The sequence below is a fragment of the Hyalella azteca genome, unplaced genomic scaffold (assembly GCF_000764305.2).
Source record: "Hyalella azteca isolate HAZT.00-mixed unplaced genomic scaffold, Hazt_2.0.2 contig6441, whole genome shotgun sequence".
Lineage (NCBI taxonomy): Eukaryota > Metazoa > Arthropoda > Malacostraca > Amphipoda > Hyalellidae > Hyalella > Hyalella azteca.
Window position 1 is genome coordinate 42,093 of NW_025936604.1, and position 144,179 is coordinate 186,271.

Here is a 144,179-nt window from a genome sequence, read left to right on the forward strand (position 1 = left end):
AGCAGCGACTTTTTTAATTTAACAATTATTTTTGAATTAACTGAATTTGACGAGTAAAATTTTCATGCCCAGATTAACTTATTAAATACAAACTTTCAAGCATAAAGCCAAACCCAACTTCGTCCACGTGAAAAATTAACGATTGAAGGTCACAAGCTCCATACAAGTTAATGAACATAATTATCGATGTTATTATTCGTGCACATGTCATTCAAGTGCATTAGCAAGCAGCCAATCGATGTCGGTGCCGCTGTATTGCAGGGCACGATATTTCCTTAATAAATTAGCATGAACGCTTACAACGCTGACGAGCCTGTATAAAGAACGGTGTCAATGGCGGCGAGAAAACTTGTCTTGCTGATGAGAGTCTCATCGACTCGCTCGTCTTCTGATACAAACGATGGAGCTGCGAGTCTTGTACATGAACTTCTATTGAGTTGCTTCAAAAATTTGGAAAAAATTTTTTGTGAGTATCAATTAAGTAACTACTACTAATCAAACAGAGCAAATACTAATGCATAGTATCCGATTATCTTGTCGCATTAATGAGTTCAGTGCCCAATTATTATTACTCGCAAGGTAAGGGCAACATTATAGGAAATCATAATGAAAATCAATGACTCGAGAATAAATAAAAAATCAACCAAGAAAAAAGTTTCCCCGTTCCACAATACATTAATTAACTAATTACTGACCAAAATAAAAACCAGTATTTAATTGTTAAAGATTGACAGTTACTCTCCTGATGAGTTTTATATCAGCCTATTATCATTTTATTTCCGCAGATTTTCACATTCTTTATTTATTTATTACTTTATTCTTTCACACACAGAAGCAACACAGCACGACTCAATAGAAAGAGAAAAACATTCTAATTGGTAATAAAAGCTTCCAGGTGAAAAGCCCATACTAGCTATAAAAAAGCTTCGCAGGCGTAATAGGTGACAAGTATGAAAGTAAAGGCAGATCATAAGTAAATTGTCACAAGAAAAAAAACTATATGATATCCAAAGTTAAATTAATATTGAGCAAGAATATGGCTCTTTAAAATGGATTTAGAAGAGTTTATTCTGGAATCATCAGGCAGTTCATTAAAATGTTTTACACAATTACAAACAGTACCATTTTTCTCTATTTCTAAACGGACCGGTGGAAGGTTGAGACGAACGCCTCTGGCATCATGGAAATGATGAGGAACAAGAGAAGCAAAAAAAATTTTCAAAAAGACGCTGATCATGAAAAAGTGCCCTATTCATAAACTGTATAAGCTTAAATTTGTACATGTCGTCGAATTTCAGGATTTTTGACTGTCTATATAATTCATTAGTACGAATCAATGGTGCATAGTTAACATATCGAACCCTAAGGATTGACCGCAGTGTCCTGTTCATCAACGTGATAACCGGCTTTTTTGTACAGAGAGGCACTCCCTATTCATGCCCTAAAACTGGACTTGGTCCAGCAGACTTCCATCGGTTTCTATGGCTTGGAGCTTTGGGTGCAGAAGAAAGTTCGGAAACGTGATTTTAAAATGATTTATGATTTAAGAAACCCGCTGCCACAGCAAAACGCGGAAACAAAGAGCTCGTCCGTGAAGGTAAAATTATTATTATATAATGCGTTATCTCTCTGCGACCATTAATCGGAGCTGTAATTAAATGCTATCTTGAGCTTGCAAATTAGAATTCCCACCGCTCATTTTTTATAGAATGACCAAAAGCAATAGACTGACAAACTATTGCTTGAGATAGACGAACAGATTGATTGAGTACGCTTTGTCTGGGGCAAAAGCTTTGATTGGAAGGCAGAGATTCCTGATTAAATTGCAGCCTCATTATGACTCCAATTTATCTAATATATTCAAAAAGATACTACGCACGAACGATCAACAATGATTAAGCAGTCTCCTCTATATTACGCGTTGGAACTTCACTCATTTTTGGGTACATTTGCGAGGAGTGAGAAATATCAGCGCTGAGGCTGAAAATTTTATGGCGTTCGTAAAATCGCCCAACATTATTGAGCAGAAACTGATAGAGCTGATCTTTTTCATAATTATTTCAATAATGCGAACTCATGAGCATGAAAAGTCGATGGCTGTTTTATTGTACAACGAGTGCATATGTAGTCCTTCGATCGAATTATCTGAATCTTTATCAGTTGATAATACTTGCACTTGTGGTAAATAAATTATTCTGCGCACTTAAAATTATTCTGCGCTTGCTTGCATATTTACTACGCCTTCATTTACTGTATACGCTTATACTCCATATTTGCATAATGCATGCCCATTTACTGCAACTTTGTCTACTGCAGCACCACCTTGCAGCACCACCTTGCAGCACCCACCTTGCAGCACCCACCTTGCAGCACCACCTTGCAGCACCACCTTGCAGCAAACCTTGCACCACCTTGCAGCACCACCTTGCAGCACCACCTTGCAGCACCCACCTTGCAGCACGGCGGTGTGGGTGGGCGGGTGTCCGGACCAGCGGACGAGGGCGGCGGTGGCGAGGCAGAGGAGCGCCGTCAGCGCCCCCCACAGCAGGTGCTCCTGGCCCCCCATCTGCCCCCGCCCCCCAGCAATAACTCAGTCATATAATTACTGTGAAAATTTCTCTAAAACTGTCTGAAGTCACTATCTTCATTAGCGTGATTTTTTTAAGACACGTTTCTATAATTTTGCGTGATAAACATGATATATATTCTAAAACTGCTTGAAGTCACTATCTTCATTAGCGTGATTTTTTAAAACACGTTTCTACAATTTTGCGTGGTAAACATGGTATTAAAAACGGCAATTTATAAAAAATGGTATTGCGGGCTCATCAAACACAATTTAAATAAATGAAGTAATTTTCAGCGACAAATTTCTTGAGTGTCATGGACAAAAGAAAAAGGATGTCATCTTTAGAGTTGAATCATAAGAATTACTAACTTGGACCATCCTAAACCTAGTCGGTCAGCATAGGTATAAACCACTGTACATACACTCGTTGCGACTAGAACGTTGATGTTAATAATTTAAAATGAAATAATCATGGCAATTATTCATTATTTGTTAAATTATTCAGTCTTAAAAGGGTTAATACCAACCGACATGAGGAGCCCCACGACCGTGAGCGCGATGGTCGCCATCGACCCGACGAAGATGGTCGTGGTCACGGCCTGGACGAGTCGTGCCGTGACTGGGGGGGATTGGGGGTCGGGTTCTAGGTTCTCAACCACCCCCAAAAAGGAGGGGTCTTGTCTTAGAACTGCATTTATGTTCTTGGGGTTCTTTGGGGGGCATTGGAGGGAGGTGGGGCGGGAGGGGGCCTCATCAACTCTGATGAAGGGAGGGGAGGGGGCGACGTAAACGGGTGAGATCCCTTCGTATTGGGGGTCTGATTTCAGCATCGCACACTCATTTCTTTACAAACCCTATAAACTAAACAAAAGAATAAGTACTGTTGTGAAGAAATCCAGCTTTTTCTGAATATTTCAAAGTAATGTCTACTTCAGGTATTATAGCGTGAGGTTTGAATGCAATCCTAATGCAGGTTTTCAATGACTGTTCATCTGGTAATAATGTCTACATTCAAGTTGAGGCCAAGGTTGTATGCGAAGCACAAAACCTGCGTATAATATTTGATATCTTCTCAAGTAAATATCTGTTAAAGGGGTGATGTTATGATTATTATACACCAGACAATTCAACAGGGAACGCAAGGAAAAGAAACACAAATATGCGATCAGTTTGCCTCACCAAACGAAACTTTAAACTGAGTCGCTTTGCTATTGACGTAATTGCCGTGTACACATAGGCACCGTGGCACCGTGGCAGCAAGTTTACTTTCGGGGGCACGAATGGTTCGTCACGCAAACTTGCGTGACATTCGAGCAGAATGTGACCCTGAGAATAGCTCTAAAGTTATTAACACTAAAGGAGTCAAATCCAATTTATAAAATGAATCATTCAAAACGCTGTGAGTCTTTTGATCCACTAACATGACATGGTAACATAAATACAGACTTTCATGTGTACTTTACTTTAAAATCCTCGTTCGATTTTCAATATCTTGTACAAATATACATATGATCAATGACTAATATGATTAATCAATGTATCCGAGAATCTTAATTCAGCCCCGCCGGCTGCTCCTGTAGAATTACAATTGCGTGGTCCATGTCACGAACAGACTCCTACTGGCCTGCGTGCGCCTATAGAAACTGTTATTTTCTATCATCATGTGCAGGGCGGTAGGCCTTGTCCTGAATTAGTCTAATAGCAAACCGGTTTTAGCTTCCCTCGCACCGGCGTTTTACCAACGCCATACTGACAATAAATAGCAGCCCTCAATTTTGCCTAGCTCCTCCTTTACAGCCCAACGCAGGACAAGCTCTCTGAAAATAATAGTTCAGTACTCTATTAACATAACTCAAAAGTTAAAATGTCTTATCCGTAATCTAAACCTTAGCAAACCCTAGCTGAGACCTCAAAGGAAAGGCTCTGAAAGAATACATCTTCGAGTGTAACGACCAACTCTTAACCCAAATACCAGCACTCTGAACCATTGAAGACCTGCGCACATTGTCTAGCATTAAAGAACTCATTATTGAGTCCCAGTCTTAGCGTGGAATTTTGCACCCAGTAAATTATGTCTGACATTCAGGCCAGCGCTTGCGCTCCACTTGAGCCAGACAATATAAAACGGGACAGTTCAGCCTGCGCTGACCGCGGTCAACAATACGTGTCACAGTGAACCGCTGCCCTGGATACGCAATAGGAGAACGGCGCCATGACAGCCCCCGGCCGTGACAGTATTGACTCTGAAATGTATCTGTTTCTTTATAAGAGATATTTCATGTTGAATGGATGCGGGATGGCATTTATAAATGTATAAGTACGCAGACACATCGCACGATAATACTCATCCTTGACGGCAACAGCAAAGTTTTTCGATTTTTTTACACATAATTTGACTCTATGGGCCTCGGGTAACATTTTTCTTTATTCCTATGAAAGATTTAGCCTTTTTTTAGGTTTATTATTATTTCCTAATATTTTCGAAAGCCTTTCATCGGAGTTTTCATTAGATCCATCAAATTTTAATAAGGCCACAAATAAACAAAATTCAAATCGGATATAAATATACTTGATCTGTTAGCCTCGCAACGACGGATGAAAATGTTAGTATACATAAAGCATAAGCAACAACGCTTCCGACGCGCCGCGCATCGACCAACGGCAGGCATGCCGGTCAGTGCGGAAGTGGAACTGCCTGCTGACCTGGCATGACCTATGGATTGTTACTTGTACTGTTCGTAGGTCATCATAACCTGGCTGATAGTGACCTGTGGATTGTTACTTGAACTGTTCGTAGGTCATCATAACCTGGCTCATAGTGACCTATGGATTGTTACTTGTACTGTTCGTAGGTCATCATAACCTGGCTCATAGTGACCTGTGGATTGTTACTTGAACTGTTCATAGGTCATCATAACCTGGCTCAGAGTGACCTGTGGATTTTTACTTGTAATATGAAGAATATGAAGTGTAATATGAAGAATAGAAGTGTCGGCATTGAAGAAGATAGGCTCATGGCCTGTTGCCGATTCATGAATTTTTCGTGACTTGATCATTACTTGGCTCGTAGTTGCATGTGTCATGTAACACCAGGTTTGTACTTGCGATGTAAAGAAATAACATCACAATTGCGTGATTTTCATTCTTAATAAGACTAAGCAAGAATTGACCAAAGCAAAGGAAGTAGTATTACAATAACTTGAATACGTGACATTGGGATACATTGTAGAGCAGAACTGCGCTTTTATAAACTGATCGAGGAAATTTTGAAGTACGAATGTTCAGGGTCAGACGCAGGAGGGCTGATCAGCATAGTTGGTATTGCCTCTATGCAGGTACATGAATGAATGCAATGAAGAAGTGACAGTAATGCAATGATAACGTAACGCATTGCGGGTATTGATCTTTGAGGTAAGGATTTGCGAGCGCGTGTGACAGCGCTGGTCACAGTCACGCAGCCGACATAATAACCTTGCTGAACTTTCCTAATGTGAGTAATAAGCTAAGAGCTTCATGCATGACGTTTGGTGATTCCTTCATATGTTCCTTCAAGATTACATTTTATGCAGCATGCTGCAAAATTTGCGTCTATGTCTTACGATGAAATGAATTTTAAGTGGATAAAAGTTTAACTTTGGGGATGAACTGGAAAAATGAGAATAGATGGCAGAAAATAGAGACATTTTCATAATAAAGGCTCACAATTCATACAAATTATGCGAATTAACCAACAATGCTATGCATATATAAAAGTGTCTCGCTGTAACAATTTATGGCGAACAACCAATATATTCCCAGAAAACATCGGTTGTACGAGGATTGATAATAACATTTTGCTTAACCCTATCTGCTTCAAGTGAACATCACGCGGACCTGAGTTACGATGTTAAATGACGCAGAATGGAGCAACTGGTGGAGAATGTATCGTAGACTAACTGTCCCTGACCGCAGTTGGACAAAATTTATTACAAAAACAAAAGTCAATACAAAGAATATGGAGAAGCAGTCGTACAGCTTTATGTCTCAAGTCAACATCGAAGTTAGTTTGCCAGAGGTTGTGAATGCATTTAAAACTGTTTCAACAAGGACAATTTTAGATATCTTTGAAACCCTGCATTTGTCGCTATTAACCGTAATAAGGCATCGCATTAGGGATTTTTTTCAAATAATCAATCATTTTTCCACTGATGTAAACATTACATAGAGATGTATTCTCATCTATTCAATATTCAGGTCGATCGGTCAAAAAAGTTTTCTCAGCAGCATTTAGCTGACAATTTTTCAGCCTGTAATTGTTACTGCATGAGAGTGGGACTGACAATCAAGGCATCACGCGGTGACAATCAGGGGTGAGCGCAATGTCAATCAGTGCATTGCAGTAGCAATCACACAGCAGGGCATGAGCGGCAGGCAAGAGACCTCACTAGAAAAATTTAACAGCAAAGTTTATAATGAAAAATATATGAACAAAATTTCATTCATTCGGCAGGGTACGGGAATTGTCTCGTGTAATGGACAAATTAATTCCCATTGTTTATTTAATTTTTTTCTCCTGTTTAGCTATAACTATTTATTAAGTTTTGATTAATTATTTTTATCTTCCAAAATCTCACGAACGACAAATTATTCAATTAATTACCCTCAAGAGTAAATCATTGTGTGAAATAAGTAATAATAATCACTGGTAAAGTTAGTAATAATTATATTACCCAGGGGGCCCAATTACGCAACAAAATTCCCGTAAACAGATCCCTAGGCTAGGTCCATGTCATGTAGACTAAGAATAAATGTCAATTTTGAAACGTCACTCATTTTAAATTGCAAAGAAAACAATATTGAATTCATAGTTATTTTCTGAATTAATCATTATAAATAGATTTGGTTGAATCTTGATAGTTAACATTAATCAAATCATTGTAAAACCTCTTGTCATTTGATGGATTACAGAGAAATTGTTAGGGTAAAATTTGATAAAGATTAGAATTTATTTTCTCATAATTTCAATGCTTGGTGTAACTCAGCCGTAGTGGCTCCATTTAAGACAAACAAAGGATATATTTTCTCTATAATGGCTTTCAGGTGCCGAAATATCAAATCGTTTTAGGGCGTAAAACTATGACGTTTTATTTTAGTACATAAGCATTATAACTTCATGCGCAAACATTATATCTTCATACACAAACATTATATCTTAATACACAAACATTATATCATAATTCACAAACATTATATCTTCATACACAAACATTATATCTTTATACGCAAACATTATATCTTCACACGTAAACAATGTATCTTCATACTCAAACATATCTTCATACTCAAACATATATCTTCATACGCAAACATATATCTTCATCACAAACATTATATCTTCACACGTAAACAATGTATCTTCATACTCAAACATATCTTCATACGCAAACATATATCTTCATACACAAACATTATATCTTCATACCCAAATATTATATCTTGATATCTTATATCTTAATACGCAAAATCAAAGCCCTAACACGTCATTCATGACACATTTAGCAAGATAATTAATTGCCGAAATCTCGTTTGTTGCTTCATGTCTCCCGCGTGGCCACATTTGGCTCCAACCGGTCCCACGAAATTCGTAGGCTCGCTCGCTTCCTCGCTTCTCTTCCATCCTTGCGAAGCTGTTGTTTTTCCACCATACATATGGTACTATTCATTCAAGTACCACATAATTCTTGCCTTACTTTTTGGTTATGAGCTCAGTTGCATATCAAAATACGTTTTTTATTAATCAAAATACGTCTCTTGCTGATTGCAAATAAACAAGATTCTCGAGCGCATTCAAGCTCATTGTCATTTACTCATGTTTCTTCACAAAGTTATAACTTATAAAAAGTTTTCCCAAACTCTACGTGGACAAACTATTTTCACCGTAGTGCTCCTGAATTTTTAAGGCAATAGTACTGATCATTTTTCAGTGTCATGGTTGACAGCGAGAGCGAACGCTCTACCACGCCCGACGTCCGAACGCTCACTGACTTCCGTCTGTTGAGCCATCAGTAGCTCGTGCCTGCCGACCAAATGAAATAATAATGATGTTCTGAATAACTCCCTACGTACGATAACGATAATGAGCAATATTTCGATTATAACTCTATTTAGAGGAACTCGTCGAGGATTTTCAGGGAGTCAAACGAAGTCCTTTTATTTGCCTAATAAATTCACGTATGATTTTAATTATTTCTTGTAAATATTTCCTAAAGTAAAGTATTAGTTCGATATATTGATATATTTTGCAACAGTTTCAAATGAATTATATAACATACTAATTGTACGCTTTAGGTTTTTCCATGTCATCAGTTGTGTCGGGCCTAGTCTGGTGCCTGTGCAACTTATCCACTATCAAAAATATTAGTAGCACTAGTATTAGTAATAGCAGCTGTATAGGCGTTGATTATGTATAGACTTAGTCCAACCTGTCACCGATTTTAGGCATCGCACAATTTTTACAGCTGGCAGGGGCTTCGGTCCCGCAACACACTGCTAGAATTTTGCTCTTTCTAAGCACATGGTCATCTCGCCGATTTTGACCAGAACGTTTACTGCTAGCTGTGACGAAGCCAGCAACTCACTGCTCAGATCTTGGAACCCTAAACTTTAATCACTCGGCGACCATGCCGGGTACATTTTAGCATTAATGCCAGAGCTTCAACTGTATTGATTATACCTTTCAAACTTTTGTCTGCTTGTTCACGTACTTTTGTCTGAAGCGTGAACGTTCTAGTTATTAGTCTTGAGGAAATCATGGGTGAACTTGCAGCATAAAAATTTGATTATGAGACGCCAATGCATTGAAAGCCAAAAGACCCAATTGCACTTGATTTTACTGGAACCTCAGATTTAATTTTTCTGGCAAGAAAATATATATATTTTTTGCAAACGGGTTATTTTTCCTTTTTTTAAACACAAGTCAAATCCTAGACTTTTTTTTCCTTATTGTTGGCACAAAATGAATTGGCCGAGTTATTATTCTTCATCGCAGTTAGCGATGGATGTCGCTTACGCCACTTCGCGGTACATTGCACATGAATTATTCTAGTGAACCCTTGTTATAGCGGTTTCAGCGTTTATTAGGCCGTAGGCCTGTCGCCGATTCTTAACATCGCAGAACATTCACAGCATTTTGCGGTCTCGAACTCGCAACTCACTGCTACAATTCTGCATTGCTTAACCGCCCGGCCTCCTCGCCGATTCTGACCAGAAACTGGCGCACAGAGCTGGGATCGAACCCGCACCTCTCTGCGCTAATCTTGGTACTCTGAACTTTAACCACTGGGCCACCCTGCCCATAAGAAACATCAGTTGGAAAAATGATCAATTTATGAGTATTAATAATTTCTTGAAGTTGTGGTGTCACTTTTTTGACGAAGAAGTTTTGAAAAAACTACATAAAGTGTGAGTTACAATATACATGTCTCGATTATAAACTAAACCTGAACAGAACTCAGGCATTCCATAATAGTTTGCAAAACATTCTCCGCTCGCGGACTTTATTCCAAACGTTGGAGGGGCTAAGCAGGCCTACCAGAACATGCTAAAGCTTTTAGACTGAACGTCGGTTCATCTTTCCACATGATTCAATTGTCAAGGAATATTTTCGCTTGTTCATATATCTGACCTTCTGTACGCTGCCATTCGCAAATAACTAATGTCTCTGATTTTGGTGTCAGTTCTTATGTATTTAGTACCATCATACTATTTTACATACGCATGGATAAGTTACGTGAAGCAACAACGAATAAAACGCTTTTTTCCGATTTTTAAAATGTTGTTGGAGACTGCAAATTACTTCCGCCAAATACGCATGTCCATCATCATATCTTCGCACAACTTTGGAGACAAGTGCTAAAATTCTATTATATGATGATTCTAATGAGATCTAAAAAAGCTAAGCAGGCCTACCAGAACATGCTAAAGCTTTTAGACTGATCGGACCGTAAGGTCCATCTTTCCACATGATTTAATTATCAAGGAATATTTTCGCTTCTTCATATATCTGACCTTCGCCACGCTGCCATTTGCAAATAACTGATGTCTCTGATTTTGCTATCAGTTCTTATGTATTTAGTAACATCATACTATTTTGCATACGCATGGATAAGTTACGTGAGGCAACAACGAATAAAATGCTTGATTTTTCCGATTTTAAAAATGTTGTTGGACACTGCAAATTGCTTCCGCCAAATACGCATGTTCATCATATCTTCGCATAACTTGAGACGAGTGCTAAATTCTATTATATGATGATTCTGATGAGATCTAAAAAAACTCTTCATATTTATTATTAATAGGGATATAATACAATGGGCAAGTAAAACATATGGGAATTTCGTAGCATATTCGGACTTTTTGCAACAGTTTTTTTATAGATCTTCAAGATGAGTCAAAGAAAGGACGAGTTCATGAGTCGCGTCAACCGACCTCCTGATGATCACTGAGCAACCGAGCCACATGCAGGGCCAGCCGTCGAAGCGAAGGGCGGCTACAAGTGAAATATTCAAGAAATTTAGCAATTTCTTTGCTTCTTATTGGTGATTAACATTAATCGGTCTGCATATTCTCAGAAACTGGAGACATGTCAGTGTGATTAGGCCAGGTTTTATTCTCTATGTCAGGATCCTCATGTAATAATTTTTCGATTTTTTAGTCCTGAGCGAGTGGACTGGTGAATTATTGCTCTTCGTTCGCAGGAAAATGAGCACTTTTTTCATTCTCCGAGAAATTTAAATTACGAAGGTCATTTCCTGCTAGAACGTGATCCGTCGCATCTGAACTTGGACAACTCAAGTATTTTCTGCAAAGTTCATTGTCGTTTTCAAGCGCTTCCGGCGAGGAGTATTCATACTGAGAATCTTACTGTAAATTCCAAGAATCATGTGAGTTTCCAAGCACTGCAGTGAAATTAGTTTCCGGTTCATAAAATAAGTTCCTGATATCACTACCACTTGAACTCGACTCTTGGCTCTCCTCGCTAATGTCGCCATCGGAGTCCCTTGAGTAAAACTTCTGTTCATCAGCATCAAGAGGTGCGGCTAAACAAAACGCTTCATCTAAATCGCATTTACCAGATAGAGCTCGGCGTACGGAGCCCACTCCTAAGTCATGGAGTTCGACCGTAGATAAATGAAGGTAATGCCGTAGTTGTTCATCAGGAAAACTTTCATTATTTATCTCCCACTGTTCGTAACCAAGAAGTTCTCTTCGATATTCGGCAGATGCAGCTAAAATTGCGTCCACACTTAATTTTTCCTAACCGGTACCAATGTCTTCACGGAAATTGATATTCACCGGGACATTTATTTACTGAAGTTCGTCAATTGCAAAAATATTTTTTGACTTAGTAGTCTCTTGAAGAAGCGTTTTCTCAGCTGCTAGAATAATACTTATGGCAGATCCTCGATAAAATTCACAAGCAACGAACAATAACTCAGCAATTTATTCGGCAGCGTTGCACTCAGAAACAAACGCCGCTGCCGCCTCCCTCAACACTCGTGCCGACCGTAAAGTGAACGCAGCTTTCAAAAGGTGAATTTCCATCTGCACCTCCATTGCTGTCTCGCCTGACGATCCGTTGAAATCAATTAAACATTTTTGGTCTCGCGATAAATATACAAGGTGACGAACCAGTGGTTCATGAGCAAAGCAGGTTCCGATTGAAGAGAATAATTAACTTCTTAAGTTAATCGATTGTTGGAAATTGTTGTCTATGAGAAACTGGAATAAATATGTCACTAATTCTTTGATTGAATCAAGGCAACCATTATTTTAACACTAATTCTGCCACAGCATCAGATCGAGTAAAATTTCTGAAGAAAAGAGGACATTGTTCGAGTAATCCTGCGATGAAAAATTGCATTTATTCGTTGAATTGTTCTGCCTGGCTTGTAAAGATATGCTTATGAACTTAGAAATCAATTAAGAAAGTTGTTACGGGCTCGCAGTTCGAGGGACAGTGGCACAAACTTTCAGTATCGGACGAGCAATTTCGAGAACATGAAGCGATGATTCTTCTCTGACATTAATTGCATTGAAAAATGTGACAAAGGAATCAAAATAATCCTTTTTAAATTTTTCTTGACTGGCTGCTAGAGACGTGGATATTATGCACGAGAAGCGACGAACAAAGCTTCGAGCTAAGTCATGGTTTTCTTCTTCATTTACTCGATTCATAATTGGGACAATCATCAAGGATACAATATCATAAGCTGCCATTATTGTTTCGTGAGTGCAGTAGATTGGTACTAAGTAGTAGATGATATTTACGACAAGATTTCTGTACACTTCAACATCATACGCCAAGGCTTTCTGAGCAAGTTACGACAGGAACACCGCTTGTCCGACCTGAAGCAGCAACATCTGTAGGCTCCGAATCTCGACTTCGCTGAAATTTTTCCAGCACAATATCAACGCTTAAAGTAGATTTTCCAAGGCTGTGAGGTGCTTTTCGTTGGGAAGTGACGATGAGCTCAGGAGCATGACGAGCTACACGGCTTTGTCTACAACAATCTTCAGGTTTTCAGCGCTCGGTTCTGCTATACTCCTGATAATTCCAATCGTTTTCGTTATGATATCAATATCGTCCATCCTCGCATCCTAGTGATTCTTGGGCTAGTGAATAGAAACCACAGTTAGCTCAAACGATTTTCAATGTACTAATACGAAAACTGAAACAAATTCGCCAGAATTCTTGGTGGTTTCTTGCAAGGACAGAAAAAATGCCGGCAACTGCGTGTTCGACGGTGATGAAAACTCCATGAATTTCAGGGTGAATAGAGTTTAGGAACATTGCATGACCAACCGCCCTATATGCTTTATCAAAAGTGGACAGAGTATTATAAGAGTTGTAACTAAGATACAACGGCTATTGTTTTCCTGTTGTAATTTATCGCCTTCATTTGAATAATGCAGACAAGGCGCTGTTTGCAATAGATTAAGAATGATATTCGATATTACTTGTAATCTAAATCCAGTTTATAATGTCTAAAACAAATTAATATGGAAGGAGAAATCAGTGAGTAATATTTGTTCGATTTTTTAGTCCTGAGCGAGTGATTTCTTAGTTAATTTAATGAGACTTGAGGTCGATTAACTGAATTTTGTTGCAATGAGATTTCTTTTAGTAAATTAAAACTAACTTTTGAAGTCCAAATATCAACTTCCATTCTACAGTTTATTCAAAATCAGCATTCTGCTGAATATGATTCAATGGTGTTCATGATTCAGTGAATTCTTGCGCAAACGATTAAGTTGACACAGACCAGCAGCCAGGTAGTGGGAATGATTTGAACTGGCAATTATGCAATACAATTCATGTGTCAATATTTGAACCAATATTAATAACAAATCAATCGTTAACATGAAACTTTTTAAATCAAATCTAAGACATATTCCATATACGAGTGAACCTTTCGACCGGTAATTTCACCAGCGATATAAGTGTTTCATTACGTTGTATTGCAGTTTGGCAATGATCGATATTCGATTGCATCCACATGAAAATCCGAATATGAAAAAATTGCATTCGAGGTCAATAAAAGTTATAAGCCGGAGAAATTTGTAATTTGAATTCATAAATTTAGGTTTCTGCATTTTCAATTGTGTTGTAATTTGAAATACTTTAGTACTAAATTTGATGGATATCCACCGTTATATCCACCGTTGTTTTCAAGTTGATTGTTTAAAATTTATTCCACTGAATTTCCACAACCATATCTTACCGGAAATGAATGATAATGAAGCGTCATCATATCATTCCATAAGGTGTTTCATTATCTGTACATTTGTGACGTATATTTTGTCGCGCCCAACGATACATAAATTCCAGAGATCAGCTTCAGCAGGAAGCAATTGGCGGACCGTCCACGATATTTCATTCCTAAGGCGTACTTTCAATGTCAGATTATTGATTACTGTTTAGTTATGATTGTTATTTATTGGATCATTATTATCACTTGCTTTAGCACCGCGGCCAAACGAACAAAAGAACTCGAAGCTCAGGTTTAGTGCAGGAAATTCACCCAAAATATTTTGTGTCCCGTGAGATCCACATGCAGCGTCGGTATGCTTCGTACGTAGGCATTTCTTTGTTGAATCTTCATCTCGTCGCGATAGTTTTTGTTAGGGAGCCCGTAGTCCTATGTTTGGCCTGTAACACGCATTAATTGATTTTTAACAGCATTAATTGGTTGACTTCTGCAATAATGAAAAGCTTCAGTAGCTCCTTGCAAAAGAGGCGTAGGTAATCTTCGCAAATGTAATCATCAGTCACATATTCCGAACTTACTCTTGGTTATGAATATTTTCATGTGCAGTTAATGCTAAAATTTAAACTCTGCCTCTAAGATTCATCGCAACTAAACTGAAATATAAAAGCATAGGCGTCGGCGTTGGCTTGGCCTCTAGTGGCAGCTATACGTTAGCTCACACGTCAGTTTTGAATAGAGCTCATCAAAAGACAAGTCCCAGATCTCCAAGAGACAAGTCAACAGCATTGTAAGATTCGGTGACAAGCCAACACGGCCTATTATTCAACACCGATAATGTTATGTTATGTAATGTCATGATCTCACCGCGCGGTTGTGGGCACCCACGTAGTGGAGTGGTCCAGGGAGGGAGGCCTCGTGGCACGGGGGGCGGATCTGGCCACGATGATTCGCTCACTTATCAATATGCCGCAACTTACAAGGATCCCCACGCCCAGCACCAGGAACAGCACGAACGTCTAACACAAGACGAAATAGTTGTTTAATATAATAATAATAATCAAACATTGATTAAAGGAAAATCAGATCGGATTTTCCGTAATCCGAAAAAACATTAAAAAGCATTATCAAAATTTTCATTTTAATGCGGAATAGAATATAAAATATTTTTACTTGACCCGGAATAGTTCATTCTAACACAGATAAAATGTTAGTAAATAGAATAGATATTCAACTTAGTGTCGGCTGTATAGTATTCATCTAATCGTACGCCTCGCTACACATAACGACAATCGTGACTGCGTCATCAGTGTCAACAGAAGAGCTTGAATAAGATTTGGACTTATAAAAAGTACGAAATTGTAACTTCTTACCACAGGTAGAGATAACATATCACATTAGAGTTATAGAATATTGCAGTTACACAAATCATATTTGGAATCACATTTCATATATGGAACAATACATCCCATTCAAAATCACTTAATTATCACTTATGGAATCACACAGCACATTTTTAAATCTCACATCACATTAGGAATCACACATCACATTTGTTATGACACATCACCTTTGAAATCACACATCACATTAGGAATCACACATCACATTTGTTATGAATTTGTTATGCCACATCACATTTGTTATGCCACATCACGTTTGTTATGCCACATCACATTTGTAATGCCACATCACATTTGTTATGACACATCACATTTGTTATCCCACATCACATTTGTTATGACACATCACATTTGTTATGCCACATCACATTTGTTATGCCACATCACATTTGTTATGCCACATCACATTTGTTATGCCACATCACATTTGTAATCACACATCACATTTGCGATGCCACATCACATTTGTAATCCCACGTCACATTTGTAATCCCACATCACCTCAGTGAGGCCAGGGGACGGGTAGATGTCAGACGGGGGCTGCACCAGCTCACGATTCCATTTGTTCAGCAGCCGCCCCATCTGGCCGCTCTCACGCATCCTGCTCAGACTGGGTCACCTTCTAATAAGTTAGTGTGAACGAATATGCAGATAATATGTGTTTATATTAATATAGGTTAATATTTAAAACATGCACTGGTGAGGGATGGATTAATATTTGATATGAGTATCCGATGTGAAGTGTGGACTCTGATGAGAAGTGGCAGGTTTTATCAGGTGAAAAATGGTGCGTGGTTAGTTGAGACTTAAAAGTTAACTAATTTCAGAGTGTTCTCAAATGGTATTTATGGGAAAGCTTTGAATAAACCTACACGTGGTTGAAGAGTTCCAGGTAAGGCGAGTTCTTGGGCACAGAAAAGGCAGCCGGGGAATTGAAAAAATACTTGCCAGTGTGGATGATTTTGAACGCGTCTTCTTTTGGCATCATGTGCATCGCTACAGCCATTGTTTCTTCAGCCACTAAGAGGGCGTGTTTACCTGCAGCGCAAACGACATAATTTAATACGGTTCTCAGTATTAAACAGCCAATATAAACGGTTTCATTACAAAAGAGTGGATGAGTGGATTAAAATCATCATTTTCCCTTATATTATAATTACTGCCGGCATCGCACTTCTGGAAAGAGCCTTCTGATTCGAAGGAGCCTAGCTAAGCCATGGCAGTTCTTGCAAATAAATATCCATTAATGACGAAGGGAGTATTTAATGTTATCATAAATAAGAAACGGCCATCATAAAAATGTTCAAGTGCGATAATTGGCCGAATCATATCGGTTAGTAAACAAATTTACAAAAGCAGATAAAGATTAACCCGCATGTAGCTAGTCCGACAAGTGAGCTCGTCCTTTCATTAATGTCTGGATTTAGGATTGACCACAAGATATAAAATAAAGGCATTATTGAAATGAATTCTTAACAGAAGCGGCAGCTAACGACCAAGGCAAACCTTCGCTAGGCTTCGCTTAGATCACGTTAGCTTTGACTATTTGCGTCACTAGGCTCTGAAAACTATAAATTGATTGAACTCCTAGTTTTAATCGCGACACATAATAAACTTCCGCTAAGGATTTTTGAATACCTGAATTTATTACGATCAAATTATTTTTTGAGTTGAGAACATACCCTGCAACACGAGAGCGACAGCAGCGTCCATTGCAACGGGCCTATTTTTGGCTGGGTCACTCATGACGTGCTTATCCCAGACTTTCTTCAAGGTAGATCCTTCTGGGGCGAGCTGCGACGATTAAAAATATTTATAATAGTCTTTAATTCTAAGTTCATGGATTTTTGTCACTGATGACTCAAAAGGGAGATTCCGGGAACTTATTTTGAAATTGCCTCTTGAAGTTTATGTGAAATTATGCCACCTTGCAATCGAAAATGAAAATAAACTAGAATACAAGTGTTAGAAAACGTAAAAAAAATTTGTGCTAAACACATGACAAACAATACTTTTATTCGTTAAGAAATTTCAGAACACAACTTCATCATCGGTCTCATGGTTATTCTAAATGGCACCCAATGTCGACAGACCGAAACCCAAGTGGCACCCAATATCGACAGACCGCCAGGTAATCGCTGAGCGCGCGGTTCTGCACAATCACGAGGTTCCAGTCTGGCCTGAGCAGGAGAGACTCAAAGTCAGTGAAGGGGAGCGTTGGCCTCACAGTTGTGAGCAGGGCGATCAGCACCGCTGAGTAGCTCGTGAACAACAGAACTGATGTCCAGTACACGAAAAACCAGAGCAGACGTTCCGAAGACGTCTCCGGGTTCAGTGTGCCAGCTGTGGGTGACGAAGTGCCAAATTATATATGTAAAAAATTGCCAAGATGGTAAAGGTCGTTCAATGGTCTTAGGATGCTATGCTGCATGTTTGGTATGTTTAATACGTTTTAAGTTCTGTTGTTTTGGTGAAAAATATTGATTAAGAAGCTGTGATGTATTCTACATTAAAATTTCCTATGATATTCACTTAGAAAATATTTCCCTCACACTGCTGGACGAGGCTGGCGAAAGCGTCGAAAAACACGTCAGAGGAAGAGACGACCTCATTCGTGAGGTGAGCTCTGGCGGCAACGACGTGCAACAGGCGGGCGCTGAGAGCTGTGAAATGAACAATATTCACTTTTATGTGTGTACGGCTGTGCGGTGTTTACGCCAGTGTGCTGTGTACACTTATTCACAATTCCTGTGTGTGCACGACGTATGACTAAGGAATTTCGCAAACATTAGCAAAATGTTTGCTTGAAGCCAGATTTTCCAAAATTATATTGACGTAATGACGTCAATTCACAACGAGACTAAAATTCTTGACACAACGGACGAAAAGCAAAAAATTGTTTTGATTTGAGTCAGTAGCCGATAACTATAAATAGCCATCTGCTGAAGAAATATACGTGAACGAAGATTATAGTTCTGATTTACCGACGACGAATATAAAGCCCAGAACGCAGGTCCAGAGGATGGCGTTGAACGGCTCGGCGTACAAGTTCCAACTCGCCTCGACGTCAGGCTGGCGCAGGTAGATCCGGTTTCTATTCATGTCAACACTTTAACAACTCTTATATGAGCGTAAGAACAGACGTTAAATCGAATAAATCCCTTATAATAACAAGCATTCATTGTCTTTCGACATCATTGATTATCTTTGGATTCAACTTCTTATTTAAAATGTATATTCGAATATTCTTCCTTTCAGCATCGTATTTGGAATAAATCAAAAACAATGACATCACATGACACTAATTCTAGAAATGCATATGAAAACTCGGTCGCATCATTTGAATCAAGCAGAAAAATCACACTGAAGACATAATAAATAACGGTATTACAAATAAATAAAGGAGAAGTAATTAATACGTAAGTAAGCCTAGCAAGCAATTTCATCCACGTTTAAATGAAAACAGATATTAAAGGAGCCGATGGCAGTCTCATGACGTAATCTTCTAACAATAAATCCAACTCACTGCGCTACTTTGGTGGGTATGGTGTAGTGACTCACTGGTCGATGGCCGATTGCCTTAAGCCTTTAAGGTATTGTTGCTACGGCATAAAATGCTACTCACGCCGGAACTTTGGTGGGTATGGTGTAGTCGATGGCAAGTGGCCTAAAAGTGGTGTTGCTGGGGCGCAAAATGAAATGCTACCCACTGCTGAACTTTGGTGGGTATGGTGTAGTTATTGGCAAGTTGCCTGAAAGTGGTGTTACTAAGGCGTAAAATGCTACTCACTGCAGAACTTTCGTGGGTATGGTGTAGTCGATGGCCCGTTGCCTGAAGGTTGTGATGCGCAGGGGAGCGATGCCCACGTGGGCTCTGGAGGCCTGCAGCTCCCCCACCATGCCGTTCCAGGTGACCTGGTCAGGCTGGAGCACCCCGAAGAGGGTTTTGCGCACCTTATACCTGCGCATAAGTGTCAATAGGTACATCAATACGAGCAGCACGGAAGAGTACGCTCAAACCTAATCAATATGCGGTAATTCTGGTTGTTTGGTTAAGGAAAATGTAAAACTAGTTCGTAATTCTTGTATCCTATACCTATACGTATGGCTTGGTAATCCATTTCTGACAACCGTGATCAAAACACGAGTGTCTTCGAGCCATTTTGGAACAAGGCTCCTTGACCTTTCGGATATGCAACTATAAACGTAATGTATGAGAGCTTCATAATTCCTGAAAATACATACACGCAACCTCATCAAAAAGGATGCAGACTGGCTACGAATACAAGTATTGTCATACGCAACTACCATGACTGTGATTTCATGATATAATCTAGAAAACTGAAAAAAAATCATGAGGATAGAGTGGGAACCAGTCTAGCAGTGTTATAATATTTACTAATATGAGCGTTGAAAATCAAGCCATGCTTAGGATGGCGCTGAGTCGAGTCGTCGCAGAAGTTTAACAACTACCTCCGTGTTTCGAAACTAAAACTCGCATCTCAAATATTGATAACCTTAACCACTCGGCAAGCCCGTGTCGGCCACTCCGATGAATAAATCGCTCTGTACAAAGGTGGCCATTTGCACTCTAGCAATGTATAAAATAATTCGAACAGAATAAAGAAGCCTTCAAGTTTCAAACATAGGAACAGTTCGACAGATTCCACGTACGTGAAGTTGAGGCGCTGTTGCATTACGTGCCAGAGGTCCACGGAGTAGCCACGCAAGAAGTTCTGCGTGGTCACATTGTGGTTGATCTCGGTGTCACCCGGCAACTGGCTCAGACAAATACGTTCATGTAGGTATTTCACTCACGCACATACAACGTAATTTCATGTGATCATTTGTTTGGTACAAACAATGCATCTAATTCCGTCTTCTGTGACCACACTGCAGACCATGACTTACTTCAACGTGGTATATTTGACAATAAATATGTGATCTTAATAATACTGTTGCCTGGAGGATTTTCTCGTGTCCAGTAATTGCTTATTGTTAAGGAGCTTTCAGTCGGAAATTCTTGCGGTCTCTGTCAATTTTTTCTCTCGATACAGTTCTGAATTAACCGAATTAGCCATCTCGATCACTACCGCAAAGCTGTCTAATCGTTTCTTATGCATTAATTATTTTCGTGATTTATGATGTGAGTTTTCCAGTGACCTCATCGCCAGTGGTGACGAGGAAGAAGAAGCCACCCAGGTCGCGTCGTCTGTCGTATTTGTAGCCCACGTCGTAGAATCGCATGCCGGTCTGTGGTCGCCATTCTGCCACGTCAAGCTTACGGAATGAGAAGCCGTCGCCAGGAGTCCAGGCCTCGAACAACTGGAACTTCCCTCCGGCCTGAGGCTGGCAGAACACCACCTGTAGAAAATTCGTAAGTCTATATTCTTCCTCGTGGCCATGTTCTTACTATTCATCTTAAACAATTCTGCTCCGTCATCAAGTTATTGTCTTAATTTCATTTTTTTTAAGTTCTCCTCGAAAACCAAGCCTAGTAGATGACCATTTGTCAACTCCTGATTAAATCCTGTATCAGGAGTTGATTCAAATGTTCACTACGTATTGGTACGCATGTGTACCGTTAGATACTTTGTTTATGTAGAAAAATTGTAGATGCTGGTATACATGTGGTCCATCACCGTTTTTTGTCTTGCATCTTTACATTCGCGGTGAGCATTTTATCTGAGTGTCATTCTTCAAGAATTATATCACTGAAACGTGGGCTCAGTATTCTGAAAGGAAATATCTGCGCGTCGTGTAAAATAATCTACAGTATTCATCGTATGGAACCTACATTCCATACGAAGGAATCAGATACACACAACTTAGGGGAACATTTTTCTGGAAAACAATCCAAGAGTCTTTTCCTATGAGAATCGCGCCGTGCATGAAAAAGCACCATCTTTTTGGAACCACAACGAGCGTAAACCAGCCTTTTGTAATCGAAGTATCGGTAAAACTAAATTGCTTATCGTATTGACGTAACGCTCAGATGTTGCCGTGCTGTCTTCAAAAATTCCTGGTCCGAGAATACTAAATTTATGAACTCTAAAACACAAAATCCTAAATGAACGCACTGTCACACCAAGAGATTCAAACGATCAAACGATGTTCATGCTTTGGACATTCATGTGAACAAGTTTCTAATAGCTAACAGTGGGCTAAAAGCAGCAAATGAACACTGAACTATCAACCGGAATATGTTCTTAGTAGCAATTTAAATTCGTCTATATATTTATGTCACACCCCGTGTGGATATATAAACAGTTTAAACATTTTTATCTAACTCTGTGTGAATTTATAAATAAACAAAATAATTGTCCATTTCAAATGAATATTGTTCCTAGTCTAAATATTTATACTTCACCATGATCAAATTTACAAATGGTGTTAATAACTTCAAGAGGTAAAGGCTTCTACGTTATGCTTATACTTCAAATATAGGCAAGCATGATTGCTAGTCTGTAAGAGGGTTGCCATCTTACCTCATTGTTGACGTAGAGACGGAGGCCGCCTAGCCACGCCATGGGGTCGAGATCTTCAGGCAGCAGTATGAGCCACTGGTAGTGCTCCGAGAACATCCACTCTGAACCTGCCTGCGCAGTGGAAAGTGAAACAAATATCTTCAGTGAATACTGATTACTGAATCATGAACAGATTATCTATAATAAACGTGTTTTTTTAATACACGGTGCTACGTTGATTGGCCAGAGTGAGAAAAACAAAAAGAAAATTATTAATGAGAAATACTCTCTATTTTCAAAGGATTGTGCATTAAAAAACTACAAACCCGACTCTATAAAAAAAATTAAGTTCTTCCATGAAAAAATTATTACACCGTGAAACCGCCAGCTATTAGACAGGCATTTGACTACATGTCCGACTATGGAATGCATGGAAGCGTAACGATAGAGCATTTCATCACCTTTTGAACAATATTTTTTATACTCTAAGAAGCAGACTAAGACTAAGATATGCAGACTAAGAATAAAAGAGGCTTTACCTTCAGCAAGAAGTTGTATATCGACCCGTTCCTGGTATTCCAGAAGACCAGGAATTGCTGCTGGTCCTTGACTGGTTTCCAGCTGTGTGCCGCATCGCTGCAAAGTTATCAATTGTTCTCATGAATACTTCTGACAAAGATTGGTTGATTCAAGTTATAAAGCAGTCATAAATTAAGTTATAAAGCAGTCATAAATTAAGTTATAAAGCTGTCATAAATTAAATTATAAAGCTGTCATAAACGGACCTCAGCTGCACCACACCCACGTGCCCGAAGCCTGCGATGCCGCGCAGCAGTCGCAGCACAAGCCTCTCTTGGACGTCATCTGGAGGCAGATATTTTGTGTTAAACTATCAAACTTAATAATTTGCCGAAATACAAAAGCTTTTTGGTTATTGTATATGGATGCACGAGTGATTTTTTTTACGTACGTAATCAACCCCTTCGGCTCTGATCATTGGAGTTGCGGGATGACCATGTTACTGCATTGTGCACGGTGATGGAGGAGGTCCTCTCGTATATTGTGTAAGGACCAGAATTTAATTAAGTGCTTCAATGGTGCTTAAGGTGAACTGTTTGTGCTAGATTATGTACTCTGATTGAACGAATAGTCGCTTAAAAAACGGAAAGGCCTAATATAAGAAATAGTTATTGTTATAACCCATTAAAGCTTGTAAACGTTGCAATTTCAAGTTTAAAAATAGGAGGCAGGAGTAAACGAATGATCACACTCGTTTAGACATTTTGATTTGATTGAATTTATCTAAATAACAAATGCATTAAAAAAATTCACATTTTATGACAGATAACTAGGTACATTTTATCTTAGATAAATATAAATATAAATAAATATGACAATACTATTGTCGGTTATAAAAGCTGTAGTCACACCTGTGTCATTATATATAATAATCGTCAGCATTACCAATAATTAAACTTCTCTCGGCAGTTAGACAAGAGAACTCGCCATCATCTTTTGGCTCGCCTGGATTACTTAAATTACTTCGGCTTGCCTGATTCTGTGATAACGATATTAGGCATCGCCACCGTTCCTGCTTTCACTAAATTATTGACCTATATTGGTCAACGTTTTGACATGAATGACATAAGCAGTCTCTATCTGCCGTGTGTGTTGCTCTGGGAGCTGAGAGCTGCAGAGATATAAATCTGAATTTATGATTTCTTGTCCACTTCCGTACTTCCGGGAATTTTTAACACGTACCATATAGAAAAAACTGACTTCTTAAATCAGTTATCTAGGGTACCTTGCTTTTTTTCACTTTGAAGCGTGAAATTGCAGTCGTAAAATTTGGCATTTAAAAATCTTCTCGGTCGGTTTCGAAATATGAGGAAAATTTGATTGCAAGTTTCTAAATCGTATGAGTCAACTTCATGCTTAGTTTTTATCAAGTTTCCTGTTTTTAGCGCATTTTCTCATTTATGGAAAATGGCGAGCTATTGTGCTCGCCATGTCCGTCCGTCCGTCTGTCTATCTGTCCGTCCTTGATTTCACGTTTTCGTCGACGAGAAAATGCGCTCTGTGTCGCTCACAGCAGTGAGTCCTGAGTTATATTTTTGTATAATACCTTGTATTGCCTCACTGTCGACGATGATGTTCAGAGATCGGAAATTTTTGTAACGAATGTACTGCATCAGCAGCGGTAAATGCTGCGGTTGTGGTGCTGTTGAGTGCAGCAGCAGCAGCAGCACTGACAGCAGCACGGCAGCTCTAGAGCGCAGCATAGCGCCCTGCTTCATGACAAGATATTATTTCATATTATTTCATATCCAGTGAATATATATCTGTAGACAAAGATGGCGTATGATAATATAATTAGTGTACAACAAACCTCTACGAGCTCGGCAAAGAATTCAGTTATGTCTATGTGACAAATTGCAAATTATTTACTCAGATGAGGTCAAATTTGTTAGTCAAAGTGCTTATACAGTAGAGTATTTATTGAACACTTTCACTATTTCTTTGTGATCGATATCAACGACAAGTGTGAGTCTGTGTTTACTTTTAACAATTTTAAACATTGCCAATCATATCTAATGTAAGTTATTCAGTTCACTGATTTATTCCTCCTTCCCAGAATTTCCAGGAACTTCAAGAAAAATTGAATTTATTCGATTCGCTGTCGTTGCTGGCGAGTTTGTTACAGAATTTGACACATGAACGCAGCATTTATCAACAATCATGAGATTTGAAATCATGCCAACGGAGGACAGCTCCATGCTCTTAGCCTGGAGCAGTGACTACAATGAAGACGCAAGTGATATTAATCAAGAAACATCCATGGTCTTCTCTCCACGCAAGATTTTGTTTAAATACCAGTGTGTTGAGCTAACTTTTATTATAAAAGCTAGGGGAGAAGATAAAAATTCAGAACTTGACTAATGTCAGAAATTTATTTAGAGAAGTTTCTAACGCAGCAGAAAAACTTGCAGAAGAATCACAAATTACATTGATATTTTACGCTCGCTCTCGTATGCACTGAACGACCTTCTCCTATTAAAGAGCTCATTCATTTATTGACATGAATCCAAGATATTAGAATTGAAGTTTCTCGCGCCCTTCATCCTGTGCAATAAAAAATAGACTTTGCAAGTTACTGAAGAGTGTGACATTTTCCACGAGTAAAATAACTTTTAAGTTTTCGCTCCGAATTCATGTTATGAAAGTCTTGAATTCAAACATTGGAATTAGCAACTGTAAATAATTTCTTTCAACTTCTAAAATTACAAACACTTACATTTTCCTCTCTTTAGAAAAGAATTTCATGTCATTCTTTGCGAGTGATTTTTTCATGACGTGCTCACGATTGCTAAGAAACAAGCTGGAATTGTGACCTTATTTCTTTTATGCTTAAGGTACAAAGTAATCAGCCAAGACGCTAAAGTTGCCGTCAAATAACCAGTAATCGTTAATATCTGGCGCATGCATCCATACCTTTATTATCGTTGATGTCTGAAGCCAGAATGCTCTCTGATATAATAATTCATATCTGCCACTAGCATGCACGCTGATATTTTCGTTGATGCTTGAAGCCAGGCGTCAAGCGACGGCAATGCATCAGGCATTATACTAGTATGCACCGGTATAAACGTTGATATCTGACATAGTATAAACCCCATCGCCAATTACAGCTTAAGTGCAATAAAAAGCTTTGTTAAATTTAAAGTAGTTCGACTTCCATTTCACCATTTTAGCTGAAAATGGCATTCTCATGAAGAATGGTTACAACTATTCTATTACTACGCAGAGCACTAAAACAGTAGAGTTAATCAAGTCACGACTAAACTGCGTTAATGTAATTTTGTGTGGTTACCTACCGCACAAACACTACACTACCGTTACCTGGGTTAGTCCCATTGAAAATGGTCCAAAATTAGACTTTAAATTTTCGGAAGTGGTCGTTGTCCAACAGGAATACGATTTCCCTTAGGAATAATGAGAAAAAGTATTTAAAAAACGAGTTCTTATGCACGGCACGAGAGGCATAGTCGTTGATAATTAAATAATCATTTAGACATGACGATGTCCAGCGTCTAGTAGTAGCCAAACTTGAACGTTATTGAGTTCTTATCATTATGAAGCAAACAAAAAATTTTGGACAGTGATTTCCAATGCGCAATGGGAATTGAAGTCATTTCTGCCAGCACTGCACTCACGATTTTTGGTTGTGAATTGACGAAATAAGGCGTGTGTAAGTTGCTGAAATTACCCGTTATACCGTTTTAATGGAAAACGCTGCGGTAAAAGTGTGAAATAATGCTCTTCGCGGAACATTAAACACCAATTGTGGTATATTTAGCATCATAACTATTGGCTGCAAGTTGGCAAAAGATTCAACTACCGAAACCTAACCGTTTCGTTTGGTGCTGTTGTTGCGGCTGGATGAGGCAAGCGGTGTCCTACACCAGCGATCACGTTCTTGTCGTAGTGGTGGAGACCACGGTCCCGATTTTGAAAATAGTCTATCATCTGCGTCGAGGTTCAGGTGAATGCGTTTTTGCAGGTAAACATATACGGTGTAGGAGTTGGGATGGATCGACGCTGTAGGCTGTTCGACTTACGTTTATTGGTTTTCATTAAGCGACCCATTAATTAACGTCAAGCGATTCTTTCTTTCACAGCAAATTTCACTCCGTAGGCAAAGTCTTAGTATTGTCCCAGTAACTGGAACGTCAACGAAATCGCTTTACCAACAATCACATAATCTCATTTCTCAAATTTTAATCCATATCATCGCTGCATTATTGCCATTTTTAGCGCATTTTCGCATTTATGGAAAAAAGGCGCTATTGCGCTCGTCATGTCCGTCCGTCTGTCAGTCTGCCTGTCTGTGACTTCACGTTNTCTCTTATACACATCTAGATGTGTATAAGAGACAGCTGTGTCACTCACTGCAGTAAGTACTGAGTTATATTTTTTTGAATGTTTCTTACATCATAAGATTCAAATATGTGCGATCCCTAAAATTCGAAGCAGCTGCTATTAAATTAAGTTGATCGCATATGAATCTACTTGTCGCAAAAACAATATAAATTACTTTTAAATCATAATAAACCTATCATGCTGCAAGCATATCATTTTTAAAACAAGCATTATGATAAAAATATATTATATCAGAGTATATCAAAAGGAACTCTTTGACGATCAAGCTGCATCTTCCGCTTTAAACACTATTTGCAGGAACCCTCGAACCTCGACGGACGACGAGGAGTCGAGGACCAGCTGGAAGTGCTTCTGTCATTCGATTGCCCGTTGCCATGGGCCCATGGCCCGTAAAGCGTAACCATTGAAACCAGCTTGTCAATTAAAATAAAATACTACAGAGATTGGATATATTGATGATGGAAAGTATCCTAGCTCAAGTTTCATCGATCCTTAATCCGGGGAAGAATTTCAAAGTGAAGGTTAGTCTGTTGGATTAATAAAATCACAATTGATTGATAGGTCGTAGGCCTAGCCTATCACGTATCATGCTGCTCATGCATGTCATCATATGTGCACAAAAAAATTTCTCCTCTGATCTCAATTCTCAATGAAAATTATTCAGCTGAAAAGAGAAAAAATACTATATAGATATAGGCCTAAGTGTAATAGTACAAATAAATGAACAAGCTAAGAATTTTTCCTTTGTTAAATTACGTCTGCAAAATGGACTAATTTTTGGAACTTTCTATTGGAAAAGACTGTCATTTCTACTTTTCTAGGTTTCCTATTAACCCTGTGTTCATTAATGCATTAGTCCCATCATTTTTAGAGCCACAAGATTCCTAGGCTACTAGAATATACCTACCCTACTGCTACCGGTAGATGAACATCTCCTTTAAAAAAAATAGCATGATTGATTTGCAAGAATCAAGAATGGAGATTCCAATTCCAAAGTTATAAAAAATATGTCTTTTAGTACTGTACTAGAAGTAAGATTTCAGTATTGAGTAATGAGTAGGAAATTTGTAGTTTAGCCTGGTATTGATGGTAATTGGTAATTAGTGAATACTGAAGAGGCTGCTGTCTGTAATAATATCAACAATATGATCCTTAATTAAGTAGATAAGACATTATGTAATGTATTATTTATTTATACAATTATACAATTAAAATCTTGAAGCTCAAAGTCAAAGTCATGATTAGAAATTTCAAACTTATTAATGAAGTTTGTGGCTCCAAAGTCATATTTAGGATAAACTTGAAGAAAAGCATCATGCTCATTGCTCACTTGTGCAGTTCGAGTATAAGTTGCTCTGTTGCTGTCAATGCTGATAACCTTGCCATTGCACAAAAGTCACTGGCTTTCATTAGAAAGTCTATTTTTTTAAAACAACTGCATTTCTCTAGATTGATCATAACAGCTTTGTAGTCATCATGTAGTTATCAAACCCTGCAAATTACAGTTCTGACTAGCATTATATGGTTTATAGTAACATGTGGCAAAGTAAGCGCAATATCTGCTGACCAGCAACTTACATGGCATTGACTGTAGATGGAAAATAATTCATCTTGTGGAAATCTCCTGACTCTAAAAATGATTGAAAGGAAATCTCCTATTGACCATATTTCTGCTCACAATTCACAAATAGTTTATTGCAAGATGATTTAAAATTCTGGACCTGCTGTTTGTTTGTAGTACTACAACACTCACAAATTTGTCATCCCCTCAAGAAAATATTATCATCGATGTACTTATTGTTAGTCATGTCTGTATAAAACGATTATGTATGTACCTTAAACTATAACAAAAATTATATATTATCATGTCCAAAATTGCCTTGCTTCTAAGGTGAATAAAAATATTTTGGTTTCTATTCCTTGTATAAATTAGATATTTGAAATATAAAAATGAACTTGTTACTTAATCTGTGTTTACAGGGCTGCAAAACCAATTAATGGATGACATCAGCCATAAAATCCCGTTTAAATACGTAGAAAATACATTTTCTTGATTAGACATAGAATAGTCAATAGTTGCAAATTGTTGCCTCAAAGATGCCAGGGTTCATTTGAGGCATATGACTGACCTGAAATGTTGGGAGGATTTCTCTATTAGTTTTAGGTAAATGTAAATTGGTACTTAGTACTTACTTCATTTCCATGGTGTATGTTAGCAAGGGACCAGTGACATTTATTATAGACATGGGCAGTTTTGGTGCATTCATAAGTGGTGTGTGCACCAGTCTTGAGTTGTGGTCAGAATATGATCCAGATTTGAACATCAAAAAGGTCTTGTAAAAAATTGCAGTGGATTCGAATGATCACATTGTTAGTTTCCTTTAATTGGTGGTAAAATGTGCCTAAATGATAAATCTATTTACCACTCTTAATATTAATTTTCCCCGCTTGGAAGCTATTTCCTGGTTTATTTTTCAAAATCAAATCTCATTTAATTATGGGTGAACAATGTTCTCCAAAGTGTATCTCATTTTATTTTGTCAGCTACCCGCTTGGAAGCTATTTCCTGGTTTATTTTTCAATATCAAATCTCATTTAATTATGAGTGAACAGTGTTCTCCAAAGTGCATCTCATTTTATTTTGTCAGCTATCTCTAATTGGGTAATATTCATGAAAAATCTCAGTAGTTTTGTTGGTTTTCATTGAGCTGCAGTCAACCTGTTAAATTTCTTGTAGCAGACCATGTTGATGTGATAATTGCATTAGTTTCTGGTTGAGTTTTGAGTGTCATTTTTCCCACACAGAACCCTGCACAAGGCAATGATGGTAGCTTGGTGATGGCCTGTCTTCAAGTTATTCCTGCTGATTGTTCAAGGCTCAAAGGATTGGACTTGTTGCAGCAGAGCTTGGTTCATCATTGGCTTACATACTTACAGCTACACCTTGCCCACTGCACTTCTCTGCAGGTACAAAAATTGTAAACCTCTAGGCTCATAGTTCATTCAGTGCAAACTCGGAGGTATATATATATAGTTGCCCATGGACCCATGAGGACCTCCTTTGATGCAGGCTAATTAACCTACCTTTCTCAAAGTGTTACAGAACTAATGATAAAATTACAATGTTTGTGGCATTACCCAAACATGTAGAATTTCTTGGAAGATCCCTAACTTCTTCAACATATGTACAAATTATAAGGTCACAGTTTGACTTTTATATTATTCAACCTACTGTCAATTACACACGAGTCACTAAAATCTGATAAAGTGGACTGAATATTGAAGAATCAATAAGCCAACAATCAACTGAAAAATAAGGTCACAGTTTGTCTTTTATAATAATTTTATTATAAATTGAGAAAGGAAAAGCTTCTTATTTGAATGTTGCAGGTGCCCTCTGCTTGAGTCCAGCTTTTGAACATGAGGAAACGCAGCTAAAAATTAATTTTCAAGTTATTTATAACATGCGTCAGTCCTGAAAAGATCCGGTCAAATGACACGATTTTAGATCTTCTGTGAGCAAGTCACGAAAAGTAAAAGAATCGGCGACAGGTCACATCAGGCCTACTCTTCAGCGCCGACATCACTATGTTATGTTATGAGTCTAATTCGGAAATGTTGGCATTTCTTTATTATTCAACCTACTGTCAATTACACACGAGTCACTAAAATCTGATAAAGTGGACTGAATATTGAAGAATCAATAAGCCAACAATCAACTGAAACTACGCGCAGGGCTGCACAATTTTTCAATTATTATTCAAAATAAGCTAGACTAATTATCTCTATTCGTGAGTTACCAGCGTTTTAGTGATGGATTCACTTGTCGCATGTGAATGGCGTGACTATCGAAAATAACTCATTTCAGGAAATTTTGTATTTCGTGGTATTGTAAATATTTGCGGATCTCATCGGTGAATTCAGTTGTGTAGGTAAGATACGCACCCTTTAGCCGTTTTCCCCGCTCTCGGGCTGTTGGCTTACCTGTCATGAATGTGGCGTCGCGCAAGAGTTTATCCCTCAACATTAAATAAAATCTCTCAGTAAATAATGAATTATCCATCGCATCGTTTATTTTATATTTTTGAATGCGCTTTTGTGGCTGAGATTGTTTCTCTGTTTTATTTTAAAGTGATTCCAAACTCAGCTTCTTGTGTATACTAATTGGCGGCGTATACTCCGATCAACGTAAGTGTTAATCTATTATTTTTTCGCATATCAACTGTTATACATTCATCATTTGATGTTCGGGTATTGCCAAAAACGTCGTAACTTTAGTAATTAGGTTCGTACGGAATTCTCCAGAAAGGTTAAGCTTTTCTATTTGACTAATAGAGCATGGCAACTTGAGTCAGGCTTTGTCGTCAGTCCATTTCTTCTGTTAATAAGCAAGTCTTGGAACTAATAAGACTGATGATTTACTTTGCAGGAATTTCTGGGAAAACTACAATATGTTAACAAAGAGCTGTCAAATCGCGATTATCTCTGCGGCTTCTCGCTCACCGTGGCGGACTTGCTTTTCTTCTTATTACTGCAACCTTTCGTGACGACATGGACGTATCATCAAAAGGTATGAATAACTACGTACATCATGCAAACTTGTATTTTTGACGCCCCAATCCGAACAGTGAACTATAAATGTCAATTAAGAAAATATTGAGCGTGAGTATAGGAGACAGGCTGCAACCATGCTGGAATTTTCGTTTCATTTTAGTTGCAATTCATATGGACGTGTCCAATGTGATATGATTTTTCTGGAGTGCGACATAAATTATGAGTGTCAGCAGAGCAGTACCAATAATAAAGGTGGTTGCGCGAAAGCACCGATTTTTCTTACAAACAAAATTTAACTTAGATTGAAGTGTTAAGGTATTCTTGTTGAATTTCCTTTACCGTATCTAGGAACGTCTGTGCAACATCAGTCGATGGTATAACTGCGTCCAGAGTTGCGGCTACTTCGACAATGCCAAGAAACAACCGATCAAGTTCTCCAGAAGTTTACTGTATCTTGATGACACAATAAACATTGTATAAAGGAATGATTATACTTTCCATTTCACTTTTCCACGCTTGCCTTTCCTTTTCATGATCATGCCCTACCCGTTCGGTGGAATTTCAGGTGAAGCTGTATCGAGTTTCACCCAGTTGCTCAGTGTTATTCGACCACTTTAATGGAAAAAGCTCCCATTTCCAATATGTAGTAGCTCACGTATTCAACTCTGGAACACCGAATATTATTGGTGTGAGGAATGTGGAATAAATTGTTGAAAAAAAATATTCAACAATGTAATATTGCTAGCAATTAATATATTGCTGCAGAGCCGCACAAACATTCTATTTGGGGCACGTGCGATGAGCCAGAGGAATATTGACAAATTTGTTCACATTAGCTGAGCTATTTCGTTTTGGCAGTGAACTATATTACAACAAAAAAGAGAACTAGTGTTCCGGAAATATTATTCCGTAGGCAGCGTCCGATCACCTTGCTGAATAGAACGAATTGAGAAACGAGTTTCGGGTTTGACTACCGACGAAAAGACTTACCGTGTCGCCACGAAACGTGCCATTCAGTGGAGGCTATTACAGCAGCGAAGTCTCAATGCTGATTTCAGATGAACCTCACACCCTGGTAACTGATTTTTCCCTTCCATTCGACTCTAGTGGGATCAATCAGTCATTTGTGCACTTCTAAATATGCGTTTGAAGTAAGGCCACACCAGTTATCAATGCATACGATCATCGAAACCTACCTGCTCACATAAGGTCCAGCTAAATCGCAATCTAGTTTACACAATGTTTGTAAAATAGTTCAACTTCGTCATTTAAATTTCCAGACAGCGTAATTCGCGTTCATCATCATTGCTTTGTAAAAAAAAAAGCATGTCACGTTATTTAGTTATGTTCATTCCGTTTGCCATGGCAATACCTCTCGATCATAATGCACTTTTTAAATTTTCTGAACAATCTCGGTTGAACGAGATGGCATGCAATAATTTCAAAGTTTAATGTACAAATCCTTATGAACAGTAGTGCTCAAGAATGTCAAGCTGTTCCATGTAAGGGATGGTTCGATGGACAATTCAATAACGTGATAGGATAAATGAATTCAAATTTCTCTGGGCCAGTTTATGAAGATTAGATCTTCAGGGTCTTGCCAGCCGCCTTGTTCTTCTCGATTCTGGCAAGCCATTGCTTCTTGGCGGTCGTGACCTTCTTCTGGCGCTGCTTGCGGCTCAGCCTCTTGGGATTGAAGCGCTTGGGCTTCGCGTACTGTATCAAATGGAAACAGAGTTCAGAACAACCGAAATAAATAGCAATCACATATCAGTCAATCTAGCAGGAATTTTCAGGAGCATAATCACAACATCGAACTGAAAATAAATCGTGTTCTTAAGATAAATCAGATTTGAATCCCATATTTTACAGGTTACCATGTTTGTCTTGTGCAGAAAAAAATGTGCTTCCTCACTGACAACAACCCTCAAAAAACAATCACAAACAGTTCATTTTAATAAATGTAGGAGCCATGGACGAGAAAATTATTTCAACTTATCGAGTTTTGCAGAAAATTATTTCAACCTATCGAGCTCAAAATATCGTAAATCAACACTCACCGTCTTCTTTTCCTTCTTAACCCTGACAGGATCTTCTCTGATTTTCTGGTGAGCCTTCTTGTAAATTTCCTCCATCTGAAAAATCAATATTAATAAACATATGAAATTCTAAAAACAAAATTTCAAGCGATTTATTCTTAACCACATAGGAGTTAATGCCATCAGAACTACGTTTCAAGGCAAACGAGTTAGATTTGTACACCCTAAACACGATTGAATCTATTTCAATGATAAAACATTTTAGGTAAAACAAGTTTTTTGTCGCGACCGAATTAGTGAAGCAAGCAAAGCAAATGACGATCACACTCACATCATCAGCTGTGATGCCGAGTTTGGTGTAGCGGGAGAACTGGCGCTTGTAAGCGTCCTCATCCTCATCCATGAGCCGGCGCATGTAGTTGGCCACGTGGGTGCCCATGATGTGATCACGCAACACACTCGCGTTGAACTCCTTCGTCTCGGCGTCGAATCCCGGGAAACGCTTCTCGCTGTTCACATGCAGTAACTCATGAGTTTAGTCAACAAAACCTTAGCTCTTACAGCATACAATTTTCAAAAATTTTGCGAGGCGGTAGGTTAGAAAGCTGCAATGAAAATGAAAAAGATAGAACCTAGAATAATGAAAATTCAACCGTGGTATTTGAAACACTAGCAATGCATAAAACCACAAAGAAAAGTTTTTGAAAAAAATCCGTAGACATTTTAGTCAATGGCAACTGAATATCGCGTCCCTTGCATCTATTTTTTTCGACCATTACTTTTCTCAGGGCCATAAAATACTTATTTAGGACCATGATACTTCAAGTAGAACGGCACTGACCTGTGGGGAACATCAATGCCTCCATCAACAGCGCCCTTCATGACAGCGAAGACCTTAGCGCCGGTGGTGGTGCGGGCCAAACCCACGTCGAGATGAGCTCTGAAGGCACCAGGGCCTTTCTCGATATCCTCCACGCAGTACATCTCACCATCAACCTCCGTCTGCCCGGGGTACTTATCCGCCAAGTGGAATTTTGTCAGGATCTGCAAGAGACATTCAGCGTGAGAGTGCTCTCAACGACGATTAAAACCTTCATTCTTCTGAACAAGTAAAAAAAAAGTGATGTGAATTCTAATCAACATCTCAATACACAGCAAAATTTTACATTTACCAGCATTGGATCGTGACTTAGATGCTGGCCTAAAAATAATTCAAGCCGCTACACTGAGCAAAGCACTAATTTAACAAACAAAACCAGAAGCAAAGCAAAAGATAAGCACAGATCAAATGCTGTTCCTCAGGATGGTGGCCGAACAGCCCTAGCATATCGGTACTATGACTACTGAGGATTTACTATAGGCCAGACTGGGGTGCTCCACGCCCCAAACAACAACAAAACGTTGCTGCTAGAGGTTCAACACTGAGTAGGAAGCACAATACAGAGCTGGCCAGCAAATAACTTACTGAAATATACACGAAGGAATTGATTACAACAATGAAGCTGCAAGTCTAATTACATCCAATGACAAAATTTATTTCTTTCCAAATAAAGTTAAAATTTTTTTGAATCTTCCAATTGCATGGATTGATTGTTAAGAAAATTTGTCCGATGAATTATGAACTTAATTAAGTGAACAAACCAGAAAGGGTAAGAAGGATCATCATTCAATAATGGCAGGAAAAATGAATAGAACAGCACAAGCAGCGCTCGATATTTTGTATACCGGTACAGTCATGAGCAAGTTCTTAATTAAATGGAGTCGAATATAGAGCATAGTTTGACGGTAAATCAATCAATTTAAGCAATAATTAACTCAGAACATTAAAAGTTTGTGTAAGTTTTCAGATGGTTGAGAATCCTAAAGATCTAAGTCAGTAGATATTTTCAACACAGACTGGGCAAAAACAAATGTAGAAAAATCAACATCATACACAACACGCTGCAAATATACATTTCATACGGCCCACAGTGCTAGAGAAGGAAGAACTCACCCGCCTGGCGAGGAGAAGTCCAGTGCAGTAGCAAGCCGCATAGTTGGTGAGGCCGACCTTGACTCCATACTTGGGCAGCTCATGACTGTAGGCAGACATGATCACGATGTCGCCCTCAATGCGGGCATAAGCAATCTGGGCAGTCACATCGCGGTTGCTGATACGAGCGATGATCCTGAAAAGCAAACACGAGAACTTGCAAAGCAAATTCAATTCTACAAAACTAACTTTCAGCATCAATAAGTATTGTATATCAGGCACTAGTGGAATAATTTGTGTCAACCAGAGACAAAAAGTGAACTTATAAGCCACTGAAGCTCCAGCTGAAGTTTCTCTGGGTCAATTATGGAGCCTGAGATACAAAAAATGTATCACAGGTAATGAGATTGATCCGAAATTCCAACAGCCAAACAATAGTTGAAAAATTTTATTTACTAATACAAGTTGTATTCAATAATGAAAATTATTTTCATTCAATATTTTGTAGGATTAGCAACTGTATTGATAAACTTGTACTTCAGGAAAATTTAATTATTCTTGACTCCTTGCCCATAGCACAATGGCCACTGACACGAAACAGGAATATCTTCGATAGTAAATAGCTTTACCCTAGATAGTTGACCAAAATTCATAGCATGTTCATAGTAACCCCTTGATTTTTTGCACTCCACCTACCACGGCCTAACTTCATTGTAGATTTTCAAGAAATTTCAACAAGAATCACTCTCGGACTTACACTTGTTTGCAGGTTTTTGAAGAAGTCAATCAGAAGATTTTATCAGCCACAGAACTTAAGCAGTAGAGTGTGGGAAGGATTTACAAACACTTAAAACAATAGCAATATAATTACTTATAATAATCTCAATCAATATCTCGTCACAGATTTCACCTATCAAAGTCAATGTCTGGAACATAATACCCACAAAGGGTATGGGATTATTGAACAGCAAGAAGTACAACAGCAATTTTACCTGTATTTTGGGGCATTATATTTGTTCTTGGGTTGGATGACCAGCCTCTTGCGAGCATGGTAGTCAGTCTTGCCCTCTCTACGCCTGCGGAATTTAACCTGAAACCGCTTGAAGTACGCCTTGCTCTTCACAACCTTCACAAAACCCTGCAGGCAAATTTTTGCATTTAATTACAAACAAGTCATATGCATAAAAACAAAAAGTATAATTTAAAAATAGCAATAATATCTACTTGTGAAAAAATTGGCAGTACCTGGCAAAAATTGTAATGGAGGTACATTCTCTATTACTATAACATTATATTCACGACTTTTTAGATACCCCATATTGAAACTCATGAATACCAAATTCTATAACCTGTTAAAGTTCTGCAAGAGCTCAGTGCAGTGTTCGACATGACAGCTGCAGTTTTTGACACAACAGGCTGCAGTTTTTGACACGACAGGCTGCAGTTCAGTGGTACATCTTGCAATTAAACATCATGGCAATGTTACATCACTTACCTGTGCAACTATTCATTTCAAAATGCACTCCACTATTCATTAAAACCGAAATTATGTATTTTAGTCTCATCATACATATTACAGCTAATTGTGTATCATTCCAAGTAACTTATATTTTCCATACCCAAAAATATAGGTGTTACCATTGTGTTCATGTCATACAGCAATGGAAGTAATGAAACAACCAGGTTTGGAAACAAAGAAATGTTAATGATAACAAGGTCATCTTTTTTGAGACATTTCTTTATTCAATCAATTCATTTTGATTTTTTGGTTGCTCAGCAGCCCTTTGTGATTTGCCACTAAGTGTCAGGAAAATTTTCAAGTTTTTTCATCAAACTAACGAAAAATACAAATAATATGAAAATTTAAGAGTGAACTCTTCTAATTTCAGGGTACTTCAAAGAGCAAATTTCATGGGTTTGCATCTGTGCTTTGCACCACATCACTAGCTCTAAATTAATCAACAGATTAAAACATATATACCATGTGAAGTGTTCCTCTGCCAATTAAGATGGTTTCAACTGCTACAGGAATGCATTTTCATCAGTTATTTGAGCCAAATTTCTGTAGTGCTTCAACTCTAAATATGTAATCATGAATTTCTTTAAATGGAAATACAAGATAGCCATGATTGAAAATTTTGAACAGAAATCTCATGGCTCCAAAGTGACACATTCTGATGAACTTTAATATCTCAATTGTGCGCTCTTTTTATCAGTCAATTCATATAGCAAAAATCTTACAGCATTGCAAATCACAAGAATGTTCTACTTGCAGCTTCAAAAATCAAAAGTAGAAATATTTCATGCCTGGTAGCCAGGAGCCTACAGTGAAATTAGAGTAAAGGCTATTCATACACATATTCAGACTTGATTCAGAATAGTAAATAGTCAGTTCAAAAATATCTGCCTAATTTGAGAGAAAATATTTTTTTGGTTTTTGAACCAATGCCATCATACAGGGTAATGAGGGATGCTTTTTCTATTTTTCATTGATCCATGAAACATTTCTTCCAGGGTTGGCGATTTTTTTTGATTTTTTAAAAAAATCAAAAAAATAAAAAATCAATGATTTATTTGATTTTTTCATGATTTTTTTGATTTATTTGATTTTTTTGATTTTTTCAACTTTTTTGTCTATTTGAAGTGTTATTTTTTTATGTTGCAGTTAGCCTACTAACAAATAAATCTACCAGACTCTACCCTCTATACACACCGACTAGTAGTGACTGTAGCTGATAGCACAGTGCACAGCACTATCAATAGTTCTACTAGTTTTATGTCCTTTAAATCTACCAGACTCTACACTCTATACACACCGACTATTAGTGACTGAGTGACTGACTGCACTGTTCCCATTTAATTCAGACCAATAAACCAATACTAAACATAAACTGAACGATAACCAAACAAACCTCATACGACTTGAAACGAGACTTAAGTTATAAGAAAATCTAATACTGTTTGAAATGAACATGTGCACAATTCAAATCTTTTATATCCATTCACTGCATTAAATTATTATTATATATAGTTTTATTATTGTAATTGTTCTGTTTCTAGTTTTAAATTCACATATTTAAAGATTGAAATTAAATATTTTAATTAGAATACTCGTAGGTATTAGGGTGGAAAATCTTTTTAATTGCCTAAAAGGTCAATACAATCTCAACCTCCCAATATACAGGGTGGAGGAGAACCGATTGAGCAGTTTTGAGGTTAAATAAAAGAGTAATGGAGGTACATAAAGAAGAAAGTTTATTTTCCTAGAGGTTAGCATAACATACCATTTAGAATACTAATGTTTTGAAAACAATATCTGAAAGATGGGGGCTGTTAGCTGCAACACACTGTTGGAGTTGTTCTTGGAGGAGGGAGTAACCGTGATAGTGAATTCCAATCGCTGTGCTGCAATGTTGCAAAATTTCTTGCAGTCCATGATGGAAAACATTGTTGAAAATGAAGCATTGGGAGACGTGTGGTTCCAGCAGGATGGGACTACAGCTCACACAGCCCGAATGTCACTCAATCTTTTGAAACGCATGTTTCGCGGATGTCTGGTTTCTCATAGGGGTGATTTGCAGTGGCCTGCAAGGTCACCTGATTTGAGCATTTGCAATTTCTTTCTTTGGGGACATCTAAAAGAAAGGGTGTTCAGAAGTCACCCTCACACCCTACCACAGCTAAGGGAATGGATTATTGCAGCAGAGGTTATGGCCATACCTCGCCATATGTGTGAACGCGCTGTAGAAAACTCCCGAGAACGACTCCAACAGTGTGATGCAGCTAACAAACCCCAATTTCCTGATATTGTTTTCAAAACATAAGTATTTTAAATTGTATGTTATGCTAATGTTGAGGAAAATAAACTTTTTTCTTTATGTACCTCCATTACTCTTTTATTTTGCCTCAAAACTGTTCAATCAATTCTGCCCCACCCTGTATAAGCTAGCTAACACATTTAAATTGTATATTGTAATCAATATATAACAAATAGTCAAATAGTTAAAGACTACTTATAGCCTTATAAGAATTAGCTAAGCTGCTAGCTACGTACAATGTACTGCACACTTGATGGCTCTGTACCAAAAACATTCAATTTATTTGAACCTAATACACACTAAAGGCAACAAGTTTATATACCAATTTGTCATTCATAGTACATTTATGCTAAACCATGAATAACAATACCTCAATATAAATTAAAGACTGCCACTCAATATATTTGAATATATGAAAAAATCAAATAAATCAAAAAAATCGAAAAAATAAAAAAAATCATGATTTTTTTATAAAAAAATCAAGTGATTTAATCACATGATTTAATCATTTTGATTTAATCATTGCCAACCCTGATTTCTTCTTACTGTAAACATTTCACTCCTTACTTCTTACCATGAAACATTTCCTAAAGTTTGAGCTCATTTTAAAGCTCTTTTGTTAGGGCTATCATTTGGCATCTCTGAAAAAATTCCACATGCTATTCGTAAGATGCCAGGTGCAAAAAAAAGTGTCCCAAATTACCCCCTGAGACCTGGGTAATTCAGGACACTTGAAATAAAACTTATCAACCTCCTTAAACATTTGATGCATTCAGAGTGTACTCATCCATTACTAACAGTACTCCAAAGTCCTCCCCTTCTTTTGTAGATGTATAATAATGATGTTTTCTGTGATTTGACCCTGTTTTCCTATTATTGATGATATTACCATCTCCATTTTTCATCAAAAAACTTTTTTCCATTCTATACCTAAAGCCCTCTCCACACGCTCAAACTTATCATGTCAGTCTTGCATGTCATGCCAGGTTTGACGACAAGACGGAGCGTGCAGACGCTCAAAGTTTGAAGTGTTGCATGATGAGTGGGCGGAGTTTGAGATTTGACAAACTTGGAAAAGATGGACGGGCAAGTCCTTCAGGAACATGCAAGACTGACGGATAAGTTTGAGAATGTGGATGGGCAACCGACTAATTGGCCAAACTTTTACTCTATCTCAGTCTATATTGATGTTGAGAGCTGTGAATTGTTCCTTGCTAGCTCTAGTTCTCCATATCAAGATATCCAACACTGGTTTCACAATTTCTTTTGGCACGTTTATTGAATTATATCATAGTTACCCTTGTTTTGTGCTAAATTCAATCAAAAAGCTACAGTGACAAGAACAAGAGAACACTGGCCTATGCAGCCAGTGCATAGGCCAATATGTAATATAGAAAATAAAATCTTTATTGAAAAGGTAACAAAATGAAGTTGTCAATGCAGCCTGGTGCTAGTAGGGATGCTGTCTAACAACCCTCATTGCGGTATTTTTTTACCGCCATTTTCGGGACCACCATATACATTTGCAATATTTTAACCTTATTTTGGTGGCACAAACTGAGATCACTGCAGCAAGCAGCACTAGCTCCTCCATTGCTAAGAGCGCTAAAGACTGAAGGAAAGTTTGAATAGTGTGAATGCTTGTCAGTCTTCCGTCTTGTTAGTCAAACTTTGGCATGATATGCAAGACTGACAATAAGTTCGAGTGTGTGGACAGGGCTCAACACTTCAAAACCTCCCCCCCCCCAAAAAAAAAAACTTCCATGCCATTGATAACTACCTTGTCCACGGCAAGCTTCATATTAACAGCCATATAGCATTGCCTCTGCAAGCTGAAAGGACTAGGCTTGTAATTTGACTCCATTTTAATTGGGTCAAGTGAATTAGGTCACTAAAACAAAAACAAAAAGATTGTAAAAAAACATACCTGAGATACAAAGGAATATTCTAGTAACAAAACAAGCATCACATTTTTTGTAGAAATATATATCATATTTTAGGTTAATTACTTTTCATTCTATGCTTCCTTGAACAATTCTATCTATGACATTCTATGCACAATTTTTTGAGATGACTAATGATGCATTAATTCTTTGTTGAGTGAAATTTTTTGCTGGGACAGGTCATTTGAAAAGTCTTTATTATTAACTGATTTTCTTCATTGGCTGGCGCCTTTGCTAACTGAGGTTCTACTGTAAATGCATTTTCAGGCGTGTAACATGCTACCTTGTGTTGCAGAAATGGCCACCATTTTGTTTTGGATTGCATTCCAAAAACATGTCATTTCACAACATTTTCAACTTAGGCAATCCTTACTATTTCAATGATCTCACCAAAATATCCAGCACAACAAAACAACAAGCCAACCTAAAATGTGTTCTTACAAATCCTGTAGTTGCAGTCATGTCAAAACGGTCTGACTGCATTCTCACATGATCAGTTGCCACTCAATACAAGTGAAGACAAATGTTAGTGTTGACTGTTTTTAGAGTAAGATTAGAGATTAGGGGTGACACATGCACGGGACTTATTACAAAATTTGTGGCTGCTAGCTTGTGAATGGCTTTTAATGGCTGAGATATGGAATTCACAGCTCGAAAAATGGAATCACAGCTGGCAAATCCATAAAACCATGGCTAAAAAAATTCACTCACGGCTCACCAAGTAGATATATTCTATGCCTGCTTTCTGCTACACAGTAGGATAAATGTTGATATTTACACCACTACTTTTAGTTTTGCAATTATTTCAATTAGTTTTGTAGCTAGGCCTATAACAGTTTTACACCACAACAGAGGTCTATCCCAATAACCCCACACTCAGTATGATGTACATTTTCATGAAATTTTCCTGCGCATTATGACTTTTTTTAAGCCATTGCTGCGCACAGTCGGCACAACTTCTGGCCATCCCTGCTCACGCGCAGCGTGCTGATACATTTTGTCACGGGACACAAGACAGAAAACTTAGAATACTCTATAAGCATTCCATCAATAATCTAAGATTTTCCTTGATATGGAAATTTTGTGAAAGTAAAAATCTAGAAATTTATTTTAGAAGAAATTTTCTATACATCTCTTATGTTTACCATCCATCGTTTACCATCGTTTTACATTCTGTAGACCAACCGGACGTGAGGCCATATTCCGTCCGGATGCGAGGCGATATTCCGTCCAGACGTGAGGCAAGTGGTAAAGAACCAAGTCCTCAGAAATTGGGCATATGCAGTAAACAAATATTAGTGATAAATGACAGATTTTGCTTCTTCCATATATACTAATAGTGCACTGATAGGGTTATTTAAGGTTCTACAGTTAATGAAAGAAGTCAGAAATAATTTCATCATTCTAATTATTGGAAAATAGTTTTGAGTGCGAAAACTTTTGTAAATAAAATATGCCTAGACATAACTGCCATCAGAAATTCCCAACAAAATGGTATGGCAACATCGTCTTTATAGACTTTCATGCAATGCTGATACATTGTGATTGTCATGTGTCATGTGATTGTCATGTGTCATGTGATGTGTCTCATGATTCTTGAAGCTATTCGAGTATTCATATTTACAAATGTTTGTTGTTCATCAATATAATTAACCTTCAAAGTTGCAAAAATGATAACTGATAATTAAAAAAATTCCAGTACCTGTATTTTTGCATTCAATGGGTTTGCACTGCACAAACCCATTCCACCAGCTGGGAGGATGTTGGGAACATAATGTATTCCCAACATTGACATACGGGTTTGTACTATTGGCCAAAATCAGTCCTTCATTTGAAGGCACCAATCTCAAGCCATGTGGATTGTCACCTTCTACTATTTAGTTTTGTAATTCATTTCCAACCGAATTGTGAACTATGAATAATGAATACATATTCGTAACTGAGCTGACTCTTAGAACCTGAGTTAACACGTTAGAAATCCAGTCAACTTTTTCTTGATGCAGATATTTGTTCGCGTGTCTGTGTGATAGCGTTGCCACGCATTCATCTTTAAACAACTTTATGAGCACGGCACATGGCGCATTTTTTTATTGGCATATTATGGCGCAGATTGATAAAATGACAATAACATCTATATCTTCCTGACCATGGCAATAACCCGATTTACCCCACCTGTCCCTTATTACCCCATATGATGGTAGGGTAAATGCACCATATTCCAACATCGTGGGTAATTCCGACACTTCTCAACTTTTTTGTTATATTAAGCTTTGTCTTAGTTCCACGCATGTGTAGATGGTTGAAATAGTGATGCCATACTATTGCGCGCAATATTTCTGCAAAACACTAGGTCTGGCAGGAAAATGTTAAGATCCTCAAAGCCAAAGTCCACGTCACCCAGTGAGAACATCGAAATGCGTGTCAAAGTTGATAGTTGACCTTGCTCTACCAAATAGTGATAAACTGTTTGTGTATAAAGAATATTATGGTTTGAAACTTTTAAATAAGTTGTGAATATGTTAGAAATCCTAAAGTATACTTGTATTTGCTGATTTTAAGTGGTAAATAAATTAATAGACGATTAACTTAAGAGACTGTTTTAGACACATAAAAACTAATTCCAATGCAGAACAGAATTAGACACACACAGCTTGTTATGAGCTGTGTCGTATTCCGATACAGCTCAAACAGGACGTTGAAATGCCAACACAGGGCGTCAGAATTACGAATTACAGTTTTGAAGCGCTGTCTCAATTAGTCTCACGATACGTTGAATTTAGTCACACACAGCATCACAATGCAGCGATTTTGTAGATTTGAATTGTAAAGGCTTTTAAATAAAAATGGCAACAGTTTGTGACGTTTCATCATTGCTGGCGCATAGTGTGGTATTTTGAGTGACGTAAAGCAATCAGAACTCGAGTTGCGCATACGGTGATCTTTTTATAGCCATTCATTTCTTGCTAAGTCTTCAAAGTGTCGGAATATGGTGTGTTTATCCTATGCACAGCACTCCGCAGCAGCACAATGCATGCACCTGTGTCATGTATTACTCCTCCTCAATTAGCCTACACACAGCATGAGCCCTTTAAATGCCAATATGAATATGGAATATCAGCTATTATCATGTGGAATTTTTCAAAAATGTAAGAAAAAGTTCATTCAACAAGTAAATTTAGGTAATTTTATTGAAAATTGTAAGCAAAAATTAGTCATTCCTCACTTTTTACTGAAAAAAAAATCAAGTAAAGCCACAAAAACCTGTGACATTGACTGGATGACTGCATTCATTGGCATTCTTGCCTCATCCACAGGTGGCTAACTGTGGCTTCTGGGGCCTTCCGCTAAATTTTCCAGTTTACGTAGCTAGGTCATAGCCTATGTAGGCTAGCCTACTAGCCTAATATGGCTTATAATGACTAGTAGGATTCGTTGATTCTGGGTCAAATATTGTCCTCTTTCAAAGTCCCAATGAATAAGACCCTTTACATTTTATAATAAGTAGGTATGTGCACAAAGTACGCTCAAACGTAAACAATGGCAAAATGGCGGACAGCCACTTTAGGCATCGGCGCGCGTAAGGTATTTAATTTTGAAAGTCCCGCCAAAATGTTAGCTTAATTTGATTGACTTTTGTTTGGAAACGAACTGAAAAAACTTGAACTATGACGACATCATTTTTTTCTGAGAAATGTCTATCAAGTACCTGCTTAGCTGGGATGTGCAAGAGGTAACATTTGGGCGAGAAATGAACATGGATATCATACTTTGAAATTAATGAAATATAATTTGAAATCAAGATTATAGTTTTTAGAGCATGCTCTCGAAATTTCAGAGCTTTGCAGCCATTCGGACAGTTTTTCTACCATGTCCTGTTGCGCTGTTTACGTTCAGTTCAGTCATGAGCCAGTGAGGTAACTATCGACTATCGACTGGCATGCGGTTGTTCAACGACCAGATGACCTTGAGATAAATTTTACAACGACTCTCGTGCCACACTATGAGACCTGGGCCAAGACCATGAAACTGAAATTTATTCAATCCAATTCTGCCTTCAAGTTAAGTTATAGCATTCCTATCTAGCAGTTGCACCCATTTCCCCCACCCACCTGCAGTCTAAGTCTCAACCAAAGTGTTTTATTCTAGTTAGAATAGATAGTCTACAACATGAGCTTTCCAATGGTACTAAAAACTTTGAAATTGGCTCATAGCATTAGGTACCTATATCAGAATCAGACAAGCACAAGCTGAATATCTTACTTACATTCAGTTTCAGTAGGTAACTAGGTATAGTGTTACTGTGTTAACACTGTTATGGTAAATGTATTCGTCACATATTTTATCAGTGGACCCACTGAACTTGTGCTGACACCAAAGGTTGTTTGAGAAAAGTTCCGAATTTGAAACTTATATGGACTAAATAATAATAAAAATGCATTTTGAAGTTCAGATAAAAAACAAATTGCTTTGGGACACTCAACGCACGAAAAAAAATCTGCACAAGAGTTTAAAAAAATAACATTCTAGAGTGTGGAGCCATGTGCGATATAGGTAGGTCCAGTGGCGTGATACAGCAAAATTATGGCACTACAGTGGCCTTTAACAAGTTCAAACTAAANTGTCGCGTGGAGAAGTTGCAGCGCAGTTTTTTTAGCTTATAGCCGTGGCCCCTGATGTTGGTTCTTGTTTCAAATTCTAGTAACCCTTCAGGGACTTTGTATAGAGTATAGACCATGAGTATACATACTTGTATACTTCAATGAGGTGTATACGTTATGCTTCTTTGATTAGTGAGTTAAAGACGGGAGATCCTAAACCAAAGAAAGAGATTGCAAATCAACTCATTTCGTAGGAAATATCGTAATAGTATATTATAAAAAAAATCGGCCATACGCTTGACTGGTGATGGTAGTGAGGTTGCATACAAACCGTCATGTCGTTACGTCGGTGTACTGTCAATTATGTTTTTAATTTCGACATCTCTGAATACGGAGTAATTTAAATTCATATCATGGCATAATTCAACTTGCAATCGACGTACNGACAGGCTATGGGCTATGTCTTATTCAGACAAGCACAAGCTGAATATCATCTTACTTACATTCAGTTTCAGTAGGTAACTAGGTATGGTGTTAACACTGTTATGGTGCTTAATGTATTCGTCACATGATATTTTATCAGTGGACCCACTGAACTTGTGCTGACACCAAAGGTTGTTTGAGAAAAGTTCCGAATTTGAAACTTATATGGACTAAATAATAATAAAAATGCATTTTGAAGTTCAGATAAAAAACAAATTGCTTTGGGACACTCAACGCACGAAAAAAAATCTGCACAAGAGTTTAGAAAAATAACAGTCTAGAGTGTGGACTGTGGAGCCATGTGCGATATAGGTCCAGTGGCGTGATACAGCAAAATTATGGCACTACAGTGGCCTTTAACAAGTTCAAACTAAATGCAATGATTGCCTTGTAATTAATCATTTTGATTCAATTAAAAAAATTCTTACCATGATTGCAGATTGAAAATGATTGTAGTCAATAAATTAGTGGAGCCTAACCGGCACCACCTAACCACTCGCAAAGGAAGCAGAAAGACTGAGATTGTTAGGTGGTTCTCGCTTAAATTTTGCAAGCTTCATGAAACATATTTTACTCCTATCGAAACGAATATAATTTAATAAAATTATAATTTGATATCAGTGACATGAATATTGGTAGTGCAAAAGAGAAAATTTAATTTTAATACAGGCACGAATACTTATTCCAGCGCGAAATGAGTTTTATATGCATTTTGAGTATATGATTTCTAGTTGCTCTCTAGACTGCTAGTTTAAGCTTCTTCATTGTATTTAGAAAGGACCCATAAGTTTATATTCGAATTCAAACATTTGGGAATCAATTTATTCAGGTATCTGAATAAATTTATGTTCATTGATAAGCCACTTCATTGAAGTTGATGTTCATTGAAAAGCCACTCCACCTGCACTGCTGGGTAGGTTAATTTATTTTCCGTATTGCATGGTTATGGTGCATGTCTTGCAAAAGGAACTCTGGAATATTTCGTGATTGGTATTCAAACGACAAGTTGTACCTTAAAGCTACAATAAGCCTTCAAAGGCATCATTGAAGACGCGCCTCAGTCGAAGATATTCCTTTCTCGAGCCTGGTAATGCAGGAACAGCCGCCACTGACTTGATCAGAATACGTATATTTGTTGGCGTCTAGAGTCGTAAACAGCACTGCGAATACTGAGAAAATAAATATATTATATTTGAAGAGTAGTCTACATGGACTAACTCATCGTCAGTGGTTCATTATTGCTATAAGTTTACCCAAAATGAGTGAAGGTGTGTAGGCAAAATTTACTGCCCAATATGCGATTTTGTTTCGTAAAAAAACCTGGAAAACACCAATGGAATTAAACTTTGAGTAAATGCAAGATCGACGGCAAGCTTAATCGGGTAATGAAAGCCGAACAATTTCTCGAACGTGTTCCTTTATGTCGTCGTTGTTTTTAATTGAGAGCTCTATCATTGTTCACGATTCGCTTTACTTCGGTGTGACAAAATGAGACTGCCCGTCGTGGGGCACTGCCACTGCTCTCATGATTTCTTCTATTAATTCATGCCGTTCTACCCCAATAATCCTAGCTTTTTCAATGGTAGCGATAAATAAGGATTGCGTTATAACATAACATAACATAGTGATGTCGGCGCTGAAGTGTAGGCCTGATGTGGCCTGTCGCCGATTCTTTTCCTTTTCGTGCCTTGTTCATAGATCTAAACTCGTGTCATTTGACCGGATCTTTTCATGACTGGCGATAGTTTGAAGTAGCTAGTACTAGACTTCCACCGGGTTCGATAAGGAGCGAGGCATTTCAAATCTGAACATATATTTTTCCATAGCTTTATCTAGTCTGTTCTTGAACGCGTTCATACTTGGAGCGCAAAAAAAATCGGCCATACGCTTGACTGGTGATGGTAGTGAGGTTGCATACAAACCGTCATGTCGTTACGTCGGTGTACTGTCAATTATGTTTTTAATTTCGACATCTCTGAATACGGAGTAATTTAAATTCATATCATGGCATAATTCAACTTGCAATCGACGTACCAAAAAAGTTCATATCAAACATTATGATTCATTTTACTCCAAAAAAATAATTTTCGAAAGCCTGTTCGAATTTTGCCTGTTGTTGCGTTTGATACTCTGAAAATTTTACTCGAGGCCCCTTCTTCAATTTAATACCGCATGCAGGCATGGTTGAGCAACGGACTGAAATAAGGTTTAAATGGCTGGGACGCCCGTCAGTCTACAGTCCTGTCTGTCAAACTTGGTATGATCAAATTGATAATGTGCGACTGATGACATGTGAAGGATTTGATTTCCTACAACGTTCGATTTCACTTGCATAGAGGTTCTCCGATACAAGACGTTCATAGTGCAGGAAAGCATTAGAGTGCACCAACCTTATAAGCAGTTAGGATCAAGAAGAACAGCGTTGCGCAAGTGATACTTTAAAGGTGCAGTCCGAAATACTGACTTGTATCAAAATCACATATTTTGCGGCTTAGAGAAAACCCATTTAAAATATTATTCAATCTTCCTAAGCGCCTTGTGTACTAAGCCACATATATAATATTACATTTAAGCTAATCATCCAACTCGGCAGCGAGCTCACAAAATGTAACATTCTTTCATACATTAAATTTAGAGTAAAATATTTTCAAGTTTCTTCTCACAGGGAAATTAAATAGAGCAGAACATGTCGACTGCTTGTCTGTGTCTCGTGGTAATGGTGGGTGTGACGATGTCTCAGTCTGCTGCTTCGCCAGCGGCCCACGGCAGCATGGGCGACTTGCGGGGTGAGACGTCGTTATCATGAGTCGAGTTCAATTTAATAATTAGGTTATATAAATTTATTTATAAGTTTATACCAGCTCGTCTACCTTCTTTTTGAATGACATATCGGCTTTCTTTTCATCCATCAAAATTATAATTTATAACTTTCTAAACATCGAAATATTATCTAAATAAAACAAATGCAATAAACTTCTTATAGCCTGAAATATAGCGCAATTACTAGATTTTATTAAAAAATTTATAAAAGACTTAAAAATGATTATGTTGTTTGAAAATTTATTCAGCGCACACGTGCAGATCTAGAGACTCACACTAATAGGTCGGTCGCTCATCTCTTGTGGTTTGCGTGTCCCATTTACGCAAGTTTCTTTGCTCAGTTTGTAGGCGAAATATTAAGACGTGCATAAAGACAACAAACACTAGGCATTGCTTCAGTTCAACAAAAGTCAAATTATATACTGTTTGTAAATTAATGATGCGGATATTATTAGAATAATTGTTGACTAACGTTTTCGCATTTTTGTATGGCAATATTTTAGCTATAGTTAATTATATTTTTTTCAATACTCGATGCTAAAACAAATTTACCTGTCCAAAAGGCTCTGACTACGACGTGAGTTCCACTCTCAAGCGAGAATATCGAGATATTCTTCGACATAATCAGCACAAAGTTCACGGCCTGCCGCAACAAATATTAAATACGGTCCCGCAACTAAATATTTCCCCTGCACCCGAAAATAAGGACCAAACATTTCGCTTTTGGGTCTCTAAGAAGACGTCAACTCCAGACCAGCGCATGGGCAGTCAAGGTTCTACTTTATCCAAGTTTCCGTACTTGTACAATTCACAAATCAATACTGACATCAACCAGAATTATGGACGTAATGACATGCATCCAGTATATTCCAATCAATCGAATCGATTTGTTGCAGCAAATGTCTTCAAACTCACGGGCCTAAACCACTTAGGGAATTTAACCAACGCACGTATCCTTAAAAGAAACCGAATTAAATATCCAAAAACTAATAGCAATCATATCGCGGATATGAATCCCTTCAACGAGAGTGAGGAGGTGTTAGATGTTGGTGACAAACCTCGCTGGCGGCTGCGACGCCCTCAACAAGGCTTCTCACACCAGAGGAACAATAGAGTGTCTCCCAACGCAGGTGATTTATGATTCGTGTACTTAGCGCAATTATCTTGGAATGGCTCTGTTATGTTATACATAAAAATTAATTTTTTACCTCCCACTGGCATGAGTCGTTTTTTTTTTTGTGGTCGCAAGCGCTCAATACGCGAATGAACAGGCAAAGTTTTTCTCCCTATTTCGGTTCGCTCACAAAGTGGGAGAGTGGAAGAGAGTCGTTATACTTACTATAATCCATCATGCACTTGTCAGCTGTTGGTTATTTCCTGATTAATTTGATGCGTGTGTGCAGAAATCAGTCAATGCAAACCTCACGAGAAATGCTCATAGAGCTTTTCTGGACGTGTGGTTCTGTATCGAAATTTCGAGTGCATGCATTGCATGCGTGGATGTTCTCGCAGTACACTTCTTTTCTATGTTGACTTGTGGGACCTGTGACGTAGACATGTAACTTATATTAAGCAATGCGGGTGATTACATTTTATACAACACTTCTCTTTAACTTCACTTCTTGTTTGTCTGTCTGTTTGTTTGTCTGTCTGTCTGTCTGCTACAAATCTTACAATCAAAATTTAACACACTTCTACCTATATCCTATCGATCTGAAATTTTGTACACTTACGTAAAGTTGAAGACAATGCATGAATCAAATGACAAATCAAATGATTTAAAAAAATGTCAATGTTAAAAAATTTGAAAAAATTATTTTGTCAGCTACAAATCTTATAACTGATATTTGACACATTTTTACCTGTCCAATTGATCTGAAATTTTGTACATTTGTGTGAAGTCGGAGGCAATGAATGAATCAATTGACGGGATGAATAATTAAAAAAAAATTTATAAGTATATTAAAAAGCTGAAAAAAAATCTTTTATTTAATATTCAAAAATAAAATGAGAAATTCATTGTACATCTGTAACATTGGAGACACTACAGTCTTTAGAAGTGTTGTCTTTAAAAAGTGATTTTTAAACGTATATTATTACTGTTTGGTTTCTCTTTCAATCATAAGCAGATGATGAGATTCTACATCGAACTGTCGTTTATTTACTGAAAATTTTGGTCCTTTTAAATAATATTCAGGGGCAAAAAATAAATTCACCTAATATCCATGTTCAAACAATCTCGTAGTTAGAGTTATTGGGTATTAACAACTTCATGCGTCAGTTCTTAATCTGACTGACGCGTAATTAAGGAAGCAATTTTTTTTCAATCAAGGGTTCTCTTGAGTGTTGGCGGGGTGCAGTATTTTTATATCACAAAACTTATTAAAAAAAAAATTAAGAAAGATGACAGAAATCCTTATAGCCAGAAAATCTCTCGAACTGAATATTGCTTCGTTGAATCTACTTAAATTTAACTTTGCATCAACGTCATTTGCTTTGTGGGCCGGTTTATTGTCATGTGAGGAAACAATACATCTTTGTACTTCAGGAAACTCAAAATATTGTCTAGTTACAACATCTGATTATTTTCTAAAAGCGCATTATTTCTTGCTGGATTGCGTAATGAATGCAATAATTAGGCCTAACGACCACAAGATGATTCCCATTGCATTCAAACAATCGTTGATACTCATAAAAGTCAAATGAATAATTTATTATTTTATTATTTTTTATTATGTATATTTGTGACGTGCGCTTCTACCCATCACAGATCTTTCCATCGAAAAGAGGACCGAAGATATTTTTTCTGCTAAGGTGAGAAGCTTGAACTCTAAGACATTTTTAGCAAGTTGGCTATCGAACGACACCAGCGATTTTGTACCTCTATCTACTTTCGTGTTAGTTATTCCAAATTCATTAATAAGTTATTCCAAATTCATTCAACTTAGCATATATTTGAATCCTAATGTTACACGGTACTATCCAAATAATAAACAGCCAACATAGTAAACTCGTTAGTAATCATCAGCTTGATTCATTCCTACCAGGATGCAGGAGCCAGCCTTTACTATCCCGACTACGGAGTGCTCATCGACCCTGCCAGCAATACTACTTACTACCTCGGCTACCTGCCTGACTACTCAGCCTACGAGGACTACTACGTCGAGGTTGGTGATGCGTGGTATGCTCTTGCTCAGTCCTAAAGCGAAATACTGCGCTTCGAAATTGAATGATCTTATCAGATGAAATGCCTCTACGAGTTGCGTTTTAAGAACGTTAGCTAACGCTTTAAATACGCCTATACCATTCAAAATAAGGGCACCATGGCATTTAACACGAGAGGAATAATAATATTTGATATGATTTTATAATTTCAAAACAAACAAGCACTTAAACGTCATAACTGTAATCTCATTAAATGCATATACTTCCAGACTTCTCTGTCGAACGATGCTTTCTACCCTGGATCAGCTCCCACACAGAATCAGTCACAGAGCATCGCGAATACGGTCAGATAATCAACGGCACAGCAGCACATTAATTTACATGATATTCTAATAATTAACCGAAAAAATCATGTACGAGGAATTAGTTATAATAAAAAGTGCTCTCAAGTACTTAGTTGTTAATAACAATGAAGTAAGATTAAGATTTCAATAAAAATAATAAAAAATGTAAAAATTTTAAGATTATAAAATTGAATCAACTTATTTTCAGGGAAATATTCCAGCGTGGGCATGTTATTCATATCCCCCAACAGATCAGTACCTACCAGAATTTAATAATCCACTTCGGTAACGGGACTAACATCTCATCCCTCGTGGTTTCCACGAATGAACTTCCGATCCCTCTCGATCCTCTTTCTGAAACTATTGAAGGTCTACCCACGTCCTCCGCTTGGCCATTCAGCACGTCACAAAGCCTCATCTCGCACCCAACATCATCTTCAGTCATCAACCCAGCCGTGACACCAGCCCCGGAGCCAGATATTACTACTGAACCTGCGCTGTACCCAACGCCCTATACTAACGGTACGCGGTTAACAATATAGATGATTACCTCATGCGATGACAACAACTTTCTTAGCGCCAGACTGCGTTCAACCTGACGCGTCTTCAGTTGATGCATTAACCCCATGCTAGCCTTCCATCGTTTTTTGGTTTATTGAAGATTATATAAAAAAATGATAATATTTTAAGCTGCATTGTGTTCACGTCACCATACATACAACTACCAGCCCCGACTGACCGTCAAAATTCAACCCAGAAAGACCGTCAAGTTTATCAACCGAGCTTCCGATTGGGAAGCTCAGAATAGCACTAAGATTTTTACAACTTCTTTGAATTTTTCTATGGATTATGCAAACAACTATAAAAATTGAAAAAATCAATGCACACTTTGGCAATACCCAATAAACTAAAACAGTTCGAATTTACAGAAGCAATAGCAGCGACTTGCGCGGGAGTTACATCCTCAGCTGCTGAAGTGGAAACGTCTGCATCGTTGAGGTGGTTAGACGGGCAGGTGCAATAACACCCAAATGCAAGACCAAGTCATAGATATTAACAAATCTTACTTGCATGCTCGTGCTGATAGAACTGAATGAGAACATCTTGCGCTAGTGTTAAGCTAAATATTAGTCCATACACATATTGTTGTTAAACATTTTGAATAACTTTCAATTTGTTTACGCTCGTGGGCGTTTAAACAAAATGATCCCACACAAAATACTATCATACACAACCCAAATCATGTCGAAAGTGAATATTTTTCGCTACAACTTTATTTATGTATCACAAATACACTTAAGTTTCATCTTTTATCGCCCAGTTGCTATTTTTAGTTCTGTTTCAGTGGTGGAGGCTCCACCGATCAAGTCACTCCGACTGGTGAGTGCAGAGTCGGGGAGTTTCTCCTCCAGCAAAATGCGTTGAAAATTCACTCGCATTTCCTGGTCAATGCTTATACAATAATATTCAGGGAAATTGAGAGGTATGTGTAAAATTATTTAATTCTAGAGTCAATGGTATAACAGAAATGGTATGTTGATGGTATAACGTTTGTCCTAAACAGCCGTTCACTGCATGTGAGTAATAATTTCAGGCCAAAAGCCTCAAGCATCACTAAAAATTTCTTGCAAAGAAACGAATTATATCGTTCCATTTGATCCTTTTAGAAAATAAAAATCTGCTCATCTTCACCCATGTCGATTCGACAATCGCCATAAGCGACACGGCCTATAATGTCCTAATTACCAAGTACACTGCGCTTATTGTGCGCTATGCCCTCCTTGACTCTTAAGTACACGCCGTTAAGTCCCTCTTTGAATCTGGGTGTACGGCCTAATGATGCGTGACATTCTGCTCTCTTATTGGATAAATTTCATTCAATAGATTATGGCTCGTAATTTACGATCCGTGGGATGTAAAGATCCGTGTTAAGAATATTTCTTCCTCTTTCCAGTGTACACATGCCACGAGTTCGGGCGTGAGCTCACCGTCAACTTCGTGAACCCTTCGCATCCGCAGCTGGACACAGGCACTGGGGTCTGCCTTTTTAGACTCGCCCTGCAGGATCATGTTTGCCAGGTGAGATTAATGATTAATGTCCTGTGTTATAGGTCAGGTTAATGCTAAATGTTCTGTGTTATATATAGGTCAGGTTACTGCACAATGTTCCGTGTTATATATAGCTCAGGTTAATGATTAATGTTCTGTGCTATGGGTCAGGTTAATGCTAAAAGTTCTGTGTTATATATAGGCCAAGTTAAATAGTTGTTAGAGAGAGTTGTTAATCGAACTTCATTAATAAGAATGTGATCGTTTTGTATTTATTAGCGTTCCGGGTCTTCCAGTATTGAATCTTTACAAGGAAGACAAAAGTTATGCAGTAATGGAATTTTAATGGTACCGGAGATAAAGTATCTTCATTCACGTGACATTCTGCTCTCTTATTGGACGAATATTATTCAGTGTGGAAAATGGTGTGGCTCGCATACAGGATTAATAAGCTTGTTATCATAAGATGGTTGAATCATAAATAAAGTACCGTAATGGCAAAATGGAGCATGATTGGGAAGGTTCACTGTGCATAATCCAAGAGTGCGACCTTTGTACTAAAACATCTGCCATTTCAGAGCATCAATAATGTGCAGGTCCGCGTGGACATCATCGAGACTCGCCTCACACCTCCTGTAGAAGGCGAGTGTCGGGGACAGAAGCTCAGCGTGCAAGGACCTGTTTACCCCATGGGCGTGCGCAGCATATGCGGAACTAACTCCAACAACCACTGTAACCTAACTTGGCCTAAACTAACCTAATTCAGCCTATACTTAGCCTAACCTAACCGCGAAAGAACCCGCTCACTCCATACAAGCGTGTGCAGCTTATGCAGAACCAACTACGTACAACCACTGAAACATTGACTCAACTTTTAGCTACTCAATTTGGATTTTACAAATTCTTCGCATTTTGAATGAAAAATGTTACGCTTTTTTTGAATAAGTTGCCTGTTCCACCGAATGTTACATTTTTTTAATTATGACATTGAATAGCAAAGATTATTTGTGAACAATCCATGCACTTCAGTGAAAATTCTACCCTAGAATATTTAAATTTGTCCGAATCTTCAACAAAGCTACCCATCACACAAAGTTTGTCGTACTCTTCAATGTGTGTACATTTACTAAGCCCTTCCTCGGGTCGATTAATCATGAAAAACAAATCAAAATTCATTCTTTATGAGAGAAAGAAACACAGGATTCATCGCATCTTTCTGTAGAGCTACGACCATTACCTCAATATCATGTAACTTTCGGGTTTTTTAAACTCGTCCGAGTATAGGACAGACCAGATATTGTTCATTTGTTGTATCTGACATCCCCACAGTTTACGTGGAGGTGATACCAGGCACATCATCACCTCTCCTTGAGGTGGTGGTGACTTCTGCATCCCCTGGGGAGGCGTACAAGTGGGGTCTCTGGCTCACACAGGTCACGTGCGATGGCTCTTCACAAATACAAGGTGGGCATTAACACAAACACAAGGTGTGCAGTAACACAAATAATACAAGGTGAGCATTAACACAAACACAAGGTGTGCAGTAACACAAATAATACAAGGTGAGCATTAACACAAATACAAGGTGGCATTAACACAAACACAAGGTGGGCAGTAACACAAATAATACAAGGTGAACATTAACACAAATACAAGGTGGGCAGTAACACAAATAATACAAGGTGAGCATTAACACAAATACAAGGTGGGCATTAATACAAATACAAGGTGGCATTAACTAACACAAATACAAGGTGGGCAATAACACAAATACAAGGTGGGCATTAACACAAATACAAGGTGGGCATTAACACAAATACAAGGTGGCATTAACACAAATACAAGGTGGGCATTAACACAAATACAAGGTGGCATTAACCTGAAGTCAGGCAAGCGCGAAGACACAATTTCGGATCACTTCGTCTATCGACCTAAAGCAGTTGTGTTAATTAAATGTATCCCTCCATTCTTTTGTCTCTAGAATAAAAAATGTCGGATTGATATAATTTACGTTTTGCTTGCATGCATTGATAAATTTTGATCTCATTATTTATGGGATCGTAAATTTTATTTATGGTGATGACGCCATTCATGCCTGTAACTTCGCTATTACTTCGTGATTAATCATAGACACAAAATGCAATTCTAAAAAGAAGATTAAAGTCATAAAACAAGAACTTGTTTAAAATCCAGTCGTATTTCAAAATTCGACGGTGTAAAAAACATTTGATACAAAATTTCAGACACTTTGTTTTTAACAGCGCCAATGATTAAAACTGAAAAAATAATTATGTTTTGATGGAATAAATGATATTTTGATAGCAAATGTGAAGAAAGCTTTGTCTGCAGCGCCCCCAGGCTGCCTACAGTACCACGTAGGCGGCACTGGTAAGCTGCAGAGCTTCAGCGTCGAGGACGGGCAGTACTACAACGACCAATAAAGCTACATTCTGCTCGAGAAATACGGCTAGATGAACAGGTCAGACATCCCTTAAAGTTACTTTCTGCTCGAGAAATACGGCTCAAATAAGCAGGTCAGACATCCCTTAAAGTTACTTTCTGCTCGAGAAATACGGCTCAAATGAACAGGTCAGACATTCCTTGAAGTTACTTTCTGCTCGAGAAATACGGCTCAAATGAGCAGGTCAGACATCCCTTAAAGTTACTTTTTGCTCGAGAAGTACGGCTCAAATAAGCAGGTCAGACATCCCTTAAAGTTACTTTCTGCTCGAGAAGTACGGCTCAAAAGAGCAGGTCAGACATCCCTTAATGTCTTATGTCTCCCGAAGCTTCGAACTGAAGAGCAATTTGCTTATTAGCGATTTTTATTGTGTTAGAAGTTATATGAGGATTAAAATCTATTTATATGGTTCATTGAAATATTTTTATGTCTAATACGATCAATTTTAAACTTAAAGATAGTGAGGCAAGAAACACCGTCTATTTTTTCAAATCTCCTCCTGTTACAATTTTTTCTTTCGATGTTGAAGAATAATTATTATTTGCCGAACAATTGCTCAAGATAGTAATAATAAAATTAGTATTCAATACACAAGACATCCACCGGCAGGTGCCATACAGCGCGTCAGGGGTCACGTCTCTCTACTGCGTGCGCGACTTCCTACTGATCCCGCGCGGTGGCGCTACTGCCGCCACTACGGCCACTGCGGCCACTGCGGCCACTACGGCCACTGCGGCCACTGCCACACACGACCGCTACTGCGGCGGTGTCTTGGCGCCTACGCATGGAGCAGTCGTTCCAAGGGCAGTTGTTAGTGAGTGCACTGCGAGCTTTAAAGTCCTTCGTAGTTAAAATTAGTCATATTTAGCCCCTCAATAGTTAGTTATGGTCAGTTAGACATATAGCACCTCAAGAACCATATTTTATATGATTCTTATAGTTAGTCTCAGTTAGTCATATAGCCCCTTAAGAACCATATTTTAAGTTAGTCACAAATAAGTTGCTATAAGACTGAAGTATTTTCCGAAAAACTTGAACATAGTGTGAAAACCAAAGCGACGGTATTTTTGATGCCTGTGAACAGCACTTAAGTGGAACGCAGTAAAGGGTTAATGGTAAATCACGTCAAACTTGTGTATATACGGATTTGACTATCCATGCGCCTAATTGATATCTTAGAAAGCATGCATTCAAATTCATCGCCAATAAATAAATCTTAATAAATAAATCATTATTTAGAGTGCTGTAGAATAAAACATTTATGAATATTTATTATGCGGAGAGGTAGTGAAATGATTGATCAATCACCGGAGATTATGTATATGCATGGTTCGTCACTTCGCTAATACGTAATTTAAGATTTTAAGTATAACACCTATCGTGCAAAATGCTTCAAATAGTACCTAGTATGAGCGTTATTATTTTAAATAATTTTAGGTGTGAATAGTTGCGGCGCAAATCAAATTATTGACGCTTAAAATCGAGTGAAAATCTTTACATTTGCAGCGATAATTTCTATTGCCAGGCGCAGTGACATCCAGCGTTATCATCGTGGAGCTGCACACTGGCACTCCGGATAAATTCGTAGCTGCCGCCCATGGCCCTGGGTTCCGTATTAACTACGAGCAGCAGCCGTGTATGACCGTCCGAGCGCCCGTCAATACGGCCGTTAGAAAAACGGATGTCCGAGAACGGGTAACGCTGCCTCCGCCCATGTATATGAGACAGGCTCGTCGGGGGAAATGATGGTGAAACCCTGTCGTGGGGCCACATTGGACAAGTTTTCAGAGGCTCCCACAAATCCGAAACGAAAAGAAATGATGGTATCAATGTGATCGTATTCAAGTCCACCCAGCGGGGACATACCCAAAAGAAGAAGAAGATTATGTGATCGTAACGAAGATGACTCAGTTAGAATTCATTCTTGCAGTATTTTTGTTTTACGAAGAAGCTGTACTCATGCCGAACAATTAGATTCTGACGTATTTGAACGTACTCAGCGAGTTTTTATTTATGCCTCAGCGTTTAATGATAATGTATTTGCCGGATTCCACTTAGATAATAAGGAGCTCAGTAAAACATTTAACGAAAATCTCAGAAATTATTGTCACACAGCACATTGTATTTTTCCTCAAAATAATTAACTTGCAAGAACCAGAAAATTTCTAGTGCTTTGGTGTGGCCTTCAATTTTAGTACATAAATTAATTTTCCACTTGATAGCCTTCGATGTGAATGAGCAAGGTCTATGACTGCTGTTTTTTTGCATGTTTCTTTTTCAATGAATATGCGTTGTGTTGTTGGAATTGGCTCGTCACAAAAGACGGAAGCCATTAAGGGCGCGCTGGTGCGTAGAGTTTCGTTGCGTCAAGTATTTCGAGGGAAGGCCAAGGGAAGCCCCGCCAGACTCGTCCTCGGCTCGACACAAAAGACGTGCGACTTGGAGGCAGACGACCCCAAACTGAAATATCTGCCTGTTAACAAAAATATACATTGAATAGTTTATATTGTTTGGCATATTTTGAGGGTAGTGGAAAATTTGACTCTTTGCTCCAGTTTAATAAATCGCACGAAAATAAGAAATAGCATTGCATTTCAAGTGCAGTCTGAGTTCGGACAATATTTGCGATATCATTATTCAAATAGTTTCGATTGCCTGTCTGCACATTCTACAAATCTTTGTAGTAATGACATAAAGTTTGAGAAAATTTGGTTCAGAATGTTTTATTACATGATTTTCATTTTCAGTTAAGAAATAATTATTTAAGTAAGGTATTCAAATCACCCACGTGCGTAATTTCACAAATCAAAATGTTACGTGTCTACGAAACATAAGTTTATTAGTGACCCTAACTTAGGTTTAGAACCCCAGTACATCGAACTTTACTAAAAGAAGAAACGAAACATGTTCACTAAAAGGAAGAAGAAAAATCATCTGACATTGCACGTGAGAAAGTCTTGTAGGTAAATAGCCTGATTGTTAATTAGGTCAAAATGGGTGTACATTTGAGAAACGAATGCGTGGAAAACGTGCATGTTTAACGTGACAATTAACAACGAAAATAGCAAAATAAATTTTGACAACGCTTGCCTGAGCGTAATGTCAATAACTTGCTGTATCGTTCATTATGTCAAAATCAGTTTTGAACTGACAAAGTTATGCGTAGAAAATCTGTTAGAAATAAGTATCTACCGTATCTAAGTATCCGATTAAAGTATGGAAAAAATCTGACAGCGCCTCATGGATAAATAGCTTAGTTTTTAATTTGGTCAAGATTGGTTTTGATTTTACAAAGTTATGTGTGTAAAACATGCTACGAGAAAACGTCCCAAAAATTCTGAGAGATGGTGAGCAACATGCTAGATATAAAAAATTTTTGCCTATAACATCTTGAGGAACGAGAAAAGTTGAAACATATTATCGTTCAAGAAGTTATGATATCATGTTTCATCATAAATTTTTACCCACTCCGCGATAAATTTTGGTCTCTCATAAGCCAAGTGATCTCCAGCTGTGAATGATCCCAAAGCAAGGCAGCTCCGTCATTTCTGGACGCCCTCTGCTGAGATTTTTAGGACTTAAATCTACTCCTAGACTTATCAATACCTTTTCGTTTGGCATTGGGACGAAGTGGTAGGGTGATAAAATGACTGTAACTCTTTTTCTGTCCATTAAAGGTCTTTATACAAGGCTGACAGAAGAAGCATTACCAGCAGCTTTGCGCCCCCTGGTGGTAGCTCCCGTGACGGCTGATGGTCTTACGCTGTTCAGCAAATGGAGTTGTTGACCTTTTACGTCATATCGTTTGGCTCGTGTGTGCCTCACTGATCACTCTTCGTGGCCGGAAAATATGTATTAGCTCCCGTTGATGTGTAGGTATTGTCAGACGTTAAGATATAGGTTGACGCCTAATTAATTTCAAGAAATGGTAATGAACAATGAAATCATATGTCAGATAAATTTAAATAATCTAAAATATGATGGCGTATTACGAGGTGTGAACTCTGAAAGGAATTGACCACGACTTCGTTATGTAGGTATTCAGGTAATGTTCTAGCATCATAGTTTGAATGAGAAATATGCTAGGGATATCAATATAGACTTGATTAATAATGACTCGGCCTAATGCACCACAATGTGGATGGATGCGTTTTCGCAGCCCGCATGTCATGCTTAAATTTTACTGTCGTTCGGGAGATGTTAATTTGTGACTTCGCTGGGCCATCACAGGTTATTCTTCCTATTTTTTCGAGTTTTCTACAAAAATATTCGGAATTGCGATGATTTATTACTTAGCCGGGGCTTTATGAGAAATTGTAATGAATGCATATGTAGTCGCTAAGTTTATATAGGACTATTGTGTGCATTCGTGAGATCCGTAAGCATGACGTTCACATTACAGTTGCGAGGCTTCATTAATTTCTGTTGTGCATATTAGATACCTAGTCTATTGCTTAGGTTTTATTGCTCTATGGGTGCAAATTATTAGTATATTGCAATGCGCCCACAAGGTTAGAAATTAGAAGGGAAGCGTAATCACTAAGCCCACGCTCAAGGTTGCAACATAAGCTCATGAAATTCAAAACGAACTATCGATCGCTCTCAGATACTAGAACATTCGTTCCCTTAAATGAAATCTCCTACCGTATTGAAGGTGTGCAAGTTTCTTTGTTTCATAGTAACTAAAAGGGAAATGTTGCCGACGTTGGGTTGTGAAGACATGATGGACATTATATTAGCATTACACCATGAATGCCTTAAATCAAAATTTAATGTAATCGACGTCTTTGTTACTGAAATATAAAGGGTTTAACGGAATGTCGTCGAGCAGTACCTTGCAATCTATCTCGCTAGCAGTTTTCAGAACCACTAAATTGCTTACACTTCGTAAATGTGTTCCCTTTACAGAAAAAAAACTGAAGAAATATGGATGAATCAGAAATTGAAGTCTCAGAAGTTGAAGAGAGGACAGAGTCTGAAAGTGGAGAAACCGAAGAAGAAAAAAGTCCTGAACTACCAATGCTAGTGAAAAAGCAACGTGCAAGCAGAGTTAATAATGCCCATTTAAAGATCGTTTTTGGAGTAATAAAAGAACTTGATGAACGCAGTGATCCTGTTGTTTTTGCTGTCCTGAAAAAGCTCTCAATGCCGCTTCTTAAGATGACTGGTGATGACCTGACAGAATACCTACGTAGGATTCTAGATTTACTTGTTAAACGAGGTTCTGTTAAAGTTGATGGTGAAAGTTTCGAAGAAGCCACCTTCACAGTGGTCAATCGGCAGAGGAGGAACAATGTTGTCTGCAGCAGGGCTCCGGTCAAAGCCAAAGCTAAACCGACTCTAGGCGCAGCTTCTAATAGGACAAGGAAGATGAACTTCCCAGAAAGCAATTCTTCATCAGAAGATTCTTCTAATGATGTTGAAACGGAATCCCCGCAAGCAGTGGACCTGAATGAAGATGCCGAAAGTACGTCTAGTGACAATTCTCATTCGCAGACACAGCTGACGGCAAGGCAAAGAAAAACTGGTGTCTCCAACAAACGAAATGCAGAAACACCTTCATCTTTCAATACTCAAAGCACCAAATCCATAAAGGCGAACACTAAAAGAAGTGCAAATAAAAAGCCTGCGAAATTTGCGTTTAAGGTAAAACCTTTTTTAGGTGTGACTGCATTCAAGGGCGCAAAATCTTCTGGTAAAGCTGTCAAAGTACCAATCCAGTCAGAAAATGAATTGCCTTCGTCAGTTGAGTCACCCGACAGTTTAACCAAGTCGCTAAGCAGACTAGCTATATTGCCAGACAGACCAGCCAAATTGACTGGCAGAGCAGCACGATCGGCCCGCATACCGAGTAAGTCACCCATTAGACCAGCTAAGTTGCCCGGCAGACCCGCCAAGTCGGCCGGCAGACCCGCCAAGTTGCCCGGCAGACCCGCCAAGTCGCCCGGCAGACCCGCCAAGTCGCCCGGCAGACCCGCCAAGTCGCCCGGCAGACCCGCCAAGTCGCCCGGCAGACCCGCCAGAGCAGCAAAATTACGCAAAATTACTGTCCCAATTGAAGCCTTGCCGCTTTTGCCTTCTGTAGAGAATAAACTGCCCAAAAACGTCAAAGTAACAGCAAAGAAAAAGACGACTGAAGTGATGCCAGCTGATGTTGAAACAGTAACCTCGTTAAAAATAAAGGCAGGTCAAAAAGGTGCCCCCAAGACAAGAGGTCGGAAGCCTAAAACTACTGCTTAATCTTCTTCACTATTTCACCATCTGAAAGAAAGGAGACGAAAATTTTAGCCAGGAATACCAGGACGAAAATGTTGACCAAAGCAGCGACAAAGAAAAAAGTTCTGATGGGAGGTGCAGTTAGACCGCCGTTTCAAATTACACATTACGAGAGTTTGGCAGATAGTCTTTAGATCTGATATGTTTATTACAGCAGAATGGAACTAGGTTTATCTTCGCACCATTTACCGCATGTTTTAGCTGCATGCGTTAAATTTGTCGATTAGGTTGTCCATTTTACTCCATAGTGATACCATTTAACATTTTATAATACCAAAGGGAACTGAATAATACGGAACTGAAGTAACGCTAAGACGAATCGTCGATTTGTTGAGACTGAGGCAGATAACCATTTCCCAGTAATTTTTATTTTAAGATCGGAATATCCCAATTGCTTCGGCTAAAATAACACGTTCATCAGATGTCGGCCTCGAAGAACCGAATAAAATGGCAAAGCACCGCGGTTTCATGGCGTGATCTTGAAAATGTTTCAAACGCTCCACTCTCAAAATAATTTTTTTTTTGCATTTCATCCAGTGTATCTTATATGGTTGTGCTTCACTTTTTAGAATAAAATTTTTGAAATGAAGTTGCAATTGAGGAGTCCTTGATTTTCCTCGCAGGGTTGAATGTCCGGTCACACTATAGCTTACACTGGTAAATCGCATTGTAAATCGTGCAACTCGCCATTGTAAGGGAAGCGGCATTTGTTGGTCATTTCTTCGTCAATAGCTCAGCCCTAGGACCATCTATTCAAAAATAAATTATAGGTAAAGCTGCATCTGAAGGAATAACATTTCAAAGCATGTACCCTAGACGTCTCGAGTGGTGACTAAAATATTTTACGGCAGCCTCCTTTCGTTCACATGCATGGTGACAGGAATTCGCATTTTCACATAAGCACACGTGGGTAATTTTGAAACTGATACGCGTACCGATAATACTGAGTATGCTTGAAAAAGGAAATAGTTTCCATACAATGGCGGTCTCGAGAGCTAGGGTCAGGCGGGTGGCGTATGGAGGTGCTACTTGATTGAGGTGCTGAAGCATTTGGGATATTTTGGGATTGGGATATTTTCCCAACTTGGAGGTGCTGAAGCATTTGGGATATGACAAATATATGATTGAAAATATTTAATGACTGAGAAGGTGTTAAAGTGCCACCTGGAAGGCCCTCGCGTACCACAAATAGTACGAGAGGTTTGAGAGCCACTGCCGAGTGGTACGTCAGCACTTGCGATTCACGGACGAATGTCAGTTGTCTCCAGCTAGTAAGCGGGGGTCGCCTGCCGAAGACCACCACTGCCCTGGTTGTAATGGACCAACATGATTCCTGCCTTCCGGAACTTTGCCTTCAACACTTCTGGACAATCATATCTAGGCCGTGCGTCGAACCAGCCCTCGGTCGAACGGCCACTCGTCGAAGGACGATAAATTTAGGAACATAACTATGCTATTTGAAACCTAACCTCAGATGCCGTGAACGTAAAATTACGTAATTTAACGATGCCCGGAAGTCATATTGGATCCACGGCCTGGTGGTGCACGGCAAGTTCTATGCGAGGCCGGAGGAGGACAAAGCCGAGTGGGTCACGGCTGATTGGTGGATGTCCGGAGAGATCCTAGACGTGCGATTCAGGGCTTATTGGTGCACGGCTGCGCTCCCGTAAGCGGGACCTCGAAGTGTTACTCGATCACATAAAATGTGAGAACCAGTGTCTTGAATTTTGAAAGCGTGCATGTAGTGAATATGAAACAGGTCCGAATGTGATATCGTGAATATGATTACTACAGAGTATTCGTACCTTCAGCTGAATAATTCCGTGGCAAGCTTTAAAGAATAATATTTGAAAAAATAACGGTGAAGTATGATCAGAGAACTCGAAAACCAACTTTACTTCCCATCTTACTTCTAGTTTGTGGTATGTACAAAATATGATGTATAGCAATTATTTACATCACTGAACACTATGATAATCATAATAAGCATAAAAATAATTTAATTCGTTTATGAATCATGATCGAAGCGTCTTCAGCGTTCGATGCATTCAGCGTCAACATTTTTTTACCTCCTTGCTTGGCTTGAGTATATAAGGCGGACAAGTAGACCTAGAGTGGCAGATCGCGGCGAGCTTCTGCAACGTTAGGTGGGACAACGTGCAGAGAAGCTCATCGACCAGGTAGGAATAGGCCATATAGTAACTTGGTTATTGAAATCTTGGTAACTCAATGAACCTTCAGGCCATATAGTAACTTGGTTATTGAAATACTCCAATGATAACAAATGAAAAGTTTTATTATAAATCCGCTCTTAGTATGTTGCGTACAAATATTAAAATGATGAACTACTTTCAAGAGCAATATAGTAAAAGAAAATACTAAGTATTCTGCGCATAAAATAATGAAGTAAAGTCAGAGGAGCCGGGTACCAATTTTGTATGCATTAAAAATAATCCAGTTGAACAAATCCTCAATTCTTCGTCCAATAACAGGCGTAAACGATACGCGCTTGACAGCCAGAAATGAGTGATGTCCTACATTCCTTATTGCAGCGAAGCTCTAAAATGAACAGAACATTATTGTGGCTCGATCTTTCTGTTGAAAAACGTTTTCAGTAAACACAATGAATAATGGAACCAGAGCAAAAATTTTTGGTTAACCCTCAGCTTTGAAAAAACGACTTGAACAGTGAACACGTCCATTATACACTAATCTTTCCTAAACTTGCTTTTGAGAATAAATCGTATCTGTATTCTCGGTACAAAGCTCAGACTAATACAACGCCAAAACCAGCGGTCGTTAAGCCATGAGCATATATTTAATTCATTCATCATACATTGCGTAACTCTTCTCTGGAAATTCAACAACATCTGCTCTCTCAACAGAAAGGATGTCAATTATGTAGATATATGAATAGTTTTGCTCCTTTATTATGTCTTGTCGGTTCTTGAAAGCGTTCCTATTAGTTACGTGAAGAACTTGAACCTATTTTCCATGATACGAAACAGGGGAAAAAGTTGACAGCAATCACATAAAAGAGAGCTAAATTTCTGTGGTAAATTCCGTCATTGCTCGGGAACTCTAGAGACGCTGGTCAATTCATGCTCATGTGGGATGATCAGTTGTACATATGTTTCAATCGGTTCATTTTCTCACAACCAATCGGTTCACTCCAGAACAGAATGTTGAAGAGTTTAATGATCTGGGGCGAGATGAATATAGATGTACATTGTTCATAAAAAGTATTAACAAGTCATCGTGAAAAGAAAACTTCATTCATCGTGTTCGAGTAATGGATAGTTATTGCCGTACGCAAGTATTTGGTTATATATTTTGCTGCTATGAAAGGGGTGAAACGAATCGAGCATTACTTTGACTACTTTCGATCGACGCCTTGAATCGATTGAAAAATGCTGGGTGTGATTGGTGCCCACTGCCTCGTTAAATAATGACCAGCATATTTTATGCATGTTAGTTGCTATATACGGCGAAGTTGAGAACCCGGTGACACAGTAAAACACGGGTATCTGAAGGAACTCAGGACAAGTGTCCGAGTGACGATCGATTGAACTCACTTGGGACCGGTATTAAAACCATATTTCTAGTGTTCATTTATGCTCCTTTGCACATTTGAAGCCGAGGCTCCAAGTTATACGTTCACAACAGGTAGTAGAAGAATTTGTAAGCAAAGAAAAGCCATGTCAATTCGTCATGTCTTGGAATTTAAGCTAACTAATGATATAAGTGGTAAAAGTACATTTGTTGGGCTTCTCTAATGGTAACAAATGATTCATTGATTTGGCATTTTGATTGAGAGGCTCGCAGCAGGGGATTACGTTCATTGCGCAGTTCTATGGCCAACAATGCAGTGAAATTTTACGTGGGTTGCGGTTGATGGTTTTAAACGAGCGTAATTTTTTGATAGTCTACGATCTCACTGTCTTGCTTGCACACAGGTAGCATTTCACACACTGCCATTTATCTTGGTCATAAAAATAGAATCCACATGTAGTCTCTGTGAATTTCAACTGTTGTTGAGCGTTTTTCTGTGAGGTCTGAAAAATAGAAATGGGGGAAGAAGGTCGGTTCATAAAAGCGGCTCAACGGAACATAAATAATATACCCTGTTTAATTAACATAAAGGCTACGGCTATGAAATAAAACAACAGCGGAAAAATTTATTAGTGAATAGCCTTTTCTACCTTGTTTGAGTGTTTATGGTTATACTCGAATTTTCTTGGGAATTTTTACAATTTTGAAGTGTTTCAAGAAATAAAATCTTTCCTTTTCGTCAGTTAAGACTATAGTCCTACAGACAATTCTACCGCAATTTCATAATTTTTTCGCGTCATTGAAGGGGCACCATGTGGATTTTGTTAAGTAACGCCCACTTTTTAATCAATGTATTCTTGATGCAGGACATCTGAAGTGCCGCCAACTCCTCGCTCAAACCGCAGGCAACGGGCCATCACTCGAAAATAATTCCTGCACCGTACATACAGCCAATCATCTTGCAGGACGCTAAACGCGTTAAAGTAAAACCTACCACCAGAGCGGAGGACTCGGCTCGGTGTATAATAAACATCATCAGGATGAGAGACTGGGGATCAGTAACGCTGGTGGCCACTCTCCTGCTACAGTTTGCCCTCACCTGCGCCGCACATCCTAGGGTCAGTCCTGGTCAACTATGACCATGTTTGTCATTTGCTCACTTGAATAATTGTCTGAACCTGCAGTCATGCTGAAATCAATCGCTTTCCAGCTATAAATTGTTTCACTCAATCGTTTTTCAGGGTGAAAATATGACAACAGGATTAATGTCAACTCAATGTGAATCTATTCTAGTTAGAGCGCATGATAGCTTATCAGATGGTCTGAAATAAATATTCCTGTCAACGGTCATTGCAAGCAGAACAAAAAATAAAACAAACTGGTCAAAGGACAGTAAAACTAAATCAGCTCTTTCATACCCTTGTTACGCGAGCATTTTCCAGACTGTGGATGATTGCCAGACAGTTAGTAATTTACTTCACAAAAATAGTTACTGTCAAACACAAGTAAATCTGGCAAAGCTGTGCAGCTGTTGCCGCACGCCACCCACCGTTAAATTCATAGTGTGCAGTTAAATATTGCAACGCATTCGCTTAGACTAATAAAAAGTAATAATATTATACATATTAAGGCATTATTCTCAGGCGTGCTGCAGTTTTAGTGTCGCTTTATCTTAAGGAATAGAACTCGGTACTCACTGCAGTGAGTGACAGAGAGCGCATTTTCTCGTCGACGAAAACGTGAAGTCACGGACGGACGGACAGATGTACGGCCATGAAGAGTACAATAGCGCATTTTTTCCATAAATGAGAAAATGCGCTAAAAAGTTAAAGCCGTCAACTAAAGGAAGCAATGAGAGGAAGTGGAAACACAATTTCCAGTCGTGCAACTAACATTTGGCGTCTAGCCCAACTGGTGTCGCAATCGCTTATGAGCTGCAGTAGCTTGCAAATTTTTAATGTTAGACGCAGGAGCGAATTCTTTTGATCTACTTTCCAATTGCTGAGTTTATTCCGTCAACAGCGGAATCGGTTATAACCTACATTTGAAGTTCGGAATTTGTCATTTTTATTGTTTTTCATGTTGAGTCACCAGTGTTCAATTAGGTACACATTACCATGCCTGAATTCAACTCCCTAACCCCATTGTTATCACTGCAGTAGATTAAAAAATTTTGTCATGTTAGTTATTCATGTTGAGTCCAGTGTTCAACAAGTATTCTTTACCATGTCTGAATTCAAGTCCTCCAACCCAATTGATTAACTCCCCAAAAAATTTAAAAAATACTCAACTCTGACTGCTTTCACAAATCCCGCTAAAAGAGGTAACATGGAATCGAAAGAAATTTTATTTCCCGAGACTCTGCAAGACATAGGTGCTCGACACCCAGCAATACATTGTAAGTTACTAAATACGCCTTGCAAGTTCAGGTTTAAACTTAATCTAAAATAATCTTTCACCGGACTTAACATCGGAAATATTTTCCAGAGCCTGGATGAAGACCTCGAGCTGAAGAGTAAGAGGCCTTTTTGCAACGCATTCACCGGTGAGACAATAATTCTCTAGCATTGATAGTTGCATTCATGGACAATGGAGAAGAGGGCCACACTGGCTTTCATTTTTTTCATCGCGTCGATTCTGCATAGATATACAACTATTACAATTATCGAGTGAAAACCGCGATTTTCCAACGTAATTTCAGACGGACTAATAGTTGACTTACTAATTCAAGTGATTCTATGTTGCAGCTATAATTCGGATATACTCAAGAAGAGATTCTAAGTATTTTATGGTTTCAGAACAATGAATGTGGCACTGAAATGAAGTACTTGGAGGCTATCCAGCCACTGTAATTATAGGACACAATGTATAGGTATAGGACGCCGTGTCTATTGTGTCCATTATAGGATACTATGTCAGGAGAATGTCTCCTTCTCACATTCGTTAGGAGACGGCGACTTGACTGCACACCACAATCATAATTGTAAGTGAATGCTTACACTTGAGAGTGCCTTAAAAAATACACACAATTATTTAATTGAAGAATATTTTTGAGTACAATAATGTCCGTAAGTTAACATTTGTTTATGTGAAGGATGTGGCCGCAAGCGATCAGGAGACGCAGCTGTGGAGCCTGGCACGCTGGCCACTCAGGAGCAAATCACGGAGATCGCCAGACACGTGCTGGGGCAGGACAGGATGCTGGAGCAACTCCAGCAAAAGGTCCGGGCAAGATCTGTTGGAGTAAAAACCAAATAACAATTAGTCATAGACTACAAAAAAGGTTGCATGATCATTAATGGATCATATTTCCTATAAATACCTTTTCTTGCAAAAACAATTTTCTGCGCGTTACTCGAGAGTGTGAGACGGAGTTAGTATACCTAATTGGTTATAAAATTGTTCGATTTGTAGCAGCATGTTATTTACGCGTTCACTTCTAGATGGCAGTTTAGGGCTATGTTTCGGTTTGCTGTAATGGCAGTAAGGCAATAATTACATAACAGCGCAGTATAATAGAGGCATCATAGAGGTCAGTCTCAGCACCTAAAATTTCCATCGTCAGGTTGAGTTGATGCGCGCCCTGGCATGCGGTTACCCTGAGTTACCGGCCGACGCGACCTACCGAAGGCGTCGAGACGTCCGAGAACCTGCGCACCACGGCCGTGGTCTCAACGCCCATCACGTGTTGACTCCTCTCCCTGTCAACGAGCGTCATGAGGCACGACCTCGCACACGCAAAGGGCACGTTATGAAACAGGCACGAACTACGTTTGCGAACGAACACCAAGACCTGACAACATCGCCGAACACCGCAACCAGCGGCCGCCAAGAAACGCTCGCTGCGTCGGCCAACCACGAGCAAAGCTTTGGGTCGACCGCTGCCGAAGAAGGGAACAATTTGATGTCTGTGAGCAACGAGAAGCAATCGAACACAGAGGTTGGGAGCGGTGCAGAAGCAGGCCACGAGAGTCAGAAAATGCAGAGGGAGGATGAGGAATAAGATTCTAATTTGCACTTACGTCGTTAAATTATAACGAGGCTGTCGCTAAACTGACGAGAAATCAAACAAGGCATTGCAATTATGCACGGAAGGAAAATGCCAAAAATTCTCTAAATTGATGAAGATTAAGCAGATTCTGAGTGATACTTAAAAAAATATATTTAGCGTGAAAGAATTACGGGCTATGGGCGATTCAAGGTACCGACTGGAGAAACTTTAACGTTTATTTCTCTAGAAGTACGTATAATAAAATAATATTGTAGTGTTCAACATAGAAGACTTGGTGTGAAATAGGAATACGTTAACAGCAACAATTTGAAACGAAACCAATAGCAGTGAAATTATTAAGATGAAATGCTGATAATTTTTCCGTGCAATATGACTGCGCAAAATATTACCATAAATTTCTGTGGAATATGGTATTGCAGATCTTTCATATGGTATTCAATATTCTGAATATTCTTGGATGCATATGGTATTGAATATTCTTGATTGCAGATCTTTTATTTATATAAATAAATTACTGGAATGTTTTTAAGAGCCGCCAAAAAATTGTGAAGACCGTTAGAGATGGAAACCTCAACGATTCTCGCTCGCTAAAGAAGCAAAGTTAGAAAATGCGAATAAATAATTCTTGTTAACGCATACGGACGGTGAATGCATGGCAGTTTAAGAGAAAATTTACTTGCACGAAATTTAAATTAAAAATTTCATTCGTATAGTAGAATAAAAGACAATGCTTTTCTATATTAATGAATATTTTCAATTTTTTGATAGGGCATTATGGACACAATCACGTTCATGATTGGTACTTTGCATTTGCATAAAGGCAAAGAATAAATATGGTGTGTAGCAGGACCTAACGAAAAAATTTTAGAAATAAAGAAACTTGTTCCTCTAATTTTTTGTTTTATGCTCCTTGTGAACAGCCAATGATGATGTCTTTATGCTCATCATAAACATAAGCATTGCGCGATATCTCATGAACACATGCACTCCCGCATCATCAGACTTCTTCGGATTAATTCGAGAACACCAACGAGGCTACAATACAAATCTTGTGAGAACACCTATTATTCAGCATCAACAAATGTCTAAAATGACACTCACCTTATAGCATAAATAGAAGTGCTGCAGTTGCGCCAGGATGTTTTTATGTGGTGATAGTGACACCAGCTCAAGTAGGATGAGGTTACATTGCTGCCAATTACGTTAAGGGTGTCAGACATACGTATGTGTGCCATCAGTGCAAAAGTTAAGTTTGCGTAGCATGACTTAAATTTAGTGACAGCTGTCAGAAAAACGACGGAACCGCCGGGTGACAGTAGAACAGCTGTTTTAGACAGAGTGCAGTGTTAAAACGACAAGGAAGTGCAGTGTAGTCAGTATTCAGTATGCAGCGGGGTCAGTATTAGTGTGCAGTGTGGCCAGTATTTAATGTGCTTTGTGGTCGGTATTTATTTTGAATTGTATTCATTATAAAGTATGTAGCGATGCCAGTCTGCCTTGGAGTTGTGGGGTCAGATGGGGCAGGAGATGAGGTGCGAACTCCAGCAATATTTGACGCTCCTCTTCAGCTGCGGTGGCTGATCTGCAAGAAATATTTAAAAATGTTCGTCGATGGATGACTTCAGAAGCAATTAAAACGTCAGATTTATTTTGCAGCTCCCAAAACAACTCAAGTTTAGCTCGCAAAGCTTCAATCATCTGTAGCAGGTTAATTATCCAGAAAGTTGTTAGAGGAAGTGGGAGTAAAAACTGTTCAGAATTATATACTCATCGATCTCCGAGTGAAATATCAAGGTAAAAAACTATCGATATATATTTTTTGCATTTAATAAAATAAATTTGGAGCTAATGATATGCGTAAGAGACGCGATTCGGTCAAACAAAACCAAGGTCGGCAAAAACTCATCAAAAACCTGCATAATTTAACTTGAATAACAGGGGCAGTCGGAATGTCGATTATGGCTGAGGGCTTAACCTTAGGTCGTGGTACTCCTGCAGGAGCCCGTCCTGCTGCAGGAGATGCAGGTGCTGTCTGCGGCGTAGCAAACAACGTGCGTGTAGCAGTCTGCGTGTCTCAGCCTCACGCAGCGCCTGTCGTCGTCTGCGTGCTGCTGCAGTCAGCTGGTCCAGGTCGCACTCCAGCTGCTGAACTTCAGTCAGCTGCAACGAAATTATTCATTTTGGACATTGCTATAACTCAAGAAATTAGAATGCAAGGAATCCTTAAGTATCACACAATCAAATTCAAGAGTGGTGCCACATCTTCTAGGATATACACATTAATATTAGCCACCAATAGCTATATGACAATACGACTGCATATTAATAACCTAGACTTTCCCAGGTTTAACTTTTACCAAGTACGGTACAGTCGGGACCCCAGAGATAAATTTTTTGTGGTCTGTCCAAACTGTAGCATCTTACGTTCTCTTGAAATATGGACTTATGCCGAATTATCTCATGCTAAATGCTAATAATCTATTTCGCTAAGCGTCATGATAGAAGCAGTAAAAAAATTAAAGGTGAATGCTATTATATCATGTTTTATTGGTCTGATAATATAGTTCTTGGAGGTTCATATCTGAGTAACATTTTGAATTCAAAATGCTTCAACGTAAATCAAGTTTGTTATGCATTGCATTAACTCGTCAACTGTTATTATAAATGGATGCAGTAAACAACGTTAACTGATTTCAAACGAAAATGATCACTTCTGAAATTAAGAGGAACTGAAATTTATGGGAAAGGGTTAACAATGTTTAACGCTCATCACTAAAATGGAGCCTTATGAGACTGGTAAACCGACTTTAGTAATTAACTGCAAATGGACTCTGGTGTCCATAGGGGACCTCACCTTTGTTGTAAACTACGTTCACTCATTGAACTCTGTATACTGAAATTCAAGTAATGAGTATAATATCCGTTTTATGAAAAGTGGTATACAAATTATTCCCCAACTACAGGTAATTTAAGTTTAGTTAGTTGGGTAATTAAAGTTAGTTTAGTTTAGTATTGACGTCCACACTAGTGGATGTCATACACGTACAATTCTGAGGTACTCTTGGTCCTGCAGCTCCTCTCGCCTAGTGGACTCTGCTTTTTCCCTGTAAAAATTTAACGTAGTTCAGGAACCATTTTTCTGGAGAAATTTCAATAAGCATACTATTACAAGAACAAAGTAAACTACATGATGGAAAATTGGGTGCAAATTCCAACTTGAAAGCAAATGATTTACACTCATTGGAACGACGTGAATAGAATCAAGACTTGAGTAAAAAATGAATGGCAACTGTTCCAACTAAATTTAAAATTAATAATAAAACTAAAATTACAACTAATAGAATTATAATTTTGTAGAAATAGATAGTAGTACTTGCTATGAAATGGAAAAAACTTCCTGAAAATCCCATAGACTATTTGAAAATCTTCAATAAACTTGCAACCAATCACGACTTCAATTCTCAACATGAAGGAAAAGTAATCTCTGTTAGAGATGAGAGAAAGCAGTACGTGTTTCATTTAGTGTTATCATGTAATGCTGCTGATCAGGATGCCACCTGACTTGCTGCTGACGAATTTGCTGCACTTGTGCTTCACGCTCTCGCTGTGCTTGTTCTTGCAGCTCCAGCTGTCGTTCCTGCAGCAGCAACCTTTCCGCGGCGTCCACTTCAATTCTTAAATCCCGAACCTCCTGTATTTGAAACACAAAATATAGGTTAGAAATTAGGAAATGATTTCCTAAAGTTTTGCAAAAACATTAAATTTAGCATTTATTGCAGTATAAAAGTTGAAAAATAACCAAAAGAGAAAAAACATGAATATCAAACTCTGAATATGATTTCAGGATCAAAATTTTCCAATCATTTGATGATTGATAGTATTTGATTCATCACACCATGAACATAGTATTTGTGCACTAACTTTAATTCATCAAAAATTCACAAGTTGAACACCAAGCAAAGATTAATATAAACTTGCCTGTGCAAGGTCACGATGCTGCTGCACAGATCTGGCAAGTCTAACAGCACACTGGCTGTGTAGCAGCTGGCGCAAGTGCTGCTCTTCCTGCAGAACTTCCTCCCGCAGTGTCTGAGCAGCTGCTGCAGCACCAGCAGCGCTACCTCAACACTAATTTCTTACTTCACTAATAGGAAATATTTCAACAAGAAACATTGTACAATCAGATCAAAATTGAACCAAACAATAAAATTTCCATTTTTTATAGGAATTTCTGATTTAAGGAATGAGAGAATGAAATAATTAACAGGCATCAATAATTCAGATGCCTTTAGCTGTGCATAGTAGCACAGCTGCATTACCTTCTCTCACGCAGCTCAAATATTCTCTCCATCTGAGCATTTGCAGTCCGCTGCTGCTGGACTTTCAAGCAACTTTCATATTTGTCTTGGGCTTCTCTGTTCCGCTTTTCCTCCATGCTGGAAATACACATGACTGGTGAGGAAAATTTACTAGAAACACCAACTGAACATTGGAGGTTCATTATTATAACTGATTTATCACTGGCTAACCATTTAATGTTAACTGGAATAACAAGTTCCAAGAAAAATTTGGGTAGGCAATGAATATAGGTTCTCATAGCTGCATTAATGTCAAACTAAACTAAAAACTAGAAACATGAGCATATATCTAAACTGTATGCAATTTACAGTAGCTTTTCCTTCCTAATTTCCTCCTTATGGTCCTTAGCAAGAGCCAAGTCAGTGATGATCTCTCCACATTCTTGCTCAGACTGTCTGATTATTTGGCAAGCAGCTTGTTCCCTTTGATACTGAACAAAAGAATGAAAAAAAAAATTCTTACTGCAAGAACTATCATCATCAAATCTTTAAGGCAGCTTCTACAAAATAATTTATAAAAAAAAATTCTAAGGAATTTGAAGCTATTTCACTAAACAGCACCCTAGAGCTGGCCAACTAAATAAAATGTATAATCAAATTCCCAAATTTATTTCATAAATCATACTAATAAAATAACATGAAAATGGAGATATTTTAAACATGAATAATGGCACTTACATAGCATTATATTACTTTAAATGATCTTATGTCAGAATTGTAAAACAATAAACTCACTAAAGCCAAGGCAATAGCCTGTTCATGTGATCTCTTCTGGGTCATCATTTCATATTCTTTGTCCAACGAACAGGCCTTTCCAAACAACTCATTGAAGCTCTTCTCAGCAGCCTTCAAAAACCACCGCATTCAATAAGCAGGAGCAAATGAGCAATACATGCAATAGGTGATCAAAACATCAGTAAGCAAATCCATAATTCCTAAATCCTGCTACTAGCACTGTAATATGTACAAGTATTCAATGAGGATAATAAATTGATGTTAGAATTGGAAGAAAATTCAACAATTTTGTCTCAACTATTTTGATACAAAAAAGTTCTGCCTAAAAATAGTAATAACAAAAACAGCAAAAAATGTTCTAACACATAACTTTAATAAATAAATCCTACAATAAAATAAAAAAATAAAATCAAAGTCAAATAAATCCTACCACTTCCAATTTTTTTTCTCTCTTCTTGTCATCGGAAGCTTCTTTGTTGAGCTTATTACTGTAGCTTTGAAGAAGCTGAGATTCAAGTTGTTTTAGCTCAGGGCTGTTTGTCTCCTGCACCATCCGTCTGAAAAGTACAAAAATTAGTTATTGAATATTAAAGATTAGTAAAATCTAAATTTCTGTTTCACAAGCTGCAGGTTGCAATCACACCTTCCTTGTGTGCTTCCTATGGAAGTTGAAATGGCCATTTTGCCCATTACAATGAATCAACAACAATGTTTTTAATTTCACCAACAATTATTCAGTGAATTATGATTTGCATGGTCATACAACAAAACTCAGTGTGTAAGAAAGGCCTTTAGATCATTTAGTTTGGCATAGACTGAAAATTTAACTATTCAATTGTGCAAAGTTACCAACAACATAAGATAGCCTGGTACAACTACAAATTAAACATTCAGAGACTCAGAGTGACAGAATGAAAGCTATGGTTCATAGAGATAAACATTGAGTAATTTACTTGTCTGATCTCAGAAAAAAATGAGAATAAGTTCACAAATTCTGTTAAATTATTGTTGAAGCAATTAGATTGGTATTGGGCTACTATCAGTGATCACTCAGACTAGGTCACTGGTCTGTTCAAGGCTTCTATGTGATTGTAAAACAACCAGACCATAACAGATGCAATTTTTAACAGGTCATCGCATAACTAATCCTGTCAAATTTGACAAGAGGGCCAGGCCACAGGAGCAACCAGTGAAGAGCCAGAACTGCCCAAGTCATCTGAAATTTCACCAATAAAATAAAGTAAAATAGCATACATTAATTTGTAATTTTCTAAGGTCCAGCACCAGCTATTTAATGGTACTTATCATTATACTTAAAAAGCAATTGAAGTTTCAGAATTTATTTTTATTTGGTTTACTGGTGATTATTGAAATATGCATGAAATATCATTTGATTTTTCATGACTTTCATCATGGACATTACACTCACATTAGGCACAGCCAATAATTCAATAAGATTGGGTCAATGGTCACTGAGGTGTAACTCGTGAGTCATAAGGCATTGATGGAAGAGCCGAATAGGGGTAGGCTAGAGCCTAGAGGTTTTTTGCCAAATTGCAATTTTTAGGGTGTCAAGATTTCTCTTGGAATTTGGATGAATTACGTATCGTATTCGTATCTCCCATTTAGTTGTTAACAGAAGTGAATGATGAAGCAGCAAGATTCTTTGCTAATTGAAACTCAATTTGAAAGGTTACTTTCAACAATAAAATGTACCTACTAACAAGTAGGTAGGTAGGATCGTAGGCAGTACCGCAGTAGGAATATCCAAAATTACTTTTTAATTCGGTTCTTTTGCTAATATTGACATGGCATTCACAAAGACAGAAATACAGAATATCACAGAAATTTTTTTCAATCAAAACTAAAAGAAATAAAAAAAAACTACATTTAACATTATCAACTCAACTCCACTACTTTAACTAACTTTATACCTACTTGGGGAAATAACAACATCATCTAGTACTAGCCTACAGATTGTAGTTGTACAATGTTGCTAGCTACCTACGGTACAGTCGGTACTAACGGTAGTGAATGTACAGTAGTAGCTAGCTCTAGCCTCTAGCTAACAGTAGGCCTACTGGCTAGGCTACTACTACTGACTACAGTTGTGAGTTGTACACCATAGCCTATTTGTTCTTCTGATTTCATTTTGAAATGGTTGACAGATTACTCTTACCAACTTGACACTCAATCAGCGAATCAATCGGTTGCCAAATGAATTGCTACAAATGCCAATGATTAGGTAGGCCTACCTGAGTTTAGAGAATGATTGAAAATCCTTTTCCGAAGACTGAGCCATCGTCCATTAAAGTTTGCGAAATTGCAAAAATTTTATTATTTTATGAATACTAGGTTAGCCGTAAACTAAGATCAATATACGTATTATAAATTTTGAGTACGAGTTCTGTCACCAAATAAGTAGAACGAATCTTCAAAATTAATGACAGTTTCAACTTTTTCAAGCGTTATTCATCTGCAGATCAAGTACGGTACTAGTTCAAACTTCAAATACAGCGCGCCGCGCGGTAGGGTTGAACTTGACCAAGAATATGAATGTCCAATTTCCAAGTAACAAAAATTGTCTTTCAATACGTATTACGGTGTTACTAGTAATCTTTTCGCCACTTGGAATTTTAGGTCATTAAGACATTATTTAGCGTGCAAATTAGAATGGGCCCAGGATCATCATTCATGTTTATGTAAATCCTATCAGCTTGTTTTAATCGGCAGTAATATAAAAAATATAACTCAGTACTCACTGCAGTGAGTGACAGAGAGCGCATTTTCTCAATGTCGACGAAAACGTGAAGTCACGGACGGACTGACACACTGACGGACGGACAGACGTGATGAGCACAATAGCACTTTTTTCATAAATGAGAAAATGCGCTAATAATTGTTGATGTTGGCTTATGTCTACCGTCAATTATAACTCACAGGTAATAAATTGGATTGAATGCAGCTAACACTTCTCTGAGTTTGAGCACGGAAGGCTCGGAGAAAGGATAATTCGCTATTTCGTGGGGTTGAATAGTTAAAAATCAGATGTTCATTCTTTGATTCATGCTTTAATTCTTCTGCGGGACAGGCATGTCACCTCATCGAGCTCTGTATCTTTAAATTTGGCTCTAATTTTGAACTACCGGTAGGCTGGCCAACCCGGCCTATTCTTCAAAAAGCCGATATTATAATGTCTACAGTCTAATAAATCATACAATCACGAGTTAAATCTAAAAACTCCAGTTGTTACCGACATGAATTATTGTGTTGATTGATTTACTGCCGTCAAAAAAGAACACTGTTAATCTTGACCTGCATATTACGTGGTCGAAAGAGCGAAGAGCCCTCTCTTTTATCAGAGGAATACGATGCAACGTGGCCCTTTCAATCTGGAATTCCCAGCCTGTTCTGCGTTGCTCAGCTGGTGCGTGACGTCATCATCACGTCATAGCTTCACGCAACGTCACAAATCTATCAAAATCTTCTCTTGACGTGTCTCATATGAAGTATCTATCATATTTTAAGCTATTTGGAAAATCAAAAGCGTTTATGATGGAAGAACATTTAAAGGTAAAGCGACAATAGACTCTTTAAAAAAGAACCTCCAACCATTTAATGACAAAGAGAGAATTTCAAGTCGAAACTTGTGACGTAGTGTGAGGTAAGAACTTGAGGGCTATAGATGCTGACTCACAAGGTTAACAACATGCGATCAAAAAACCTCTCCACGTCGCTAATATCAAGTACTCAATGACATTTTCCATTTGACGGGCAACTATATATTTTTGTTACTTGTTGAGGGAAAATTTTACTTCGTTGTATTGCAGTCTTTGCAAACTATTTTTGACACTAAATTCCGACAGCTTGAGATTGAAAAATCTTATTTTTATTGAGACTGTCCACAGAAATGAATGACATTCTGATGCAGTTGTTATTATACAGAGCCTTGTTTTTTAGCATCATCTAAAAATTAAATAGCACAGTTTATTCATTCATATGATTCGTCATAATTTTACATCGAGTAGAAAATAGTATGGAATTTTATTGTGTTTTCATGGTATGAGGATATATAATTTATTGGCTGCACAATTATCACGCATCGTCACCACGACATACGCCTGTGCTGTTGCTGCAATGCACCAGCAGCTATAGTGCGTCGCGACTGCCGCTGCGAGTCGCGACTCGCGAGATTGTGACGTCGTTCCATTAGTATCGAGGTGGCAGTGATGTGTTAGAGGTGTGTGTGTCTTGCGCTCTCGTGGTTGCTGTTCCATGGAGTTACCATGAATGCTGATTCGCAAACCTAAACAACATTACCATACAAACGAGCTGCAATTGTTCTCATTGGAGCAGCGAGCTCATCGCTCTTTCAAGATACGTTGCAGTGAGTATGATGTTCCAGGCTCTTGATCTGTCCGTCCGCAATTAGTTATTCTCGATCCTTGTGACTGGAGTCTTTAGGAAGCCTTTTACTCTACGAATAAATGGCGAGTTATTAAAATTCAATCAACTCAATATTAAATTTATTGGTCAAATTGTGCAAAAACTGTCATTACTTTGAGTCACAACTCACATAGCATTTTCTAAACATGAATTGTACTTATAAAATTTATCAGAGCATTCAGAGGCAAGTCGATGGTGCCGCGTGCAACTGTGCAAGGGAAAGCAAGGGTCAGCGGTCACTGTGCGTGTTCCGACAAGGGATCGATGAAAACCTTTTATTTGGTCAGTTTCAATTTATTTGTCATAAATTTATCGTACTCTGATAACAATTCACCGTGCACGAACATAGCCCAATTCTTAACCTAACTGCTGACCGCTGCGGCTGCGGTAGGCATCGTTTATAATGTCACAACCCCCTATACAGCAATAGGTTGACAAGGAAGGAACTCAATGACTAAATCCAACATTTCGTGATAGTAGCCTCAAAGCAGCTGCCTTGCATAAAAAAATCTGATATCTGGCTGCGTAATTTACGACAGCGACTATTTCTTGCACAGCATATACACTCTACAGTCTACACGTCGCGGTGCGCACCCCAACGCTTGCTAACTCTTTAGTTATATCTCATATTATTTTAGCTTGCCAAATTTGTTCGCATTTTAAAGGGGAGAATTCACATAAAATCCTGGCGTTGCATTAATATATTAGGCGGTAGCGCTGTCTTCCTGCATAGACAGACCATTGCAGATAATTATTTAGAATTGCCTGCAAAGTCGTATTTTTCTTGTCATGAAAACAAATGGAATTTTTGCCTTGTGTAATCTACCGTTTGCTTGTGTAATCTACCGTAGACCTGCTTTGGATGTGAAGAGTTGGAATGCAATGTTCAAATCAATTGTAAATTGAAAGATGACGTCGATATTAGGCATGGTATCTTCGTTTGTATCTTATCACAGTATCGCTACTCGGCATTCCTGAGACATAATCATGTTATTCAAGAGACTATATATACATTATATACGTGTTCCAGTGTTGTACTTGCTTGCGTGGTGGCGAGACATCGGTGATCTGACGCCTGTTCTGGTCCTCTGTTCTCTACACTGGAAATTTATATTTCTGCCAAAAAGTGCGCTCGATACAAATATTTTCATCAGTAAGACAGGAAACAAACCCTTAAAGTTGCTCCAAAAATTGATATAAGTTAATGAATAATTTCTTACTTCGCTACTAATTCTGTGAGTTTCCCTGGTATTTTATTTTATTTTTGTTTTTGACTCAGAAGCGTCGCGCGCGGCATCTATTGGCTTCGTACGAGGACTTAAAATCAAATAATAAAATTACTCATTACAGTATAAAATTACAAATTTGCTAACTGTTGCATTTATAGCAATTGTTTTATTGTTAATGAACTGTATTTCTAGCACTTCAGTAACTACTTGTGTTGACGCTTATTGACACTGCGCGCCTTCTTACTCATCAGCATACACAGCATCTCATTAATGAGAATATATCTCGCTAATGAGTATATATCACACGGTCAAATTAATAACAAATTAGCCAACTCCTACGCCAGCTAGCACGTGTTGTTTTCTGCAAGAAGTTCAGTAGTTCATTTAGCTATTTAATTTAATTCATTGGTGTTAAAATTTATTATGGAAGTACATTGTAATTTCTCTGTTAGTCTGGTACTGAGTGTGTTAGGGGCGCCTTATATCTTTCCCCTATCGCTTAAATTTTTCAATTTGAGCGAACATTGCAAGCTTTTCTAAATTACGCACTTACCAACTGCACTCTATTCACGCAGTGCTACGTTGCTGTACGTACGCCTGTACTGCGTGCGCTGCACGTAACTTCGCTCTGCGTAGCGTACCTACACTGATGGGTTGCACCATGGTTGAGCTGCCAGCTGAGACGTACTTGTTTTAAAAGCACCTGTTAAGAGCAGCTGCTACCTGCTGCACCTGCTTCCGTTCTATGAGGTTCTTGTGATGACCGTACGAGGACAGGTGTCCGGCCGCTCTCATGGTCATTGTTGTGCCAGCAAGAGCTGCGCGGCAGAAGACAGATTCGTTGTTCTACTCTAACATCATATTACTGTCTTTGCTAAGGTTACGAGAATAAAATTGTATCTTTTGGGGCTCGGGCTGCATCGACGAAGAGTTCGTAAGCGACGTGAACTCCTAGAAAAGCAATAATTTTAGCGCAATGTCTGCCCTTCAAATAATATACTAAAACCGCTGATGATACGAACGGATTAAGTTTGGTCAGCAACTACATATGGAGGTCACGTGGTCGCCGGACGGCCTGGGGGGAGGGAGGAAGGGGGGTTTACCCCTCAGACGCGTCCCCCACAACAGGTTGTTGCGATCATAGTTCGTTCTGGTATAGCTGTCCGGCGATGACCGGGCACATCGTCTTATGGTATAAATAACTTTTTTATGTCACAGCTCGCAAATGTTGTTGGATTCTTAATTATAAACTTAGAAATAACCACGTCTCTCTTTATTTATGCTATTTTATGCAAAGATGTCTCTCTGGATGAATGAGGATGACAGGAAATGTAACGTGATGGACAGGGAGGGGGAGGAGGGTGGGGAGGTGGTGAGGCTGATGCAATAGTGCGCGGTAGAAGTGATGCTAAAGTATTTAAAACAATCTGCAGAATCTTCTACAGATTTTTGGGGGTTTATTTATTTATTCGGAAGCCTGTACGCATTAATTACGTCGGGGCTGTGAGGGCGCGTGTCCAGGATATTTTTCTTGTTTAGATTTTACTTTGGAAATTTGCTTCATTGCTGGGGGCGCGAAAAAATATCGAAATACATATACAAATTTTGTTGGTTACAAAATTTTTTAGTAATTTGACACTTTAAGTTTGATGCGGATAAATTGTTGATCAAATTTTGAAAAAGTCAAGCTCCACGAGTTTAATGGGAGTTTCATAGCTGAAGGTATAGTTTTTTGCAAATGTTTCACTAGATATGAATGATGAGCATTGTTAAATTTCTGCGACTATCCATCTTGAGGAACGACGGATCAAGTATCAATATTCTAATATTTTAAACTTAATTCAAAAGCTTAATTTCTAGATTAAGATTTATTAATTAGAAATTAAATTAAATTTAAATTAATTCAGACGTTAATATCAGGACCCATGCAGCGCTCAGAGAATTACGCGATTTGTGTTTTGCGTCCGGGGGGGAGGGGGAAGGGGGAGAAGCCACTGTCAAGCCGGTGCCGTGCATCGCAGCCGCCGTATCCGGGTTACGGAGCCCGGGACGTTCGGCCGCGGTAAGTGCGGGGCACACCGACGGGGTCTGTTGGTGTGCCGGGGTCTGGTGCTGACAACACCGCACATCTCGCATGTCGATGCTGGTGCTGACAGCACCACATGCCGCCGCTGGTGCTGACAGCACCACATGCCGCCGCTGGTGCTGACAGCACCACATGCCGCTGCAGCTCATGGTCCAGACGCCGGCGCCCGTGTCGCCGTCCAGCGCTGGATTCCCAGAAGCTCTGGCGGGCATCGCGCTGGACGTTAAACTTGGCACAGCTGCCCGGAACTGCCGCGCCCTCTCCTCTCTTCCTTCATCTGAGGGAACATGTTTTTTTTTACCTTTCTGCTAGAATTTTGGCATTATCGTCATTTCTGATAGAATTTTGGCAGTATTATCGCAGTAGCCTTGTACTTAGGAGATGAGTATTTCGGTTAGAAGAGTTCCTAAGCAACATACTGCATCCTGCAGGCATTTGCTGCACGGTGCTGTTCAGAGGACAGGCGATGAGGTCAGTTTGTGTGCGGCTGGTACGCAATTCTTGTGTTATCTTCTTTTCGGGATTGGTAAATGAAATTGAGAACATTGGTTGTAGAAAGTTATTCACTGTCGAAATTTAATTAGAAATTTCTCGTTTCTTGTATTACTCTCTATGTATTAAGAGAAGATTACAGTATACGTACCTTTTTGATAAACCTTTCATTACAAAACAATTTCCATCCAATGTTTTTCATTTTTTATCCGGCTTTGAATTTTTTCATTTAAAGCAAATTTCTCCATATCTCGATAATTTAGAATTCATATTCTTAAACTGCATTAATTAACCTTCTACCGCCGTACATCACTCTCTGGGAACATAAATTTCAAATTAAATTATACGTACACTATTGAGTGTAGCAACCTGAGGACGCAACAGAGAACATTTGTACGAGAGAGAACATTTGCGTTTGTACGCAACAGAGAATATTTTAAAGTTGTACGTGGCGGCAACCATCAGTGCAAGTCATTTTGCGCTCTATAGAACGTATCCTTGTTGGGAAGTATGCTTGTGACAATATTGCTCCGGTTGCTCATGTCAGGCGGTAGAGGGTTAAAACATGTCGTGTCTCACGACCTCATGGCTCGTGTGTATAGGCTAATAGTGATCGTATTGCACGAGATTTGATTTCTTCATTCTAATGCCATTGCTTGCTATAATTCGCATAGATCTTTGCTCGTTCATTCAAATCTTATTCATTATTAATTTATTCTATCAAAAGGATATTCCATCAAAATTAACTCACTGTGATATAATAAATAGCTTTGAAAGCTGGCAAGCGTTGATTGCTGGTCCTTTATAGCACGCACAGCGCCGACATTCTAAGTGCATTACACAAATACATTTTTATTATTAATTAAAATAACAGTTGTGCCCGAATATCGTAAATCGTCAGCATGCACCAATCTTGTTGACAAAGTTTATTGGGGCACTTAACTATTTATTTCTTTATTACCATCGCTCAGGCAAATAAAACTACTCAGGCAACTCTAGAACCCATTATTTTCATCGTTAATATTTTCATCCATGGATATAGTGCGGATGATAACAAGGTCTCTTTTACCCAGTTTTGCCAAGCAAAAGAACATATCAATGCTACGTCTCCTCTTTTCTCTTGCTATGAGCAAGACAGTGTGTCACTATTCGAAAATTTTGACCCATTAATTTTGTTGAGTGCGACCGCATTGCGTGATCACCGGTCATACCGAGTACAGGCGACTTTTGTTACCAAAAGACTATCGCCTGTTGAGGCCGGCAGAGGCAGGTGGCGCCTCATCATATTGATCGCAGAGGCGCCCCCGCGAGGCCGGAAACTCGCGCCCTGCACTACAATGGCCGCCACTGCTGTTCTCCCATCCACCTACACGGAATAAATACTCCAGATCACATGTACAACGATGAACAATAACGCACGTTACTCGGCAGAAATTTAAAGGATTTGCTGAGACTGTGAAGGATCATGACCAGACTGTGTCGTGAAGCTTGAGTTCTTAGCGACCAACGCGGGAATATATCGCTCCTTCTCTGCCCTGACGCTGCTCTGCGATCGAGGGCCAAGTATTGCTGTAAACCAAAAATTCGCAGCCCTGAATTCTTTGTGAATGATAAACGAAACCAGATTATTGACTCGGTTAATAATTACTGTTCTATTTGTAATCATTTGCGTTCCGAGAGACCATAATACAAATGAAAGACGAACATCTACTTAATTGCTCTAGTTGATGCTCTCTTGCACCATCATAGTCACCAGCTTTAGTTATCTCTAACCTCGTCACTAACGTTAGTTAGCACCAATTTGACGAAAAACTTACATTCTTCGTTCAGATTTCATTCATTAAAGATCCCGCTGAATCAAAAAAATAATTTAAGACACTGTTGAGTTTTGGCCTAAAGGCTTTGGTTTTCGGTGTGGCTCTTGAGGCTCCTCAGCGAGATACGTGAAAATAAACATCCACAAATTAGTGAAATAACTTCTAAACTCAACTGACTACGACTGATTTCCAATGTTGATGTAAATAATACTAAAAATTTATTCCTGAAAAAGCCTACGCAATGGTATTATTTTATTAACAACATTAGAAAAATTAGCCCCTTCCTCATTGTAAGACACACATCGGTCATGACAATCTATCATTTGATCGGTGACAATCGATCATCGATATCGATNGCATCACTGTGTATTGTAATTGCACTGATGAGGTTCACATGTCGCGGTCAACTTGTCCGAGTGCTGCGGTCATCGACGAGAACGGGGGAACTGATACTAGAGATAAGACGCCGTACATTATACCCACGTAGCGCTTGTTATCAGCACCGCTATCAGCTGTCCTATGTGTATTATTAAACCTCTCGTTCCCTCATTTGCTATGTACCATATTTTACGGATGTTTTTTATTAATAATAAATAGCTGTTAATTTTTTTTATTGTTAGTGGCGTGAGGATTGAATATCGCAAATTTTTTCAGCATATCCCCATGCAGAATTGTAAAGAAATTAAAAACCAAATCTTTAGTTTCACACGTTACACCATTTGCAAATCTTATCGTTTTCGTAGTTTTCAGTTCGATCTGCATGTGATGCCGAGGCCTTCCATGCAGAGGCCACAGGCCCGAGGCTTGTAGGGAACGTTGCGTCGGTGACGCGAGCAAGCGCTCCATCTCTCCCTTTGTACCTCATAAAATATGTTCCCTAAAATATGTGAGATAGTAACAGTTAGAAGGAGAGGAAATTTGCAAACTATTCCTTATCTTCTATTTTATTTCAAGATATTTGTTGCGATCTATTTTTTTCAAACTTTCATGCTGAAGTTCGTGCAGACTCACCCAATATTTACTGTTTCTGTTTTTTCATGGAGAGAGTATTGGTTGAAGGGGGCTAGGATAGAGCAGAGAGAGGGGGCAGGCTTGAGGGAAGGTGTGATGAGGGAAGGTGTGAGGTCAGCGTGGGGGGCTGATGAGGGAAGTGCGAGGGGAGCAGCTTCCCCCCGCTCCTCTAACAGCGGCGCTTCCAGGAAAGCTGGCGAGTTGCTGGGGAATACCATACTGCTGCTGCTGCTGCTGCTGCTGCTGCTGCTAGTTGTTGTTGTTGTTGCTGCTACGGAGGCTTGAGGGAAGGTGTGATGAGGGAAGGTGTGAGGTCAGCGTGGGGGGCTGATGAGGGAAGTGCGAGGGGAGCAGCTTCCGCCCGCTCCTCTAACAGCGGCGCTTCCAGGAAAGCTGGCGAGTTGCTGGGGAATACCATACTGCTGCTGCTGCTGCTGCTGCTGCTGACGCTTGTTGTTGTTGTTGTTGCTGCTACGGACGCTTTATTGATGCTGTTGCTGCTACGGACGCTTTATTGATGCTGTTGCTGACGTTTGCTGTTCTTGTTGCTGCTACAGACGCTTGTTGTTGTTGTAGCTGACGTTTATAGTTGTTGCTGCTGATACAGACGCTTGTTGCAGTTGCTGCTGCTACTAACGCTTGTTGTTGTTGCAGCTGGCGCTTGTTATTTTTGTTGCTGACGTTTCTTGTTGTTGCTGCTAATACAGACGCTTGTTGTTGGTGCTGCTAACGCTTGTTGTTGTTGTTGTTAACGCTTGTTGTTGTTGCTGCTGACGCTTGTTGTTAATGCTGCAAACGCTTGTTGTTGTTGCTGCTGACGCTCGTTTTTGTTGTTGCTGCAACGCTTGTTGTTGTTGTTGCTGCTGACGCTTGTTGTTGTTGTTGCTGCAAACGCTTGTTGTTGTTGCTGCTAGCGCTTGTTGTTGTTGTTGCTGCTAACGCNTGTTACAGCTAACGCTTTAGTTGTTGCTGCTACAGACCCTTGTTGTTGTTGCTGTTACAGCTAACGCTTTGGTTGTTGCTGCTACGGACGCTTGTTGTTGTTGCTGCTGCTACTGCTGCCGCGTTCTCTGTACTATATTCCGTGCATTCTCTACGGTATGGTGCAGGATGCAGCACCTCACGGCCGCGCAGGTGTTTTCTCAATCGTAAAACTCTCAGTAAATGATTAATGTATTTTTTTCATTTTCATGGCTTAAAAGCTTCGCAAAATTCTATCCACTCTTCCATTGAAGTTGCAGACATGAAAGAGCGTGGCACACCTGTGGTCTGAAACCTGCCTTAATTTCATTAGCTTTGACGTTACCGCTTCTTTATTTAGTTATTGTAGCGATTTTTCCAACCGTTGCCAGGCCATGACTGCGGTCAAGTTCAATTATAATTCGTAGAATTCATGCGACGTTCATAAATTGCTTAATGGTGAGTTACTTTCGGTCGTTTTCACGTGTCTACTATGATTAATATAAGTTTTTTTGTTGTCACTGCTTCTGTATTTATTTATTTATTTTGACGTCACCTCTTCTTTATTTAGTTATTGTAGCGATTTTTCCTATACCGTTGTCAGGCCATGAGTGCGGTCAAGTTCAACTATTATTCTTGGAATTCATGCGGCGTTCATAAATTGCTTAATGGTGAGATGCTGACTTACCTTCGGTCGTTTTCATGTGTTATCTATGATTAATATCTGTTTTTTGGCCTGACGAAAAACCAGTTGAAGCATCAGGTGAGTTTTATTGCATGATGAAATGGTCAATTTAAACATGCATCTGCCTAATGGGGCCGCTGCTCATGTTTTTTGTTTAATATGAACTTTCAGATGGAGAAAGACATGGCATTAATAGAAGAGGCAGAAGGAAGCTATATGCGCTATTGGTTGAAATTGCTCCATTCTTTTGGGCTGCAAAGATGCATGCTGGCCTCGATTTCCCTCTTTAAGAAATATCCCCGTTTGAATTCATTTTCAATTACGACACGTCCCGCTATACACGTTCATCTATCCATCGTTTAGAATGCTGCATCGTATGACCTGTAGTGTCATTACAATGTTAATGAGTTTTTTTTTATCGAATATTGTAAAGTTAGAGGGCCTGTGACATGTAATTGACTATATAGCATCTCGATAATCTTGGGAGCGCGTTGTGAAGAAATCCTCCATGAGTTGCCGTAAAGTTTTATGCTTTGTTTGTTTGGAATTGATCATTTTTGTGTACATGTTACTCTTATTAGCTAAAAACATGAATCTGACACAACATATGCTGACAAGTCTCCGTTGAATTCAAATGTAATACAGCTTACGATTAAATTTATCGCTCATTAACATGAGGGTTAATGTGCGCTACAATTAACATAAGAATATTTTCAATTGTAGAAGCACCGCAATATTGTGGGCTGTTCATGTATGAAGCTAAGCACAACCGAGTACCAACTCTATAACGTCTCCTGGTAGCATATTAGCTAAGCTATTATATGCTGCCTTCTGAAATTATGCCAAGTAAAGAGATATGTACAGTGCTGGAAATGGCTATACGACCACCCAGTTTTCTGCAAATATTTTTTCTTGCACAGAAAAATACGATATTCTAATTACACGAGGTTAAACTACGTTTAAAAACGGTTCCAACGCTATGCGAAAAAAATAATGTTCTCAAAATATAAGAGAAGAAATTATGAAAATTAGAAAAACCTAGGTGGAAATGGTTATAAGACCAAGATATGTTTTTCCGTTTGTGGATCACATACACTCATTTTAATAGGCAATCTCACCTCCTTTCGCCATAATTACCTCAATGCATCTTCTCCTCACGCTATTTACCATAGAATCCAGTGTCTTTCGAGAAATTTAATCCCAAGAACGAAGGATAGCCGTGCTCAGGTCACTCACAGATTGAAACTGGCGCTTATTTTGGTAAACATCTCTCGCCATGATGCCCCATAAGTTTTCAATGAGGTTGAGGTCAGGACTATAAGCGCCGGCCACGGCAACAGAGTAATATTCTACTCTAGGAACCACATGTTTGCTGATTTTGAGGTGTGAATCGAAGCATTGTCTTGTTGGAAAACATATGATCCCTCATGTTTCTCATCGGCAAAGGGGAGAAGTTAGTAAAACAGCGTGTGCTTGTAGCCACGGAATCTTGTCTCCCATGTAAAATAGTTAGAATTGATTTTCCCTTTCGGCTAAACGCCCATCAAACCATGACCGAACCACCACAAGATTGCCGCTAGGAAAAAAATTCAGGCTCACTGTCCAGTGGTGCCAATAGCATTGCCATCTATCTGGACCATAAAGATTGAACTTTTTACATCAGAGACGATAATCTTGTGCCATCCCTTTACCAATAAGCAAATATTTTTCAGAAAATTTTTGTCGGTTGATAATATGCTTTTGTTGGAGCACAGGGGCATTTTTGCTCGTCATGTATTTGAATTTCTTCGAGTCATGCAACGTCTAACGGATGCGTCGTGCTGTCACATTAACTCCAGTGGCCAATCTTATAGAAGTAGAGGTAGCGCAAGTTTAAGAAGCCTCAGAAAACAGTCTCCTAAGATCCCTGTTGGTTAATTTTGTGTTGGTCCAGTGCGCTTTTTTCACCCGTAGCCGTCCGGATTAGCAAAAAATGATTGTGTAATGGGTTTTGAGCGTTTTATTCCCATTGCGATGTTGCGTTGGCTTCTACTGCATTTTACAAAGCCGAAAATCTGCGCCTTCTCGGCCTCGGTGAGACTTGTCCCATTTGGTATATTTTTTACTTCGAAAAATATAAGTGAGGGCACTGAACTACTCCAGAAGTACACCAGAAAGGCCCTAAATGACGAAAATCAAGATATTCCTTATATTGCTGTATTTTTTAAAGTGAAAATATTACAGAAAGATGCCAAAATGGAGACGAACCTATCCTGGTCTTATAACCATTTCCACCCAGGTTTTTCTAATTTTCATAATTTCTTCTCTTATATTTTGAGAAAATTATTTTTTTCGCATTGCGTTGGAATCGTTTTTAAACGTATTTTAACCTCGTATAATTAGAATCCCATAATTTTTTGTGCAAGAAAAAATATTAGGAGAAAACAGAGGTGGTCATATAGCCATTTCCGGCACTGTATGGCCTGACCAAGCATTTAGTAAAGAAACTAATGGTGAAAATTTGCCGTTATAAATGCTCAGTAGGAACCGATATGTTCTAAAAGGACCCAAATTGGACGTGCTCGCGGTTGAAATCAATGTCTGGTCAAACCGTGACCAACAAACGTCCACAAATGCGCAGGTAAAATTCATCAATAATTTGCAGCCGAGTTCTCTCAAAGCTTTCTGGAATCGCAACGTGGTCCGAAAATTCAAATAAAACTTTAATTTTTAATTTTGACATTTCGCTGACCAATAGAATGTGGATTGACTGTTGCATCGTTATTTGAATTGCTCCTATTGATTATTTCCCATAGTCTTTCCTATTTGCTTATACTATATCTTGTTTTGAGGTCCACTGGTCCATGTGCGTGACATCACGAAAATTGCTTCCTATTTTTGGCCTTCCTGCATACAAATGTTTCTGTGAAAATCTTGTCACAGCCTCGTGCACCATAAAGTGACATGGCCTCGATGATTGGCAGTGAGTGCCTTCTCATTATTTTCAAATTATTCTGCTCAAACCAGACGACCAAATATGGACCCAAAATAATATTTAAATTCGTAAATTTCAGCTAAAACCTTGTTGAAATATCCATCCGGCTTCCACCTGTTTTGTCCCATATAATCTGGAATACAGACTAGCCAGAACATTCCTATAAATACTCGCCTTAATCGATATGCGTGGCAGAGGCCAAGCCTCCAATAAAAATGTATCCCACCCACACGCCTCCACAAGAGAAGATTCCACTCACCGCTGCAATCAATTCTCTTACATTTAAAAGTACATTATGAAGTATATATTGATGCTGATCAATTTTGTAGAAGAATTCTTCATTGCATACGTTTCAGGGTTATAGCTTTTTTGTATTACCGCAGTTCTTGAATTTTTGTACATGAAATGTTGCGTATAGGTACAAATTAAATTAGGTATAATGTTGCGTGCAGCGCATTGCAAAGTCATGCAGTAATATGCCTGCTGTTTACACTGCAGAGAACGGAATAAGAAGTTTCATGAGATTCTTTTTGTCAGGATAATGTGAGCACAAGTGAAATTTTTTGCATAACTAAAGTAAATACGCTCAGTAGTAAGTTTGTTACTGAAATTATGACCAAAGAAACATCATTGACATTTTTAAAATTCCGTTTCCATTGTCCAATGTTTTGAAATTCAATTAATAGTTTCCAGCAAAGCTTCTAGAGCGAATGCCACGGACATTTGCCCCCATGCTTCATGATGGTCGCTGGTCTTGCCCTCAGGTTGGGATGCAGCACCAGGGAGGCGGTGGGGTAGTTATCGACAACCCCAATCCTCCCCAGCACCTGCACCAAGAACAACAACAACAACAGCAGTCTGATAGAGAGGATGTCTTCACTACGAGGTGAGTCACCTTAGAGCTGGGCCTACACATAGATATCTTCAAGTGTTGGTCACATTTTGACGTTGATTTAACGTTTTATTTCGCTTGCTCAACGTTCGAACTTGAAATCAACCAGTAATTAACGTTGTTTAAACGTCAAACGTCTGCTATGATCGAGCATTTCACGGTGAAATAACGTCTATTAAACTTTGTTACAATGGAATCGACTCTTACTAAACGTTGTTTCTACGTCATTACCTGGAGGCTGGAGTGTAGCATGTGTCCGCTCATTGACTAGTCAGGTAGGGATAGAATTTTTACCAATTGGCTCTTATGAATAGTTGGCAGTAAAACGCGCAAACCTTCTACAATTACGTAGTATAAGCACGAAACTTCGTCGCAAGTTTGATACAATGATTTATATTAAGTTGTGTTAGTCTTAATAAAATACGTACCTGGGTTAACCATCATGATGTTGCACTTGAGCTTCATTTATCTGTTCGACTCTTGCAGTGTGGAGCTATAATAACGCTCTTCCCAATCGATATATTTATATGTATACAGTGTAGCTCGCTTCAATACATGCGGCTGGACACTAGACTAGACTTGAAGTTACTTGTCCTTGCGAGCGAGCCTTGTAAAATGTGTCTATAAATCTATAATGTCATTCTGTATAATATGTGTGTACTAAGATACGTTTGTGTTACACGCAGCACGGACTCCATAGACTTCCGCAGAAGGTGAGGGCTTTGTTTATTATTATGATGGACTGACTTGCATGGAAGTAGTATTAGTTCTGATATTGTTGGAACTTGTAACGCTGGCCGTCGTGGTGCGTGACGTGCTCACAATCCATCAGCTCCGATCTCTCCAACTAACCTAACCTTGCAAGAAGTTTCGACCGTGAAATTTAACTCAGGAATCTTCTTTGCTGCTAGAATGGCTTCGTTTTATTACAAGATTGTAACGAATTGCACGTTGACTTTGACGAAGAAAGCGAACGTCTAAGAAAGGTCGCTCGTAATGCTTTTGGGAACTCTTAGTTTATGCCCCAGATTTGGTAGTATTGTATTGGGAGTTATCCATGAACGACCTACTAGCATTTGACTTCTTCACTTATACGAGTATGAGCGATCTATGCAAACAACTTTATTCAGTCTATTTAAGAGATCGAAATGAGCGTTAAGCGCCTTAACGGTGGGCAAAATTTACCGATAGATCGTCTGAAAATTCAATAATGTGCACCAGAGGTCAGCGTGAATGGCCTGAGAGCGCCTAGCTGTGCTCCCACTCTTTTACTGCTAAGGCTGTGCTCCCACTCTCACTGTCAAGGCTGTGCTCCCACTCTCACTGTCAAGGCTGTGCTCCCGCTCTTTCACCGTAATGGCTGTACTCCCACTCTTTCACTGTCAAGGCTGTTCTCCGACCTCGTTCATGCGAAGTAATTGCTATTAAAACGCCCAAAAGAGTTAATCAGAGCCCAGGCAGCAGCATATCTGACATTGACTGCAGATATCCACCAATAGGAGCAGCCGATTATCCAGCAGATCTTGACGTCATCCAACGCGTGCTGCGCGTTGCATTGCTACTGTACTCTCTTCGGTGCACTGCGTACACTGGGTCGCATGCTCTCTTTGCGGTGACCAGCGTGGCACGCAGCTACCTGCACAACACCGCTCCCTGTACACTACATAGCTCTATTTGCATACACTACATAGCTCTATTTGCATTGTACAACTCTCTGCTTAAATGCTCACTGTGCACTGTACGGCTCTACGTTCACTGTACGACTTTCTGCTGAACGGCTCTCTGTTTACTTTACGATGTTGCTCACTTTCTTACTCGTTTGAGTTGCTGTTGTTTTTGTGTTCAAATTTATCATTGAGGAACATTCATGTTATTGCGTAGAGTGACGTGCGGCACTCCTGAATGTTTAGTCAGGTGTGACTACTTTCAAATTTGATTGATTAATCTGTTGCCTGCGTTATTTTCACCTCTGAACTCTATAGTAGCATTAGAATCTGACCTCTTGTCTAGTGATATCTTCTTAGTATTTCTAACGCTTGATTATAAATTATTGATATAAGCATGAATTCTCAATGGGGCTGTAGTCTATAACATTCAGTGGTTGGTGAGTGAGGCGTCTCATGATGACATGTCAACTGGCAGGCAACGGTAACGTCACTTTTTTTTCGCATTTTGGTATGTGGTATTCAAATTGTGGATGAGATATTAGAATTTTTTGGGGCTGGAAGCCTGCAGTAAGAGATCGAGGTTAGTTTGTCAGGCAGTCCTGCTGTTGTAGCCGCCAGGAAATGCGTCGCATTCTTGTGTAGGTCTTGGACCTCTGGGCTTTGTTTTGCGGTCGCAGGTGTGAATAAAAAATATGGTTCCAAATCCCCTGGTTTTCCCTGGTAAATGGCTCCAGTGAAACGTTTATTGCCTCACTTTTGTTTGCGATGCTCTGGGTCTAACAAGTGACCACACGGCGACTCGCACAGATAAAATGAGTTTCCTTTTTTAACACTAAATATAATGAGGCCTGAAGCACACTTTCCTGTATGCTCACCACATCTTACACAAATAAATGACAATGATCTCGATTGAAACTGCCTATTAATCTTTGATATGATGTTTGGAAATGTGGATTAAAATGTATTGAAATCTTTCACCTCTGCCACTAAAAAAAGTTTTCATGTTCATAAAAATGACCACTGAAAAATCATTATAAATGGTATTCAAACTAAATATAAATATTTTACATCTGACGTTTTGAATTAAATTACGTAATAATAATGTTTTTAGTTTCTTGTCTAAAACAGATATATGTGAATGTAGCAAACCTACATGTACGATTTGTCGATGGTCAGAGCCTTCTAGTGGGTGTGTAGATGCGGGTGGCGGTGCAGAGGGGGAGTGGCCGTGAGTTAGGTATGGTATACCAGGCAGAGGTGTGACTATTTGATCATTTTTCTTCTCGTCATATTTGACGCTAGTGATGCCTCATGCGGTACAGTTCATCCATACTTGACATATTTGACGCTAGTGATGCCTACAGTGGCTGCTGCTTGTGTTTGCCTCAACATCATAACGCGCTATTGCTTACTTGTTTTCCCAGCTGACGAATCTCTACAGTGGATTCTTTTATGTAAAGTCTCCATTTGTATCATATTTTCACTTGACTGCATCGCATCTTTTTGTTTCTTTTAAATTTTTCAAATTTCTAGCCTTTTTTTGTCAATTTAAAGCTAGTGATGCCTCGTGCGGTACAGTTCATCCATACCTGACATATTTGATGCTAGTGATGCCTCGTGCGGTACAGTTCATCCATACCTGACATATGTATTTGATGCTAGTGATGCCTCATGCGGTACAGTTCATCCATACCTGACATATTTGACGCTAGTGATGCCTCATGCGGTACAGTTCATCCATACTTGACATATTTGACGCTAGTGATGCCTCATGTGGTACAGTTCATCCATACCTGACATATGTATTTGATGCTAGTGATGCCTCGTGCGGTACAGTTCATCCATACCTGACATATTTGACGCTAGTGATGCCTCATGCGGTACAGTTCATCCATACCTGACATATTTGATGCTAGTGGTGCGTCATGCGGTACAGTTCATCCATACCTGACATATTTGATGCTAGTGATGTCTACAGCGGCTGCTGCTTGTGTTTGCCTCAACATCATAACGCGCTATTGCTTACTTGTTTTCCCAGCTGACGAAGCTCTAGAGTGGATTGTTTTATGTAAAGTCTGCATTTGTATCATATTTTCACTTGACTGCATCGCATCTTTTTGTTTCTGTTCAACTTTTCAAATTTATAGTCCTTTTCTTTTGTCAATTTAACATCTAGCGAGTGTCATCATCATTGTATTCGATGTTACTCATAAAGGTTGCGTGGCACCATAATTTCACCTCATCTCGCTAATAACATGCGTAGCATCATTTCATTTAATCTCACTTATAACATGCGTTGCATGAACATTTCATATTATGTCACTTATAACATGCGTGGCATCTTCCGTTCATGTGACCTCACTAATGGTATGCGTTGCATCACTAACACAATATTCACAAACGACCCCGAGGTATTGAAGTGCGCGTATAGGCTGCCTCGTGTAGTGTGACTGCGCGGTATTGTGGGCTGAGTGATACGCTGCGCGTATCCAGATTTTTTTTCCATGCTTCTTCAAATTGTCATCAACTTCCCAGACATTGTTTCCTTCAGCCCTTAACCTACATGTATTTCTAGTAAAATTATAACGGGAAATCGATTGACATATTTTACCGCGTTAAAGTTTAGTACTCAAAGTATCAGTGCGATATATATTGTAAGAGCCTTTCATTACGTAATTATTTGTCTCACCGAGCAAATGATTTTTTATAAATTACAGCGTTATTAGCAATGGAAGTCAACGAATTAGCATTGGAAATCTGCGAATCAAATCACTGAATTAATATTTACTCAATTTCGATAAGCGCATATATTGAAAACAGTGAAGGAATTTGCAAATCAAAATATGATGTTTTTATTACATAGATATCAAGAGACAAGCTCCTTTTCTTTGTGCGATAGCTTGAGTTTTGAAGTATATTATTACAAACATCTGCTTCTCTTTTAATTTTGGGTGGTAAGTTCATAAAAAATACTAATACACATGAACAGTTCAAACTTGACTTTGTTCATACTGTGATTTAATCTCCACAACTGCGCAGTGGGAAGAGCTTTTTATCTATCGTCTCTACTCGGCTTTCCTGGAGCGAGCTTCTTATCTCCTTGCGCTTCTGCTGTTTAGTTAAATGTTAGGACGAAATTCCGTAGAGTGCAGCGGCGCTGTTGTGTGCGGCCAACATCTCCCGCTAACGTTCATAAACTGGCAAAAACTGGCATTGAAAAAGTGAAAACTGGCATATTGATTTATTCCGTTAATTGAAAAAAATAATATTTGAGAAGAAAATTCTTGATAATTTGTTCATCGAAGTCATCAATAATTTTTCACAGGGTGAGATAATATCAGTACGAATAACGTCGGCTTGCCTCTTCCAAGGCAGCTATCACGTAGGAAGAAGCGCGGCATTAGAGCTTCTTGGAAGCTAAAAATCGATCCACTTGATGCATTGTGCCTGCCTTGGCTGAACTATAAAAAAAACATTTCACTCTCCATCAATGCTGTAAAGAGTGGCGAGTTTACACTCTTGTTTACCCAGCTGTAATCCGCTTCATATTCGACTTAAATTAGTGTGTGAGGCGCGGAAAGAGAAGTGCGTTAAGGATGCGCAAAAGCTCCCTGTTTTACCGGCACGAGTGATCATAATAAGCAGTCATTTGATGCTGACCTTTGTTCGTGGGAAATATCGGGTGCTTTTATCATGATTACATCAGTAGGTATTCCATAAATGCAGGCCATTGGGCACTTATGCTGGTCTCGCCGCCATTCAATTGATCATGCAGCCCGCAGCAATACTTACGGCCTGTATTTATAATTTTGACATGTTGACATGTTAAAATGTATCCATATATTCACTAATCACAATGTGATTGATGTAAAAAGTTGCGAAATTAACCCACTTGAAATGAATCCGGGTATTATATTTAATCTATAATTTTTTTTCTGAAAAGACCAGCGTTGTCGTAACTGATGTTTGCGAAATTGAACAGAATCTCTTATGCCGAGCGTATCAAAGGTAAAGATACAAAAAAACAGCCTGTTTTTGAGGTTGAAGTGAGCGTACAGAATACCACCAACAGTACGGGTCACAAACACGCGCGTAATTGCGTCCAGAACTGTCATAACTCAGGATATCGCGGGTACAAATCATACCTCGTTACATTACGGATTCGAGGGCTCAGCCCTCGAATCATCTGCCCGGGTCACGAGAGGCGGAAGTCTGACCTCGACCTGAGCATTTAGGCTGATCTTTAATCGGAGGCGACGTTGACCCCCACACCCGGAACTTGTCTCCCAACTTCCGGTTCCTTGGTTCCGGGAAATGCCTTCCGACTTTGAACTTCAGACGAGCGTCCAACCTTCAGCTGCCGCAGCCTCTTAGCACGCGATCGTGTGAGATCTGTGGAAAAATTCATCGTGGCTACCTTTATCTTTTGATTGAAGCATTTCTTCTATTGTTTTTGAACAGTTGCGTAAGAATTGTAAGATGTTTGCAAAACATTAAAGTAAATTTAAGAAAGCATTGCTAAAATTTAAGGATACCTCATTTTGTTAAGACTCAATCGATGAATGGACTCTCCATAATACAAGGTATTAGAATCATTTTTGGTTTCTACTTTTTGTTTCAACTACAAACGTGTTATCTTGTACTGGATAGTTTTTTGTCTTATGATATACAATTGAATTTTGAACTTATCAAAAAATACAATAGAGTGCAACGCCAAATTTCATGCACAACACACGGTGCCAATGAATTTCATGCACGGCATACGTTCAGCCGGTGCCGGAAGTTGCGTCTGCCGTGAAACTTGTATGGCCCTCCAGGCTTCCGGGAACGCCTGAGCCGCTCTGTATGGTGTTGACCGACTATCAATAACGTCTACCGAGAATTGCTCTACTGTTTTGTTACTGCCTTCTGTGCAACTCGCGTATGTTTGGTGCAATTATAGCTTAAATACAATCAGTGGAGGGCTATAACTCAATCCGCTATAAATTAAGCTAATCTATTCGTACTAATGTTTAATGGTTATAATGAGCAGACAATTCAAGTGAGTGTGCTTGCAATGTTAATGTTTTTGCTGGATTTAGTTACTCACATGCGTTATAGTTAAAATTTAATTATTTTTCTAAAATTTTCAGAATTTATTAGTAATTCGATTAAATGACAGAGAAATTGGTCAATGGTGGTGCCAAAATCAATTTTTCAACTGTTTGTGTTTTTAAATTATATTAGAGTTCAAATTTGTAGTGGCGCTCGTGAGTGAGTATTGATAGAATGCGCTGCTCGTCGTGCCCGAGCGTGGCAGAGCGGCTCGGCCTCAGGAAAAGGAAGAATCCGGGGTGAGATGTCCAGGGATATTATACAGATTATCCATACTGGAGTATTATTATCAGACTAGTATATTAACTAGCCGTAAGTAGTTTGTGTCATGGTATCTTAAATGGCCGTCTATTACTGGAGATTCTAGCTGCCTTGAGTATACCTGCTTGAGTGTGAAGCAGGTATATTATTCCGGAGCTTTCCGGAGCAGGTATATTTATAAGACTGTTTACCTCTGTCCTAAATTGCAGTATTTCAAGTGTGTAGTGAAGCGCTGAGCACAAACTCTCTTTGCTAATCAAAGAAATGGGATTTGAATTGCGTCAAGATAATTTTTGTTTTCGTGAACTTGCAGGAGTGCGAGTCGCATCTATTTATTGAAATTTGCCGTGCAAAGGCTCCTGTTAAAATAATGTGATGTAAATTTCTCTGACGATCTTTTTTAGCACAGCTAGCTCGCTCAAATCAATGTGAATAATTTTTTCCGTAATGTGTTGCTTCTTTAAGTTTCCCAGTGATCTTACCTGACTATCAGCGTATTTTGTGCCAGAATGTATTACCGGACCAAAAACAATTCTGTTCTTGACTAATAGCGTAATATCTTGTTAAAGATAACGTTGTACATGACTATTGACGTATTATCTAATTGAAGATAACGTCGCACATGACTATTGACGTATTATCTAATTGAAGATAACGTCGCACATGACTATTAAGAAGAGCCCTATTTTGTCAAAACAATTGTGGTGGGCATTTAAAAGATATTATATTCAAAAACTAGGATACAATATTACCATAAAAATGTTCTTCTTTTAAATAAAACAAGTTTCAACTTCATAACGTTCTTAGTTTTTTATTTATTAACAAATTTAAAGGGTTACTTAATTCTGAAACACCCTGTATATGTGGTCGATGTGGTGTAGCACATCGATCACATACACTGTTAGAAAAAACGGTGAAAAGACGGTCCCACTGGCGTTCTAGTGGCCGGTCGCCCCTTGAAAATAAACCGTTTCGCCGTTTTTATCAGATGTTGTACGGATTTCTAGTGTTTAATTTGAATAAAAACGGCGACACGGTGTTTCTTTTCACGTGCCGACCGGCCACTGAAACGCCGGTAGTACCGTTAACGGTAATTTTTTTAAGTGTATGCAATGGTTAACTGAGTTATGTTAACACTACGCATATGTCCTGTGGCCAGTTGATCCTAATATTAAACAGGATTATAACCCTGGTTGAGAAACGCGTAATAATTGTTAGATGAAAGAGATCTGAAATATTCGATTTTAACTGTTTTTTGAGTTTCTACTGCCACTAAATTAATATAATGAAGCGTTATTTATAAACGTTTTCTCGGTATACAGCGCGCACGCAGCGCACCACACGACGGTAAGGCTGGGGACCCAAGACTGGGGCAGGTGGGCAAGTGCGACACATCACCGGACACGCCGCCCCCCATGCCCCTACACAACAAGCAGCACTGGTTCGAGGGCATCATGGGCTGCCTCAAGCCCGTCTGGGGTATCATCGGCAAGACCTCCGCCTTGCCTGAGAAACCTGAGGGAAACGGTCAGTGATGAACATATTTGACTTAATTACGCTTGGTGTCCGGCATCTAAGAATTTGGCTTTAAGCTGTGTGCGATATCTGAGCATGTAACAGAATTATTTCAAATTTTGATGTTATGTAAAATAAATAATTAAAATTGTAACACTTATAAACGTGAAAATATTTAAGTGTCTTTCTCCGAGACACTTAATATTGTTCTTAAAATTTGTCATGTTTGAACAGAAGGCGACTGGAACATTCCGTTCGAGGACATCGGAGACCTGGAGTGGCTGGGGTCGGGCGCTCAGGGAGCGGTCTTCAAGGGGCGCCTGCGAGGCTCTCTCGTCGCAGTCAAGAAAGTCAAGGACAAGAAGGAGACCGAGATAAACCACCTCAGGAAGCTCAACCACGCCAACATCGTCAGGTTCAAGTGAGTTGATATGAAGATTTTGATGAACTCATTTGTTCGATGTTCACGACGCCAACATCGTCAGGTTCAAGTGAGTTAACTGTTACATTTTTTCATTTTTGCTGAAAGCGCAGCCATGCAACGACGAGCCTGACTGCAGGCAGTCACGGCCTCCGCGGCCCACATTCGCCGGCCATCGTCTGGCGTCACCAGGGTTCTGTATTGATTATTTCACGTCTGTGTCTGTCCTGGATAAGGCTATACTAAGAATTACAGAGCAAATAAAATACAGCAAAAATTCACCCATGTTGTTGTAAAGAACATTTCAGAGCTCCATCATATTATCAAAACATTAGTACAAGCAATTAGCTGGAACGCTTTTAGGGAAGCGATATTAAGACCTAAATTGACTAATAAAGAGGATGGCAACTGGAAATTATCTCTAGTAAGCGAAACTATTTGTTTATGTACTATTTCAAGCCGATAAGAAATAACCGCTGATGGAGCTAGATTACCGTACGGAACGTTNGGAAGCGATATTAAGACCTAAATTGACTAATAAAAAGGATGGCAACCGGAAATTATCTCTAGTAAGCGAAACTATTTGTTTATGTACTATTTCAAGCCGATAAGAAATAACCGCTGATGGAGCTAGATTACCGTACGGAACGTTTTCTATAAAAGGATCGACAAATTTGTGGCATTTATTTTAAATTCATACTTAATTTTCAAATCAAGCCATCGAGGGATTTTTTAGCTAATTAAAACTTCAATTATTTTACAGCTGAAGGCATCATTGCAATCAGCTGGAATAGCTTGCCGCCAATTACAGCTGACTCCTGTATTATTTTTTGAGACGCTCGATCTTATTGCCGTATTATATTCCATTTACAACAATATAATATGATAACATGAGGTTATTAACACAGTTTGACACTACAATAGTTTTTATTATTTTTGACTGCAAATTCTGATCAAAGTAACCTAGATTGACTCTATCACGTTTATTATGTCTGGCTGCAATGTATAATAGGGCACGAATTCCCGGCTCAAGCACCAACCGTATTTTAATTTGTATCAGTGTCCATATACTGACGAAGGTGTTTGTGTGCAGAGGCGTTTGCACGACACCGCCCGTGTTCTGCATCGTGATGGAGTACTGCCCCTACGGCCCTCTCTTCAACCTCATCAAAAACGGTCACAAAATAGCGCCGCAGCTGGTCGCCAGCTGGGCCAAGCAGATCGCCCAGGGCATGAACTACCTCCACATGCATCGCATCATCCACAGAGATCTCAAGAGCCCCAAGTGCGTGTGATGGAAGTGTCGTGTGTCAGAAGTGAGGTGTCGTGCATGTGACACAAGTGTCGTGTCAGAAGTGCGGTGCCGTGTGTCAGAAGTGAGGTACCGTGTGTCGGGGGTGAGGTGTCGTGCGTGTGACACTAGTGTCGTGTGTTGGAATTAGTGGTCAGCGCTTGTGACACAAGTGTCGCTTTTTATACAATGAAATTTATTCTCGTTCTCACATGACTATCCAATAGTCTCTGGAGGAGGAAATTGTTTAAAATTCGTACAAATAATATTGCAATGTTTTTTGCAGCGTTCTGATAGGAGACGAGCAGCGCGTGAAGATCAGCGACTTCGGCACGAGTCGCGAGTGGAACGATGTGAGCGCCATCATGAGCTTCGCTGGCACCCTCGCCTGGATGGCTCCTGAGGTCATCAGGAATGAGCCTTGCAGCGAGAAGGTCGATATCTGGTGAGTCTGGCAGTGACCTTGTCCATAATATACGTAAGTTTACCCATTAGTTAAGCTTTGAAAAGGTTTCCTTTTCTTTGTATTCTGTACAGATTACTGACTATTGCTCTGCCGCCCCAAATGCAGCGTATTAAATTTCGCATATTAAAACAGCTTTGCCGGCGATGTCATCTGCACGCTACGTTCTCTCTCTTTAATGATGTGTGACGTATGAAAAATGACAGCTTGAGTCAGTGATATACATCGCAGACAGCACTTGTCTTTACCCCTGGTGTAAGAGCTCGCTGCACTGTACTGTGGTGCTATGTGAACACCATTCATTTGGACTACCTGTTGTTCAGGTCGTTCGGCGTGGTGCTGTGGCAACACCATTCATTTGGACTACCTGTTGTTCAGGTCGTTCGGCGTGGTGCTGTGGCAACACCATTCATTTGGACCGCATGTTGTTCAGGTCGTTCGGCGTGGTGCTATGGGAGTTGCTCACCGGGGAGATCCCGTACCGCGAGGTCGACAACTCTGCCATCATCTACGGCGTGGGCAGCCACTCCCTTCACCTGCCCATACCCAATTCATGCCCCGACGGTTTCAAGTCAGTCCCGCTCACCTCATTGTACATTACGGTGTCGCTATTCATATACAAGAATTTTAATTCTCTACTGTAACAACTCTGATAAGTATTGTTTTTATTTCAGCGTTGTATTTTTATTCTTGTAGCTTTTCCTTACGAGACCTTCGCTTGATCACAACTGCTGATCGAATACACTTAATTTCGTCTGCAATTAACTAAGCGTGAGAGCGTAGCCCTCGATATTTCAGGGAAGGTTTAACGATACTAAAACAGTCATGAAGTGACTATCACTTAGGACGGAGTACGGCGCAGTCGTTCTAACTCGTGATGTGCTCTTTGCAGGCTCATCGTGCAGATGTGCTGGAACCCTGAGTCCCGCCACCGCCCCTCCTTCAAGCACATCCTCATGCACCTCGACATCGCTGTCGTCGAGATCGTCACCAAGAGCCCCGAGGACTACTTCCAGACGCAGGTACTTAGGGGTGGTATGGTGCTCCAGGAGGTACATCGCTGGGACTGCTTGGAGTACTTGGAGTCTCTTGCGTATTGCAGCGTTCTTTCACGAGGCCTCATGTTGTCACTTGGCGTGTTTGGGAACCAGGAAGTTTCTTGTAGCAACAAATTCTAAGAAATTGATGAGTTGCCTTCTCGGGAGCTTGTCAGGATGCCGGCGTCGTGGCAGGAAGCAATCTACTCTTAATTTCCTGCTCAAAATAAGACTTACGTTGATACCGTCGTGGTTTGTTGTAGTTAAATCATGTGTGTCATTGCAGGCGTCGTGGCAAGAGGAGATATACGATGAATTTCCTGCTCAAAATAAGTCTTACGTAGATATCGTCGTTGTTGGATGTAGCTAAAATGTTAGAGTGATTGCAGGCGTCGTGGCAAGAGGAGATCCGCAAGGAGCTGTCGCACATGAAGGCGACGTCCCGCGGCTGCATCATGGTGCCCGCCAGCACCGTGCCCGCCTACGAGGAAGACCTCATCTGTCGTCGCCAGCAGGAGCTCAGGGATGCCCAGGTACGGGAGCCCTGGATTTCAAGTTATTAAGGTGTTTACATCAATAAAATTCAAGGCGTTTGCATCAATAGAATTCAAGGTGTTTGCATCAATAAAATTCAAGGTGTTTGCATTTTGCATCAATTATTCTCTCATCAAAGTGTTCTCATCACTTATTCGCTATTTTTGACACGATCTCGGTAAAATAATACCATGAATTTTCTATTACCAAGTGACTTGACATTAAATTGTTTGTGTCTTGTCCATGTTCTCGACATAAATTTTATTTGATTAGCTTATCACAAATTTGACATTTCTGAGCACTTCTTTAACCCAAGCGTATAATCTACATTTAATAATCGCAGAGACAACATCTCTTTTGACAATGGTATGCTGCCCAGGTGACATTTCTTTACTGAGATTCAATTATAACTTATTTCGAGTGGCTTTATTTTATTTTTATGACTGTGTACTCATTATCGCAGGCTTCCATTTGTACTTTCTTATTATCTTATCCAAGTTCTCTCTTTACGTTAACATTAGTTATTTTGATTGAATAGATTACTATGTTAATACAGTAATTCGAAGAAGTAATCCATGCTCATGATGCTTCACAGGACGTACGGGAGCACTACGAGCGCAAACTGAACATCGCTAACGACCTCTACCTCGAGCTCTCTGCTGCCATGCTGCAGCTCGAGCAGCGCGAGAAGGAGATCAACAAGTGAGATACACTAATATCCTCCATGTTAACCTCACATTCTTATCCTCCATTTTAATCTCCATCTTAACCTCACACTCTTTTTCTCCATCTTAACCTCACACTCTTATTCTCCCTCTTAACCTCACACTCTTTTTCTCCATCTTAACCTCACACTCTTATTCTCCCTCTTAACCTCACACTCTTATTCTCCATCTTAACCTCCATGTTAACCTCACATTCTTATCCTCCATTTTAATCTCCCTCTTAACCTCACACTCTCATCCTCCATATTAACTTCCATTTCATGCTTCGGATGTTCGTGGTCTGCTAACAGTGTAAATCAGTGCAGGTAGTTTCGTGTTAACGTTTATGGATTGCCTTGCGATGTTTTGCAAAGTTCTAACATACATCAGTGAACTAGTTTGGTATGAACGGCCATGGATTGTTTTACGACAGACCACTGGTCGACACTGCGGTAATCAAAGGAACTGCTTTCCTCTTCAGCCGTAAACTAGTGGCAGGAGGTGATGTAGCGGCAAGTGTTGCAATGTGTTGCGCTTAATTATGATTAATTAAGGAAATGTTTACTAAGATAATAATGAATTGATGTAATACTAACTAGCGGCAGGAGGTAATGTGATGTAGCGGCAGGTGTTGGAGTTTGTTATGATTACTTATGATTATCTATGGAAGGTTTACTAAGATAATAATGAATGTGACCTGTACAGACGTGAGGAGGTGATGAAGCAGCAGCTGAGTCCTGCACACGTGAAGCGCAGTAAGCGCAGCAGCAGCAGCAGCCTCGTCAAGGGCAGCCTGCTGAAGGCTCAGCAGCGTCTCTCGTCCTCACGCAGCAGTCTCCTCAGCAGCGACCCTCGGGCACCGGCCGGTCAGTGAGCTGCCTTGCCTCAATTACCTGAAAAGTTATACCTTATTTTACTCCCTAATTTTAAATTTGTCTATATATTTCAGTGTATACGACCCTCGGGCACCGGCTGGTCAGTGAGCTGCCTTGCCTCAATTACCTGAAAAATTATGCCTTATTTTTCTCGCATATTTTAAAAATCACGCTGCAGTAATGACAGGAGAATTCTAAATTTTGTTACCGACTAGTTCGCGTCATACCCTAGCTCGGTGTAATAGCACTCATACCCTGGCTTCAATTTCGTGTTATTGTCATTTTTTTGTACCCACATTCATCATGCTGTAAGTTTTATATTTGTTTAAACCATGCATCTTTCTTACAATATCTTTTATTTGCATCTGACGATGCATGAGAAGACTTTTCGTCGTTAATAAAATAATTATTTTAAGACTTTCTTTCCATTATCATTGTTACTATGAAAATTTCTTATAGCCTCCAAACTGGAATTGTTAATTGATGTTTAAACTTAATTACGGGCTGTGCATGCAGGCCGCGTGGAGGACAGTTCGTCGTCAGCGTGCGTAAGTCCTGATCCTGTGGACGTGGTTTATCCGAACGGCTGCAGCAAGAAGCCGCTCTACACCGAGATCGGTAGCAACAACATTCCACTCTCCACAACCACGCGCCCTTCGTCGCTCTTCGGGCCGCGTAAGTCTAAGGGCACCAACACACCGGACGACCTCGGCGTTGGCCGCGCGTCTAAAGACAAGACTCGACAACGGCGCTACAACCGCCACCAAAAAGCCCAGAGTCTCGGCAGCACAGCTCTGCTGGCCGCCAACAGCGGCTTGGGGCTATCTACGTACTCTGACCGCAGCCCATCTCTTGTGAGACGTGTGAGTGCATCTAGTATATGTACAAAAGTTTTAATGTGTATGCATTATTCTGTTGATAAATTTTGCGCATGATATGATCACAACAAGTACAGATCGCGGTGGACTCACTGGATTTTGTTATGTGTAGGTTCAAAGTCTGAGCCCCGGACGCGTTGGTCTGGTAGACTGCAGTACACAGACTGACTGCAGCCTGGAGGTCTGCACCGACACAGACTGGACGACGGCTGCGTTGCCTCCCAAGCCGCCACTGGGAGACAGGCAGCAGCAGTTCAACAAAGACTTCGAGCTTCTACAGCGAGAGCTCATTTCAGTTATGACAAAGAGTCAGGAAATTAAGGAGGACGGGTCAAGTCCTAACGGCAATAGTAACTTCGTGGCGAACTCACGTGGCTCACTGCAAGGGTCGCTGCAAACCTCGGGATCTCTGCAGACGTCGCTGCAGCAGTCGACGCCGTGCGCCTGTGAGCACTGCCAGCTGTGCCCTGTTGCACGCACCATCGCGCGGCTCGTATCGTCAGACTCCGCCACCACCAACACAGACGATAACAATAAGAACATTCCCGCATCTCTCACGACCTCAGACGTTTCTCTGCCCCCCCTTTGCTCAGTTGAAGAAACTCTTCACACCATCAAACTGATCAACAACAACAACCAGCAGCTGCAGCAAGAGGCGGCGGCTGCTGAAGTACGGGATTTGGTAGTCGCGCATCAGATGCAGGAGCAACGATACCAGTACCAGCAACAATATGGCGACCGCAAAAATGATCAATGGGACCCCATAGAGAAAGTGCTCTCTGATCCAACATCAGACCCGTCATACCCACCCAGGGCGAGCAAAGGGCGCCGCGGGGCAGGACCCGTTCAGATGATGTCCGCGGAGGTTGCTGGACCGAAGCCTGGGTCTCAGGCGTCCATCCTACTACCGCCAGAAGGTGAGATGCCAACATCGCATAGCTTTTGTACATGTTAGTAGCTAAAACTATCGCTTAATAAAATAAACAACGCGTCTGGCAACTTTTAGGTTAATATTACAATTATGTCATTGATTTCCAAAAAATATTTATAAAGAAGCTTTTTTTTCTCCGAATGTAATTTTTGCTTAGAAGTTTGTAATGAAGGTGCCATGAAGCTGTTGGTTGGTACAGGCGTTGGGCTGCAACACCACCACCAGCGGCGGCCAGCACTAGAGGGCGACCGGCAGCAGAACTACGAGCAGCACCACAGCTTCTTCGTGACGAAGGCCCTGCAGTCGGGACTACGACGCTCACACGTCCTCGAGAGCCCTCTTGATGAAGGTTTCGTCCCTGCTGGGGGTGACATGGCTTTCTGGAGACGAGACGTAGAGACACCGCAGCCTGGAGTCGCTAATGACGTGTTCGTGGTGTCAAGTGACAAGGCTTCGCAGGACGTGCCGTTGGAGCTGGACGACGAAGAAGGACTTATTGACGATAATGAAGAAGATTTGGACGACGAATTGCCCGTAGATCCTGACGAAGAGGACAGCGATGACACCGAAGACGAGGAAGAAGGCAGGACGTCAGCTAGTCGGGGACGAGACAGCGACAGGGATGAGGAAGAGGATCTAAGTGAACGACGTGGCTACGCTGAGCCGGACGTGGTCGCCTCCAGTGAATTGGACTCCAGTCACGAGGATGAGGACGTGTCTGAGGGCGAGGGCCAGCCTTCGTCGTCTCGATATCATGCCATGACGAGGCGCAGGTAACGTAACAATTTTGCAACAAATCTGGGACCAGGAATTTCCTTCAGGTTCTGACAATTCAGTTTTTCTTAGAGTTGGATGTGATGATCTAATGAAACTAAGGACGGATACCGCGAGTTTAATTTCTGGTGTCGGCACGTGTATGTTGTGATGATAACGTGCGCTTATCGGGCAGCGTCTTGCGGCGGCCTGTGGCGCGGCACAGCGCAGTCAGCAGCACAGACGACGCCTCAGCGGCACCTGTGCCCCTCTACCAGCGGCCTCCACTCAGGCCTCCCCAGCACAGATACTCACAGGTCTCATAATCTGTGACAGGCCTCACAAGGAGCGGGTTGCGTCACTGTTAGTGGCAAGCCTCACAAGTTTCTAGTCGGGCGATTGGTAGCTGGATTCCATCCCACACATCCATCTCTTGATAACCTTCGTCGACTACTAAGTTACCAAGACTAGCGTACATGCTCCACTGTATAATCCTTCAGGGTTCCTCTGCGCTAGATTTCAGCAAGCATTTCCAGATATTGAAGTAGGGTTATGTGCTAAAATATACTTTATTGCAGAATGCCTACTTAACTTCTTCAATTTTGCAAAAAGTTCTATTGCTACGCTGAAACATGTTAAAAAATTCATCCCTTTGCGATACGAATGTATTAAATGAGGCTCGGAAGAACTGGACCTTGTAGTATCAACGGACAACTAGACGCACGTCAATTGGCGAAACAGGTCAGAAGGTAATGCGCTCAGCTGCCTACTGACAGTGAAGAAACTTGCCATGAATGGAATACCAGCTTGGAGAGTACTAGGCACCGTTATATGAATGGTTAAAAATAGACTTTTTTAACTTTGTAAACTCAAAGTTAATTTCATAGATAAAAAAATGTGAAATCTCATTGGAGTTTGATGTTAATTGTTGATTTGAACGGCGGGTCACTTTATAATAAAAAGTATTTAGTTCAAAAATTATGAACGGGATTTTTCAGTATCTTAAAATTTATATCCGTAGCGATGACGGGTCAACCTACTCGTTGTTTCTAATTGTTGCTCACAATTGCATGTTTTTCAACAGAGCGCCGTTGGCCGTGCCACTCCTTCCGTTCACTCCTCCGACTCAGAAGCGGAGGAAGCTACAGAGGCTCACAAGCAAAACTAAATTCGCAACTGAGCGGACCAGCGTTCTTGTATCGCTTCCTCTCACTGCAAGGAATTCCTCGAATTTAATATTCAACTCGAATTTAATATTCAAATTCGTATTTAATATTCATATTCGAATTCGAATTTATCTTATGCTGAGTTTAGTCATCGAGACAGCGAACGATTTCGGGAGCGGAATGTTTTTGGTTGTACTTCAGAGCGTGCAAGAAAGACCCTTCACATCCGAATAATAAATGGCAACAATAGGATCAAACATGGCTATTGCCTACGACGTTGTTTGTACTGGGGAGACGTAGTGCACATGAATGCAGCTATCAGCGATGGAGGTTATGGAAACCTTGAACGGATCTTCAAAAATGTTTCGTTTTAACCTTAAATGTTATGTCTTACTGATTCGAGTGGGAGAAGTGCAATACTAATATGAAAATTTCTTTAATAATGAATGTTCCATCATTGCTGAACACTGATCACTCATGAAACGAGTTACTAAGGTGAAAATTCTAATTAAAATTTTACGAGCCGTTGTTCAACGCATTCTATGGTCAACCTGAGCGCTGCTCAGCAATTTGTACATATAGGAACAAACGGAATCCTCAATGGATTTTTACATAGGTTGTTTTATTCTTAAATATATTATTAGATGTATGACACTCCTCAATTAAGTGTGTAGACGTAGCTATTTTTTTTATGAGCAGCTTTACACATGTGATTAAAAATGCAAACCCTGACGAATCTTATTGAACATAGCGATCAGTTCAGTTTACTAGTGGTGCTGATTCTCTGTGAAATAAGTCATCAACTTTTGCATTTAAGTTACGTAAATAGAACTTTCAGTCTCTCATGATGAGCTTTCAATGCGTGCAGCTGAATAATTGGTAAACCTATAATGGAATGATGAAAAAAATATACATAATTTTGTACGATATCTTTAGTCGCCTGAACCTTCGTTCGGTCCTTGTGCCTGATTTGTTTAAATAGTAATTTGTCTCAGCATTTAATGTATTTACTATGCCTCTGCACCATCTTCTATTCAGCTTAGATTAGCATGGACGAACAGGAGCAGAAGTTCTGACGGAGAATATCTATTGACTGCGCGCGTCAAGGCTTCATTTGCTCCTAGTGTAGCTTGTGCATGAACGCACCGTAGCTGAACCTTGACATCGTAGTTTTTGTCACCACGTGCGGCAGTCGCGCGCTTTAATTGAAAAGTTTGTTGATATTGTCATCTGTTGGTCTGTTGTCATCTATTGATATTGCCCCTTGTTGGCCTGTTGTCATCTGTTGGTGTTCTTTCGGCCCTTTGTCATCATTATAACCGCCCTCACAGCGTTGAACCACTGTCAGGTGCATTCCTGTTAGCTGCAGGTATTAATGCTCGACCATCGCGGTATCCTTGCCGATGTTTTTGCTTCAAGTCCCGTGAGCAAATGAGTTCAATTCAGTAGAAAACTGTCTTCAAGTTATCTTCTGTGGAAGTGGAAGTATTTTAATTTCTAATGGTTGAACCAAAAAAAAATACTCCTATCTACCTTTCTTTGATAATTTCATGCTCGTTGCGAGACTAACCGACGCGACTTAACAAGAACCTGTTTCAGTTGACCTACTTCTCCCACATCAACGTTCTCGCCAGAGGACTACACATCACTATTTAAGCCTTTGGTGCAGGTTTTATGATGAACCTTCAAGGTGATAACAAATGGATATCTTCAAACGTTTCCACGTCATCGCCGTGGGACCGCCATCAGCGCGGCCCGCTGCTTCATATTTCTGAGCTAATGGAAGCTTCTTTGTCGCGTCCACGGACGCGACAAAGAAGCTAAGCTGAGCTTCCGCCTGTTGTTTTCTTTGTTTCTTCTCTCTGTTGTTTTCTTTGTTTCTTCTCTCTGTTGTTTTCTTTGTTTCTTCCCTCTGTTGTTTTCTTTGTTTATTCCCTCTGTTTTACTTTTTTTTGCAAAATCTGAATCGCTGCATCCATGGTGTCTGCTCAGCATGGCGGATCTCTTAAAGTTTCGTAAAAAGTTCGCTATCCGTTGACTCTTCATTGCTTTCTATCGTCACTGTAAGTAATTATCAATGTTATTACTGTTATTTATTATTATTTGTGGGGTTTTTGTACATAACAAAGTGTATATGTTATCCCGATGGTTACGTGAGATGCGAGTGCTGCGCAGTGTACGATCGTCTCTGTACACTGCACTGCACTCACAGCTCTTTTGCTTGAGTATGTACTCATTGTGTACAAATACTACATATAAAGTTTAGCTCGTAATTCCGTTAAGAAGGATGTACTACACGTTGACATCTGCAGTATAGAGGAACAACATGTGTATCCTATCCTGTACATTGTACGCTGTTCCTGCTGGCTATGAAACATTCACACCCAAATGTGTTCAAAATTCGGCAATGAATTGACTGTTGGTTGTTCAGAGGTGGAAGTTGAACGCCTCCTATATGGCTACTCCATCCAGCTCCACTCCTCCAGCGCGGTTTCCTTCCATGCCCTTTTTATGAATATGATAACATTGTTCGATGTATTCTTTGATGTGATGTTCACCCAGATGCTCTTTAATGGGCGCTCGTTTACCAACCTTACATTACAAATATCATTCCGAGAAGCATTGTCTTCCATAATTTTCTTCATTTCTGTTTTCCAAGTTGAAATTTTATTACCGGTACCTCATTTTTGCAATAATTTTCTTCATCATTCGGTCTCATACATTTTATTTACACCCGAGTAACACTCGCACTCTCTTTCTTCATGATATTCGTCGTTTACATTTCTCTTTAGTTCAGGTGTAATGACTGCCGACGAATTTTCTTGGTTCAAAATTGATGTATGGAATAACGTAGGATATCTTGCGATGTAACCCTTCCTCCTCTCGCTCGGACTAAATAACGTGTAACGGTCTGATACCTTCGCTTAAAACAAGAACTTCGCGTCAAGTTTTCACATAGCACTGGAGTGGCGGTCAGTGGACTAGCCTGCACTTAACTGAACAATAAAATCAACTGCTGTCACATGAAGACGTTAGTAAATATAACTGGCCTTATATATGCTCGTATCTCATCTAGCGTAGATCAAATCGCAAAGGTTTTTTCTCTACGACGTCAGCAGTTCAACTGTACTTGTTCGCACTGCTTGTAGTATCACTCCACCTATACTTTTTACTGTACTTCATTCATTCCACCTGTACTTATTATCACTTTTACTCTTCAATAATGAATTGAACATTTCGAAATGCATTCGAAAATCAAATTCGAACTGATTACTCATGTGAGCCGATTTCTATTTAATTCATCTCGTTGATTAATGCCTGCATGCTTAATAAGATATTATTCTTCTAAACATGTATAAATAAATAAAAACTAACCTTCTTGAAGTGGAAGTTTCCCTCCACGACATTCATAAAACTTCGTAAATTGTTAAACTAAAAATAAAAATTGTCGAAAAGGTGAGGCCAAATTTTTGTTCTTGCATGTATTGTAAGATTTATCTCTCCATCGCACAGCACTCGCCATTCCCAGTAATGTGAAGAGCCTTTGTTAGCACTTCTGTCCTAAGCTTCATTGCCTTTATACTGGAGAACTATAGCATAATATCCATTTCTTGTTCCATCTTCTGCAATGTTTGCTTCTGCCTTCAGGCTTGCTGACTAGGCGACTATCAGCCATGTTTTACTCCGCTGCCATGCTACAGCGCAGACTTTGAACTAGACTCTTTTTAAGAAGGCAGGAAATTGTTGTGCTTATGGTTGTTGTTTCAGGTTTAATGTACATTGATGCATAATGTACATTAATGCATTAATGCGCAGGTTTAATGTACATCCGCTTCTCTGCATTGGCTGCGAAGTGTCAAGTTTGATTCTGCTGATGGCGCGCCTCGGTCTCGCCAGCCTTCTGTATATTGGGACAATATTTTGATAACAAATTTCGCGCTAGAATTGTGTAGTGTACTCTTAAATGTAGACTAGAGTTAACCTCATTGTTGGCATTGTACCAGGACTCCGACGCGGCACCCAAACCTCGTGGCTGCTAAAAATTTAAAACGTTCGTATTTTATTGAACATATATACCGTATTTGTGCAATTGTGTGAGGTATATAAATGAAGTAATTCTGAAATTGTATGAAGTATATAGAGCGTAGTTCTGCAATTGTAGGAGGTATGTTGTAGTTCTGCAATTTTGAAAGATTTGCCGTAGTGCTGCAATTTATCAATGTATTTTATCGGAATTCGGCGAATTATGTGTAATTCATTAAGCGGGGGGGGGATATTGTGTTATGTTGTTTGTTCCTTTACATCCAACATGATTTTTGAAATGTATCATGTTTTAGCAATAATTAGTCTGTTCAGAGCAAAATATTGTGCCGGAACGCCTCGTCCATTGCCACCTTCAATTGATCGATGTAACTGTACAAACAATCCTTGGAATTTGTTTGCATTAGAGTATAATTGCCACGCGAGCAAATTTTACCTTAATTCCTATATCCGACAAGCTAAGCCTTATGTTATTGCCCCGACGCCATCTCACCAGACCTGTTGTTCACACTGCGTACAAAATTCATTTCGAGAAATATAATAAATAAATACATACAATTAATAAATAAATTTCTCTGATAAATCTGTATATTACAGAAGTGCATAACAATCGCTGTCTTCTCGAGCTGCGCCCGGATGTTGCTGACCGTGCAAGTGATAGCTTATTAACGCAATTGATTTCATAGCTTATTAACGCAATTGATTTCATAGCTTATTAACGCAATTGATTTCTAGTCATGACTCCGATGAGTAACCTGAGGAACTGCGTGTGGCAGCTGCAAGAGATTCTCGCACTGAATTTTATGTGTAAATCGTTGGTATTTCTATTTAAATTCATTAACATATGTTATCAGTTTTCTGCCATTGCGGCTTAACTACTTTCTGTACTGGAGAAACATTGTGTAATTTATTCATTGAAAAATGACAACTGTGTTTAAGAGAAATATTGTACTGGTTTGGACAGTAAAAGACTTTTCTTTACATCATATTCGACATTTTTCGATATATGATTATCGCTCGCCCCAGACTAGTCGAGTTGATAATGAAGTTGTTCAGTCTATGTCTTGCTAGATTAATGCATTATATAGCGAACATATTCCGCTGTGTTTTCGTTGCCGATGCTGACTTGCGCAATTCTTAACTATATCATTTGACGGTATATCCAAGAAAATTCTCTCGATATACCTTCAATTTTTATTGTATGATTCGGTATCTTCTTGGTTTGGCCGAGAAATATATCTGTTTATTAGTTAATTTTGTGCTGTAAAACGCATTTTTAACTGTCGTTAATTCTTTAAACAATACTACAAGTGTTATTGCCTCAAGTCGAGAAATACAGAAGAAGGGGAAAGGATACTAACGACGGTTCAACTTTCAAGTTTAAGCATAGGTTAAAATAAGTTTAAATAATGTACAAACGAGGATTATTTTACATAGAAAGTATCGTCAGTGGTTTGCGCTTCGTCACAGGGTTCAGTACGCCATATCTCCTTGCCTTACTTACATCTTTATTTGCACTGAAGCAAATATTATTTTGTACGTACTTGTAAGAAGTATTTATAGTGAAGCAGTCGCGGTAGCTCAGCTATGTTGATATGCGTCACTGTGGTGTGACTGCGACGCTCACAATGTTGTGTTTTTACCCATATTACATGGGCATTTCAATTCGAAGCTTATTTAACTTGTGTTCATTTAAGGGTTTTATTTATTATATCTTGATATGTTTTACTCGCTCAATTTTCAACGAAACACTCTTTATTGCATCTATGATAAATGTCGGGTGTTGAGTTGACACATAATTTACTATTGTATTTACTTAATTTATTATAGTATTAAGTTATAATGTTCATCTGATTTTATTGCAATTTAATACCAAATAATAACGACGTAAATTAGTATTCATCGAACATTCCTTCTCACTTCGAGGGTTCTTTTACTGATATTCACCAGCCAAGAGCTAACTCGTTCACGATGGTTTTCTAACTCAGGACGTTTTCAAGATTCATCTTTTTAAATTATCTTCAGTTCAAATGGTGTTATTAGCAGCGAGCGCTTATCTTAATGATCGAGTGCTTATCTTAATGATAACTCGACGTGCTAGTACCCGTAATGAATGTCCTTAATCGCAACTCTAATAAATCAATATTTAATACTCTCACGGAGTTTGCCTTTGAACATGACAGAGTAACTAATAAATCAGTAATTAATACTCTCACGGAGTTACCCTTTGAATATGATCCTGATGAAAGCCTCTACGATCGTCACGCATTAATTGGATTTTCTTAATAACAAACAATGACCTTAAAAACTCAAAGAACTCGACTGCAAGAACGTAAAATCGAGCGCCTTTTTATCATTTATCTCACATAAGTTAATAATTTTCTCGGACAAGAATGTGAGCATTTACTCAACGGAGTTGATGCAGGAAAGATGCTTACATGTTGATTTGTGCATTTGATTAGCTTATTAAGATCAAATTTGTTTAACGATGCCCTTGTTCTCTCAACAAACGTGACGTGTAGTAAAGCAAGTAGACCTTAAAGCAGCTTGATGGTTCTTGTAGATGTCCACCAGTCGATAATGATGCTAATTTATTTAATAATCTATTGGGGTAATTAGAAGCTGATTGGCTTGGCCTTTATTATTGCGGGAACTAATTACACGTACATCGCGTCAAGCCGAGACCTGCCTTGCTCTGAAGTTTTCTTTCCTGGGTCGTATTTATGTATGAATTATCGAAATTTTTGTACAGAATTATATTGTAGTTTGATTCCTCGTATGATAATACATGCATGTATAATGCCGCAGTTTTGTCTCTTTACCTTACATATACGAGTTGAAATACACGATATGTCATCAACATGAGAGCACATCAGTCAACTGATGAAACACTGAGAATCAGTCTGCTAATTATGCTGCTTGTGGATGTGGATGAAAAATTTACGCCTATCTCATATATCTAGTTAAATGATTCACAATTGATTAAAAGATAGACTATAGGCGTTTTGGTGCATAAAATACTTTTAAAATTGAATTTCCCTTTAAAATAAAAATTGAAGCATCAAAATCATGCTTCTGAACCCATGCCTATGATTCAGTAGACGCGATCGAGGCACTGCAACAGCAGTTTCATCATAGCTGTCATTAAATTTTTCTTACTGTGCTAACAAGCGTAAACAATTCAAATCTATTAAATGCTATTCGAAGAACCTGTTATCTATATTAAAAAGGTTCAAAGGGATTTTATTGCATACAATGTGCACTTTTCTTAGCATCAAGAACTCTAACAAAACGTATAAAATACATTATATAACATTTTGATGGCACTAAACCAGGCTCTGGAAAGCATAGCATCTATCTAAGTAACTATATATTCCAAAGAATTATCTTCACAAAAATCCGGTCATCATCCCCGGAAAATTGAAAATTTATTATGGAACCGAGCTTGTCTGCCAGTAAAGTCAGTTTACTCAGTTAGTTTGCTCTGATTGATGAGTCTAGTCACTCTAGTGCGTTAATTACACCACAAGGTAACTAATGAGAGGAGCGTTCGGAATGCTCCTTCACTCGCTAGATGCGTGCAAATAATGAGTCAGCTTGATTGAAAATAATGAGCCAACTCTGGTGGACCCTGAGACGAGTAAAGTTTTTGACTGGATGAATAAAAAAATCATCTTTACTCATTGATTAATTGGACTGTGCATTCTGGTCGTAAGATGTCTTCAGGCTTGGATGGACACAACTGATAAGACCTAATTCGCTGGTAACAGCAATCGCTATAATACCAATATTAATGAACTGTGAGATTGTCGCTACACAATTCAAGTGGAAAAAGTTTCCCGTCCTAGTTCTTTTGAATTGGAAATTTCCATTAAAGGAAAGGCTTGCACTCGTTGACTACTGGGACTACGTTACGACATGTTAAAGGATTGTTGCTCTTTAATAACTTGAGGCCTAATAAACCACTTTTCTTCATAATAAATATGAACATTGAGTTCGCTGGGATTCATGCAGTTTAGTTTTGTCTATACTTCGTGTCGTTGCAGCTCTTCCATTCCAACTTCCTGCAATTGAAAAATTTACAAACAGACTCCCAATGAAACAATAATGAACGTTTATATGAGGCAGATACGAAATGTGAAGAGGCTTGGTGACATGGTGAGCTTAGAATTAGATGGAGTTACTTTCAGGTTTTTATAAGAGCTTTAAATTTAACTAATGAATTTCATACAGAAGGTTTTTATTTTGAAAGGCAACTGATTGAGTTTTTTTTAAAGTCTCTTAACTAATCATCGATTCAGCATGAAACTGCATATAATATCGGCTGAGGCACAATGTTGTTCCCTACATCGAATTGAGTTATAACTCGTGGATGATGGAACTATTAATTTATTATCGTGTNTCCATCTAAATGGATGGTTAGATTCTAATCGAAATGGTTAGATGGATCGGATGGTTAGATTCACATCAAAAGCATAAAAATAAACTCAAAATATCAATGAGATAAATGCAGTCAAAAAATCAGTATTGCCTAATTGGGGATCCTATACCTGTCTCTTATACACATCTAGATGTGTATAAGAGACCCCCACAAAGAAAATGTTTGTTTTGATGGTTTGAATTTATATTACATAACTTCCACAGAACTTCAGATGTAGCCACTTTACCACCAACTCTACCAGGAAAAAGATAATGTTAATTATATAAGTAGCGTCGCATCTGTCGCCTCTTCTAACTGTCGCCTCTTCTATGTTTTGCTTATTGGTTGGTGGTTAATCTTAATCCCCGTCTTTGGACGTCTTTATTTTTATTAAATATTTATTCCATTAAATGGACCTTCAACTCAACATCCACGTTTAATTTGATAATAAATGAACGCAAGTTTTCTCAAACAAATAAATCAGGAATTACTTCGACTTGGATAGAATGTAAATCAAAGCAAGTCGTTAATTAAAACTATCGAGGCACCAAAACCTTAAGGCAAACCTTAAAATCACCAAAAAGGGAAAGTTATCCACTTATAACTTTACCATTTATGATAACTACCGGAATAAACTCCATTTAGGTGTTTATTTTTGCCGAGCGCTGAGGCTGGTCCATCGTCGTAGTTATTTTGTACTCACGGCGCGTCAGCGTAACACAGCCAGCGCAAGACAAACGATCTAATGCAGACCTGCTATTCCCTTTGATGGCTGATTAGTCAGGGTAATTACCAATCAATTTCCTAAAATACCCTTTAAATTATCCACGTTATAAGTAAGAACTTCAAAGAAATCTTATCAATTTGAGGACCAGACAGCACCGTTGCTTCAGGTAGTTTGTTTTTGTTTTGTCCTGAAATCCTGCAGTTGTCTTCCTTTCCTCATACAGGCATTCAAAAGTGATTATATTTACTAAACATTCAAGAGAATGGTTCTTCATGCGGTTCAGAGGTTTGTTTCCTCATTTGAATTTTTTAGAATTCAAAGCGATACTCATACTCGAAACATAACATGTATAATTCGCACATAAACAGTTTCCATACGTACAAATTTCAAAGTTACCAAATTCCTGAGAAAACATATTAAAAATAAAAAATAACATTGAACAGCGATGTAACAGACACATATTCCTACAAATACTTCGCAATATTCAGCGAATCAACGATGCACAGCAACAACCAAAGCCAACTTGATTATGCACAAAGAGTTTATCGTGAAAAGCTAGAAGCCCCGCATACATTTTTCCGAATATTGCCTATGGATGTAGTTCTAATTACCGAAATTCTCTGGAAGACGGGGGAAGCAAAAATATTCTATTCTACAAAAAGGGCCAGTGTTTAATTGAGCGGTTCACGATGGGAGGTTTACGATTGGAGGTTCACGATTGGAGGTTCACGATTGGAGAAATGCCGCAGTTTTGTCTCTTTACCTTACATATACGAGTTGAAATACACGATATGTCATCAACATGAGAGCACATCAGTCAACTGATGAAACACTGAGAATCAGTCTGCTAATTATGCTGCTTGTGGATGTGGATGAAAAATTTACGCCTATCTCATATATCTAGTTAAATGATTCACAATTGATTAAAAGATAGACTATAGGCGTTTTGGTGCATAAAATACTTTTAAAATTGAATTTCCCTTTAAAATAAAAATTGAAGCATCAAAATCATGCTTCTGAACCCATGCCTATGATTCAGTAGACGCGATCGAGGCACTGCAACAGCAGTTTCATCATAGCTGTCATTAAATTTTTCTTACTGTGCTAACAATTCAAAAACAATTCAAATCTATTAAATGCTATTCGAGGAACCTGTTATCTATATTAAAAAGGTTCAAAGTGATTTTATTGCATACAATGTGCACTTTTCTTAGCATCAAGAACTCTAACAAAACGTATAAAATACATTATATAACATTTTGATGGCACTAAACCAGGCTCTGGAAAGCATAGCATCTATCTAAGTAACTATATATTTCAAAGAATTATCTTCACAAAAGTCCGGTCATCATCCCCCGGAAAATTGAAAATTTATTATGGAACCGAGCTTGTCTGCCAGTAAAGTCAGTTTACTCAGTTAGTTTGCTCTGATTGATGAGTCTAGTCACTCTAGTCAGTCTAGTGCGTTAATTACACCACAAGGTAACTAATGAGAGGAGCGTTCGGATCTGCTCCTTCACTCGCTAGATGCGTGCAAATAATGAGTCAGCTTGATTGAAAATAATGAGCCAACTCTGGTGGACCCTGAGACGAGTAAAGTTTTTGACTGGATGAATAAAAAAATCATCTTTACTCATTGATTAATTGAACTGTGCATTCTGGTCGTAAGATGTCTTCAGGCTTGGATGGACACAACTGATAAGACCGAATTCGCTGGGAACAGCAATCGCTATAATACCAATATTAATGAACTGTGAGATTGTCGCTACACAATTCAAGTGGAAAAAGTTTCCCGTCCTAGTTCTTTTGAATTGGAAATTTCCATTAAAGGAAAGGCTTGCACTCGTTGGCCACTGGGACTATACGTTGCGAAAAGTTAAAGGATTGTTGCTCTTTAATAACTTGAGGCCTAATAAACCACTTTTCTTCATAATAAATATGAACATTGAGTTCGCTGGGATTCATGCAGTTTAGTTTTGTCTATACTTCGTGTCGTTGCAGCTCTTCCATTCCAACTTCCTGCAATTGAAAAATTTACAAACAGACTCCCAATGAAACAATAATGAACGTTTATATGAGGCAGATACGAAATGTGAAGAGGCTTGGTGACATGGTGAGCTTAGAATTAGATGGAGTTACTTTCAGGTTTTTATAAGAGCTTTAAATTTAACTAATGAATTTCATACAGAAGGTTTTTATTTTGAAAGGCAACTGATTGAGTTTTTTTTAAAGTCTCTTAACTAATCATCGATTCAGCATGAAACTGCATATAATATCGGCTGAGGCACAATGTTGTTCCCTACATCGAATTGAGTTATAACTCGTGGATGATGGAACTATTAATTTATTATCGTCTATAACAGAGCGTTTCTGTTATAGACGATAGACGATTCTGTTATAGACGATAAATAATAATATTATCATATTATCATTTATTCTGCCCGTATCATTTATTCTGCCCGTATCATTTATTCTGCCCGCATCATTTATTCTGCCCGTATCACTTATTTTGCCTGTATATCTTATTTGGCTTAAAATTAATGCGCACTGAATTTATTAATAACATGCAACGTGTTATTTACGAAGGCTCACAGCCTGTCATTTAGAGGCATTTCGTGAGCCAGTTGCTGCATCCCCACCAAATTTGTTCGCTTCAAACCCACAAGCTGGAGCTGCAATATCACATTTACACGAGAAACTACCAGTGCTATGAGTAAGGGGTCATGTTTGTGCCATTGAACTTATCAGCAAACAAGCTGAGCTTGCTTGCTACAAGGCGGCTACATAGCCACCAAATTTGTTCGCTTCAAACCCACAAGCTGGAGCTGCAATATCACATTTACACAAGAAACTACCAGTGCTATGAGTAAAAGGTCATGTTTGTGCCATTGAACTTATCAGCAAACAAGCTGAGCTTGCTTGCTACAAGGCGGCTACATAGCCACCACCTCTAATTAGGTTGAACTCATTTAGCCTCTTGAACTTTACTGCGAGACAATCGCTGCTTGAATTTAGGAACTGTAACAACTTCGAATTAACATAATCATCCGAGTTGTTTTGTGATTATACTATCTTATTAAACACTTCAACTGAATATCCGACTTATTTTGAAATTATATTATCTTCTATGACACTTCAAATGAATTTAGTCTGCACTACAGTTGACTTTAAACTTTACTGACAATCAATTTTTTATGCTGGAAACCTCTTTTTTTATCGCGTATTCCCGGAACGTTTGCCCAGTCACTCGCCGTAGGATTGAAATCTAATAACTCGGGGTCATTAAAATAGCAGGGCGACCTTCCTCGGTTTTAGAAACTAAATTAGAAGCTTAAAATAAGATAGTTTCGAGGAATTAGATGAATTCGTGCGCAGTTTCAGTGTAAAATTTTGAATTTGGGGAGAAAAATAAACGAATTGATTTACCTACGCTTCGAAAACTATTGAGATGTTTATTTTAATTTAAATTTTGTATTTAGGATTGAAGCATCGTCATAAAACTTTACTTGCACTCATTTTACATTTTTGTGTCTGACTTGTCGCCGGTAGCGGCCAGTCGCTACAGTTCGTGGCGCGGTATGTAGGCTACTAACGCGTGAAGTTTGTTGCGTCTTGGCGAAGTAATAAGCGTTAAATTTAGTGCATTTCATTTGGTGGATCTCGATTAAAGGAACAGCCTAGGAGACACACGCAGGTGCAGGTTATTTAGGTGCCCCGACATTAGTGTCAGGCGAGGCATGGATCATCACAAGATGTATTATGACCGGCACGCTGTCAAAAAACGTACTGCGTTAATTAAAGTAGTGACAAGGCATTATCGGAATAAATGATAATACACCGTGACACACTATAGTGATAGTCTATACCATGACAGTGTAATCCAATGATAGCCTATACTATGACAGTACAATGATAGTCTATACCATGACAGTATAATTAATCTATATAATGACATTATAATGATAATCTATACCTTGGCAGTTTAATGATCTATACATAATCTATATCATATATAGTCTATATCATGGTAATCTATATCATGACATTATAATAACAATCTACCATGACAGTATAATGATAACCTATACCATGACAGTATAATGATAATCTGTACCATGACAGTAATGCTCGCATGCAGTTAGTCCAGCTGAGCACCTGTATCGCCCGACACCATCAGTCTCACGTCGCCCACGGGGGGCTGTCAGGTGGCCTCCTAATGACGCAGGATAAGCAAGAGAAATGTTAATCCTCATTGCCCGGCTTGACGGGGGTTTGAGCTGAGAAAGACAGCGCACTTTGGTTCAAAGAAATCAGGAATGAAGTAAACTGATGAATGAAGGATTAATGTGAACAATAATATTGGAATTTACGATGGCCGAACATCACGCATCCATCAGTGCACTTGAATGAGCAGAGCACTTGGTCTGAAGCATTTCGCCTGATTTAACAGACACTTCGTCTTGTCGCCATTGCAGACTGCATTTGGAACTGCAGTGAATCGGAGCTACAGCAACGATGCCAACAGCAACGCTGTCAGCTGCGACGGCTTTCCTAATGAGATTTGTCAGGATTGGGTCGACGTTTGGCTACAGAAAGGCCACCGGCCATCAAGCCTAGCAATTTTCAGGGTTTCTCGTCTGTCGAGACTGCTTTCAATTATTTTTTCCAATTGTTTTATTTGTATTGATACGTTAAAGCGTGGGGCTCGCGGTGCACCCCACAAAGAAAATGTTTGTTTTGATGGTTTGAATTTATATTACATAACTTCCACAGAACTTCAGATGTAGCCACTTTACCACCAACTCTACCAGGAAAAAGATAATGTTAATTATATAAGTAGCGTCGCATCTGTCGCCTCTTCTAAATTGGAGGTTCACAATTGGAGGTTCACAATTGAAGGTTCACGATTGGAGGTTCACGATTGGAGGTTCACTATTCGGGTTCACGATCGGAGGTTCAAGATTGAAGGTCCACAATTGGAGGTTCACGATTGAAGGTTCACAATTGGGGGTTCACGATTGGAGGTTCACGATTGAAGGTTCACGATTGGAGGTTCACGATTGGGGGTTCACGATTGGAGGTTCACAATTGGAGGTTCACAATTGAAGGTTCACGATTGGAGGTTCACGATTGGAGGTTCACGATTGAAGGTTCACGATTGGAGGTTCACGATTGGAGGTTCACGATTGGAGGTCACGATTGGAGGTTCACGATTGAAGGTTCACGATTGGAGGTTCATGATTGGAGGTCACGATTGGAGGTCACGATTGGGGTTTAGGATTGGAGGTTCACGATTGGAGGTTCACTATTGGATATTAGCGATTGGAGGTTCACGATTGGAGGTTCACGATTGGAGGTTCACGATTCTAGGTTTACGATTGGAGGTTCACGATTGGAGATTCACAATTGGAGGTTCACGATTGGAGGTTCACGTTTCTAGGTTTACGATTGGAGGTTCACGATTGGAGATTCAATACGATTGGAGGTTCATGATTGGAGGTTTACGACTGGTGTTTACGATTGGAGGTTTAGGATTGGAGGTTCACGATTGGAGGTTCACTATTGGAGATTAGCGATTGGAGGGTCACGATTGGAGGTTCACAATTGGAGGTTCACGATTGAAGGTTCACGATTGAGGGTCCTCGATTGGAGGTTCACGATTGGGGACGATTGGAGGTTCACGATTTGAGATTCAACACGATTGAAGATGCACGTTTTGAGGCTCATGACTGGGGGTTCACGATTGGGGGTTTACGATTGGAGGTTCACAATTGGAGGTTCACGATTGGGGGTCCTCGATTGGAGGTTCACGATTGGGGACGATTGGAGGTTCACGATTTGAGATTTAACACGATTGGAGGTGCACGTTTTGAGGCTCATGACTGGGGGTTCACGATTGGGGGTTCACGATTGGAGGTTGATTGGGGACGATTGGAGGTTCACGATTTGAGATTCAACACGATTGAAGATGCACGTTTTGAGGCTCATGACTGGGGGTTCACGATTGGGGGTTCACGATTGGAGGTTCACGATTTGAGATTTAACACAATTGAAGATGCACGTTTTGAGGCTCATGACTGGGGGTTCACGATTGGGGGTTCACGATTGGAGGTTCACAATTTGAGATTTAACACGATTGGAGGTGCACGTTTTGAGGCTCATGACTGGGGGTTCACGATTGGGGACGATTGGAGGTTCACGATTGAAGGTTCACAATTGGAGATTCAACACGATTGGAGGTTCACGTTTGGAGGTTCACGATTGGAGGTTCACGACTGGAGGTTCACGATTGGAGGTTTACGATTGGAGGTTTACGACTGGAGGTTTACGATTGGAGGTTTACAATTGGAGGTTCACGATTGGAGGTTCACGACTGGAGGTTCACGATTGGAGGTTTACGACTGGAGGTTTACGACTGGAGGTTTACGATTGGAGGTTTACAATTGGAGGTTCACGATTGGAGGTTCACGATTGGAGGTTCACGACTGGAGGATCACGATTGGAGGTTCACGATTGGAGGTTCACGATTGGAGGTTCACGACTGGAGGTTCACGATTGGAGGTTTACGACTGGAGGTTTACAATTGGAGGTTTACAATTGGAGGTTCAGTGCATTCAAGATTTGTGCTCATTTAGGTAAGAACGCCGATTCATCTTCACGAGCCGGCATCGTTATAGATGTATAATGTATTATTCGTATATGTTGGCCAAATTTGTTTCTTTAAGCAAGTTTCATTGAAGACCAGAGAATTCGTTTTATTGACAATTTTCTTATTAGTTTTTTCAATAGATCGGACAAGATTTTTCGTTTACACGGGTAAATCGAAAATCAGATTACCGGAGGACATCTTTATTTCTTTAACGAAGTTTCGAATGTTTCTATCATTCATTATCCAGTTAAAATGCGCATTGAGTGATGGAATTTGGGTCGACACAAGTACAAAATCAAGTAAATAGGATACTACTCAAAAATTAAAATATTGAGTAGGATCCTATTTACTTGAATTTGTACCTATGTCGACTCCAATTCCATCACTCAATGCGCCTTTTAACTTGATAATGAATGATAGAAACATTCGAAACGTCGTTAAAGAAATAAAAATGTCCTTCGGTAATCTGATTTTCGATTTACCCGTGCAAACGAAAAATCTTGTTCGATTTATTGAAAAAAAAACTAATAAGAAAATTGTCAATAAAACGAATACTCTGGTCTTTAATGTATTATTCATGAACAAAATATTTTGGCACCTTCACAATATATTCCTGCTTGTAAATTTTTGCTGTAATAGTAATGCGCTACTTACATCGTTCTTCCAGATCAGTCTCAGATTGGGATATAATTTATAAATATCTGACGTTTGCCAGACAGTCGATGGGAATAATTATGCAAATCGGTTAGAAATTTGTCTTCTCATTCTATATAAAAACGATCCGCACGTGCTATTATAAAATGCATATTCATAGAAATTTTCCATTTTTATTGTCGACAGTTTGTGACTCATCTGAGACATGGACGATAGAAAATCATATATCAATAAATAAAAATTTCAGTGAATAATTTAAAAATGTTTTTGGCCCATGTGAAGAGGAAGATTTATTGTGAACAGAGCGAAGCCCGCAAAGAGCCCTTCTCGGAGCTAGCATTGCCTCCATAACAACTCTGCTGTAGTCGCCCACTCAACAGCATGCGGTCTCGACCAAAGATGCCTCACGAGACCGAAAACACGTTCTGCTGCCTCTGCTTAGAAACAGAATAAAACGTGTTATATTATACCCAGAATAACTTTGGAGATATTCAATTCCACAATAAAATTTCGTTTCATCATTCTGTAACAAGTTTTACATGTTGAGAGTTTCAAATATCAAATTTTACGCATAATTCTGGATAATTAAATTGTGCTATTCTGGAATGGAGTACGATTTTATTATAAGAAGTTTGTTTTATTTTATTTTAAAGAGTTCAAATTCTTCGATATTTTAATTATATCATAAAAATTCAAATTCTTAAATAAACTACTAGCTGTTTAATTGTAGGCACGCCTTCTATCATTTCGAGTAGAAAAAAGTTCACTTCTATTAGCCAATTATTTATCTATATAATGAGGTTCACTTGTACCGCTAAGAAAAAATAATATTTTCTCACTCACACATTAATTCTTATCACAAAATTTTTAATTTTCATTATACAAATTATTGAATCCTAAAAAAACGGAATATGCACAGAAGTTATTTTTAATTGAATAAATATTTTGTATGGAATTTTCCTACGCATGAGGCAGGTCTCTATTATAACCCTCAGTTCTCTAAATTGGAAAGGGTTCAAACGATTTACGAATTCAATAAAATAAATTTTATTAATCTTTGACTCTGCAGCAGCAGCGAGGTATTTGTAGGTTGAAACAGAAATAAAGACATTAGGCCGCCAATTTTAAAGTTTGCTCGCGTCGCCCTCTCCAGAACACTGGAACAACAGGATGGTGCTTAATAAATGAATCGGCCGTAAAAGGTGTATACTAGGAGAAACAATGACGTATTCATATAGAGAAGGATGTCAATATATATACTCGTAAAGTAATAAATCGGTTATCATTGTCACGTATATCAAGACGAACTGAGATCTCACCTTATTCAATTAAAAGAAGTGCAAACACAGCGCTAATAGATGTGCGATGGATTTAATAAAGGTAAAATTTAAGGAATTTAAACGGTCAAGTGACAAGTTCAATATCGCCAAGGTTAGTTGAACACTATGACAATTAGTGTTTTTGTTAGTCATAAGTTAAGAGAGTAAGTTTAATGCTAAAATCCAACTTAGTCCCACCAATTAAAATTGCTGGATAGCGTTTACACAAGAGCATAATAAATGCATCTCAGCTAAAGTTCAACTAAATATTCTAAAATAATATAAGCTCCACCAATTAGGGGAGCGGTAAACACCAATATTATTGATCGGATGTGCCAGTGTTGAAAAATATTTATCAACAAGCACCTCGTAATTTAAATTTTCTACTCAAATGCTATGCACAACGAAATAAAGACAGTTTTACGTTTCCCATGTAAACAGAAAATTGAAATTGGTGATGTAAGAGTTTTAGTAGTTTAACCTAATACTTCTCACTCGAAGCTGTAACTCTAATTAATAACAATGCGCAGACTACTTCTTAAGCGTAGAGCTCCAAAAAGTCAGAGTGGGAAAAATTGTCCTAAAATTATGATATTGTAAGTATACATTCAGTTTCATATGGGCCCGGGATTCGCTTCTTCGTCCTGCAAATCCTGCTCTCAGGAGCTGCCACTTGACTGCGGACGACAAAGAAATGACACGTAAACAATTAAGCCAGTGACTTCTCTACCAGCACTGTTAACTGCAGGGCTTGGGAGACAGTTAATTATTGCCAACGAATGAGCAACCCAGTCTCTGACAGCAAGACAAACAAACTGGCTAGTTAATCAAATGATCAAATCTGAAACTGTACTCACTCTCGGTGATAACAAGCTTGTAGGTACTGAATCAATTAAATAGAGAAGAAAAGAGTATTAGCGTAATTCTCTATACTGAGGATAACGGAAAACGACTAAAGACTTGATATGTGCGAATAGGTTATTATTAATGATGAATAGATTACTTAGCTGTCGATGTGGATGAGAAAAAAATCCGCTTAAATGCGATAAACGACTACGCCAAATAATTTTACCTTGGTTACCATTCAATAAATTCATTAATTTGCACGATGAAAAATTTTCTTTAACGACCCATACCTAAATTCATCAAAATTTTTAAGAAGAAAACAGCGCGCAGGAAGGATTGCTAATATTAAAATTTGAAATTCATTTCGACTCATCTATAACTTTATACTAAACATCAAAACACATTAAGTGATCAGAAAAAATTAGAGGAGGCTTTATATTATTGCAGTTTATTATTTAGTGATCGGTACTTTGATTATTTTTAGGTCAGGTATAGAGTCCGTAGCATCTCAGGCCTTCCTCTGATGATTCTAATGAAGGCTTTCCAAAATACGTAGCTACAGTATAGTCTATAAGAGAGGAGGGAAAATAAAACACTTGTACATTCATTATCAAACTATAAATTAAATGCACAAACTGCACATCATCAGCTAAAAAAAAATTACTGGTGTTGCTAGGATTTTTTACTGGTGTTGCTAGGATTTTTAGGTGTTGCTAGAGACATTTTATTTTAGGAATTTTAGGTTAAGACTCAACCTTAAAGTGTTCACGTCTGCACCTTATACTGTTCACTTTGCTTATTGTTAGGTCACTTTGGTGCGGGTGGAGGCATGACGCATAGGCGCCTGTCTTGTACTGATGGAGGATTTCAAGTATAACTATCAGATGTAAATAAGTCTGATAACTGATTTAATTAGGGTAATGTTTTAATGTGATTTCGTTGTGCATATTTTATCATTGCTAGAAACGAGCTGGAAATTATTTTTAACGTTAAATTGATTAGTTTTTGTTTATATTTGCAGGAAAGTTTAGAGCTTGAAACTTGGAGCATTAAATATTGACTACATTAGAGTTTGACTTCCTCTTGCAACACGCATAAGAATTGTACTGTATGACGATCTCGACCAATATCTGATCACGTTGATGCTAGGACCGAGTAGGCTTTGATGTGAGCCCACAAGAGTGTCGACTCAATATTCGCTTTAAATTGTTAATTAATTGACTCATGTTTTACTGCACTTGAAGTCAGCACGACACGTATAAATGTCGGTGCGACGCATTAATCGCTTAAAACTAACACTGTTCACGGACCTTCGCTTGGCAAGCAACGCTTTTGCGACTTTATAGAAGCCATAGTCACGAAATAATAAAAGCCCTTTTCATGTTAAATTTGACTGTCGGTCGGTCGAGAGTCTCTAGAGGCGTTTGATGACTCACTCAACTAATCTGTTTGAGCAAAAATGTGCCCTACTATCCGTCGGACCGGCGTATACGTAAGTTTATATTTATTTGCTCAAAGCTAGCAAAACTCGAGTAACTTAACTTGTTCATTTTTAACTCTACTTCGGCTTTGAACATGAGAAGAGGCTCTCTGATTCAAAAACCTTTCTAGCAATAGCTGGATTGAGAGGGCTAGACGTTTTTATGAGTCATATATCATTCATTCAAAAGAGTGCAATTTTCCTACATGGCCACTATTGGCCCAATATTAATCATTTAATTGGTGACACTAGTCACCCAATACACTGGCATCATACACTTAATGACAATCGTATCATGGACTAAAAAATTGAGAAGAGAAATTATACCGCATTTTTTTAAAGCCAACCTGACCCAAACAAAAATCCAGGAAAGAACGATATCCAAACAATGGTATTTACTTAATCTAAACGTTCTGTAATCTCGAACTTTCAGTAAGTTTATTCAAAAGTAGTTTTTAGTGACTTTTAACGGATATGCGGCAGCAGCTACTCAATTCTGTAATGATGATTCGATCAGATTTCTATGATTGATATTGTGCTTCGAACCTAATGAAGGTTCTATGTCTGATAAATACGCACGTCTAAAAATTTCCATTCGGTCAGCAAGGGCATTGCCATATTCTGAAAAGAAACTTCATGGATAACTTATTGATATGTAGAAATTGTTGTGAGGATTGCTGTCATTTCACAAAAGAGCTGACCAATAAATAAAAAGTTTGTGCTCCCCTTAATGCGTAATGTTCAGATGCGTTATTTGGGATAAGGTCCATTGCTCTGTAAACATTTAATTGCTATGTTAAATTTGTAGTCCATTGCCCTAACGACGGCCTTCATTTTCCAGGTCTGTGGCAACAGGCACTCTCGCATATCAATGCGCAGACCATCCAATTATGACGACAGGTGTTAATGAACTGACTCTCTTTCTGGTAATTCCCTAATTATCCGTCAATGAAAAATCTGACGAGTTGAATATTATTTCTGACCATACATTTGGTTTCCATATTAGTTTGACCGGAAATTTTCACTGTAGACTGTAGAACGTTTTTTATGCGACTGTATTTATATATTCGTCAGCTTTCTGCATTGATTTCAACCATGATCTCACATTGCTGTGAAGAAGCTGGAACATTTGAAATGAATATCCGTTATGCATCTGCACAAGAAAATTGAAAATTATATCTGGTTACGGACTTAATTTGAGAAGACTTGAACGAATCTGCCACAAAATTTGCCTGCTGTCTTCTTTTCCTTAGTCCTTTAGACGCTGAGAACCACTTACTGGAAAAAAATTTCATTTTTAGCCATTTCTAGCAGAGCATCTGAAATTCAAAAGATGGGCTGCCGTTTTTAGTTGAGATATCTTATGAAATGATATCAAAAAGACCTTAGATGTGAGATTCAAAGGAAGCATTGCAATAAGCTGGATCAGTCCATGGGATCCTATACAAATCTTTTGTAAAATGATATCTTTTAAGCTCGTGTGCAATACATTTATTCATTTCAATGAGTCACCTACCCTGAATTGAAAAGACGAAGCGAAAGAATACTTGAGAATGAAAACTGATCGTTACGATCACATGCCATTGAACAAATTTTTTTAATCTGATTCCTGGTAATTCCAATACATAACCTGACCGATGATAATCTTTGCGATTAGAGATCTTCGTTTGCTTCAGGAAAATATGAATGAGCGTAAAAAATGAAAGAGACCGCGCAACTCCTACGCATCAGAGTATGTGTAGTAGAGCCTGAAATTCGATTAATAATGCTTCTTTATCCTTAACCGTATACGAGTGCACGTTGTTCGAACACTGCTTGAAAATTAAGGCTAAACTTGCGCCAGCGGTTCACTGGTCAACAATTAAGTGATATTGATTTCCTAATGAGTCACATTTAAAAAGAGCATTGGAGACTTATCATTGTATCTTCATCAATTTGGATAATTTAGAGAATTTTCAACATCGCGGCTTCCAGCCTCACTCAAGCACAGACGCATGGATCCTGCTCTATTTTTACAAGCGTTATATTTCTGAAAATTGAGCAGGAAGTGGTTTGAAAAATTCCTAAGTTTTTTCATCTCCTTAAGTGCAATTTTAATGTACAATACAATACAATACAATACAATACAATACAATACAATACAATACAATACAATACAATACAATACAATATTATAATTAGTTAATATCTCCTCACCTTCAATATTAATGACTTCTGCGCTGCCACAAAACACCGGTCAGTTCCTGGCATGCGCAGTTTACTCGCGGCGCACCTGCCTTGTTTACGCCGCCGCCCCGCCCGTCTGTATATGTGGGCCACTCGAGGCCCACGCGCGCACTTAGCCGTGACCTTCGCACTTAGTTGACACGTAATTCCAGGTTTGTATTTCATTAATTGGATTTTAAAGCCTGATTTGACTAAAACATAAAATTGATTCAAATTTTACGGTCACATTTGCTGGTGCATGTTATTAGGAGTATAGGTATTTATTATATAGTGTCTAGCGTGTAGAGTGGGCTGTGCAACTATAGGGAAATGATAGGTCTGCTTATACTTGAGTTTTAACTACTCCGCGCTCAAGTTTTTTACAGTTAAGTATGATTTATTCAGAAATAATTTGAGAAATTAGAAAATTATTTTGCCTGCATCGTAAATTATTTTTCAGCGGCAATAAAAGGTTCGTGTATAGGCGAAATACATCATAAAAATAGTCAATTACGAAGTAGAATAGAGCTAAATTTTCCAACCAAAAATCTGCATATTGTCGCCAATTGCAATTGATGTAAAAAAAAGAGCTTAAAAGGCGAAATTTTAGGGAAAACACTTAAAATTAAAACTAAGATTCTGAAAACCCACTTTCAACATTCCTATGAAAACTGTAAAAAATTAAAATATCGCAGTCATTACAATGTTATTGTGAAATATAAAACGATATGATCTCGATTTAAGGTGAGCTTGTGGTTGTCTAACGCAAAATGTCGAGCCATTAGCCGGCGGTCTAAGTTTACGATCACTACACGCCATGTTTGTAAGCAATCACTGTTTACGAATTAATGAAGCCCGGGCGGTGAAGTTTCATGGAATATTTGTTGCACTAATTTTATTTCATTTTCAGGATTTCATTCGTTCACAAATCCAGTATCAAAGTTTCATAATGCATGACGCTTTACGAAGTCAACACGGCGATGCTAATGCGATGAATGTCTCCTAATGTATGATTTAGGTCGTGAATTGTTTACGACGGATATGAGTGGGTGGAATTAGTCGCTTATTGTTGGGCTTTTTCGCTATGATGGGTCCATAGATTTCCTTTGAAAAATCAAACTCGTCCATCAAGCTTCAAATGAAGGTTGTTTTTATCATTCTGATTACGTCACTTCCAATACTGATGATTAATAGGAATATTTTGTATGCGAATTGATTGACAAAAGGCAACACATGAGTGAAAAATAAGCGCCTCTTCAATAAATGCACTGACTTGTCTCTCATTACCACATAAAACTTTTGTTGAATATTTACCTTTAATTCAAAATATAATTGACCTATCCCAATGTACCCCAATTTTATCTCTTAACTTCGCACAACCTGAATGCAGCAAGAACTTATGGTAGGATATAGTAAAAATAGTGCTTGTTCATTAATTATCTTAATTATCATTTGCATGAGTACTGGTGTCGTCTTCTATGAGAGGTTTTCAACTTTGCACGAGTACTTCAGTAGATGGGCCATAACTGGCTCATTTCCAATAAAAACATTGATATGGAGATAATGAACCCGATCTCAGGTAGGCATGAAGTCAGTTCCGAAGTCTACCTCCTTATCGAACAAACTCTGCATCACTTCTTGTGTAACAAGAAACTTATATACTCATTTCCTACACAGCGTTCACTTGATTTTTATAAATTATTTTTGGCTGCTCCAGCGCTCTCATATTCAACAGATAAAAGAAGCTTCAAGTTCTGATTATTAATTTCCATGTAGGGTATATTGCCTTGATGTTTAGATGATATTTGATATATTGTATTATTGCATTTTTTATAAAGCGCCTTACGTTACCCCTCAACCTCACTGGTCCTCCGAGATTCCCACAATAATTTTCATGGCATCAATCATCAGTTAGAATAAGTTGGTATTAAAATTCTTAAGTGCGCAATATGACATTGAAATATTTGTGAAGGACCTTGACTAATATATTGCTCGGAGAGCTGTGGAGCCTCAGAGACTACGATGAGCTTGGCTCAATGCTCATAAATTCTCCTTAATATCGCAGCGCTGGCGTAAAGGAATCTTTGTGATGAACAACAGAGTGGCTGCAGGCCGGTCACCCGTTCTTTGCTGCACTCAATTCGTTCGAAGCCAACATCAATAATGAATATGAGTACTTTAGCTGTCTCATTTAGATGCTTCCGAAAAACGAATTTCTTTTGTAAAATGTTTATCGAGTGGATTTTCAAATTTAGCTTTGTAAGTTAATATGATGTTCTATTAATACTACAAAAAATCATAGTGCACTTTTTTGTTGTAATTAATGTAATAATAAGTTTAGCATGAAATTATACAAAACTTATTTAAATCAAGATATTTATTTCCTTATCCCGGCATCCTATGGAACTTGAGTGAAGAACCGCAAGATGCTCATTACACATGGCGGGCAATTTAACGAGTTTTGGAGCCGCCTAAGCCAAGCAGCTTGCGCCATAGATCACCGGCTACCTGACCCCGTCAAAGTATCGTCACTACGCGGAATTTAAAGAATCTTGGTCGCTGGCGCGTGATATTTTCCCGATACGATGAGGTCAAAAGACGAGCGGACCGACTCACTTCCAACGCAAGAAGCTGAGTCCAGCCATTCATCTTGCGATCTTGACGGCAGAAATGTTAATTTATCTATATTTCATTGACTACTATATTGCATCTTATTGATGTATTGACAACCGTCCAAAGTAGCATCAGGCTACAGGTTTCACGTCCAGAAAACAAATGAAAAAAGGACGTATGTAACCTGAATTAGTACAATTTTGTGAAATTCTAACGGAAATTTTTTTAATGTTCTTGCAAACGATAAATTCATTTTTTTTGAACTCCTTTTATAAAGGAATTCGTTACAGATTCTTTGAAATGAGAATTTTAAAGAATTCTTAAGAATGGGTGAATTTTAAATTCATTTTTTGTTGGAACTATTGATATTTGTGGATTTTTGGAATCCCGATACCTTTTTCATCATTTATCAAAATAAATATGATTAAAGGACAGTTGACCACTACTCGTCAGACGTCAGTAACCTAGCTAGTGAGTCGGCCATGAACAAAAGCCTTAAGTAACGCAACACTGGCGACATGACAGCTCATCCATCACATTATTGAGCGCGTCAAGAAATAATAGATGGAGACGAAATGATGCTATTGTTTCCGACACTTAAAGGCTTTGCGTTCGGGGAAATATAATTACTCCAACATTTGAGTCAAAGTTAAATTTATTTCTTCTGTGTACAATGCGTCGGGTTGTAGAGCGAGTCTTGATAACACTTCGGAAATCCCTATAGGATACTAGACGGAAGAGCTGTTACACGAGCTATTAGCGTTTTACTGTAACTTTACCGTCACTTCACTATAGGGTTCCTGTTAAGGTACTTGCGTTGAACTCGGGAGTAGAATAGATGAACGCTTGCGTCTGACATATCAGAAGGACGATCTATTTATGCATCTATTTATGTGTGAAAGTTGGGCTATTTTGCGAGGCCATAGTAGAATTTTCGTGGAGTCAACACAGTTGACGACAGAAAAATATCAGTGATATAGGAAAAAAATTAGTATAACTGTCTTTCACTGACTAGGTCTGATCTTTCTAAATACGCGCTGCAAATTTTCACTACAATAAAGCATCTCCTGGTGTAATGGTATAGACTCCAGTTCTAAAGAATATTTAGTAATCGAAATTGTTAAAGTAAAAAAAAAAATTTGAATTTTCTGTAATACTCAATTATTCAGATTATTTTCACNAACGTAATGAAACTCTTGATTTCCGTAATGAAACTGTTTATTTTGCCCGTAGAAGCCAGCTGCCTCGGGATCTTTATCGGGCCACTGTAGATATTTGCTGATTCAATTCCTTCACTAGACGTGCATTTCAAGGTTGCCTCAGCCGAACGTCATTCACGATGGACGACTAAAATTATGGATTTGCTGGCTTGATGAAATAATCAGTTTTACTGGTGAGATATCGAAGTCAAATTTACAACAGCTTTGAAGTTTTTCTTCCTTCAGGACGATGGAAATATGAATTTTTCTTTGCATATTTTTTTTGTTAAAGCATTTGCATTTTTTTGCATTAGCCTTTTTATTCAAGCATCCATTGCGTCTGTTCGATGCCGTATTTTAAGCATGCCCATAGTTTTTATCTCAACAGAACACTAAATTAAGAGAACTTAATGATAGTTCTGGCTTATATCACCTGTAGCACTTAACGCGATCTGTAGTTTTTTTTTATCTGTAGCTTAGATAATTTTCACAGATGTTTCTTTTGTCGGGGGGCCTCGTTTAGAAATTTGAACTTGAATATTTGTAACCATTATCGATCAAGTGTTCAGTGAAATTTAAACGAGCCAATGATGCGACCGTGCAGCACCGACGAAACGCGAACTGAATTGGGAAACAAGCAGATTTTGTTTGTCTACGTTCTTATATCACCTACGCGACCTCCACACTTGGACGGGGCTAGGAGACGAACGCAAGTTTTAGACCTGGGCAGTGAATGTTTTCAATGTATTCAGGTAATTCTGCTAATAATTTCCTTGAACGCTGTAAAATTAATGTTGCATTGAATGCTGCAAAAATAAACAAATGCTGCAAGAATGTTGAGATTTATCCCCATGAAAATGAATATTATGGCTCTGCTTATTTCACTAAACGAGTCAGTCCCGGTTCTGCTTATAGGTAGTTGTGATGATCACCTGGATCAGTCACCATAGTCATTAGAGCAAGAGATCGTTTGGGAAGCTCGTTAAGACACGTTTGACTTCCTTTTCATTGTTCTCACTCAGACTTGTCACATTCATTTTGTGTAAGACTCAACATTCCGTTAACATTTTTAGACTTTGATCAACATTGTCGCCGGTATCAAAATTCGATACTTCTGAGAACTATTGTAATGTTGCTTTTCATTTCAATTATGCAATTATTAATTGCGGAATTACGTTACAGTTTAGCTTAATCTATTCTTCAGGTTAGGTACGTTTGATCAATTAATTAAAACGCTAGCAATAATTTCGAAATTACAATCAAAGAATTGGCCGTTGAAAAATAGTGACTTGTTATGTGTCATTTCATCTTCAGTGAAATTAATTAGGCTGTTATATTATTTTCTGGTTCAGATTCTGGAATAAAAAAAAAACGAGAAAAAATATTTCTTTCTCCTTCCTCTTATTCGGTAGCCATGAAAATTGAAGACCTACAGCAAATCTTAATTAATTTCAATTATAAAAAAGTAGATAATGGCCAGTCCTGAAAAACAGCGCATGAATTAGCGTCAGGCAGCGAGCCCATGTGAGTCGTACGGAGTTCCAGGTACCAACAATGAGCAGGCGGACAATTTTGATTCAGATGAGAGAAAAAAATCAACATCACAAGGAATGAAGCTGAGCTCATTTGCGTGGTAATGACGGTTGAGATCTCGTAATTTGCCGTTACTGCCGTGCTAACGAAGGGCAGGAGAGAGTTTCTTCTATTTCAAAATTAAAAAAAAAGTAAAATCAAAGCTTCATACCGACACCGAACTGCCACGGTGTATGCAGGATATAGCACTACGCATCATAGTTCGAGGTCAGATTGTTTGCTTGCTTTGACATTGATTGATTAACGAAACTTAATTTAAAGGTCATGATCAATGCCACATAATGAGTATAATAAATGAGATCCCATGAAAATGAATTCAGGCTGAGAACGCAGAAAGAAAAATACAGTCGCAGCAGTTAAGTACATCGATTACTGTATTGGACAATGTACCAAGTACTCCAATCCTATATTTCAATTTAAAAATTTAAACAAATTCGCGGCCACGTCAAATTCGAGTCAATTCGAGTACAGTACCATTTAAAAAGTGACCAATAAATAGTTTTGCTTTTAAATATGCAAATTACAAAAATTAACTATAAACTTGACCAACCACCTCCGGTGAGAGAAATTGCGCTCACCGGAAAATCTACAAACAAAGTTGATGCTTCAACTGCGACAGGCAATTTCCGTGTATAGGGCGCCATACGCCGCTCTGCCATCCGCACTTTAAACTCGCGAGCCTCGCTGCCGCCTGCCGCGACGACGGCTCAGTTGACGCCAAGCTGCCGTGTGGGAGTATCGTTGGCATTCTTCACCGCGTCCGACACTATGCGCGCCAGATGTTCTTTGGGGCAATATTTTTTAAACTCTAAAATGCATGATCTTTATAAAAATTAATTTTCTATTAAGTTATAAAAACTCTTTATAAATTCTTGTCAGCTTCAAGACTAAGTTCAAACCTTCTAATGAATTATTTAAATTAGAAATTAATTTATTATCAGATTATTACAAAAATCGTTCACTTACATCGGTGTAAGCCGTAATGTAGTTTTGTCTGAAACAAACATACACAAGTGGTTGCTGGTTGATGTGCAATTTGATACATGAAATGCCGACTGACAAATGAACAGATGATAAAATAAATCTTAATAATTCTGAACGTTTTACGAATGCTGGAACATTAATATCTGTAAAGCACACAAGTGAAACGTTGTCCGCGAGGTAATTAAATCGTGGTTGTATTGTGCGTGGAGTTTCCTGGTTGATGAGAAGCATGCCTCACCTCAGGGTCTGTGACTCGTTTTACTTCTATGACAATTTTTTTCGATTCAGAGCTTCATAAAGAGAAAATTAATGCGATTTGCCTACTTTATTATCCTTTATTTATTTTGAAAGTTAGAGTCTCACGCTTCTTTTTTATACGCAACACCATTAACCAGCTAGAGTTTGGAATGTGCTCAGAGATCGCTCACGTATGAACGCTTAATGAAGGACTAAGATCACTTGGCTGCTTAAGTCGCAAATTTACCACGAATTAAAAAGTAAAGAAAATAGTCAAAGCTAATAATAATAATAAACTTTTTGGCTATTTTCTTTGCTTTTATATTCCTGGTTAATGAAGGACCAATCATTGCGAGTTTATCAGGCAAAAGTATTAGTCAAATCTGATCAACCTGTACTAATTTATTTGTTCAACAATGGTATGCGCGTCTTCAGCATCATGATTGGTTGGAAAACAAAGTGTCCTCAGACTGACGCAGTTATGTCAATGTTTTTAGAAGTAAAAGTATCTAAGTGAGAGGCAGGTAGAGCGCCTTGTTTACATCAGCTGGTGCCAAAACCGCGACGTGTAGGCACGATACGTTGCTCTTAACATTAGTGCCTGACTTAGTCGCTTCTATGCATGCCTTATCAATTATTGCCAACGCCAGCGTCTGATACCAAATAAGTTCAACGCTCACCAGAGAATTTTATTAGTTTAAATGAAATTATTTTTGTAATAAATCGTAAGCACTGGTTATTTTTTCACACACAGAGTTAATTAATTTAACGTTTTCGATGTGAAGCACGAATTTTGCACAATGCTGCATTAATTAACGCATAAATATTTAGGTAATGTTTCGGCTCCAATCAAAGTTTGACAGCTGCTTGCTTGATGTCGAGCATACGGTAACCGTGTAAAGATCAGGCATCTTCTTTTAATGACTATTTACATATTGAAATCGATTTCGGACTAAATTATAAGGTCACAGTTCGGCATGAATGCGCACAGCCGATGGGCAAGTAAATGCTTTTATGTAATTTCAGGAATTTAAAATCCCTGAACATCTGGAAAAAATCTTTTCTAACTAACGCATATAATTTCTGTCTGCGAGAACTTATTAACTTCGTAACTTCAACTTTCGTAACTTCGCCTTGGAGTATTTAGTTTTAATTCTCTGTCGGGCAAAATAAGTCATCTGTTTGAGTATACTTGTATTATTGAACTTAGAACAAAAATTCGTTACCTATGTGAAAATGTGGGAGAATTGGCGTGATCTGTTCATTGCTTTTAAATTCTTGGGGTGCTTGTGATTGAGCAGATAAATGATATTAATATTTGTAGCATAATTATTATTTCATCAGTACAATGTAACATTGCTGACTGTACCATCTACAGTGGCAGTAACTGACATTTCAACGTTGCGTTGCAAGGAAAATAACTTCTATTATTTCAATTAGTTGAAAGACCTGGGGATTGAGAGTCAGAAAAATATCTCGATTCTTGACATTTACATGATAACCAAGGTAGAGATTTGCTATGTCGACATCTTTCTCAGTGAGTCATTATCAGAGAAGATAAAATTTAAGATGACAATGTGTAAAGAGATACTTGTATCTTTTTCAATATCGGTAATTAAAAAACATTTAAAATCATTTTGGAGGGACAGCGAGAATTGACGCATACTGATACAAATCTCGATCATTGTCCACATTTTTGTATTAGCAAGAAGAAGATTAGCACTAATGACGAGTCGATATATTTACTAACACTGTACATTTAATTGGTCGGATAACATGAGCTGGGCGTTGTCATGACACCGAGCAAAGAACAACACAGCAAAGCCAAATAACTGAGAACAAAGCCTCGCTATAACATTGTTGTAGATGTAGGTTGTAAGTAGGAATAGAGTAGAGCGAAGGTATCATTGCAGTGAAGTGAAGCAAAACAAAAGGTCGTAGTCAGATATGCGCTGCGGAATATTTAAAGTAGCCGAAATACAAAGGCCAACCATTCGCACGAGTCAATACAGGCCAGATCTTAGAGATCTTCCGGTCCCCAAATATCACATGGAAGAATTATCATACATTTTTATATTTAATAAGAATCAAACTAAATACAATTGAGACAGAATTGTTGAGTATCACTCTGCACAATCTATTTTTGTTAAAGAATACAAAGAATGTGCAATTATAGAAGCTTTTGATAAAAAAGAGCCAGAAATGGTTCACTTTTTATTAACACGTTTTTCTTAACTTAGCTTCGCGTTTGTTTGTTTCTTTGTTTGTTTGTTGTTAACATTGACAACGAAAATTAGCACACTTCTGATTGCTCTAGAGGTCTGAAATTTGGCATGCAGGCTATTTTCGCCTAACAATTTCAGATACAATCATAAAAACTAGCAATTAAAGACCTAAACTAGCTTAATTGAGTAAAGTATATTTATATAGTATATATATAGTATGACGTGCGGGCGCTGACGTTATAGACGAGCATGCGCTGACGCTGCGTATCATCGATACGCATCGAACTTTTTAAAAACCGTGTTTACAGTCAGTAGTTGAGCATTGCGGTCAGTATATGTGTGTTATTAACTGTGGTTAAATTGAACTGTCACCTGTCACCAATCCTTTGCAAACAACTTGTAATATTTGTGAATCACACCGAATTGTTATTTTATAATACGAAAAAATACGAAGAATTGTATTGTAGGATTTTTTTAGACAGTTTATTTCACTGAAAAAATTTTCCTTCGTTAATAATGACAACTGAGGTATTGGTATATGTTTCCCTCACATTTTCCCTCATGCTGCACAGCTTTTCATCATATGCTCAGCCTTAAAATGCCCATCAACTTACGGACCAGGCAACAAGTCCAGCCGCTATCTCAATCAATCGTCAATTATGGAAAGATCGGGTTCCAGAGGCCGGATCCCTTGTGAATCAAGTCACGAAAATTTCATGAATCGGCAACAGGCCATGGGTCTATTTCTTCAGTGCCGACACTTCTATTCTATTCTATTTGCAACTGCCACAACTCGAGGAGGCTCAAGTTAGGAGATCGCAGTAATTAAACCAGAACTTGCAGGCTACATAGAACTTTCGGTCAGTGCCCAGTCTATACATATAAACCCCCACCTCATTCGATCAGAGAAGATCTAAGGAGAGTACCGCGTCAAACTATTCAATGGAAAACATTAATTACGAAGTTAGGTCGCTTTTTGAAGCAAGTGCTTTGTTTTACTTTGTCGCACTCTGCTTAACTATGTCCTGTTTTTAGAGATCATGTTCTTGAAAAATGGCCATTTCCAACGTGATATTCTTCGATCTTATGCTAGAAAAATAAGGACTTAATGACTCCATTATTGAAGAAATATAAGCGCGCTGCGTTCCATGAAGTTGTTCACTGATGAGGCTTCCCATAAAATTGTTCCAGGATAAAAATCCTAATGAGTTTATACCTTCAGTTTTAGTCCAAGCTAATTATTGCAGACAACAGATGAGCGCTCGGCAGCCCCTCAACCTCTTGATGCTTCTGATATTTTTATCAGTTGCGGCGGAAATTTTTTAATTTTTTTATGTTTTTGGTCTTACTTTTACCATGTCCTCGAAAAAAGCGTAATTAAAAACTAATGTTTGATTTTTACATTGTTTGGCTATGTTATGAGCAAGCAAACTATAGTTTTTCATGTATGCGTGAAATAAAAACTTATTTCTGACAATTTTTTTAAAGTACATGATAACATTTTAATTATAATTTTATTAATAATAATTGTTTTCATGCAAGCTACTCCAATTAGCCAAAATTACTATCATCTGGTTCGCGAATTATAATGAGATAATGAGCATAAATAAAACACTGTTAGGATCTAGAATTTTATAATCCATAATTGATTTCAAAAGATGATCAAAGAAGATGCCTCATCGCAGGTCAAGAAAAATGCTCTCAGCTCGCTAATGGCATTCGCTTCTGGCATTTAGGACATTTTATTACAAATTTTTCGGTGCCTTAACGTATTTTTTACAACAATTATAATTATTCGCTCGAAACCAATCCGTTGTCAGAGCAACTGGTAATAAATATGACTAAATAACTGCGCTGAATGTCAGAAATCGAGAAGCGAACCTACCTGAGCGAGAGTTTTCCCGGCTCCCCTATTTACCTGTTGATGTTTTTAGGCGATCTTTGAAATAGGTTGTATTTTTCGTGCGGTGGAATTATCTATATTAGTGTCAAAAGTATTGAAAACATAACACTAAGCACCGATGTTAAAACGCATTATTTTGGAGCACGCGGTTGTTTTTCAACTGCTCCTTAGGAAACTGTTGCTCACCCTTCATGCGTTTATTGAGTTCGTATTTCAGTCGCAATGAGTCATGGTTGCGTCGTGCGCGGGCCGACAAAAATATGAATATAGATGAATTTGCTATATGAACTAGTCCACTTATAGATAAGAATTTTGGTTTTATTCCAGTTAAATCTTCCTGTTCGTAGCAAATTCACAAGAGAATCTTCGCATTCTATTTACAGCTGGCACGTGGAAAAGTAAATATCTGCCTTGTATATTACATGTGACCTGAGCCGAACCTGACCTGCTCAGGTCGACGTTCGAAGCCTCAAATAGCTTGGCGAGATAATGAGGTGGTCCTCACAAGTCGATGGCTGCGCCTGGCGGCCTGGGATAGCCCCCTCATAATTCACAGCTCGCCTGTGACACCAAACTCCCTCTCGTGCGAGCAGAGA

The 144,179-nt window shown here is 38.8% G+C and overlaps 7 protein-coding genes across 13 annotated transcripts; 4 read left to right on the forward strand and 3 right to left on the reverse strand.

Moving 5' to 3' along the window:
- Window positions 1-1,065: 1,065 nt before the first annotated feature.
- LOC125178006 (glutamate receptor ionotropic, kainate glr-3-like) lies at window positions 1,066-20,443 on the reverse strand. Its single transcript, XM_047880837.1, has 12 exons — window positions 20,394-20,443; window positions 19,510-19,680; window positions 18,704-18,813; window positions 18,272-18,382; window positions 17,845-18,062; window positions 17,402-17,513; window positions 16,592-16,757; window positions 16,221-16,329; window positions 15,184-15,335; window positions 3,097-3,328; window positions 2,350-2,566; window positions 1,066-1,070 (listed from the first exon to the last, which is right to left on the reverse strand). The coding sequence occupies exons 1-12, from the start codon at window positions 20,414-20,416 to the stop codon at window positions 1,066-1,068; spliced, it is 1,626 nt and encodes a 541-aa protein (XP_047736793.1). The 5' UTR covers window positions 20,417-20,443.
- Window positions 20,444-27,436: 6,993 nt separating this feature from the next.
- On the forward strand, window positions 27,437-32,166 carry LOC108681795. Its single transcript, XM_018170870.2, has 4 exons — window positions 27,437-27,648; window positions 29,933-30,094; window positions 31,557-31,697; window positions 32,030-32,166. The coding sequence occupies exons 1-4, from the start codon at window positions 27,583-27,585 to the stop codon at window positions 32,159-32,161; spliced, it is 501 nt and encodes a 166-aa protein (XP_018026359.1). The 5' UTR covers window positions 27,437-27,582; the 3' UTR covers window positions 32,162-32,166.
- A 1,072-nt stretch (window positions 32,167-33,238) lies between these two features.
- Window positions 33,239-47,058, reverse strand: LOC108681799 (60S ribosomal protein L5). Its single transcript, XM_018170874.1, has 7 exons — window positions 46,963-47,058; window positions 36,685-36,830; window positions 35,714-35,888; window positions 34,562-34,764; window positions 34,052-34,229; window positions 33,742-33,816; window positions 33,239-33,397 (listed from the first exon to the last, which is right to left on the reverse strand). The coding sequence occupies exons 1-7, from the start codon at window positions 46,963-46,965 to the stop codon at window positions 33,263-33,265; spliced, it is 915 nt and encodes a 304-aa protein (XP_018026363.1). The 5' UTR covers window positions 46,966-47,058; the 3' UTR covers window positions 33,239-33,262.
- Window positions 47,059-61,139: 14,081 nt separating this feature from the next.
- On the forward strand, window positions 61,140-64,249 carry LOC108681794 (microtubule-associated protein 4). Of its 4 annotated transcripts, XM_047880841.1 has the most exons (3): window positions 61,140-61,418; window positions 62,284-63,250; window positions 63,293-64,249. In XM_047880841.1, the coding sequence occupies exons 2-3, from the start codon at window positions 62,300-62,302 to the stop codon at window positions 63,611-63,613; spliced, it is 1,272 nt and encodes a 423-aa protein (XP_047736797.1). In that variant the 5' UTR covers window positions 61,140-61,418; window positions 62,284-62,299; the 3' UTR covers window positions 63,614-64,249. The 4 variants fall into 4 exon arrangements, with proteins under 4 accessions (XP_047736797.1, XP_047736794.1, XP_047736795.1 ...); XM_047880838.1 differs by having other exon boundaries at window positions 61,141-61,418; window positions 62,283-64,249; XM_047880839.1 differs by having other exon boundaries at window positions 61,141-61,406; window positions 62,284-64,249.
- Window positions 64,250-68,080: 3,831 nt separating this feature from the next.
- On the forward strand, window positions 68,081-72,094 carry LOC108681798. The gene is made up of 4 exons (XM_018170873.2): window positions 68,081-68,319; window positions 69,689-69,746; window positions 70,296-70,423; window positions 70,767-72,094. Exons 1-4 carry the CDS (start codon window positions 68,242-68,244, stop codon window positions 71,202-71,204), a joined length of 702 nt encoding a protein of 233 aa, XP_018026362.1. The 5' UTR covers window positions 68,081-68,241; the 3' UTR covers window positions 71,205-72,094.
- LOC108681797 (cilia- and flagella-associated protein 53) lies at window positions 68,986-78,806 on the reverse strand. 4 transcript variants are annotated; one of them, XM_018170872.2, is made up of 12 exons: window positions 78,562-78,806; window positions 76,737-76,863; window positions 76,307-76,417; window positions 75,881-76,002; window positions 75,533-75,649; window positions 75,192-75,330; window positions 74,771-74,904; window positions 74,260-74,317; window positions 73,189-73,373; window positions 72,315-72,795; window positions 70,827-70,902; window positions 68,986-70,436 (listed from the first exon to the last, which is right to left on the reverse strand). In XM_018170872.2, exons 1-10 carry the CDS (start codon window positions 78,606-78,608, stop codon window positions 72,681-72,683), a joined length of 1,155 nt encoding a protein of 384 aa, XP_018026361.1. In that variant the 5' UTR covers window positions 78,609-78,806; the 3' UTR covers window positions 68,986-70,436; window positions 70,827-70,902; window positions 72,315-72,680. The 4 variants fall into 4 exon arrangements, with proteins under 4 accessions (XP_018026361.1, XP_047736799.1, XP_047736798.1 ...); XM_047880843.1 differs by having other exon boundaries at window positions 70,748-70,902; XM_047880842.1 differs by lacking the exon at window positions 70,827-70,902.
- A 22,448-nt stretch (window positions 78,807-101,254) lies between these two features.
- LOC108681791 (mitogen-activated protein kinase kinase kinase 12) lies at window positions 101,255-110,490 on the forward strand. The gene is made up of 14 exons (XM_018170867.2): window positions 101,255-101,447; window positions 101,670-101,856; window positions 102,950-103,141; window positions 103,434-103,592; window positions 104,044-104,181; window positions 104,503-104,632; window positions 105,037-105,180; window positions 105,777-105,883; window positions 106,591-106,751; window positions 107,277-107,623; window positions 107,751-108,555; window positions 108,769-109,342; window positions 109,519-109,639; window positions 110,407-110,490. Exons 1-14 carry the CDS (start codon window positions 101,336-101,338, stop codon window positions 110,488-110,490), a joined length of 3,261 nt encoding a protein of 1,086 aa, XP_018026356.2. The 5' UTR covers window positions 101,255-101,335.
- Window positions 110,491-144,179: the final 33,689 nt, after the last annotated feature.

Bases quoted from the DNA above. Each gene is read 5' to 3' on its own strand.
- LOC125178006 (XM_047880837.1), bottom strand. From the start codon at position 20,416: ATGCAACAGCGCCTCAACTTCAC. The intron at 16,330-16,591 runs GTAGGTTTATTC...AAGGTGACCCAG, and splicing joins CTGGAACTCTTCAACCACGT to TCTGAGCAGGATGCGTGAGA. The intron at 15,336-16,220 runs GTGATGTGGGAT...GTCTTGTGTTAG, and splicing joins CGTCCCCTGGCCTCACTGAG to ACGTTCGTGCTGTTCCTGGT.
- LOC108681795 (XM_018170870.2), top strand. From the start codon at position 27,583: ATGATGGAAAGTATCCTAGCTCAAGTTTCATCGATCCTTAATCCGGGG. The intron at 27,649-29,932 runs GTTAGTCTGTTG...TTTCCCACACAG, and splicing joins GGAAGAATTTCAAAGTGAAG to AACCCTGCACAAGGCAATGA. The intron at 30,095-31,556 runs GTACAAAAATTG...TTTACTTTGCAG, and splicing joins CCCACTGCACTTCTCTGCAG to GAATTTCTGGGAAAACTACA.
- LOC108681799 (XM_018170874.1), bottom strand. The intron at 34,230-34,561 runs GTCAGTGCCGTT...GCATGTGAACAG, and splicing joins GGCATTGATGTTCCCCACAG to CGAGAAGCGTTTCCCGGGAT. The intron at 33,398-33,741 runs GTGAGTGTTGAT...CATTTGATACAG, and splicing joins TTAAGAAGGAAAAGAAGACG to TACGCGAAGCCCAAGCGCTT.
- LOC108681794 (XM_047880838.1), top strand. From the start codon at position 62,300: ATGGATGAATCAGAAATTGAAGTCTCAGAAGTTGAAGAGAGGACAGAG.
- LOC108681798 (XM_018170873.2), top strand. From the start codon at position 68,242: ATGAGAGACTGGGGATCAGTAACGCTGGTGGCCACTCTCCTGCTACAG. The intron at 68,320-69,688 runs GTCAGTCCTGGT...AATATTTTCCAG, and splicing joins CCTGCGCCGCACATCCTAGG to AGCCTGGATGAAGACCTCGA. The intron at 69,747-70,295 runs GTGAGACAATAA...GTTTATGTGAAG, and splicing joins TTTTTGCAACGCATTCACCG to GATGTGGCCGCAAGCGATCA.
- LOC108681797 (XM_047880842.1), bottom strand. From the start codon at position 78,608: ATGGCTCAGTCTTCGGAAAAGGATTTTCAATCATTCTCTAAACTCAG. The intron at 76,418-76,736 runs GTAGGATTTATT...TGGTTTTTGAAG, and splicing joins GAGAAAAAAAATTGGAAGTG to GCTGCTGAGAAGAGCTTCAA. The intron at 74,318-74,770 runs GTGGCATCCTGA...AAATTTTTACAG, and splicing joins ATTCGTCAGCAGCAAGTCAG to GGAAAAAGCAGAGTCCACTA.
- LOC108681791 (XM_018170867.2), top strand. From the start codon at position 101,336: ATGCCCCTACACAACAAGCAGCACTGGTTCGAGGGCATCATGGGCTGC. The intron at 101,448-101,669 runs GTCAGTGATGAA...ATGTTTGAACAG, and splicing joins TGAGAAACCTGAGGGAAACG to AAGGCGACTGGAACATTCCG. The intron at 109,640-110,406 runs GTCTCATAATCT...GTTTTTCAACAG, and splicing joins CCCAGCACAGATACTCACAG to AGCGCCGTTGGCCGTGCCAC.